Source organism: Musca vetustissima, unplaced genomic scaffold, assembly GCF_032173495.1.
Source record: "Musca vetustissima isolate MV318-11 ecotype Yass unplaced genomic scaffold, APGP_CSIRO_Mvet_v1 utg12664, whole genome shotgun sequence".
In the NCBI taxonomy this organism is placed as follows: domain Eukaryota; kingdom Metazoa; phylum Arthropoda; class Insecta; order Diptera; family Muscidae; genus Musca; species Musca vetustissima.
Window position 1 is genome coordinate 64,378 of NW_026885900.1, and position 132,384 is coordinate 196,761.

Consider the following 132,384-nt stretch of genomic DNA (forward strand, 5'->3'; position numbering starts at 1 on the left):
CGGTTTATAAGAAAAACAGTTGTTTTGTTTTGTGAATTATCAACTGCTATAATTACCCACAAAGCCAAACATACATAAATAAATATGTGTGTATATACAACGATGTTTGTAAATTAGCGGATGTCGAATAATGACATGTACACTAGACATTAATATAATATTTATTTTGTATTATTTGTTGTTGTAACAACTGGCGCTCTGTATTTTTTTCTGGCTTCAAAATTGGCATCACGTTTGCCTTGTTGGACATATGGAACTCACGATATTATCATCATAACAACAACATCACGAAGACCAATTCAATATTTTCTTTTTTTATTTCTTCTGACTTTGTAACTGATCTTTGCAATACAATTTTCACTTTCACCTTCAATGAACCTTAGCTGAGCTGATTCACATGACAGAGCAAATGGGGAGTTTTCTTCCCACCAGCAATGAAAATGAGAAAAGCAACGAAACGAAAAAAAAACATGACCACAGATCAAACAACCTGTTGGCTGGGATAGAGTTTCATACCCACATATCATACATATATATAAATAAATATTTGTTGAAATGTTACCATTTTTTTCTCTCTTGATCTTTTTGTCTTTCTAAGCTTTTTTGAAACCGAAAAAAAATCTCAACAAGTTTTGGAAATTATTTTGTGTATATGTGTGTTTTTTTTATTTTCTTTTAATGTTATCATTTTGTTTTTATTTTTTTATTTTATTTCTAACCAGAAACCATCAATGCTACTCTGCAACTATCAACTTTTGGCCGGTATGAGTAATGAAATCTACTGGAGTTGGTTGAATAACAGCAACCACAGCAGCAGCATCATCATCAGGGTAAGCAACAAAAAATAAAAACACACCAGTACACATAATTATTACAACATAGCCAAAAACCAGGTTTACCACTATTGGATTACATGAATATTTCAAAAGATGGCCTATGGCGTTAGCACAGTGGCTTGGTGGTGGTTTTTGACATGTAAGGGGATTTTTTTTTTTGTTAGAAAAGAGTTATAATAAAAACATATTTAAATATAAATGGATGACCTGAAGTCACTAAGCAGTGGCTTTTGAGTGACAAAAAAAATTTTTATGAATAATTTATAAAAAAATTGACAAATCAAATAAAATATGAATTCAATATTTAAAGTTATCAATAGGATCACTACTTAAATAAGGTTCATTTACTCTCACACTAGCTTGTTCCCATTAATGGTCTGTTCCCGTACTGCAAGAATCTACTAGATATCACAGTTTTCTTCGACATTATAAAGGAAAATTAGTTATCATAGCAGAAAGTAGTAGATTCAGTACGGGAACATAAAATAATGAACATAATGAATTTGCAACTCATACCAAAGCGTACGAATTTAAAAATTACGTTTAAAAATTAAATATTAATATTCTTAATATTAATATTAATAATATTAAATATTATTGTTAAAAACTTGATTTAAAATTAAAAATATACTATTTTATTAAAATGGCCCCAGAAAAAAATTAAATAAATAAATAAATCCCAAAATCTACTTTCCCTTTTTTCTCTTGTCTAAATTTAATATAATTAATTAAAGAAATTCTAACTAGTTTCGTCACCAAAATAATGGAATTCTCAAACAACAAATCTCAATATTTGATTTTATAATAATCACAAACTTTGTTTATAGCTTTTTGTTTATTTTATGTTGTTTTATAGAAGAAAAAACCGGATAATACCGACGACAAGAATTTAAATATTTTAAAATTCAAGAGTTCAAGAATACTTTTGTTTGTTTATAGCACTGTGACGTTTTAATATTTAATTATATATTTAAACAAACACAATCACAAATGGGCTTCTGGAAACTTGGAGAAGTCAATTTTATTTTTTTTTTAAGAATATAAAGAAAAAATTATTATTAAACCGAATGAATGCTAAATGAAAGCGGCTAAAATCGAACGGTCAGAAAAAAACCGAGAAATTAATATTTTTGTTTTATAAATTAAATATAATTATTAATATAAATAGAAAGACTATTCACACAAACACAATATGCCGATTTTCATTTTTTGAATTCTCGTATATATTGATATATTAATCAGGGGTTTAGGATCACAATTCACTAAACACTTTGAACGCCATCTATATGTCACCATCTGAAAAAATGTCAGGTCTAACTCGATTGCAGGATATGTGGAGACAATTAAATGGAGACATTTTCTGCCTATGTTCATGAGGTCCCATTTCTTCTATAACATCATACCAAATCGTATTTGGATTTTAAGAATTTTAAGAAATCTCTTGTGCATAGATGCCCTTTCAAGCTTGATTAGGACATCTTTAGATAAGCTCACACATCTTCTCATAAAAATACAATTCAGTACCAGATCATGCCATATTTTTACACTTTAAGCATTTCTAAAACTTATTATTGGAAACCCATGATGACCAAAATAACATGCCTACTGCCGAACATTCCTTTTGTGGAATAGTTTTTTTTAACCATTTCGTTCCGGAACAACATGTATATTCCCAATTATTCTGTCACTATGACTGTAAGTGGCACCTACTCACTTGTAGTTGAACCTAAACCTTATTTACTCTACAGAGAGTAGCATCTATTCCATAATAGATGCTTCAGAACATATTATATTCAACAGTAGATGGCGCTGAGGTCATTAGAGATCATTTGTTTAAGAACATAACTCAAAGAAAGGAGTTAAAACTGCAAAATTTACGCAAGCAAGAATGATGACCAGTATTCTGGACTTCTGATTGATTGCATTGATTTTGAATGATCCGAATGTAATGATTGGAAAATGGAAGTAGTATATTTAGGATTGCTTCATGGGCCAATGAAAATAACTCGTTTCAAATAACTATAGGCCCATATTTGTTTCTTTTACTTGGTCGATCGCAGTAGGGCACAACATTTTCATCGTGATTAACAAATAAAAAAGTCGAAAATCGAAAATGTCCTATGTTTTTTTAACATAGCCTGAACATTTTATCCAGCATTTAGATGAAGAAATTTAAATCAGAATCAATTTAATTAATATGTCCCACGACCCCCTCTCTAATTCTACACCGAATATTCTACCCTGCCAACAGGCAGTAGGCCTACATTTATAAAGAAATTCTGGTACCATGTAGAGTAATATATATTAAATACTGTCCACTCCCTAACTTCAATCTTGTCCAGAACAACTTCAAAGGGTCCAGTTGTTGACAGTAGAGATCAGAATTTAGCGTTTGGCCATATGGAAGCAACTCATAATAAATAATCCCCTTCTAGTCCCACCAAATGCATAGCCGAACCTTCTGTCCTGGTTTGACCAACGTCTGAGGTGCTTCACCGCTCTCTGATCGTTTTCGAACAGGGCTATCGTATGTGATCCATTTCTCATCTCCAGTCACCATCCGTTAAGGAAATGTGCCTATCTCCTTCCGTTTGGCCGATGCTTCGCAGAAGCAAATTCTGTTAATTGGTGTGGCACCCAAACATTGAGCTTCTTTTTGAATCTAGCTTTGTGTAAATGGTTTAAAACAGTTTTATGGTCGATTTTTGACATCGCTCCTGGGTGATGCTACGAGTGCACCGGTCAACATACCGGTCAACTTCGATCATTTCTCCGATTTTTTTTCGACGACGGGCCTAATGGATTTATTCTTCCCCAACCTAATATATATACCAATATTGGAAACATACCCGTTTTGAATCTCAAACAAAAAACAGGGCAACAATCAGGTAAACAGTTAAATCATTTTACCTACATAAATTTCAGAAGGTCACAATAAAATAATAAATTATATTTCCATAGAAAGAATTTTCAAATTCTGGAAAATCCAAATAACCATAAAATTAATGGCCATCATCAACATTAAATGATAAAAAAAACGACCATAAAAATATAAAATTTTTCCAAATAGGTAAACAGCAATTTCCAACCCACACCAATAATTGTCTCAACTCACAAACCAAAAAAAAAATATTTTTTTCTACTAATTTTTTAAAATATTAACCCCTTTTTCAATCGATGATTTTTAAATTCATTTTTCTTCTTTCCATATATTTCGTTTCTGGCTTTTGAAATCTAAACAAATGCAAATTTGAATTTACACAATTTTTCACAGAAATTATGATAATAATGATGATGGTGATGAACGAAATGAATGGATGACCTCGTTTGAGAGAGAGAGGGTTTCGGCAAGCACAAAACTAGAGGAGGAGGCCTCAAAAAATCGATCATTACAAAATCAACATCATGCAATATTTGAAATGTAGATTTTTTATTTATGTTAATTTAAAAACGGATGAAACAACAACAACAAAATAAAAATAAAACCTAAATTGATTGGGCTTCAATACAAACAAGCAATTTGGAAATAATGTGCATACATATATACATTTGATAAAAAAAAAACTAAAATCCTAAACTTATATGTGATTCAATGCCAATGTTTATAAATTGTATATTTTTGGCAATAATCCCATACATCATTTAGCCCAAAAAATCCCCAACTTATTTTCGGAATTCTATTTCACCAAATATGTCAAAGAGGAAGCTGAAATTTTGATGATCACAACAACTTACCTTCACTTATCTCAATTTCGGCATTTTTCTGCTGAAACTTGCCCGCCCCCGCTGCGGCTGTCTGTTGATTTGTCTCTGATTTGACCACACGCATCATGCCGCCATAGCCAAAAAAGTCACCAAATACCATCAAGGCCACCACAACAAAAATCGCAATACGAAAACGCCAAGCCACATCCATGGTCAATCGGTTCGAGTGAACTCTTCTAGCTTTGAGTTTTTTGTTTGGCTGCAAATTGACGTTTTGATGTCGCGTTTTTTTCGGTTATGGCCAATTACTCAATTACACTTTCGCAATCGTTGTTGGCTTGTGCTTTTATGGTTCAAAGACTTTCTCAATATGACTATTTACACGTTTTCAAAATTGATATTTTATACACGTTTTTGCAATATTTTGACAAATATTTTATGCGGGTTTTATTTTTATTTTTCGGGTTATCACTTGTAATCGAATTGTATTCAAAATTTTTCTTCAATTATTTGAAAACACGCAGAGCTATAGTTAAAGCGAAGATTGACGTAGCAAAATTAAGGTAAGACCGTTCCAAACAAAAAAGTTGAATATTTCTGTTTCTTTTGCAAATTTTCCCAGTATTGTTCGATAATTTTCTTCTTTAATTATTTTTCTTTCTAGACACGTATCGGGGAGTTACTTTGGTATCTGTCCGTCACCTCGTCCACTCTATGGCTCGTTTGTTTTGCAACTAAGCTTAACATCTGTTGAATCGAACCCAGGCAAAACTCTAAGCCGCACAGTTGTTTAGCAAAATACCCACAGGCCCGTACACACACACATACACACTCAAACAATCAATCAACAAAAAACCGTAATTGCTACCATTTCACACAGCCAAACAAAAATATCAACCTCAACACGAATGTTATACCTGTATTGTTAGCTGGTCGTTTTAAGTTCGACTTGTAGCAAACCTCAATACAACAGGTAAACAGAGAGAAAGAGACCTAAAGAGCGGCTTAGTGATTCTCTGTTGAAATGTAGTATGGAGAGCGAGACAATGTTATCGTATCGCTGTTAATAACATTTTTTTTTGATTGCAGTACTGCATTAAAAGTGGCAATCAGTTGGCTTGACACACTCGCAATTAAGGTTTTTTGTGTGTACAATGAAAACCGGAATTGGCCAAGAACGGTGTTAATTACACCGGCATTATTAATCCATATAAAAATAAACCGAACACTAATACCAAAAACAAGTGACTAATGCAACATTTGAAAGGAGCCTCGGCAACGTCATTTAACGTAATGGAAATTACGTAATTAAAATTTAAATATGATGAGGGGGAAATCGATTTTAAAATTAGAATCTCATTGGGGTTATGAGAAGGCTGAACGTCAATTACGATAGCTATAAGTGTCATCTACTCTACAATGGAAAGTACAACTGAGCGTTACATACAATATCACAGATGAACATCATCGCATATGACCGTGAGCGTCACCTACATGGTTTTAGATGACTCTAATGGCCCTCTATTCCGTAATTAAAAATAAATTTTTCATATCGTAATATATTCCACGGTAGATGGCGCTGGAGTCATTTATCTTCTCTATTCAATATATTATATATGACTGCGAGGGTTACCTACTCTGTTGTAGATGGCCCTTAGCCTTATTTACTCTATATGTGGTGACCTTCAGCGCCATAAAGTTTTCATATCGTAATATATTCCACGGTAGATGGCGCTGGAGTCATTTATCTTCTCTATTCAATATATTATATATGACTGCGAGGGTTACCTACTCTGTTGTAGATGGACCTTAGCCTTATTTACTCTATATGTGGTGACCTTCAGCGCCACATATTCCACAATAGTTGAATCAGTGGGCAATCTATTAAACCATGGATGGTGCGGAGATTCAATAGATGGATGCTTGGGGTCATTCATTTTTTGAACATGATCATGAATGTCATATGTTTAATAATACAATACAGGACCACTATAGTAAATGGCAGTCGGCTATGATTAGGGCAACATATAATTTATGGTTGATGGCTCTTAGCGCCATCTATTCCTTAGTAGAATAATCCTAGCATCATCTACTCCCAACAGATGACTCTGATCCTTATATGTTGGCTTAAAGATGACTCATGTCTATAGTAACCATGAGCAACCGCAATAAAAAGGAATTTGTCGTAGTTCATCTAGTTCTTCTTGTTCCAGCCGTTCTTTTTCCCTGTATTCCTTAATAAACATAATAAAATATTCATATCATAATACATTATACAGTAGATGTATCTGGAGTAATTATCTTCTCTATAGAAAATATTGCATATGACCGCTAGCGATCCTTCTCTACAAAAATACTTCATTGTTCAATCTATTCCACAGCAGATGGCGCGGAAAATTAATAGATGAATGTGTGGGGTCACTCATTTCATAGAATACAATATTCTGAGCGTTATAGAGCGACAATAGTTGATGACAATCGACTAAGCTTTGAGCAACATATAATCTATTGTAGGTGATTCCTAGCACCCTCTATCCCTCAGTTGATGATTCTCAGAGTGATTACATTACAATAAAAAAGTCCTAGCGTTGTCTACTCCATAACAGATGGGCTGATCTTCATATGTTTCATAGAAGATAACTCAGAGCTATAGTAAGCCTGCACAGCCGCTATTATATACTAGAGTTCGGTCGTTGCGGAATGAGCTATTCAAAAGAAATTGTTCTGCAAGAGGATCATACCTAAAATGGGGCTGGACCGCAAATACGGCATCGTTAGCCAAAAATGCACCTTGGATCAACAAAATAATGAAAATGTGAGTGGAGCTCTACATAGTGGCTATATCCAAAACCTGAATTTGCATAGACAATTTTCTACAAGTAAGTTGTCTACCCTCTAAGAACCTGGAATGACAAAATACAGCCTCATTGGTCAGAAAATTGGCTTGTTAAGAATATCGATAATTATAGGGTTGAAGATTTTGTTTGTGGGAGTATGAGTTTTTAGAGAATGTGTTTTAAGGTGTCATATATTTTATTAAAGGGGGAGGGGAGGATTTCATGAGAAAAACTAGGTAATGTATAGTTAATAGGTATTGCAGGTGATACATAAGACGAAAATATTAGAACACATATAAAATATGTCTTTGTAGGGACGATAAATGAGGGAGAATGGATTCTCTCACTAGGATAGGTAGTACTCAGGAATGTTTTCATATAGCACCAACATAAAGGTCGCGCCCCATTTCGATATTATTATAGGGTATGACCCGGCCGAACTTATAGACGTTTTTGCAGCCAAAAATGGTATGGTACTCTGGGGACACGATGACCTATATGTCCCATTCAATGTCAATTATTGTATGAGTAGTAAGAATGTACTTGTAAATACTGAAAAGACCAAGTCGTCCGGGCATAACTATGTTCGAATAGAATTTTATTCGGATCAAAAATATATTCTTGATCAGGTCTATAAAAATTACTAGATATACTCTATATCTCCCTATAGAAGATGCATCTATTCACTTCTTGTTGTAAAATTTGTATCTAACTAATTACAAATTTGCTTGAACATGATGTGTCCATTGTATAGAATAATTGCCAACGATGTCGAAAATTACACAGATTAGAATGTTATTGTTAACTAGTACATCATCCTAAGCTGTAGCATTAACAACAATCACCATAAAGACAACTACAGCAATGTGCAACAAGACATCTTCTTCATTGTGTTGCACATTACCTCCTTAGATGAATTGAGTTTATGTTTAATTGATAGTTCGGATATCTGTGTTAACCCCAAAAAGGAGGGACAAATTTGAAAGTCCACAGATAAATTAGAAAGGAATGAAAAAACGTGTCACTTTGTATTAATTTGAAATATAAAGGAAACTGTCAATAATTTCTGAGTTTGACGCCTTAATTAAAATAATTATCATACTTAGTGCATTTAATAATCGCTAATACGTTTTTTATTTTATTTTTTAATACAAATTAAATTTTTAACTCTAAGCGATTATCATTCAACTAATCCACGTTTATGTAAATTTCATACACTCACTCACTCACACACACACGTGAGCACAATAAACTATATATTTATAAGCTCATATCGAATTATTGATTGTAATTTATTTATTAAAATCATTGAAGTAGAAAATAATAACTACTAACACTCAGCAAAAAAAATTAATAAAAACTTACATTATTACAATTAAGTTACATTCTCGGCCATTGGCAACAGCAGCAGCAGTAAAAACAGTAGTCAGGTCCGATACAAAAAAAAACTGAAAAACGAAGCAGTCAAATGGAGAGCAAGACCTATGAGTAATAATATCCACGGTTCAGTTATAATTAAATGCAGCGATTTCACTCAGTCAGGTTTTTTGCTGCATGACAAGCTTGGTTTGATTCGCTTCTGTTTTGATTGAACTCTTCAGGTAATTCAGACGTCATGCCAAACAACAAAAACAGCAACACCAAGACCAACAGTACTTGGAATTTAAATGAACTTAATAGCCATCGGACAACACTAACTGGCGCATGACACAATGCTAGAGAGAAGGAGGGGTATGGCGGAGCTATTACCCGACAACCCCATTAGCCCAGCATTTGCTCAGCCACAATATACACTGAAATTGTATGCCTCGCTGGTCATTTGTTGAAGCGTTAACAGCTGAGCGATTGTTGCACTTAAAGTTGCCATAACACAGACACACACACGCACACACAAAGGCGCAAGCGATCTCTTGGTTGATATCTTCTGGTCGACCTTCACTTTGAAAAGTTGTTTCGAGTACTTTTGATATTTACGAGTACAGAACAGTACTCTGGTTGTTTTTTATTTTTTTTACTTTATTTATTTTTTTATTACTCCACTATGCGAATTATGTATGCCACTCTCATATCTGTACAAAATGTAGTATTTTCGGAATTTTTTTGAAAATATTCCATGGGATTTGTAATGTTCTAGAGCCCTGGCTAAATGCATTAAAGTACCTAGAGGTATTCCGAGGTATAAAACTGAGATGTTGTTGTTTTTTTATTCCAAAGTTATTTATTGTCGTCATTGGTGTTCGAGTTTTAATTTTGTAAAGTGTGAACAGAAAAAATTATGCATTCACTAAGTTAAAGTGACTGTTAAAGTCACGTTTTTTCAGACTTTAAACGGCGACAAATTGATAACAATCGGTTTGAAAACAAGAAGCCTAAATAAACGAGGTGGATGTAGAAATTATGGATAATGTATATTTGTTACGCAGCAAAATATTGGTCCTAGGCCCACCTTTAAGTATTCCGATCGCCATATCTCGACTAGCTGAGTCGATCTAGAAATGTGTGTCCGTCTGTGCATTATAATTTGAAAACCAAATGGACCAAAAAATTCTTTTTGTCTATTTTTCTGGTCGCCAGCAAGGGAAGGGAATCTAGCCAAAGAATAAGCATGACTGTTTTGGTGATGATTGATCAATATTTAGGGGGTCAAATGGACCCAGACTTTTGTGTGAAAAATTACAAAATTTGTTTTGTTTGGTGCATTTAGTGCTAAACATGGAAGTGAACAAAGGCCAAATTCGGCACAATTTACAGTTTTTCATTGGCGAAAATGCAAGCTAAGCGACTAAAAATGTGAATGGTGTTTATGGTTCCGATACTGTAAAAGCCAATTGGTTTCGTAGATTCCGTTCAGGAATTTTTGAAGTTAAAGTCATCGAAAATGTCGCTCTAGAGACCATTATTATATGCAGAACATTATATATTTTACACGGTGAAAAGGATCTGACCAAATACTTAGAACGGCTGTTGAGATGATGATCGACCTATATTCCGAGGATCGAATCAACCAAAACCTAAAGTGACCAAATTTTTATTTTATAACGTAAATATTCACCTCGAAAAAATGGGATTTGGAAAAATAGAAATTGAAGCTGTTGACCTATAATCGGCAAAGAGGGTGCAGATACTCCGCTCACTGGTGTTTATAAAAGATGTATACCATCCATCATAGGGTGGAGTGTGTATTAAATTGGTCATTCCGTTTGCAAAACCCATTAATATTTACTATATACCCCATATATATTTTTTATAAAAATTTTATACCATCCATCATAGGGTGGAGTGTGTATTAAATTTGTCATTCCGTTTGCAAAACCCATAAATATTTACTATATACCCCATCAAAGATATATATTTTACTTTTTAAAAAGCTCCATTATTTGGTATTTTGGATATTTTGGGCACTTTTTAAACCGAATTGCCTCTAGTTTGATTCTCATTGTGCGTCAAACCATTTATGTTGGTCCCCAACGATTACGGGTATTTTAACTGTCCATCTCATGGTGGAGGGTCATATATTCTACAGGAGGTGGCCCTGAGCGTATTACATACCAAAAAAGTACACCCTAATCGTTACCCGTCCTATAGAAGATGGTCCTGATTGCCACCTATCCTATTGAAAAGGATTCTTTCATATATCCGTCCATAAAAACACAGAAATGTATTTTAACATATTCTCTTAATATCCTTCTGTATCACCTGCAAGACCTATTAACCACAAATTACCCAATTTCCTCCAAGAAAACCTCCTCCTCCATTTAATAAAATATATGACACCCTAAAACACATTCTATGTAAAACTCATACTCCCATAGAGATATTTCGAAGCCTATAATTATCAATATTCTCAACAAGCCATCCCGCACACTCACACACACACTCAAAATGAAGAAGCAATGAGGACATACCGCACATACTATTCTTTCAAAATTTAAATGATACTTTACTACGAAAATGTATTCACATTTCGTTCATAATTAAACAGACCTGGTGCCATGTGTTTGTTGTAATCATAATTATGTTTATTAATACGAATGTTAATGGAGGTCCGTCCATACAAAAAGAGAAATAACAAGTCCTCTTGAATATATAAGTCTACATTTTACATTATCCTTATTACTGGACCTCAAACAGCTGGACAGCAACAAATTCCCATTTCAATGATATTCTAATGAGATGATTTTGATGATGCTCACACACACATCATCAGCATCATTGTGTATGTGTGCGAGTGTGTAATGAGTATGATGTTGTTGATAATGATGGTGATATTATGTAAATAGGTTTTAATTGACAACAAAGATAATTACAAAATTTGCACCATCCTTCGAACATGATATGACAGCTACATTTCTTACACATATTTTGACAGCTAAACACACTCACACACTTACCTGGAGAGCTAACACTCACACTTACTTACATTTCGAGTTCAAACCAATTTTCACTTAAGATTTTAATCGAATGTTAGTCTCAATGTTTGTTTATCATCTGATTTCTGTGAGTAGAAAAGGAAATTATATTTACAATTTGTGTTCATGGGTGTGTATATGTGTGTGGTTTTCTTGTATTTTGTTCTTGTATTTGTTTTTGTTGTTGTCATGGTCATATATGTGTAATTATATTTTGTTTTTAATAATGTACACAATTTACAATTACCTTTTCAAAAATGACATATACACCATATGTGAGTGTATGGCTGTGTTTTTGTATATATGTGTGTGTTTGCGTTTGTGTGTAAATGCATCTGTAAAACCAATATTAAATATCCTTAAGGCTTTTTGTAAGACATTTAGCAAAAGTGTCATACGAAACAGCTGCATTTCTAAGAAAATTACCTATTACCTATTCCACAAATATAGAGCACACACAAACACACTCACACATCTGCTGAGATGCTCAAAGAGATAAAGGGATGGGCAAAAAGGGAAATAGGGAATTGAAATTTTACTTGACGGAAATTAAGATAGAGCATAGATGGTAACATTTTTAAAAGAGGAAATAATTTGTATCCTTCATTGTGATCGCTTTGTAACCATTGAGAAACCTACATAAAATCGTCTGAGCGACATATACCCTCGGCCTTATGGCTAATGAGGTTATACACGGAACTCTAATTTCTGCGGATATTTATTTAGAGCCTGGGCAATATATCGTGATATTTGCACCCTCTTGACCGATTAGAGATCAATAGCACCTCTTCCTTACACTTATTTTCCTAATATTCCCAATATTCAGTACAGCTCTTCTAATTACTTGTGCCGATTCCCTTAAGAGTGGGTTGTGTTGTGATGTTCGGTTTGTGGCCTATAGATCGACTAGAAAAAAATCAAGTTTTCGGTCCACTTCATCCCAAAATCATTTTTTTATGTGATCATCATATATTCAATTCTTATGAACTTTTCTTAAATTACAAAATTATTTCGTACCTTATGTTGGCAAACTCTGGCACTTGCTAAGACTACAATTGTTGCCTAGGCAAATACACAAACTCATCTTCACAAAACTCTACTTTCAAAATACAATTGGCCATTCTCAAGTAAATTGCCTGCCAATTTTCTTCAAAAATTCACTTGACACCTTCTTAAGATTGGCCAAAGAGATAAAATCTCAAATATCCTGAAACCACAAACAGGTTACACATAAACACACACACGTAACTCATCCATACACACACTCACCCATCCCAGAACAAGTAAGGAAGCTTGAAATAGAAAACCAACAAATGCATAAAATTCATAATAATCTCATAAAAATATATTTAATTCTCTCATGTATGAACATTTTAAAGGCCTTATTATTAATATATTTATAAAAATTAATATTTTTTGTTAAAATAATTTTTTATTTGTTAATGGAAATCAAAGGATTTTGTTCATTAATGCCATAGAATTGTAGGGGATTGCATTACCAGATTATGTTTGTGGAAATAAAACAAAAAAATAACAACAGTAATTATCATCAACACTTTTTGTCGCTGCCATTCTTTTGTGATAATTATTAAAAATACACAATTTCCCCCATTTAATTGTATTACACAATTTTTTATTAATAATTTCAATACATTTAAAAAAAACTGAAACATCATATACAACAAACAAGGACATTATAGAACAGTTATTAATTAAAATAATTACTACTACAATTACAATGGCATTGTTAACATATACATTTGACATGACCACAACAACAACAGGAACATCAACGAATTACAACAACTTTACCCCAACTAGTTAACATTTAATATGTTTTATATTCCATAATTTTGTTTTTTTATTCTTTCAACTTTGGCCTCCCTCATATCATCATCGGTTGTGATTTATTTTGTGTAACATGTTTGGTAATTCAAAAATTCTCTGTTTTTTTAGTTCTTTTGTATTCAACCATAAATTTTGTTAAAAATTGCCAACATTCATCCTTTAAGCTTCCATTACACTCACTCACACATACATACATGCCTACATAACATATCTCACCCAAGCTGGAATCATAGCAGTGACTTCCTGCCAAACGATTTGTGGGATAAACGAGAAAAGCACATGTTTCATAATGTCAAGGACTTTGTCGTTACAAAAACTAAAAACAACAACAACAACTATTTTTGCTCAGTAAACATAGTTCCCTATTCGACATAATGTTTCCTTTTTCTTTTTTTCTTTGGCAGCTGACTGTAGAATTTTAGAAATAGAAAACATATTTAAAAAATTAAGGAAGGTTGTGTGGCATTTTAGAGCCGCTACACCACATTCGTGATGGTATAATCCTTTATAAAAGCACAGGAATACGAATTATTAAGTAAAGGTAAATAAATTGGGATATATCCTTAATTTACACTTCAGATCTTTGGCATAAACATTTGAATTTTTTGTCCGTCTATATATTCGGTATATATTATAAATGCCAATTTCTCTGGTTCAGTAACTTATACTAACATTTAATAGAGAATAGTTTTATCCTTTTTGCTATCCTTCTAACATGACATCTAGTGGGAAAAATTGACACAAACTCGGAATAAGACCCTAAAATGAGATTTCCTAGGAGTTTTGGTATTGCAAATACATCGGTCCACGAATATTGGGGGTACCCCATATAACGGCACCCCCAATATTCGGTATTTTAGAAAAGTGTTCCAACCGAATTGGCTGTAATTTGGTATTTTGGGTTCTCGTTGTATAGCAGTTTCCTACCAACAATTATTACTATTGACCCAAGTTTCGGGTTATCTGTAATTTGGTATTTTGGGTTCACGTTGTATAGCACATCTCCGTACCAACAATTATTACTATTGACCCAAGTTTTGGGGTATCCACAATTGAAGGGTACCCCCCAGCTTTCGGCATTCTAGGGATTTTGGACACCATTTTCCACCGAATTGGTTGTAATTTGGTATTTTGGGTTCTCATGGTATAGAACTTTTCCATCCCAATAATTATTAATATTGACCTATGCTTCAGGGTAGCCCCCATATAACGGTACTGCTTAGTATTCGGTATATTAGGGATTTTGGACTGGTTTTCCCAGCTGCAATTTGGTATTTTGGCTGTAATTTGGTATTTTTGGCTCTCATTGCATGGCACATCTCCGTATTCAATATTTTTTTTTATTTGACCCATCCCCAATATTAGGATTTTTGACACTTTTTTAAATCATATTGCCTGTAATTTAGTATTTCGGGTTCTCATAACCTTATCACTACATCTCCACACTAAAAATTATGAATATTGACCAAAGTCCGTATTTTAAGAATTTGGGGCACGTTTTTCCACCGAATAAGCTGTAATTTTGTATTCTCATTGGCTGTCAAATATCAATATTGATCTTCGTTTTACTATACCCCCATTTACCGGTAGCACCATTATTGGGCTGTATGATGTATCATATGTCCTGTACATGGCTTCTTATCCTCGGAGAACATTTTGTCATATTTTTTTAATGTTATTTTCTATCTAAATATTACACAATTTCCAATTATGGACAATATCGATCTTAATTCACATGTGGCGTATAATTACTTTCCTTCCGATCTTCTCATTACTCATACGTTTACCATAAAACTTCGAACATTTGAATACATCAACCAATAATTCCCGCCTCTTTTGAGTAGTTTCTCACACGAAAAATATATATCACTCCAGTAAGCTTATTTTCTAATGCAATGTGTTTTTTCTCATTTCATTCTCTCGCTATATCGCTCTCTCCATCTGTCATGTTGTATGTTTTACAAATATTTCTTTCATGTTATCATCTGTTAGTGGCAAACGATTTATGGTTACTGTTTTTATATTCCGTGGGATTTGTTGAAGACAATTTGTTAGACGCGTCACTCTATTTTTATATCTTCTTTGGGATTTTTCTCGTTTTTTGTTTTCATTTTTCATTCACTGAAAATTACATGAAGTCAAACGGCAAAGCATATGTATTGTCTACGTATAAAGTTACACTTTTTATACCTTACACAAGTATGTTGCAAATTGGTATGTATGGCTTAGTTAAATAATATATTTGGCATTATTTATTTTTTTATTTCATTTCGATCCCTTTTTACCTCAGCATTTTCATTTTTTAATTGATTTTTTTATTGAAATTTTATTTGATTTATTTCTTTATGTTTCTCTTTTAGTAAAGACATAGATTTCGACACATGACTTAATCCCTTTGTTATGCCACTTAACTTTCAAAGAGATAAACAAGTGGTGTTAAGAAAACCATGAAACTCCTCCCAACTCAAATTCTTTACATATGCTTTAAATACTCATAAAATCAGATTCCAGCCTTCGAACAAACGACATTATTTTTTCTTCAAGACATGCAATTGAAAGGAAATTTATACCTCCTGGCTAAACTCAACATTTCCCAATCTAACAATAACAAATTCAATCCTATCAATAACCTATAATTCACCATTATATGTATTAGACATACGCTCGTGATATTGGTAACAACATCATCATCATTAGCCATGATTGTTGTTGTTCGTAGAATTTTATGACCGTTTGTTTAAAAAAAAATCACAAGGAAAAGGGTTGACAGCATTTTCAGTTGCCAAAAAATAATAATAAAATGGCTTTTGTTTGCTGCTCGGTTTTTATTATTTCCTACAAGTCGAACAAAAACAACAAAAAATAAAAACAATAAAAATGTGCAATTTTTATTGCTTGGTAAATTATATCAAATGCGTTTTCTGCCTTCTCCAACAACCATTCTACTTTTATTTTTCTTTAACGAAAAATGAAAATTGCCACCCACCCCCTTTTAGCCAGGATGTAGGTGTGGTTATGTGACTATTTTTAAAAGGGTTTTTATAGTCAATTTTTGTGATAACAACAAATTTTTATGGCCAAAACGTGAGTCAGTTACATTATTTGCATATTGAGGCAACAACAACACAAGCAGTAGCAGCAAAAACATATAAATAAAATAAAAATAATATTAAGTTTGAGTATAAAGATAAGAAAAACTATTAAAATTTAGTTTGTGTGGCATTTTTTTAAAATAAATAAAAATTAGATATTTATATAATTTATAAACAATTCAATCTGAGTAATTCATTCGATATAAAAATTAAAATATATTATGTCATCATTCGTCATATTCAAGATTAATTCCAGAGACTTTTAACGCTGACATTGTTTTCAGTATTAAGTCCTCGACTACCGAGATCTTCTTAAGAAATTTATGTCTGGTGACGAAGCAGGGAGATGACAATCAAAATATACATGAGAACCCAAAATACAAAATTACAGCTATTTCGGTTGGAATACCTGACCAAAATTTCAAATATTGGAGGGTACCATGATATGTGGGCTACCCCGAAACTTGGGTCAATATATATAATTTTTAGTTCGGGTATGTGTTATTCAATAAGAACCCAAAATACCAAATTATTGCCAATTCGTGTAAAAAACCTCAAAATACTGAATATTGGGGGGTACCGCTATATGGGTGCTACCCTGAAACTTAGGTCAATAACAATTCTTTTTGGTACGGACATGTGCTATACAATGAGAACCCAAAATACCAAATTACAGCCAATTCGGTTGGAAAACCTGACGAAAATCCCGAAAATATCGGATATTGGGAAGACCGTTATATGGGGGCTATCCGAAAACTGGGTCAATATTAATAATTTTTAGTACGGATATGAGTTATTCAATGGGAACCCAAAATACCAAATAACAGTCAATTCGGTGGAAAAACGTGTCAAATATCTCTACAATACCGAATACTGGGTCAGTATTTTTCCCTGCGGGCATGTGTTATTCAATGACAACCCAAAATATCAAATTACATCCAATTCTGTCGAACAACGTGTCCAAAATACCGAATATTGCCCATATGCATGCTTAAGTCTTAAGCTCCGCCCATAGGCGTGGCTTATATCATAATTTGTGTTTTATCCCGGCCCATAGTCGTGGCTTATGTCCAAAGCTCCGCCCATAGGCGTGGCTTATATCATACATTTTGCTTAAGTCCCGCCCACAGGCATGGTTTAAGTTCTAAGCTCCGCCCATAGGCGTGGCTTATATTATGAATTTTGTTCAAGCCCCGCCCATAGGCGTGGCTTATATTATGAATTTTATTCAAGTCCCGCCCATAGGCGTGGCTTAAGTCTTAAGCTCCTCCCATAGGCGTGGTTTATATCATAAATTTTTTTTAAGTCCCGCCCACAGGTGTGGCTTAAGTCCTAAGCTCCGCCCCTAGGCGTGGCTTATATTATGAATTTTGCTCAAGTCCCGCCCATAGGCGTGGCTTAAATCTTAAGCACCGCCCATAGGCGTGGCTTATATCATACATTTTTCTTAAGTCCCGCCCACAGGCGTGGTTTAAGTTGTAAGCTCCGCCCATAGGCGTGGTTTAGTCCTAATCTCCACCCATTGGCGTGACTTAATTAGAAGAGAAGAGTTGTAGAAGAGTTGTTATTCAATATTTAGGATTAAGTGAATTTAAAAAAAAGCTGCTTCAAACTAATTATGCAAAAATTACCACAACGACGTGCAAAAAAACTCTTTATGAAAGTTGTCTAAGAAAAAACCAGTAAGGAAAGTAGAAAAGTCGGGCTGGGCCGACTATATGATACCCTTCACCACTTTGGGTATATTCAACAGATGAATGCTAATAGACGTCGAATTCTGCAACCTATACTAAATTTTTCATTTGTTCAGATATACGGTTGCTTCTTACAATGGGACAAAATTACCAAAACTCGGCAGAAAATATATATAGAAGCTCTATCAAAATCTGAACCGATTTCTACACTTTCCAAATTTCAAAACTTTAGTACGTTGTGCAAAATTTGTGTCAATTTTGTGTAAAATTGGACGAAAATATATATGTAGAAGCTATATCAAAATCTGAACCGATTTCAATGAGAATGGCAGAGATTATCTTATATTAACTTCTGTATTGTACATAATTGTGTGGCAATCGGACAAACTTTGGGTCTTTAGTGCACAATTTACATAAAATCGGAAGCAAAAATATATAGGAGCTATATATAAATCTCATTTCACTTAAATCTCCAGACTCATTTTAGTACACTATGCCAAATTTTGTGCAAATCGAAATATGTATAGGGACTTCGGTACACTATTTACATTAAATCGGACGAAAATTTATATAGGAGCTATATTTAAATCCAAACCGATTTTCGAGAAACTTAACGTGCACTATTCTAGACTTAATTAAGTACGATATGCCAAATTTCGTGCAAATCGAAGGATATATAGGGACTTTGGTACACCATTTACCTTAAATCGGACGAAAATATATATGGGAGCTATATCTAAATCTGAACCGATTTTCAGCAAACTTAACACACATAAATCTAGACCTAATCCATTTCGCTATGCCAAATTTCGAGCAAATCGAAGGATATATAGGGACTTTGGGGCACCATTTACATCAAATCGGACGAAACTATATATGGAGCTATATCTAAATCTGAACCGATTTTCTCGAAACTTCGCAAACATCACTCAAGGCTTAATTTAATACGTTATGCCAAATTTCGTGCAAATCGAAAGATATATAGGGAACACCATTTACATGAAATCGGACGAAACTATATATGGGAGCTATATCTAAATCTGAACCGATTTTCTCGAAACTTGGCAGACATCACTCTAGGCTTAATTTAATACGTTATGCCAAATTTCGTGCAAATCGAAAGATATATAGGGACTTTGGTACTCCATTTACCTTAAATCGGACGCAAATATATATGGGAGCTATATCTAAATCTGAACCGATTTTCAGCAAACTTAACACACATCAATCTAGACCTAATCCATTTCGCTATGCCAAATTTCGAGCAAATCGAAGGCTATATAGGGACTTTGGGGCACCATTTACATGAAATCGGACGAAACTATATATGGGAGCTATATCTAAATCTGAACCGATTTTCTCGAAACTTGGCAGACATCACTCTAGGCTTAATTTAATACGTTATGCCAAATTTCGTGCAAATCGAAAGATATATAGGGACTTTGGGGCACCATTTACATGAAATCGGACGAAACTATATATGGGAGCTATATCTAAATCTGAACCGATTTTCTCGAAACTTGGCAGACATCACTCTAGGCTTAATTTAATACGTTATGCCAATTTTCGTGCAAATCGAAATATATATAGGGACTTTGGGGCACCATTTACATGAAATCGGACGAAACTATATATGGGAGCTATATCTAAATCTGGACCGATTTTCACGAAACTTGGCAGACATCATTCTAGACTTAAATGATTACGCTGTACCAAATTTCGTGCAAATCGAAAGATATATAGGGACCGTTTACATTAAATCGGTTAAATATATATATGGGAGCTATATCTAAATCTGAACCGATTTTTCCCAATTTCAATAGGGTTCGTCCTTGGGCCGAACAAGTGACCTACGCCAAATTTCATCCAATTCGGATCATAAATGCGACCTGTACTTTGTTTACAATTTAACATGGACAGACAGACAGACGGACAGACGGACGGACGGACGGACGGACATGCTTAAATCGACTTAGAAAGTGATTCTATGCATATTCTCAAAAGGAACCATGTGTCTATCTCGTTTCCTTTTGCCTGTTACAAACATATGCACAAAGACATAATACCCTGTACCACAGTGTGGTGAAGGGTATAAATATATTTTAAGAAATACATTATATTCATTACATTACTTAAATAACAATCAAGTAAAGACTAACTGCACATACACATCCACATGGCATATACGCTTTCACACATATTTAAGGCTTACGCCATGACTTTAACATTAACAACGGGAAGCGGAAGTTCATTACGTGCATTAATCTTGTGTTACAAGCAACCAACGAACCAGGCAGTCCGCAGCAACAAGGCAAGTCATCGACAGCAGACTTACACCGAATTAAATTTCAGACGTCTACCAAGACGAAGAAGCAGAAGAAAAGAAATGGAACCATGCCGAAAGATGCATCAACTTTTTGTGTGTATGTGCGGCATTAAGAACTTGTTAACAATTATTTACATTGGCATATTACACGTTGAAGATACGTGGGGAAATGTTTCCTCCTTGCCAAAATTAAGGGAAAAAATCCCAGCATCTTCTTTTGTTTGGCGTTTTTTTATGAACTCTTTTCTCCATAAAGTTAAAAATGACTTTTTAATTGAACTTTGCAGAGATTTTTCTTTATGCTCTTCTTTTCGTCACTTACCCTGTGGTATAAGTGAATCCAAGTAGTTGCCAAACTCTTTTTTATTTTTTTGTTGTTGTTCAACAGCCAAGATCGCATTACAACACTCTGCGGGGCGGTAGGTGGTGGTATGGGTTTCCAGATATACCTGAGTGTTGCGTTACCACGAAATTGTATTTTTAGTTTCAGTTGTCAAAGTCATCGACTTCGAAACGTATTCAAATGTATTTCTTTAAATGGAAAATTTTAAAGATATTTTTAATGTAAAACAAGGAGACTACAAGAAATAGCACTGATTATTTTTATATTCAAGTTTATTTTGAAATTTGTTGGCATTAAAATAATTTTTATTATTCAACAGGTTTCAGTACCAAAGATGTCTTTCAGACGGAATGCATAAACACATACATGCCATAATACACCAAAATTCAATTAGGGTATTATATTTTATATGGAAAATGATATTCATCCAGATTGAATTTAAATTTTCGTTTGGAATATGGAACGTTTTATTCAACAAGTCTGATTTCTAATTTTCATATGGGAAATGCTATTCAGCCAGGCTGAATTGAAATTTCCTTGCGAAATATGCTATTCCACCAGGCTGAATAGAAATTTCCTTACGAAATATGCTTTTCAGCCAGGGTGAATTTCAAATTTCCTATGGAATATGTTATTCAGTCAGGCTGAATTAATTTTTACTTCTGAAAAAGCTATTCAGCCAGCCTGAATAAATTTTTTCCTACGGAAAATGCTATACAGCCAGGTTGAATTAATTTTTTTCCTATGGAAAATGCTATTCAACCAGGCTCAATTAAAATTTTGTCATGGAAAATGCTATTCAGCTGAGCTGAATTATAATCTTCTTATCGAAAATGCTATTCAGATAGTCTGAATTGAATTTTTCCTATTAAAAGTGATATTCAGCCAGGCTGAACTGAAAATTTCCGCTGAATTGAATTTTTCCTATTCTAATAGACTATTCAGACTTTTATAAAGATTATATATAGATTCTCTTTACATCGGACTCCTAAGCCGTCCTCCATATGTTGAAGGGAAATTATATAATGCCCCTTTACACAGAATTAACCTCTATACCAAAACTTCTTCTTATCTATTAAACTCATAATCATCTAATCGAACCTCTATAGCACTCCATCTCATAGATCATTATACACATCCCAATGACTGAATCCGAACCCAATGAATATCCTCTTCACCTAATCGGACACACATACACCTTCTACTTACCAGTATTGGACTCCAATGTTGATCCACATTGCCTAATCGGATCTCAATAGAACTACTTTCCATCTAATCGGACCCAAGTTCACTACATTACCTAAACGGATAACCATTGATTTTCATCTCATAGAAAAAAATCCTCTTCTCGGAATCGGGCATTTATTCCACTCCTCCTCTTGACAGAATGCTATTCAGCTAGGCTGAATTGAAAATTTCCTGTAAAAAATGCCGGTCAGCAAGACTGATTTGAGTTTTTATATTGAAAATGATATGCAGCCAAGGTAATTTGAATTTGTCCTAAACAATATCCTATTCAGCAAGTCTGGATTAATCATTCCTATAGAATATTTTATTGAACCAAGCTGAATTGAAATTTTCTATTAAAAATAATATTCAGCCAGCCTGTCTGAATTGAAATTTTTCTATGAACAAGTCTGTAGTGAAAGTTTGGCTACAGGAAACTTGATTTATTTATATTTTCAACACCATTTTCATGACTAATTCAAATACGCAGCTCTAGTTCTGCACAAAAAATTAGGTGCATAGTTCAGGTAATTTTTGTATTTTTGTTGCCCACAAACGTGCATAATAATTAACAACCACATGTAATTGATAAGTTTCAATTAAGTCAGGGATTAAAAAACCAAAACAATATTGAATTCTAATAATATACATAATTCAATAATAATAAATATGATTATTTTTAATGTCACGGCAAAAAAAAATCAATTCAACATTCACGCAAAAAAAACAAAAGGGGTCTGAGGTAACAACTGAGAATTATTAAAAATTACGCATTATTAACACAAGCGGACAAAAAAAAAAACGTGTGCATAAAAATAATATTTAATTAGTTACAATTATTACTTTCGCAACAACAACACTAAAATAAAGAGGGGCCGGACAACAAGCCAATGTTGATGAAAGTAAATCCGAATTACATGCTGATGTGATACGAATAACAATGGACCAATAAATGCGAACAGCAACAACAACAACATCAGTTTTCATGTAATACACATTTTGCACATACAACAATACGTATATGTATTTGTTTATAACTGAAACTATTATGATGTTATGTATGTGTGTGTGTGGCTCATGAAAGCATGTTGTCACTTTATTAAATAAATAAAATTTGCATACTTTTGTAATTTACATAAATTTAAATTAAGCTCGGAAAATAATTACTTTAATAACATTCACACAGATACGCACAGACACACACATACCAACTCTCATTGCAATACAAAAACAAAAAACCAACAACAGCAACCAAACTGCAACATAAAATCGAACACACAGTAACGATTATGCCTGCATTCCGTCGCACCCACACACACCCACCCATCAACTTTTTCACTGTCAATAGTTACAACTACATGCACAGATAGTTATGGACATTTGCATACGGATTGTATGTCATATCTATGGTTATGTACACGCACACACACACACACGCACACATAAACATTCAACCAAAAAATATCGTGAAAACTCATTTTACCCGTTATGAGTTGAATGCAACATTTGCATTTAATGCACTCTGCACTGCTCGATATCTGCAATAATACCAACAGCAGCAACAACAACAACATCAACTAGGATGACGACGACAGCTAGGAAACTGCATCGAGAATGACACAAAAACTATTGTGATTATTCTACCCTAGCATATTTTTCGGGGGAAAAATTGTACACTCGAGGAAAAATGTTTAAAAATAACCAATAACGGTGTTCCTGAACTATCTTTACACAAGCAGACACCATGTACCACTTAGCGTACCCTCGTATATTTCTAAAGCCCTCTTCTTCCACTAAGTCCTCCTCGATAAGTTTATATTCATCAAATCGGACTTACCTAAACCCACTTGCCTCAGACCTTACCAGGTTCCCCTCCTCGCCCCCATCATCAATTGATATTCTAAAGAGTTCTTATTCTCGTAATTGAGCCTCTGAAGATCTCTTCTCCCCTAAGTCGTCCTCCGTAAATTGATTTTAACAAAATCGAGTTGTTTAGAGCTCTTCCCCACCGAATTGAACCATATAGAAGTTCTCTTTACTTATTCGATGGAATCGGACCTCTATACAGATTTCTTTACCTTATAGAACCTCTATAGATTTCCATCTCATAGAATTTAAATCCTCCTCATTTCCTCCTCATTAGATAATCGGAAAATTTTAGAGCTTCTTCCCACAAAAATTAACTCATTTTTTGAGAAGAAGTCCTACAAAGGTTCTCCTAAGCGTTCCTCCTCCCCTACAGGACTTTTAAAAAACATATCTTGAAGTTTCTTCTAATGAATAGGGTCTTTTAGAGCTCCTCATCGGACCTCCACAACCTCTTTTTAACGAATCGGAACACTTTTTTTCGGATCGGATCCATAAATAACTACTATTTTACCCTTTGAACCTCAATAGAGTTTCTCTTTACAGGATTAATCCCCTACATATTTTCTCCTCACGTATTTGGACCCCAATAAAGATGCGCTAAGAAGCCCTTGTCACCTAATCGAACCTTTATAGAGCTTCCCATTACCAAATCGGACATCTATAGAAGAAATCTTCACCTAAACAGATCTCTACAGATCTCCTCGTCCCCTAATCGAATCTCCTCTTTAACTGTTCCGTACTCCAGATAAATTCTCTTTACGGGATCGGACCCAGATAAAACTATTCTTTACACAATTACATTTCTACATATTTTCTACTCACATATTCGGATCTCTATAAAGATCTGCTAAAGAACCCTCGTCCCCTAATCGAACCTTTATAGAGCTTCCCTTTACCAAATCGGACCTCTATAGAAGACAACATCAACTAAACAGATCTCCCTAATGGAATCTCTTCTCCTAATGGAATCTCTTCTTAACCTATTCTGTTTTTTATAGAAAGGAGCTTATATTGAGCTCCTCTTCACTTAATCGAAGCTCATTCTCACGTAAATATATCTCTTTTTTCAGAATCGGTCATTTTTAGACCTTATTTGCAGAATCGGACCTCTTTACAGCTTTCATTGCCTAGTGAACCTTTACAGAGTCCTTCCACTCCTAGCGGAGCCTTTATATGATCCTCTTAACACTCAATTACAGGCTTTTTGGATTATCAGAAAATCATCGATTTGTTTTTCTCGAGTGTAACCCTTTATGCTAAACCCTATCAGTTCGAAAGTTGTGTTGACTTTCAGTCAGTTTGGTTTTTGGAGCAGGGAATTGTAAAGTTTGTCAGCCATGAATCCACATCGACCAAAACGACAACAAAAAACACAAAGCACACGGATGTGATTCAATACTCAGTTATGGTATTTATCCCTGGAAAACCTCAAGTTTTAACCACAAACATAAATACTCGTCCATGTAAGTGGTAGCGACCAACCAACCAACCAGCCATCCGACCGACAACAACACATCGATAGCGTTAACATCAATGATGATGCGGAGCGGCGGGGTGAGGGTTCAAAATATTCCATAGAGTGTTTTTAATGTCAAAAGATTTTTACCATGCACACAAATATACATATATACAAATACAAGTCAATATCCTTTCTCTGTGTACATGCAAATATATATGTATGTGCGTATGTAAGTGTATGTGTGAACCTGTAAATGTAGGGAGTATTTAATTTGAATATTACTATGAAAATTGTTACATTTTTCGTTGGGTATTCATTTAAATTTTTGAATTTTCCAGTTTTGTATTTTCTCAGGCCTCAGATGGTCGTACACACACACAAACAACCTCACCCACACATACATGGCACACCCATGTTGCAATCTGGCCATTGTGCTTTGGTGTGTGGATGCAACATTTATGCAAACATAACTTTAAATTAAAATTTTTAATGTAAAAATATTAAAATGTAGGAGTTGTGTTGTGTCACCCATCCTCTCAATCGTTGTTAAATAAGGATAATAATACACAGGACTGGCATTGAGTTTTGTCCTGCATGCTTGAGTTTTGCCAACGAAACTTGTAAGGTTTTCATAATGTTGCACTTCGTTCTGTTATTGTTTGCTGTGGGGAAACATTCTCTGCTTTTTCGAAAAATCTGTTCATTGAAAATTTCTTATTTACTTTTTTCACACATGACTTTTTCTTCGTTTTAATTTAATTTCATTTCAGGCTGCACACATCGAACTCGAGCATATCATTAAAAGTTGGAAGAGAGCGCAAAAAAATCATACGAAAATTATTAACATAATGCAAACATGGTATGGTATGGTATGGCATTTTGGTGATTGTGACGAAAGTGTGTTGCAATAAAACGCTGAAAATTTTCATGATTTTTTTTTTCAGAAAAAGTTAAAAAAACGGAAAAATCCCAACAAGAACGTTTGCAATTATGTTCACTTATGTTGCAAGCAAATTAATTTGCAATAAAGTAAAGGCATCAACAGAATTATCAACACGCTTGGTAGGGCTCATAAAAGGCGAGGGAAAAATCTGTGAAAACTGGATAACCGTCGAATACTTTTAAGGGAAAAATAACATGGATTTATAAGAATGTGTGTGGGTAAGAACAAAAGTTGAGGAAAGAGTTTTTCATATTGAAAGAAGATTTTTATATTAAGAATAATAATTTCTCAGAGTTAATCAGGTTCCTTTTCTTTTGAAATATTGCACTTTTAACACTTTGTTTTATTTCCAATAAGATGAAGATTGATACTATATTCTGAAATGGAATGAGAGCTCAGTTTTTCATACAGGTCCTCGACAAAGTTCCTTCACTAACGAAACAGACAACTATTGTGTTTTTCTTCATCTAATCGGACATCTGCAGAGCTCACCATTACCAGTTCGGGCCTCTACACAGCTCCTCTTCCTCTAATCCGACCTACATAGGACTCTTTTTTCTCTAACCGGACGTCAACAGAGCTTCTCATAGCAAATTCGGGCTTTTAAAGAGCTTCTTCTTTAACGAATCTAACCTCTATAGAGGTCATATTCAGACCTTCGCTGAATAGAACCTTAATAAAGCTTCTTTTCACCTAATCGGACCTTCACAAATCTCTCCATTACCTATTGAAACATCTACAGAGCTTCTCTCGCTCTAGTCGGATCCTACAAAAGTCCTTATTACTGAATATAACCTTTAAAAAGTCTCTAACCAAATCGGACCTTTACAGAGTTTCTTGTTATCTACCGAGCTCCTCTTTACCTATTCGGTCCTTCTTTTTACCGGATCGGATCTCTACGTAGATCATCTTTAGCTAAAAAGATCTCATCTCCCCCTAATCGTAACTATATAGAGCTCATATTTACCCATTCAGATCTCTAACCAACTATTCTTATCGAATCGAACCTCTAAGGAACCACTCTTTACCTAATCCGACCATAATATACCTCTTCTTCAGTTAATTTGACTACTATAGAGATCCTTTTCACGGACAAAAAATTTTATAGAACTTCTCCTCACCTAATCTGACTTCAATATATATCCTCTTCACCTATTGTACTTGTACAAAGCTCTATTTCCATATCGGACCTCTACTACTACTATACCCCTACTCATACCATCCTTTTCACTGAACAGAAATCTTATAGAACTTTTCCTCTCCTAATCGGACCTCAAGATATATCCTCTTCACCTATTGAAACTCTACTTGTTAACGAATCGGAATTCTATAGAAATCATCTTTACCATAAACGTTCGGATCTCTATAGAGCTCATATTGACCGATTCGGGTGTTTAAACAAGTCTTCTTATTGAATCGGACCTCTAAGGAACCACCTAATCAGACCATAATAGACCTCTTCTTTAGTTAATCTGACTTCTACAGAGATCCTTTTCACTTAAGAGAAATCTAATAGAACTTCTCCTCACCTAATCGGGCCTCAATAAATATCCTCTTCACCTATGGAACCTCTACAGAGACCACTTTCTATATCGGACCTCTACAGAGCTACTATTCCCCTAATTGTACCATCGTACACAGTCCTTTTTTACATTCCTAGGTCCTCTTTTCTTTTTTGATCCGGAACTGTACAGAGCTCATCTCAACTTAATCAGAGTTAAATAGAGTTCCTCTAATCGACCTCATATATCTCAAATATTCCGTCATTATCGCATTGCTCCTCTATATATTACCTCTTTAACGTTTCATACCTCTATTGAGATCCGCTTTACCCAATTATACTTCAATACAAATTTCTCCCACCTAATCTGACCTCAGACCATATAATCCTCTCAAAATCTCCTTTCACCTACACAGATTTTCCAATCCTAGATCTACAGGTCACCAATTCATTTACATTATCATTCTAAAGTTATTTACCCAACGAGGTTCACAACATCTATCAATGGATCTCCTCCGTATATATTGGGAACTATATCCTGTAAACCTCATCGGATGCCTATAATTCTTCTCAGCCCTCTACAAAGTTCATCAATACCTATTCGTCTCAACAACTTTTTCGTCACTCTACCTATTAGGACCTCTACAGACTTCTAAACTCATATTCGGCTTATAACAAAAATCGAAAACTTGTGTTCCTCGCACTCTATAAAATGCCACAGAATCTGTTTATTCCTCTATGGGGTACACCTCAGCCATCCCACCTGACCGCTATATCACACCACTCCCGCTTTTTTGACAGCTATTAAACTGTAAAAAATCATTAAATTATTTATATGTCCCCAACAAGTGTTACCACATGCACTGACAAAAATTATTGATAATGCATTTGTTGTTCTCACACAAACGGGAAGGGACTCACTCATGCACGCCGTGACATTACTCATTCTCTAAAACAAAAATACAGAAAAAATATTTGGCACAACATAAAAACAGGAAAATATTTTACGATTTTGTGTGCAAATGCAGGCCAAAAATTCTAATGGAAATGGTATAGCTGGAAAGCATAGGGGAGGGGGGTTGAACGAAATGGAGTGATAGAATATGTCATAAAAACTTATAGAAAACTATAAAACTTATGGATCAATGTATGTGTGCGTGTGTTCGAGTGTGTCATGCAAAAATAAATACCCTGTAGGACTTTCATCAACTAGTTTACAAAATGTTTAGTTATAAAGAAATTATTAATCAACTGATTATAAATTAGCTAGAAAGTCATCTAAGACTCAACCACATTGAAATCAAAAATATTTTCATGTTATCAAAAACATAACACACGCAAAACAAGAAACCGTTTGAATTGCATTCCACCCAACAACAACGAATGCAAAGATGAAGAAAAAAAATTCTGTTTAAACTTCGGAGAGTGAAGACGTGTAAATCGTAATTAATTGTAATTGTGATTTTTAAGTGTGAAATAAATTGGTAAGTGTTTTAATAATATAATTGAAATGTAGTGACCGAAAAGTTAATTATGCAAGATGCGGAGAACAAAAATGTAAGAAAATATTTCCCCGTCAAAACGGTTGAGGATTTATCTGCCCTCAATAACGTTATAGATGAAGACAATCGACTAACATACGTAAGTATTAATTTTCCCCTTTTTAAACGTTGTTATTTTTATTAATTTTTAATTCAATTAATTTTTAATTTATTCACAGGTAAATTCAATGAAGAGGTTAATTAAAGGCAAATAACAAAAGACGCTGCTGGAAATAAACGTCTAAAAGATTTCCAAAATGTTTTCGAGTGCCCTATGGACGCCCTGCGATCACTTCCAGTGGATCCAGAGAAAGAGCTCCGAAAAGTATTGCATATTATAAAAAACGTCACTTCCACGACATATGCATAAAAACAACTTTTTTAAACATATTTGAGGTATTTCCGCCTATGTATATAATTTTTCAAATGTGTATAAAAATATATATTGAATTCTAAACTGAAATTGTTTTTTCATAGATTCAAACACTGCAATATTGGTATAATTACAAATTAGCCATGTTAAGTTAATAAATAGTTATCTTAACATATACCAACTAATAGTGATTTCGAAAATTCTACATACAAATTAATCTCTTTTAGACCGATGACTATCTGCATTTTTTTAATCTAACTATAAATGGGTCAAAAATAACTAGTTTGTAACCAGTTGAAAAGTTACTGACTACTACCGCGATCATCGCCATGTAAAAATAGTCAGTTGGTCCAAAGAAAAATAATCGATAAATGGACTAGTAGTGACTATTTTAAAATTAGTTTAAAGTTAGTTTAAAATTGGTTCATTTCCCTACAGGGTATCTACTATGGTGATAGAATGAATGCAAAATGTGTTGTTGTTGTTACACATACTCATACAATATATAAATTGCATAAAATTTGGAATTATTCATCGAATATGCATACACATACATACAAAATGTGCACTACATATATCCACATATACATATCCCTGCATTTAAAACTAAATAAAAACACAGATGTGCTATGGCATTTTTTATGATCTCGTAAGCACACACACACACATGCATACATTGCATAGCTATATAAAATTTCTATTTAGGGAGATATTGGTGTACTATATGCATTTTTTTGAGGGTAGAATGTGTGAATAATGCATATCCCCAAAAATCCTCTACTCTAAGCTGGTGACTATCTATTTTAATTTTTGCTTAAATGTTTATGGGTTTTTATGTCAATTTTAGAGAGAGAAAAAAACTAAAAATAAGCACAAACTGGGATTTCGAAATTGTTTAATATTTCGATATTGATATTTGTTTGCTGGTCATAAAGCAAGGATATTAAAATTAATATTTATGGCCAAAATAATGCGGCATAAATTTTAATAAACCCCGCAAAGAAATAATTTGTTTATTAATTTTACACAATATTATTAATTTAATTACAAGTGTAATATAAAATTACTTAACATTAACAACAAGTATTTTCATTAAGGCGAAATATTTTATTGAAATTCAAAGGTATTCAGAGCAGTACACATTCCCTTATTTTACCAAATAATAAATAAGTTATTTGTGTTTCGCTCATCATTGCCCAAGGTAATAAAATGTGAATGAAGACAATTTGCTCTGCCAACAATTTAATAAAATACTGTAATAGCTCTTAACACAAACCTAGGTATGTTGTTGGCACATGTGATTGTCTATCTACACATTCGTTGTCCTTTAATAACAATCGTGGTGGAAAAGGGGAGGGAGAATGAAGATATTTTGTTCTCATTTTAATATTGGACAAATATTGGTCGCTTTTATGTTTAAATAGAATGGAAGTAGCCAAATTTTATTACCTCTTTGGCCATAATCTATGCTACTCATAAAAATTGTCTGTCAATATTGACATCTCTATTGGAATTGAAGACATGTATTGTATAGTTGTTGCTGCTGAGGTAGATGTATGCGTAACAAACATCCACACATTTATTTATTACATGAAATTTAGTTACGCTTAGTAAAAATTACAACATAAATACTTCTTGTATTGTATTTTATTAGCAACAGAGGTTGCTCATACATTTATGTTGTAATCATCATCATCGTCTTTGTTGTAATACACCAACTTTTACATATCTTGACAAAATACATTACACGAAACAGGGTGTATAAAAGTAGGATAGGAAATGAGAAGAATAAGTTCACGGAAGGAAATGTGGAGTGCTGTATTGCTTTTGTCGAGTATTGGAGTGGACAAACTTTATCTAGGCTTCGTAAGGATAATAGGTTATGCAAAGTTTGGTTCAAATCAGACATTCCATTCGCCTGATATTGCATCTATAAGAAATTGCTCACCCATAGGTCTTTATGAGATCTTCTTGAGCCTATATGAATCTCCTCACAAAATCAGGCCCTATATATCACTCTTGTTTACCAAAACAGACTTCTACACAGCTCCTTCTTACCGATGAGCGCAAATAAAGGTAAACTAGGGCGAGATAGGAAAATAATTGTGATAATAATGAAATGTTTAAAAAATTGAGGTTTCCTCATGATCATATCGAAATGTATTAGTGTTAGTTTCAGTTTTCACAGATCGGATAAAAATGGAAAAGGACGATTATGATATGGGGACCCTATTTAAAATTTTATGAGCAACTTTTTTATAGAAAGGTCTGTGTTGATTTGACGCAATGAATATTGACTAATCATTACACTGTGCCACAATTTTCAAGTTATTATTAAATTAATTTAAACCTGGTTTTAAATTGGGTCGGTCTTACCGTTTATAACGTAAACTACTCAAAATTTTCATATTCACTCTTCAGCAATATTTTAACCCTTATATAAGATCTACAAATTTTGCTTTGCGATAAAAAAACATTATTCTAAAAATTACACTTAACCCCGATTCATATTTACTCATCGGGATTTTACTGTAGTTGGTAGGATTCCAATAAACAATATCGGAATAGGTAAACCCCCCTGCAAATATTTTCATCCGAGTACATACAACAATATAATTGGTATCATTGTAAAGTTCCACCACTTTTCTTGGATACATTAACAAATTCTCTGGTCTCTATCCTTTAGGAGTTAATATATACGTCGTAGAAATGCAAATTTACCATTTTTCGCACAAAAATCTTGACCGATTCTCAGGCAAATGGTCATGCCTATCCCACTGACAGATCTCCTTCTCAATCTAAAATGTCGTGTTGTTCGGGTTGTAAATGTGGCCTCAAGATCGACTAGAAAAACATACAAAAATAAAGTTTTTGATCCCCAAAATATTAACTACACACCAATATCGACCAATTCAGTACCATTTAGTACCGCTGTTCTTTTATATTACGTATTTCCAAAACTGTCCACATATCTCAACACTCCACAACAATTATGGCCGCAGCAGAAATCTAGCTCTATACTAAATTTGGTACGATTTGTGCTTTTTTAGTACTTATTTTCAAAACTAAGTCCACATTTCGTGATTCGAGGTTTATAGGTGCACCCAAATCCATATTTTACCAAATTTAGTACACATTTCATTTCTACCTACCCCAACAATGCAATAGAGATTATATTATAAAATTAATAAAAAATTAATTTTAATCCAATTTTCAGGATTCTAGCTCGATGCTATCAACAAATTATAAACATTTTGTACGATTTAGTACACATAAGTAAAAATTTCTTTAACTACCTATATCATAACACCAAAGGAAATCGTGATTCTAATTTCAAAATTCGTTTTAGTACACATTAGTACGAATTTCCAAGTTCCGAATTTCGGGATTCCAGCGCTATCGGTTCAAATTGTACCAAATTTAGTACCACTTAACACACTTAAGGAGGAATTTCCAAAAGTACATACATACGAAGTGGTACCAAATTTAGTACTTTTTGGATACTTAAAATTCGAATTTCCCAAAAAGCCGTTTAGTACATCTACCCTACAATCCATCAGTGATCCTCATTGCAAATTTAAGAGTTCTAACTCCAGTACTTTTTAGCACATTTCCTGCCGTTCTAGTACGAATATCCCAAAACACAGCCTTATCTGACAACTTCAAACTAAAACTGACCCACAGTCAAAAATTGCAAGATTCTAGTTTCAGCCGTTTCGTCCGAACAGTGATGAATCGTTAAGTCAGCCACCCACAAGGGACCAGGGGATTCAAATGACCTATAGTTTATATTGAAGTATTGAGGGGTATATCGATATTTTACTGTGTATTGAGTTCGTTCCAGATATGTACACTTTATTCCGCTTCTTCCAATTGTGCGTTAAATTGGAAGATCTTTTATGGTCACAGTTTTAAGACTATTCCTCACCTTGCTCAACGTTTATTACTGAAGTTCATTCCATTTTTAAATTTTCTACAAATTTTTACTTTTTCTGTCAATTCTATACTGTTCTTGCCACCCTATGCACTGTGTGAGGTGTATTTCAAGTTCCTTCACCGCCCACTTTTATACACCAAAAGATACAGCACAACTTTATGTTGTTCATTTATCATGTGTGAAATAATGAATTTTTATGATTTTTCGGAACACGTTCTCAATGCCTTACATTGTGTATCACACACGCACAAACACTTTGTTTTATTGTTTTTGTCGATTTCTAATATTTACTTAAGATTTTTCATTAAGATTCGAATGGCTTTCACATAAAAATACTGCCACAACCACAACTGAGAACGTCTCAGTGTTCTGCTCGAAAAGATAAAAGAATTTATAAATTTTTACAACATTTCATTTCGGTGCATCGAATGCAACTTGGAAATAAAGTTAAAAAAATGCACACAAAATAACAAAAGATGTGTCAAAATTTATGAAAGGAAACTATTACAGAAAATATATATTAAAATTTATAACTTTATCTGTGGAAAAATATAATAGGCAGGGAGGGAGAGGAGAAGGAGGGGTTATGCATATCAAACTAAAGAAAAATTTGCCAAATATCCTTGAAAACATCCAGGAAAGGTGCATGTATTTGAATTAATTTCATTGTATTGCTAAGCTGTGTGTATGAGTGTGTGTGTTTGTATTTGCGGTATTATTGGCTTTTGTTTAAATAAACTTAATTTTGAAAAATACATGTGGTGGTGTATGTGAAAGGTTTGAATTTCCGTTTCCTGCGGCAATACTCATTCTCTGTGTATTTATACATGTCAAATCTGCAACATTGTATCTGTGGGAGGGAGAGAGTAACTAATCCAAGGCCCTACACATGACTTGTGTTGCATGTTTGGTTTTTGTGGTCTTTGCAAAGAGTTGAAACAGCAACTGCAGTTTATTTTTATCTGAAAATATTTCAGAACTTTTGATGTTTTTGTACTTTTTGGCATTTGTCTATAACAATTTTGCATGTTCTCAATTTCTGTGGCTGAGTGCCTGGCTGGCTGGCTGGTTGGTGGGTTGTTGAAACTTGTTATCGAACAACAACACCAAAAACAGCTATGAGTGTTGATACAATATTTTTGCAACAACTTGTATTGTGAATTTGGCAGTTTTGTATTACAAAGTTTTGCAAACTTTGTAATATTCAAAATAAATAGTGTAGCATTTATTTCATTTCTCTCCCCACCCTCCATTTGATAATATTTGCAAATATTATTGATATATTGTGTTGTGAAATGGACCCCACAACAAATCATCAATAATAATCATCTGACCAGTTTCGGATAAAACTGTCATTTTATTTGAATGGCTTATTAGTCAGCCATACATACAAATAAACCACAAAATAATGTGACTTTTGGCCAAATAAGAGGCTTAGTTAACATAAAAGGCTCTTAAATCAAACTACGGCATAATAATTCATAAAGATAAGGGGGCTGAAAACACAAACACACACATAAACACATTGTCTTTGCATACAAGTTTGAGTGTTTGTTTAACTATTTTAGTGGTCGACATTTGATATTTAATCAAGTACTTAAGGCAATTTTAAGGTTAAACCCCATTAGAGGGAGAAGGGGCAAGACTACCATTGCATTTGCTTACAAGACAAGGTTTAAGGACCTCCTTAAGGATGTTCACATTTCACACATGTGAGTATGGATGGTTTATTCCTCCTTCTTGCCATCATCACATATGTCTTTATAGTTGGTAGTTATTTGGCATTATCCTTTTTTCCTTTCTTTCCGTTTTGTTTGCAATTCGAGTTGTATATCTTTTTATGACATTTTTATTGTACATTTCCAATTTTCTGTATTGTTTAAGATTATATTCCTTTATTTCCTTATGGCTTTTCTTTTACCATGGAATTCGGGTATTCGTGAATTTTTATAACCATTTGCCATTAAAATTGCATAACGTAAAATAAAAACGGCGATGAAAAGGGGTGGGAAATAAAATAAAATCAATCAAATTATTCAATGATTGAATGCAAAGGAAGTTCAAAAAAGAAATGAAATAAAAGAATAGAGTGGAAAATTGGAAGAATTATCGGAGCAATTTCAACATTAAATAGGCTACGTAATTTAATTTAGGTTAGTTTGATAAATAATAAGGGACCTAATTTTTATCCCAAATATGTTATACGATCGGAGAATGTTTCTCTCAAACGCTCCAAAAGCTGCCTAATCTGCTTGCGTGAGTCCCAGCGTCTTGTAGAGTTGAGTTTGGTCTGGCGGAAGGTGGCCTTGTTTTTAAACTGCTTGCTTAGGCCATAGTAGCATCTGTTGGCCAACACAATCCATCTCCGAATTTCAAACCTGAAATTCGTGGCAGTACCGAGGTATATAAAATCGTTCGATACCTCGAAGCTTTAGGTTTCAAGTTCCATAGTTAGTCTGAATCTTCTGGGCGTCGCGTTGATACCACCACCTTGGTATTCTCGCCATTTACAGTACCCACATTGGCAGACTCCTTCTCAATTTGTTCAAAGGTAGCTGTTACCGCTCGCAATGTTATGTCGATGTCATCGGCGTAGGGGAGTAACATGCGTTGTTTGGTGTTCAGAGTGTATTAAAGGGCTCCGAGAGGTCCTTTCCGACTATAACTGCTGATCTTGTACCTGTTAATGTTATCCTGCATAGCCGTATTAATTTTGCAGGAATGCCGAACGCAGACATGGCTTTAAACACCTCTGAACGTATGTCGAATGCGGCATTATAGTCGACGAGTAGGTGGAATGTGTCGGTGTGTTTTTCGTGGGTCTTTTCCAGGATTTGGCGTAGTGTGGAAATCTGTCTATGGTTGATTTGCCAGGTCTGTAGTTACATTGGTATGGTCCAATAATGTCATTGACCCTCGGCTTCAGTCGATCACGCTGTAAGCTCGATGACTTTTAAGGATATATATTAAAGGTCTCAGTGAATAAACCCCTAAGATATTGATAATACTCCTTAGATTTTTTATATTAAATATGGGATATATCAGTTCACGTTTTGATGTGGCCTCCAGATTTTCGGGGATTTAAGAGATTTTAACCTGCAATTTTTCAATATTCCAATTACACTGTGCGACAAATTTCATTTTTTTATAATTATCGGGAAATTCCAAAAAAAATATGATGTAGGGGTTAAAAATAGAAGATACGTGTATGGGGAAGTATTTTGAAGTATTGCCATTTCCAAAACATTTGAAAATGTTCGGATTACAATTTCTCGAAATCCTTGCATTTTAAGTATATGGTGTCTTTGGTAATATTACAGATATAAATGTGGGGAATATTTTTTTCTGATGTGTTAACCCTCATTCGACTCTCTAGAGGGGTCTTTTCAGTCCCCATTTCCAGAAATAATTGAAAACTCATTTAAAACCGGTTATAGCAGAATATTCTACAAATATGTTTGTCATAAAGTTTTACTATAAGTCTCAAACGTCAAAAAATATATAAATATGAAAACTCATTTTAGGGTTAAAACCGGATCTTATTCCAAATTTGTACCAATTTTTCTCACTAGACGATGCTTTAGAAGAATGATATAAAGAACAAAAATATTCTCCATCAAATTTTAGTATAAGTCACCGAACAGATAAATCGGTATATATAATAATTATACCGAATATATAGACGTAAATATAGGACAAACAACTAAAAAAATTAGCAATTTTTTCATAAAAAATTGTCCAGTACTTTTTTCAACATGAGAGTCCATTCACTCACATAAGCTATTATTTATGTGAGATACCATAAATTTCTGTACTTTTCAACTAAATACTTTCCATACATACTTCTAGATTATTCATCAAACTCTTCAGAATATAATCTTTTATTGGTACACACCCCCATACATCTTCATTGATTTTTTTTTTCTTTTTTATTTAATTGTCATCACTTTAAAATTTTATTGTCATTTTAATTGATTACTTCACAAACATAGAGATTGTGATTTCAAAATTTATTGCTCAAAATTTGCCACTGATTCCAAAACAAAACAAAACTTCCATTAGATTATTGATGAACATCAAAACAATTACTTGTTAAGTTGAGTAACCTAAACAAAAACAGTTCGTTTATAGTATTTAGGAATCATAAAAGTTTCGATATATCTGGAAGCCAAAACAAAAATAATAATTTAAACAAACAAAGCGTTTTAATATTCTGTTAGGTGCTTTAAAGTTTGCTTTAATTTTGTTTAAAATTACTCTCATAGTTGGCCAATAAACATTGGCAATTATTTTAAAAGGTTTTTTTGGTGGCGTTGGTTTTTTTTGCGATTTTAACTATATTTAATGGCAATACGAGTTGTATTCCAATCAAAATTTTATTATTTTTTACAACATGCCGTTTGAATGAATTTAGAGATGTGTGGGAGCGTGTGTGTGTGTGTGGCAATAAAGCATCATCAAAACATACTTTTTTATGGCCTTTTCACGCTTTTCTCCATTCAATTGTTCGGCTGAAAAGCAAATAAGCAAATCTCAACAATTCTGTGAATGCAGCAGCACGAATGAATGATTTTCCAAATGGTTTAGTTGCCACCATCAGTTAGTCCATCATTTTTGTTGTTCTTTCCATCTAACTAACCAACCATTACATCAGCAGTAGGGATTTATATTTGCATTTATGTATTTATTTGTCATGTGTGAATGTGAGTGAGTGAGTGTGTGTGCATGTGTTGAATTTAATGATTTACAATGTCTCCATAAAAAAATTATATCGTTCGTTGGTTAGTTTCTAACATTAAAATCCTGGTCTTTTTTTACGATCAGTTTTATGGTTGTTAAGTCTGGTAGGATTTTTTTCCGCCGTTTTGTATGCTTTGAAATATTCAATTCCAGCTAAATTAATTACTTTGGTTGCTGGAAATGTAATTGATTTACATATGTATTGAAATGAATTTGTAGGAAATATGTAATTTTTAGATATCCTATAAAGTATTCAGGAGAGAGGTATCAGGGATATTTGTCCTTTATCAGTCTCATATGTGAACATTTGCAACATGACCTGTCAGTAGGGTGATTGTTAAATGTACAAGACCCTACACCATCTTTATAACCTCCATCAATATATCAACACTTCGAAATAAACCTCCAATGGTTACGGGTTTTTTGATGGTTGAATTTTCCAAATTTACATTCCGGTTTCTTGGAGAGTAAAAAAATATGTGGAGATATCCACCCTATAATAGGATATTTTAAAGCTCTTAAGCGTATTTTTCGAGTCTAAATTAGTGCCTGCGATTTGGAAGTCCCGGCTATGGATAAGTGACAAATTTCGTCATATCTCGACTAGGTGAGTCGATCTAGACATGTGTGTACGTCCGTCCGTTATGGACCAATTGTCGAAATTTTGCATGTAGGATGGGTTGTAGCCAAAGAAGACCTCTATTGTATTTTTTAATGATCTGTTATTATTAAGGGGATCAAGTGAACCAAAAACTTTATTTTTGTCTGTTTTTACTGGTCGCTTTAGAGGCCACAATTATGACCCGAACACCGCCAAATTTTACACCAGGAATGGAATCAGGCCAAGGATTAAGCATGTCTGTTTCGATGAAGATCGGTCAATATTTTGCGGCTCAAATGCACCCAGACTTTTGTGTGACAAATGGTGTATAGACTTATTCCTGTAGGACGTAGACCGCAGAAGTTGATAGTACATCAAAGAGGAGTGGCTGACCTTTAAGTTGATACCAATTATATTGTTGTATGTACTCGGATGTGGGAGTTATACGTACATATTAGTTTGGGGAAAAATAAATTCATTATTTTTATATGAACTATTGGCTTTATTTAACATGCGACGGAATGTCCGATTTGGGACTATTTTGTTGCCATTTTAAAGGTAACTTCATAATACCTCTCTCACAGAAGTCCTGCTCTCTATTTGCAAAAAACCCTAGTAGTGGATTTTCACAATCCTCCGTAGACACGATTTTTTATAATTAAAGAAATTTTGCAATGCGAGAAAAAGATGATAATCGCTTGGCGCCAAGTCCGGCCTGTATGTCGGATGCATTAAAGCTTCCCAACCAAGCTCCCGGAGTTTCTGACGAGTCACTGTAGATGTGTGCTGCCTAGCGTTGTCCTGGTGGAACACGACTCCTCTCCTGTTTGACAATTCTGGCTGTTTCTGGTCAATTGCTTTCTTCGCATGGAAGCAACTCATAATCCCCTTCCAGTACCAAATGCATAGCAGAACCTTCCTGGCCGTTAGTCTTGGTTTGGCCACCGTTTGAGGAGCTTCACCGCTCTTTGACCACGATAGTTTTCGCACAGGATTATTGTATGTGATCCATTTCTCATTTTAAGAAATGGGTCTATCTCATTCCGTTTGGCCAAGGCTTCGCAAATGGAAATTCGATCCATCCTATTTTTTCTGTTAATTAGTGTCGCACCCAAACAACGAGCTTCTTTTTGAATCCAGCTATGTGTAAATGGTTCAGATGGTTTTATGGTCGATTTTTAGCTCCTTGGCGATGTAACGACTGCTAACATGCCGGTCAACTTCGATTATTTCTCCGATTTTATCGACATTTTCATAATGGATTTCCTTTTTCCCAACCTAATATATGTATGTAAATATATTCTTAGAAAATTTATTTTTTTTTCTTTACATTTTCCTCAATTATCCCTCTGCATTTGGAGAGCTTTTCATTTGCATATCGCCCTATAATTAGCAATACCTTGAATACAAAGCATCCTAATATCTACAAGGAGACCAAAGATGCAAATTTGTTGCACTTCTGCAGCTAATTTCCATAAAAAAATATTCTGCATTCCGTTTGACTTTTTTCTTCTTCTTCTCTACGTTCTCTCAAAGTAATCAGCAATGACATTTGACATTAACAATTTGTTCAAGTAATTTAATTAAAAAGTTGTGTTGTTGCTGTTGTTTTTTTTTAATGAGGATAACTAAAATTGCATTTGTAATGGAATTCATTCGTTTGTTTTTGTTTTGTTACAAAACATTAACAAATTTATGAAAAGGATTCTGTGTTTTCCTGTAAGAAAAAATGTAAAGGATTTTTATGACTTTTTAATGTTTATAAACATTAAAAGTGTAGAGTTTGTTGCCACTGGCTGTCTGCCTGCCTTATTGTCTAATAAAAAGTAAAACTAAATTGTCATATTTTTGTTGTTGTTCAACCGGAGTTTTATAACAAAATAAACAATCATCAAAATGACACCCTTGGTCACCTTAGCAGATGGGTCGGCATTATCTTTAAATTACCAACAACAACAACAGCAGCTGGAGTATCCTTTTAATTTCTCCTGCCATAACCATCAAAGACAAACAAACAGACAGACATTCAAATAGATATTGGATAAATAGATGGATGGTTAGACAGACGCCTGTAAATTATAAGGTTGGCTTTTTATCACTCCACAAATAAAACATCTTTCCCTGTTAGCCAGGCCACAAAACTTCCAAAGGATTCTGTTGTAACTCTGAGTCTGTGTATGTGTGTGTGCGTGAGTGCCAGTGTCTGTGTATAGTTTGATGAATTGTCTTGAATAATTAAAACATTTGCCCGTAAGGCTTAAAATGGATTTTAATTCTTAATTCTTTCTGGCAAAAGGGGTTAATCATAAAAATCTCTTGGACTTTAACGGTAATTAAAGTGGAAAAATATAAATCGACAAAGGATGTGATGCATAAATTCCTCCATATCCCTACACTCCAGGCATCTGGTTTTCTCTTAACACAATCCACTTAGGAATCATAAAAATCAGCGAAATAAAAATTATGAAATTATCAAAACACTAAAACAACTGTCCTGCATTGGGTCGGGCATATTTTTTTGACAAACATTCATTCATCCAGGACAAAAAAAAAATATAAAAAACACATACATTGAAGGGGTTGGCTCATTTAATATTATTATTTGTCTGGTAAGTACTTCTTCGAACACCTCTCCCGCTCATAAAAAACAATTCCATAAAAAGAGTGTTTTCTTTTTTCGTTGTTGTTCTTATTAATTTCATATTTTTATGGGCCAAGTCTTATGACTTAATTTTAATTGTTCTTAAGTAATATGAAAACCATCCCAAGGGAGTTACTCATTTACTCAATAAAAGCAAAGAAAATTCGTCATATTTTTGTTGTTGTTGCTTTTTTTCTTATAAAATTTAAGTATTTTTATATAATTGTTGCCCAAAAAATTTTTATGATTTTACTGCATACTGCCAGTATGCAAATTGCGTCCGTCCTATTCTTAGCAATTAGAAATGCACTAATTTTTATTGTCATAAAAACTCAAAACACACCTCTTTTCAGAGTCCAGAACGGAGTCATAAAAAAATTAAAAACAAAAAAAATGTTATAAAATTTATTACAAAAACAATTAAATAAAATCGTATTAATATTTTTATGTTATTTTTGTAGACGCCTAGAAATAGGAATAATTTAAAAAAGAAGAAAAAAACAAAAAATTACTCTGTACTTAAGTTTTACTTGAAATACCTTCAGCTTACCGAAAATGGGGTTGTACTTTTATATGAAGACACTGTCAAAATATGAATATATATTGGAAATTGTATGTGAAGATAATTTTACCTCCGAAAATAATCGGATTAAGATTTCTCGATGTGTTTGCATTTTAGATATATGGTGTCTATGGCAACATTAATGATATGAATGTGAGGTATTATTATGTCTAATACGTTAACCCTCAGTCGACTCTCTTGTCTATCCCTTTATACAAAATCATTGAAAACTCATTCAAAACGCGGTTATAGCGATCTTGGCGAAAACGATCTTGGTCAAAGAGCGGTGGCCAAACCAGGAATAACGGGCAGAAAGGTTCTGCTATGCATTTGGTGGGACTGGAAAGGGGAATATTTATTATGAGTTGCATATGGCCAAACGCCAAATTTTGATCTCTACTGTCAACAACTGGACCGTTTGAAGATAGCAATAGTCCAGAAACGGCCAGAATTGGCCAATAGGAGAGATGTCGTGTTTCACCAAGACAACGCTAGGCCAGCTTGGTTGGGAAGTTGTAATGCATCCGACATACAGTCTGGACTTAGCACCTAGCGATTATCATCTTTTTCTTGCATTACAAAATTTATTTAATGATAACAAAATAGTATATAAGGAGGATTGTGAAAATCGACTTCTTGAGTTTTTTGCAAATAGAGAGTAGGACTTCTATGAGATAGGCAGCATGAATTTAACATTAAAATTGCAACAAATCATACAACAAAACGGTGCATATTTGTCCTATAGTTCATATAAAAATAGGGGATTTCCTCGACCTATATATATATGGAATTCCCCGATAATTATCAAAAAGAATTACATTTATTCCACAATGCAACTTTCCAATATGGATGATATCTGTCCAATACAAAGTGAATATTCGATTTGATAAAAAAAATGTGAGGCAAGTGAATCATAAGGGTTGATCCAAAAAGTGTCCATTATAATACTTCCACGAAGCCTTGATGTATCTTTTTCTCTGTCTCTCTCTCTCTCTTTACCTAATCTTTCAGGAAGTGGTACCTGAGGATCAACATTTGGGAAAAATTTCAATCTAATATCAATCGAATGGAAAATTCGATATTATACAAATCTTTTATATTGATATACTTTTACCAAACCTTAGTCGAGTCATAAGATGACGGCTTTGAGTATGAGCAGTGCATGTGTTGTAGTTCCTTGATCCGATCTTGTCCTTATGAATAGGTTCCAATTCGTTAAAATAAATTGAAAATTTAAATTGGAGAAAAAGGATTTGGCCTACCCAATACCCAAATATATGAAATATAATCATAATAATAAACATTACGTTTTTTAATATTATTTCATAAATAACATTGTTTTCAAAATATTTTAAATACAACTTCTTCTTCTCTCTCTCCCCAAGTTTATAGTTTGGAAAAAAATTCTCCGGTCAAAAAGTTTCAGTGTACAACAAGGCGTTAAAAATGTCAATATGGTTGAGTGCCTTTTGGCAAACTTTGCACTTGTATTGTTCCTGAAAAAAAATAAATCTACCCATGAATGTTAAACAATAAAGTCCAAGACAAACAATTATTCTAATGGAAATGTCTTCTATTGCTGAAAAATCTCCCTGATTTGGGGTGAAATCTACGAAAAAATCTTAATAAAAGCAAACAAAATTCTTAAGCATCTCCAGAAAATGACAAGTTTATGAAAACATCATCACCAAAACTGTCTTACCCTCATTTCACTTGTACTAAGACAATCTCTTTTCGCATTAATTAAAATATTTTCTTGTCTTAAGATGGTATTTCAGATTCGTATTTTTTTACTTTTTTTTTTTTGTCCGAAATCAAGAAATGGTTTTGCCATTGTTATCTTGACGTGTTATTGTTTTCTTGATGGAGTTTTTAAGACATGAATTGAAATGTCAGTCTTTTCACAATGGTTACTATTGTGATTGGACAGAGAAATATTTTTCAAATAAAAAATGGGAATCTTAAAATGAAAAATTTGTTGAAAAAATCTGTACATTTTTAGACTAAAAAATTTAATATTTAAAATAATATATTTCAATAAAAAATCTTTAAAACATAAAATTTAAATCCAAATCTGATATCTTTACCCCATATAAACTGGGCTGTCCTGCTGCTTACCATATTACACAAAAATAACATGTCAAATATGTCGTTGGCATGTGTTACAACATGTTTGTTTTCCACTCACCACAAACACCCCTTATGCACACATCAAATTGATACAACCACCCACGAAAAAAAAAATCGATTCGATTAAATTTATGAATTGCCAATTTTTACATGTGAATTGTGAATTCACTTTCATTTCATTTCAAATTTTCCCCATCGCTACTGTGTTTACCATCATCAAACAATTCCAATGCAATTTCATATTTGAATAATTTCTTCCTGTTTTTTTTTCTATTTTTTTTGCGTTCCCAAAATGATAACTGTCACTGTGTTGTGTTGGGGTAGTATTGAAACAACACTCCAATACAGGGAGTAGTCAGTCCCATAGTAAATGCAATGATGATGATATATTGTTTTTCTATTGTGACAATCATATGCATATATGTCACGCTGTTATTTGCCTATACGAGCAACGCTGTGGTTAGCCACATATGTGTCACACTTGGTGGAACTCACATCCTCTGGAGAGAAAAATATTACATTGAAATAGGCCTCATCAAGGGGCCTTTTTTGAGAAAACATCCTCTATTCTATTGATAAGATCTAACCAAGTTCTTCTATTTGAAGGTGTGTAAAAGGTATTCAATATGTATCCGCAAGGTTATCCTCTGACTAGGATAACAGTATTAACAACCCCACAGACCCTATTTTCGACTGTTGTGAGAGAGTTTGCTAAAATTGTGCAAGTGTTGTATGAAGTCTAATGACTGATAAATTGATAAACCCTGGCCTGATACTCTGGAACCTTGTAGAGTATATTGGGTTAAAACCTTGTAGACACAATTTTCAGGTACCATAGTCGCTAAAAGGGATATTTAGCGACTATGGACAGAACATTCATAGTTGGTCACCATTAAATTGGTGGTATGTCTTTTCACCAAAAAATAACAGGCATAATTTCTGATGAAGCCTGGTCAATATTAAGCGATCTTACTAGTTTCATAGGAAATTTTGGGATCTTGAGGTGAATGTACTACAATCATAGGTAGCGATTTTGAGTTTGAATCAAGTTTGATGAAAACAGACTAGGGAGATGTTCGGTATTGCAAGCTTAAATTTATGAAAAGAGCTGAATCTACAATTTTAAATTCGGTTGGTTATAAAGTCGACAATTGGTAATAGAAAAGCGAAGAAGAGCTCAAACTAAAATGAAAAAATCTAGGCATCGAAAAATCTTGTGTTTTATAACCTCCCTCTTAATATTAAATTCTATTCCGATTTAATCATGTCCTTCCGTATACTTGTAGAAACAACGTTAGCGATCAGAATATTTAAGAAAGACATTTGAAAATTATACATACATTGCAATATAGGTCCATGCTTTCTATATATACCCCATTAGTGAGTTAAAAACTCCGTTCCATGTTTTGACATATCATCCATGTTAGTCGTATTTTCCAGCTTAAGTGTCTTCCCCCTCTGAGAAAAAAATCTCCTATTACAAAGTGATAGCCCCAACCCAATTTTAGATATTTTAAATGCTCACTTCTTGTGTTGGGTATAAAAAGTTCTGCCCGGGCAAAATTAACGATTAATGTGTACGAGGAATTTAATTTTGAGAGCCGTAAAACGACCTAATATTTACTGCAAATGAGTCTCTATCAAAAGAGGACATGTAGAAGGTATTTTATCACAGACAGTCTATACAATGTTTTCCTCAACCAGAGGCATAGACATTTTATAAGGCCCTTCCAAATATTGGCCTTTCCTTTTGTATGTTACCTCTTTCTATATTCGTCGATCCTGTAATTAAAACTGAAATGTTTCTACAAAAAGTCAACTAAAATCGTATAATTTAATTACAAGCAATGCTACCACAGAAAAAAAAATCTCAACTCAATTTCAGAGCAACATTTCGAATTTAGAAAAACGAAATAAAACTTTACTTTCCAATCAGCTCACTAAAAATATTCATATGGTAGTAACGCCAATATTTATTTTTTTATTTCTGTATTGCGGTTTGATGAAAAGATGACTTATTTCCTGCAAAGGCAATATTTGTCATTGGAAATGTTTTTTTTATTTTGCAAAAAAATCCAGTTTTTTTGTTGTCAAGTCCTTTGGGAATCCTGCCTGCCTGCATTTTTTTTTTGCTTTGCATACCATCGCCATACTTTGCTTGATGTGTTGTACCCCCTTTGGCATTGTTTTGTTTTTTTCTGCACGTTGCCTGTTTTTTTTATTAGTCGACATGAAATTGATGGAAAAATTGAGAAGCCATTTCAAACGTTGATTTAATTTCTTTTCAATTTTTAATTTGCCATGAATTGTCTATGTGCTTGTAGGGTATAACCTCATTCTCCTTTGTTTTTTTTTTCTTATTGGGATACCAATTGCAATCTGTTATATATTTTTGTTGTTTTGTTGTCATTTCTAATAAATCAACGGAATTGAGTGACGACACATGCAAAGTGAATAGTCAGAACAAAAGGGGAAATGTTTGATTGAAAAAAAGGAAAATATCATGGTTTACTGAAAGGATGGAGGTTCGTTGCAAACATTGTCATTATATTATTATATTGGACGAACAGAAATTATTCATTCCTGTTTTAATTTTGTTTATTCTATCCCTTCATTTTATTGTTCGTAAATATTTATTTTCTTATTAATATACCAAACAACTTTCTATATATTATGCGAATTTTAAATTAAATAAATATTGTATAATTTTATTTCGTAATATTCTTGGAAAGTGACACTGAACTTTACAAAAAAAACACTCGACTTTAATGTAAATTACCTGCGTAAAAAATATATATTCGAGTTGAATGAAATAATTAATGGATTCAGTATTAACTAGAGAATTATGCAGCAGATATACATCACTTTTCCGTAAGAAAATAAAATAAAAGAAATATATATAGGAATATTAAAAAGTTAACGTTGGGCGCCATTAGGTCTTTGATTTTCCTTGAAAATGTTATCAAAGCGTATGTCAATATAATAAACAGCAACAAATACCCATATGACCAAAGTTTATAGAAAGAATTATCTAGATAATAATTTAATATGGTCCTAATTTCACGTTGGGCGCCATATAACTCATATTGTGTGTGTCTAAAATGTATAAGCCTGGTGGAAAGAACAATTCAGAGCTTTTCCAATGATGCAAATCAGGCAAATCTATTCATTTAGTGGTGGTGGTTAATTCAACATGCCAGTGTAGTCAATGTCTATAGGATTGGTCTACGAAATGTTCAAGACTATATCCCATAATGTTTGTTATTTTAGGTGTGTTATTTGGTATTATTTTATTAGAATTATGAAACTATTTCACTATTCTAATTCTTCAAATATTTCACATTGGGCGCCAAGATAGTGTTCTATAATATTTGTGGATTTTTCCTGCCGTTTCTTACCTACAACATTATATTCCAATATAAAAATATTGAAAAAAAAAAATCTGACAGTAAATGGTGTCGCTTTAACCCCCATTTATTTTTAATCCCATTGAAATGCATACTCCAAAAGAACACTTCAAAGAGCTTAAAAACACAAAAGCGATTTTGTACTGAAAATTGTATACGACAATCAATAAAGGAAGTGTTTAAATCCCAATCATCAATATAATTCAAAAAGACTTCTTCTACTTCGTGTAGTTGGCAACAAATGATTGCCATAAAGATTTGAAAAATTTGTCCGAATTTTTTGCGTTTGGTATAGATTTAAGCTTTTCATTCAAAAATTGCTTTATTAACACTTTTTTTCGTTGTAATTCTTCTTTGAAATTTTGTAAGCTTAAAAATAAACTTTGATAGGCGTTTGAATGTCTAAGAGGGATTATTTCTTTCTTTGGAATTTTTACTGAAGTGGCATTGAATTAATTTTATTAATAATACAACAACGTTTTTTAATTTTTTTTTTTAAATTTTACATAATAAAAAATTAAAAACAAAGATTTTGAACACTTAAAGAAATAGCCTGTTTTGACTACTCCATAAGGCATAGATTTTTTTAAATAATTTTTTAGAGTAGTCCATAAAGCGTAGATTTTTTTAAAAAAATTGTTTTCGAGTTTTTTTAAATCATTTTTTCGGGATTCGATTTTGTTACAAATCTTCTAAACAGATTGAATACGATCGATTTTAAATATTTTGAATATACACCTTATGTGGGAGGGCATACATTTCGGGTATAAATTTCGGACCTGCATAAACACGTTTTTACTTGTTTTTAATTTATTTGAATTAAATTTTATATTGACACATTTAAAAATAAATACAAATAATTAACATTTTTTAAATAATAATATATGTATTTCTTCTTTTCGAATGTTATTGTTTTTAATTCTTATCAGTTAAAAGTTCAATTTTCTTAATTAATTAAATATTTAACCTGTATAAAATGTAAATTTATTTTTAATATAAAATTTATGGCTATTTCAAAAAATAATGAGAATTTCGTGACGTACCAATTTTTGTCGGTAATTCACACAAAGTGATTGTGTATAAACAGGCTAGCAATAACACAGGTCTGGATAAAATCTAATATATGATTCGACTGGTCTGATCGTCGTCTTTTCGAAATCTTATAGTTTTGCGATAGTCAGTACGGCTGATTTGCATTCCAAACATATCCAGGAAACAAGAAATTTAAAGTACCCATTAAATACGTTTAACCCATTTAAAACGTTTTGTAAAAAAATATAAAACACAAAATGAATTAATTAAGGAAATATTTTTTAACCTATCAACAATTTTTCCTAAACATGTTGCCTTTTTCTGTACTCAAACAAGTGCATTGGCTGGGAATGGGTTAAATTCAGTTGCTGAAAAGTCAATAGTAATTAAACATATTCCATTATATTTTGCCATTGATTAATGAGACTCGACTTTTGAAAGATTTTTAATTAGTTCATATATCAAGACATGGCAATCTCTGTTGAAAGTAAACCCAACCCTTACCCTCCTTGCCATCGGGCAAAATAATAATAAAGGCAATTTGGTATTTATCTCTTGGTTACGGTAAATTCAAACAATGACAAGATGGATGAACAAAATGGCAACGAAAAACATAATTTATTTACACTAAAAATAATCACTGTTCGAAAGAACTACCACAAAAATGTCGAGAAAAATAATTGGGGGTTAAATACACACAAAACTAACCCAAAAAAAAATTGTTGTACCTTCAACTTAAAAAGCACTTAATTTTGATTAAAACATGTTAAAGTGTTATCATCACTTTTAACCCTTTGAAAACACACAAACAAACACACGGAGCAGGGACATTAAATAGATAAATGATATACAGATTTATTTGAAAATAGTCCTCATTCATGCCCGAATGGGTGGGTGATAGTTTTGATGGCCACTTTACTTAAATTAACATTTAAAACAAGGATGCGTTGCTGTGACAACAGGGAAAATCATGTCGGAAAAATCCACCCCGCAATTTAGATGTGTGGCTTACACACACTCAGACTCCCTCTCACACACATGTGATTAAAGCATGATTAACTTCGTTCTTTGTTCACGACAAGATTAATGATTGGCTTTCCTTGAAGCAGAGATATAAGCTTTTTTAAAAAAAAGATTGTTTAAAAGAGCGTATAATTAGTATTTAACACTTTTTGTTGTTACTGTACTCTTTAACATTGTTCTTAATGTGTTACCAAGTTATGTAAATAGAAAGTCATTTAAAACACACACTCACACAACTCACTCTCACTTCCTCGGCGTAAGACAAAAAACCATCACACATGTGATGACACTTATCAAAATTAAACATAATTTTTCATTCCGCTGGGCGGTCGGGGGCCATAAACCTCAATAATTGCAAGGAGTGTATCCTTTTTCTGTTTAGAAGCTTAACAAAAACAATTTATCACTTGTCAGTTAAAGCTTTTTAAAAGAATCTCGCACGCACACATATGCATAACTGGAAAATTATCATCCTGCCAGGAATTCATTCAAACACCAGTTTAATTGCGTTGCAGGAAAATTAATGTTTGAAAAATGTTATCTGTGCATGTGTGTTTAATTTTGTCCGTCTTTGTTTTTGTTAATCCTCACCAAGAAAATTTGATGATTATGCAAAAATTATTTGTGAAACAAAATCTTTGTTTGCCTTAAACGAAAAAAAATTATTTTTACAACCTGGCAGGAAAATCTCCTTCCCATGTGGCTAACATAAGTTGTGCCTTTTCCCCAAGCCCATGGTACAATTATAAAAGGTAACAGCAAATCCCAGCTGATTTGATTCCAACCCCAATATGAATTTGCATTTCCTTAATCATTTGTCATACTCTCGAAAAGATATTTGTTTTCATCTGTAAATATCTTTGAAATGTTTTGCGGGCATTTAATTGCATTTCGTTAAAAACTTCAGCTTCTTCTTCGTCGTCTTGTTGTTGTTGTTCTTCTTCTTGTATGGATGGCACTTTCAATTAAATCGAATGAGGTTTCAGCATCTCTCAGTGTCCAACTGTAATATCCAATAACAGTAAAACCATTACCATTCTCATTAACATTGCCAGCTACTCATTGCATCCCAACCTCATAAGCTACCCCTCTCTCTCTCCCATAATTTCCTTGCATTTCTTCCATTTGAAAACGACCGGAAGTTAAGTGCATTTCTCAATATGGCCGTTGTGTGTCTTATTTGTTTGCATTGTTCCCATCACCATGCAGCCAACCAACCACCCACCCATCCACCCGTCGTATCCCAGTTAACGGAAATGCATATAGCCTCTTAAACTCAATTGCAAGTTCTATTAACTACGTGCTGGTTTGGAATCCTTTGCTGGCCTTCTATGGTTTTGTAGACATATCAGTTTACCCGATAAAATGCAAATAACTACAAGCCAAAGACATTCAACCAACAAACCCGACCTCAATTACAATAACAAGGAGAATTTGCATTGCTACTCCTCTTAACTGTGTGATGTGAGTACTCTACTCACCTCTCTCTCCCCTCTCGTTCTCCTTTAATTGAAAGGTGAGATGCATTTGCAAATTTCATAAACTCATAGTCTGTCATGTCTCATTCTCTAGCAATTATGGGTTCCCTCTCTCCTTTGTGTTGGTTTTACGAATCTTTTGCTTGTACTACCACAACAACGACAACATCAACCAGAAACAATTAGATCAACTGCCTCAAAGAGATATGATTTGTGGAGCATAAAAGTTTGCATTGCTATTCCCAATTTTTTTTCTGAAATTCCTTTTGAAATTGTAATCGTGTTTAATAAAGCAAAAAATACAGGAAATGGAAGACATTAGTTAACAGTTATTAAAATCAAACAAAATATAGGGATGCCAAGCCAACCATTAACAAAATTCTAGGGTTCAAAGGTCGACCTGTTTCACAAATGATATTGATCAACTTCTATTCCCACAAATGGCCTCCAGCGACTCTCTTTAAAATATGGTCTTCAAATGAAGTAATGTAACGTCATATGTTGGACCCATAGATAGAAGATCATCTTATGACCGTTCATAAATAGAAGCCATTCTAACGGACTACTCCAAGTAGAAGATATTCTGTGGGACTTCACCTGACAGAAAAAGGACCTTTCATAGATTTACGATTTACATCTAGAGGTCTAAGGTAATTCCATAGATAGGAAAATTCTGAGAAAATTCTATAAAGCGTAAAACTTCTTAGGCATCTCTATACATTGATGAAGATGTTCGAAGATATTTCTATTAATACAAAACCCTTTGCATATAGACGAACCTCAAAGGATTGAAGTTCTAACGGTATTCAATAAGGACACTTTTCTGGCATCTTCTGCACATAGAAGACATACTATGGGTCACCCATAAAAAGAATGTATTACTTAACAGAATATATATTTACGACCTTTTTCTGGCGTTCTAAGGCTCATTTATAGATAGGAGACCTTATCACAATATTATATACATATGAGACTTTCTGAGCATCTCTATGCATAGACAAAGATGTTCGAAGGAACTTCTGTAAATAGAAAACCTTTTGGGCGTCTTCTCTGACCTTTCATTCTCCCATGAATTTATGACTTCTAGAGGTTTTCTTCTACTGTAGACAGGAATACTCCTATAGGTTTCATATATAATAATTAGTATATGAATAGTGTTCAGAAAGTGTTGCCAATGTCCGGATTTCTGCATTTTATGAATGCAATTCATAAAACGTTATATACTGATGGTAATGGCGGATTTTCTATGGCACAGAAACTATTTGTCGTTTTGATGTTATCTGTCCTTCTTTGCTTTATCTTGTCTCGATTTTTCTTACTTACATACTTACATGTTAAACTTTCACTTATTTGTTATATTGTATTTGACGTTTGTATCGAAATAATTTGGAAAATACATATGCGAATTTTTGTAACATCAAAACAGAGGTCGGTAAAAGTGTCTGAAATACAGTAACAATGGTATGCAAAACTAGCCAATAAAGTGAATGATCGCGGTTGTAAACAAAAGAAACAGTACACAACAACCGGTTGCAAAACTAACAACCTTTTATTTACCTTTGTATTTTTTGTGTAAATGCAGACTTATTTGTATACGTTTATATCGTTTTTTAATTCCAGGGATATCTGAGATATTCTCGAAACAGTTTTATTGATTAATTTACTTTTCTGTGCAAGTTTTTTTACCAATTGAGGAGAGAGACAGAGGACGATAACAAACCAAAACACAGCTGAAAAGTGAATGGGGTGTTTTTTTTTTCTTGGGAGAAACGCATTTGTTTTTGTCAAATGAGAGAGAAAGAGAAATGTAGAGGAAAAAATTAGCAAATAGTGGTAAAGGCGAAGTATGAAAATTGTTTTGATATTAGTGAAATGTTTACATTTTTTGGAAAAAATAGTGGTTTTCTCATGATTATAGGAATTTTTACTTGTAGTTGTTGTTGTTTTTTCAGCAATTTTTATGAGCTTCTCATGTTGGCAGCTCTACCTTCTTCTAGTTTCTGCCAACAATTCTTACAAAATCAAAGAAATGTCTTTGTATTTACATTTATACCCCCAACTAGCTGTGTAATATTCATTACATTTTAATTCCCAGTCAACTAGACTTTATTATTACATCCTTTCATAATCATAATCACAACCATTGTCGTCTTATCAACATTTCTCCATCATCTTTACGTTTTTGCTGCTATTAAAAGTAAACAATTTTAATGCATTTGCTACGGAAATTGATTTATGAGTTTTCTTCTAACTAAACTTTATGTTGAAGTAGAAGAATACACAACACACACTCAAACCCTCATCATTATATTTCTAAATGTTAAGGATCTCAGTTATGTCTGTCATGGTTCAGGGTGGGTGCATATTGACTTGACTTTCCGTCTATGCATGTCGTGCAAAAGTCATACCGCTGGATGTACTCTCGCTTTGCATGGCTATGATTTGGTATAAATTAAGGGTAACATTTGTTTGATTGCCATGTTAATTACGGTTATGCACTCACAAGTGCAATCACTTTAAATATATTTTGAAGAAAGAAAGAATTTAGTTTTAGTTTAGATTGGAGGTCCTATAGATCTTAGAGGAAATGAAGTTTATTATTTTTATAAGAAAGAACATAAAATTGTCCGAGTGTTTTATTTTAGTTGATTTGTTTTAATGCGGCATAGTTCCAATTTACATTAGACAATATCAATTGACTCAATTCTGTAGTTTGTAGATGAGAAAATTGGGGGGAATGGCAACTCTTCACCTCTCTTGTCTACATGCCGACACTTGCCGCAATTAAAATTCCTAATTTAATTTTGGTATTATTATAAGAAATATTGCTTTTGATACATTGTATCATTCCTTTGTCTATAATTAATTTGTTTCAATAAATTTTTAAAAAATTGTCGATTACTAATCGTCCTTAAATTATTCATTTACAAACATTCAAGGGGAATTTTGTATATTTTTATGCAAATGTACCACTATTGTCTTTTAAAATATCCTTAGAATTTTAACAACAAAAACACATCGACCGCATAAAGAATAGAATATTAAAAAAAATCCAATAAGTCCTCTTTTCAGGATACATGCAACTAATGTGATTCAATTTAACTGAGAATGTGCAAATATAATTTACAAACCACCAAGACACAACCCACATCCTTTGCACCCACTACCATTCTGCCATTGTTCAGTTAATGTTAGAGTAATTTTTTACAGACACACACATACACACCAACATATGCATGCATAACCATTTATATGAACATATGACAAAAGGATATTGCCAAAGGATCCAATGTCTATTGTTTGAAGCATTTCAAATTGTTTTCTAAAAAAGCGACAACAAAATATTATTAATGTTCAACTATTAAAATGATAAATTACAGATAATTTACATGTTAAAATTATATCCATACATACTATGCAGTGTCATATGTATGAGTTTATGTGTGTGGCTGATGGTGATTGCATTCAATTTTCAAAAAAATGGGGAATATTATAAAAAAATCTATTTGCCAAGATAACGAGCGGTCATTATCTATTTTTAAGCCACACAATAGAGGGTGGTTTGTCACATATTTACCACATACTCACATAGTTACAATGTATGTATACGTTTCATGGAAATTTAATAATTTTCACCACACATACATACCACATAAGTATCAATGGATTCAATTTATTTACGTTTTATCTTTAAATCTTTGTAGAGCCCTTAAACGTTTGCCAAAGATTTATGGTGTGCAAATTATTGACCCAGATGACATCAAATATAATTTATATGTAGTTTTTGGTTGTTGTTTTGTTGTTGTATTGACTTACAAACTATTTCTCATTAATTATTTCAATTTCCTTCCTTGCCTTGCAGGAATATTAAACAATTACCAAAAAAAAACTTAGACGCCTTTCTTACTTAAGAAGTTTCCTGACCACCATTATCACTCATGAAAAATCCGTTTTTGCTTTGTTTTTTTTCTGGCATTTCCGCCAAATGAATTCAAATTGTGATTATGATCTATTCTGATTTTTGTTTTGCCGTACAGTATAGAAAAATAAATAGTTGCAACATGATTAATTGCCTAAATAGCGAGTGAAGCGAAGATTTGTTATTCGTGGTATGTGGGAAGCTAATAAAACATCATCAAATATGGGAAGAAATTAAATGAAAATAGAGAAATATTGCGATATTTCGCAGGATATTGAAGGACAGGGCATAGGATATTCTTAAAGTGATTTTAAGTTTGATCTGGTAATTCTGAAATTGTTATTGTGAAAAAAATAGTTTTTGCGGGGTTAAAATAGTAATATGATTTTAGATAAAATTTGTTTGCAGAACCAGAATCCTACATTCTTTAAATTATTGGGTTTGCGGAACCAGGTATTTAAAATCATTGGTCTGTTCCAGAACTTGCAAGAATGTATAAAAACAAAAATCCTTAATTTAAAAAAATCGTTTTGGTATTAAACAACACAATTTTCACTGAAGTCTTCCCTGTAGCTTCCGTTTGCCTTCTGTAGAAAATATATGACCCTGCGAATTTTGTCCATGCAATAATATGCCGAATTTCTTTTTACAGAAAAATGCGCTCTCTTTCCGGATGCATAGTCGTAAATTTAAGAAAAATTTAAAATTTTCCGGGGATCCTCTAAGTGTTTTACATAAAAAATCAGTTCTGGGGCCCTGTACCCTGTGATTTTCTCTTATAGAAAGTATCTATCCCAGTATCTGATGGGAAAATATGTGGTTTTTTTATAGAAAAATCAGTCCCTGCGATCTTCTTTTTCGGAAGCTTAGACATGTATTTAAAAAAAAATCAAAGTTTACTGGGGCCATGCAATTTTTTTATAACCTCAATATAGAAAAATCCTTTTCGGATTAAAAAAAATCTAAGGCATTTACAGAAGCTTCCGAATAACCCTGGGAATTTCGTTGATGGAATAATATGCTGAATTACTTTCTGCAGAAAAAATCAACCTCTATGATCTTTTTCCTCTATGATCTTTTTTCTCTATGAACTTTGCATAGTCGTATATTTTACAAAAATCAAAAAAATCCGGTGATCCTGTAAGTGTTTGACATAAAAAATCGTTTCTGGTGCCCTGTTTTCACAGAAAAAATCAGTCCCTGCAATCTCCTTTTTCGAAAGAATAGACATCCGATTTTTTCTGGGGTCCTGCGATTACTAGTACCCTTCGATTTTCTTCTATAGAATCTATGTGTTCCATGATGTTCATGGGAAAAATAGATTATTTTATTTCCGGGACGCAAAGAAGTATATTTATAAAACATCCAAAGTTTTCCGGGGCCATAATAAAAAGTCGGTACTAGGGGACAGGATCCTGCAATTTGTTTTCTATAGAATGCAATCACTCTTAGGACTTTCCGATTTTTTTTAGTAGAAAGGGACTAGTAAATTGTTTCTATAGATAAAATCAGTCCCTAGGATCCAGCAATTTTTTCAATAGCAAATATTAGTCTCATGGGACTAGCGATTGTTTTTCTGTAGACAAAAATCAGTCCTAAGAATGTGTTTCTATACAAAAAATCTGCTTACAGGGCCATACATTTCTTTCTAAGGAACAAAATTAGCTCCAGTATTCTGTGAATATATTTATATAGAAAATATCGGGACCATCAACTGTTATTAAGTAGACAAAAATCAGTCTGCTCAGGCTGCTCTTTTGAATTTCATTCCCCTTGTCACTTTTCATACATCTATCTCTCTCTCTCTCTCTCTCTCCTAAGAAGTCAAGGTCCGCGATTTATTTTCTATAATAAATATTATCCCAAGGGGATTTGTTTATAAGGACGAAAACCTGTCTCAACTTCCTTGGATTGAACTACTATGGAACTACTAAACTACCTCTGCTGTACTTTTCTACAATTTGACATTCTTTTTCAATACAATATGTCAAAACTTTTTATTTGTTTTTATAGAAATGAGTAATAGAAAATCTGTGGCGGAAGTAAGAATTTGTTTCTTTCAGTATTTTGAATTCGTTACAATCCCCAATTCTTATAGCGTTCCCGGGAATCGAAAAACTACTATCTTTACTGCATCAACTTTCATGGCAGTGGTCTTGAAACAATTAAAAATGTCTTTAAAACCCAAGTGCAGACAGGACTTCGTCGGCCAGTTTTTATAATTGATGTAGAAGAAATACAAAACAATTCGGAATCGGAAAAACGCAACTCCAAGGATTTCAGCATACATGGAGTGCAACAAGCCATTCAAAATTGTTGCCAAGAATTTGTTAAGGTTAAAAAGAAAATAGCCGAGGAACTTCAATTTAATATCTATGAATATTGGCTACGAGATATTGAGCAAAAAGAAAAAGCTTCGCAAGTTATTGATAATGCTAGTCAAAAGGATAACAATTCGCTGAGTTTAAAAGAATCGGGTAAAATCAGTGCGAAAAGGAAATCAAAAACAAAAAGAGTTTCAAGAAAATCAGATGCAAGCCGTCAAACTCAAAATGAAAATGCTGACAAGGAATTAGAATGTATCCCTTTGGTTGTGAGAGCACATAATCGTGTGGGTCAAGGAGAATTGTTGTCCAAAAGGAAGGTGTGAATGATTTCTTTTTTATGTTATTTATTTATTTTTTTTATATTAAGAAGATTAGTGAAGCTTGAGGTCATTATAAATTGATTGTGAAACATTCACGATACATTTTTTAATTTAAAATTGATATTTTTTAATTTATATTATATAGAATATGTTTCTAATTCTTAATTACTTTTTTTTAATTTCAGTACATTGAAGACAATCCCCTAGACGGCAAATTATATATAATAATCATTGGCCAATTGCATAATGAATTTTATTTGGAATTGTTAAGGTACGTGTAATATATTCATGATATATTCGTAATTTTATTTCCAAAATCTTTTTTGAACAAACTAAAATGTTGTTCTATGTTTTCTTAAGAGGATTTTTATTTCAATACATCGCACTCTCTTCCTTGCCTATACCAATATTCTAATGGTTCCTTCTGACTACTCGACAATAAATTGTTATTTAAATACCAAAGTCTTAAGTTGACATGACACTTTGCCAAAGCTCTGTATTACCTCCATCCTTAGGAATCCTTACCGTACAATCAAGCATCCTCTTATATGTAGTTTTAGCAGAAGCATAAGAAACGATGCTGAGAACTTGAAACTTGAAAAACTTAACAAGTGTTTGTTTTCAAAAAAAAGAAGTTTTACTTTTGCATAACATGGGATAGACAGTTCAGCAGCAAGAACAGCAACAACAAACAACATATACATACGAGTATAACTACTTTAGTCATTCAAATATGCATTTGGTTTTATATGCTGGAAGTCAAAAGGAACTGAAAAAGGAGACGATAAGTGTGTGTGCGCTTTGGTGGTGTTTCGAAAGAGTTGATCTGCCTGGCAATTTAGGAGCTCTATAAAACAGAAAAAATATCAGTAAGAATGGGGGTATGCAATTATTTACATTTGTCATAAAAATTCTATACGATTCGAACCTAGCGAAGTACTCTCCTGCCATGTTATGTCCCCCTGCAAGATAAAGAATTTCTTTCTTTAGAAGACAAATAACAAGTCTTTGCTTGTTGAAGACACATAGAAGTTATTCCACCTGCATCTCCAACCATATACCTTGATAAGTTTCTATATGCAAATACATGAAGGTTGTGTATATCGTAACCCGAAATACATTCCACATTGGGGATCAGTGGGCCTACTTGCTTTTCCCCATCAAAATTGTTCTTTGGCCTGTGTTTTTTCCCAATTTCCCCATCCACTGAATGTCCACTAGTATATTTCTATATCTCTAGCTGGCACATAGATACTGTCTCTCTTAGTTGCAGTAGTTCTTCTCTTTATTCCTGCTTTATAGATCAGTGTCGTCCTCGTAACTGGTTATTTTTGATTCTTCTTCAGAGATATTACTCTTTCTTTTCTGCCACTGCACTTTTCGCATTCAAAGAACTGTCTCCGGTTTTACTTCTTCTAAAAAAATTTTCAATGGACTTGTAAATTCTATCCTTAATTTTTTTCAACAGAAAATATCAGTTCCGAGGTTCAAGCGATTGTTGACAAAAAATAGTCCAAAGATGTTATTTAAAAAAATAAAATCAGTCTCTACAAGACGACTACGACTGTCACATTATCCTACGTTTTTTACAGAAAAAATAGTCTCTAGGTCCTTCCGATTTTTTTTTATAGAACGAAACTTCTAAATTGTTTCTGTAGGAAAAAAAATCAGCCCCAAGGATCAGTACATTTGTTTTCAAAGAAAAATATCAGTCCGAGGAATCGGCGATCGTTAATCTGTAGACATAAATCAGTCCTACGATTTTGTTTCTAAAAAATCAGTCTATAGGTCCATACGATTTTTTGTTTTGTTTTGAACCATTATCTCAAGCAGTGGGCTCTCTCGAGATTAGCTTCTTCTAAATAAATTCCCCCAGTGAGGTTTTGCTCTCATTTCTCCTTATGGTAAATTAATATGTACAGCCGCATATCCCTCCCTGTACAAAATCACTTCAATGGTGGAATATACTTCATCGAGACGTTTCCTTTTCCATCTTTTACCAAACCTGACTGTTCAACGAATCATTTTCTGCTGTCTCCTTCAAGGCAGTCTTCTCCTTCTTGTTTGAATTTGACATCCTTATGGATTTTCTATTGTAGGGTGCTCTGAGCAAACTTTATCTTTAGTTGCAGACATGCATCATGTATTTATACGAAAAATAGCATTACTCATGGAAAATTTATGTGCAACGCTAGAATAAACCTGCTTAGAACCTGACAAACACACACACAGAGACATACAGTCAATACATTTAAAAACAAATAAATGTTAATAACTGATAATTGGTCAATAAATAAAAAATCTTCTTATCAATTTTTTTTAGAAATGGGCAACCAATTTTAGGCATTGTGAATTTTGTCCCAACCGAAAGTAATTATGACCTGATGATAAACAATACAAAACTACACTCTTTTATAGAAATGACTTTGGAATGCATTAGCAACGCGAATTATGAGTATCGCCAGATTGTCACTATGAAACCTGTGGGTCTGTTTACCCATCATCTACCAATTTTATCTCCCTGCATGGCCAAGAAATTACAACGCGATATTTTTGATCAATTGACCTGGTCGGTTTATGACATAGAAGTATTATATCAACAATATCAACTATACTATTTCAAACCCTTTGACCTTTGCAATGTCAGTTTACCCTTGGATGTGGACTTAAAGGAACTTCAAAAAGTGGCGGAATCTTTAAATTTGCAAGGACATTTTCAAGAGCATTTACTGCCCGGCAGTTGCTCGGACTTAGCCACAGTTGCTGTCTATTTGAATGATTTATTGAATACCTGTGGCCCACCACAGCTAAATTACAATGACAGAGATCTGAATATATTAGATTTCGTCAGGGGAAACATCAAGTCTCCCGGTTCGATTTTCTCTGACATTGTGAGAATCAAGAAATTTGGTCGTTTCTTTGTGGATGGTGGAAATAATTTCCTAACTAATTTACTAATCTATAATGAACCCCATCATGGTGTGACAAATCTACGTCCTCTATTTCTTGATTATAATTTATGGAAGCCATATATAGCAAGAAAACATCCAAGAGATCTTGAAGTTGCAGCATCATTGAAAACTTTTGAAAATATGACCATATCTCTACCGGGTTATATTCAGCTATATCTCTCCGAAGTTAGCTGTGATCAGAAAATTTTCGAGTTACTAGAAACCCATGATACCGTTCACATAGAGGAAATTGAGAAAAACTGTAAATTATATACCCTCCATAGAACCTATAATCTCGTAGAGGAATATGAGGAAATGTTCGTTATACCCAGTCGTTTATGTTTTCGTGATTTTACTTTATTTCAAAAAGACGAATTTCTTGAAAATCTAATTACACCCGAAATGCGTAAAGCTAAACAAGAAGAAGCTGAACGGCATTCACTCGAACAAGGTGGCTTGGAAAAGAAAATGGAAATGCTAGAATTAGATGAAGAGATTTTTATACGGCCAAATTCTTTGAAAGCTTTAAAGTTGCAAGAAGAACGAAGAAGCACTGTGACTAGTCAAAACAAGGATGTTCGCAGTAGCCGCACTACAAGCAGACAATATGACAAAAAACTATCCATAAAAAGTGATAATCAAATATCCCAAGATTGGGTAGGTCTACCACCGGAACATCCCTTGCTAAAGGGTTACAATTTGGAAGATATACGTCAGGAAATCAAAGTGCGTACCTCAAAATACTATTTTGAACATGGCCACCTGGAATTATACACCGACAAATGGTGTTTTCAAGAGATGAATCAAACACTGAAGATCTCAATTTTCGATTGCCAGTTATTTCTAAATCGTCCACGTTATCAGGATAAAGGCATATCAAATAATATTCGGCTAAAAACTTCAAATAATATTGATATAAGAATTTTTAATGAAACTGAAGCTAATTCTCGCATTATTGTGAATTATCCCAATGGGTTAAGTGTTTTCTATCATGAAATGTTTTGTGAGCAGCTATGGAATAATGATTATACCTTCAATGAGGAAAGACGCAGAATTATCACCCCTTATGGGGTGGTAATTGTTTTCTATAAGACCAACAATTTGATTTTAATAATGCGTTATAATGGCGAAGTCTATAGATTGTATCAATATGATATGGATGCCGTGGAGGAAGAAGGAGAAGATATATTAAGTGAATTTACAAATAATCAAAGTTGGGAAAATATCGATCCAAATGGTCGAGGAGATTATTTTCGAAAGGGCTCAACATGGCACAATGTTGTGAAGAATATTTCCAGTAATGATACTTCTATTTCGAAGAACTCTTCAAATACCACTAAGAGATGTGAAGGTTTGAGATATTCTATTGGTGATGAATTGAAATTTCTGGAGTATATCTGCACCTTATATGACCTCGGTTATATTCATCTCAAAATAACTACATCTCAGGGGAGAAACATTAATTTGAATCGTCAAGGAAAGGTAAGACATACAAATAATAGGTGTATTCGTTTAGTTCTTCAATGGAGATCAGTTGATTTGTTGGGTGAGTCCACAATATCTAGAAAAAAATAATAGGCGTGTTCGTTAATATTGTCAGTAAAAATTATTCTGCAACAAGCTAATTGAAATGGTAAAGTTTTTACTGAGTATATTTTTCCAATAAGAATTTGCAAACTCTTAATAATACAACTGTCAAATAAATTCACTCTATTTTACTGAATATCCAGAACAAGGCTTGTTAATAAGGTCACCCAGCAGAATCAGCTGTTTATCTAGTTTTCTGTTATTATGAAAACGTAAACAAATAACAAACAATGGTAAACAATATCAAAAATAATTTTTTTGACCAAAAATTTCCATTCCTTTTATGTATCCATTCATTTCCATTTCTTTTTATGGATCTTTTTGGTCAACAAAATGATTTTTGTTATTGTTTACCTATTGTATATAATGTATTTTTAAAGCAATCTTGAGAAACAGCTGATTCTGCTGGGTGGCCTTATTAATAAGCCTTGTTCTTGTCCGTCAGTCAAAGCTTCCTTATAAAATGGCCTTTGATCCAATACAAGACTAATTAATAGGGTCACCCAGGGGGATCTGCTGTTTCTCAGTTTACGTCTAGATACATTATTTATGTAAAAAAGTTATAAATGCCAACTTTAAAAGAATTATAAGAGTTTTGGCTTCATTTTACCGAAGAGTTGAGTCCTTAAAAGCAGAGAGTTCCCTATCTTGATCGAATACAAATTTTTAGATTTATGAAGAAAAATCCCATGATATACATGAATGGCATGATTATTTTGCCAATGAATCGTATTGTGAACGTGGTGATGGTGTCAAAATGATTTGGACCCATGATGCCCTTCGGTGTTATCATCAAGATGGTACCCTAATAACTACAAAAACTGAAGAGAAAATGGAAATCTATGGATCAGATGAATTTGGTTTGTAATATTGGAATAAGAATCGCTAGATCTTTAATTAAAATTTATATTTTCCCCAGATAATGAAATTTCACAAAGTTCTTCACACAATTTAATGGAAGAAGAGGAAAATGAATGTGTTTTGAAATCGGAAAAACGAAAGCCCATTTCATCTTTTAAATTTTTAAATACAGAATGCCCCGAAGAGTGTAGAGAAGAGAAATTTGTACATTTTCTTTGTAATATATCCTTAATAGAGCATTCTTCTTATGCGGCGGTCCACATTACGTGGTTAGACTCTTCCATTCCTAAACAAATACCCATAATCATGGACGTTTTGGGTGTGGATGATATTATTTTATATACACTTTCCTCAGAGAAAAAATCAAATTATTTTGAAGAGAAAAATACTGAAATAGAAAATGGAAGTCTATATAAAAAGTCAGGTGATGTAGTTGTTCACCTCTGGATTGGTGACAAATTACATTTTACTGTTGATCAGCAAGGTTTTGAAATGTCTGGGGCATTGGAACCCCAATCGCTTTCGAAGGAGGTGGAGAAGAACACAAACAGGTAATTATATTTTATATATAACAATGCTAATTTAGATTACATCTGTATTTTGACATATCGATGACGGATCAGCTGTTCTTCCTAGATGACATTATAAATAAACCTTAGCATAAATTAAAAAGTATTTAGTATTGTGAATATTTACTTTTGTTTGTTTTTCTCGTCATTAATTCAAAATATATAGTGATTTGACAAATTTATACTCTATCAGCTGTTCATGTTGTGCAGAAACTACAGAATTGATAACATTTTCCTCATGATGCTATAATAGCTTGATGTATCAAAACAAAAATTTTTGTTTTTGTCTCAACCTTCTGTCAATTTATTCCCTATAATATTTCACATGGTTGGTAACATCGCACATCGAATTCAAGTAGAAATTACGCACAAGACATCAGCTACTCTATATGAACTACCCATGGCACAATGAATAGGTAGTTTGATTAACTGTCAAAGTGCGTAATTTCTACTTGAAAATAAAATAAAGCGAAATATAAATACTTTTCTTCCAATTTAACGTTATAAAGTCAATTCACAATAATGTATTTTGACAGAATTTAGACAGCAACTTTGGGAAGCAGCTGATCAATATATGTTTACAAGGTCATCCTGTTTGCGAAAGTCAGCTGTTTTCTTAAATCGAATGTCAGTAATTAAAACGTTGTTTAGGATTTCATCATGATGCAATAATTAAGGTGATGTATCAAAACAAAAACCTTTTTTGTCTCGACAATTTGTCAAATTTTTTCCATATAATATTTCACATGGTTGGCAACATTGCACAACGAATTCTCGATTAACTGTCAAAGTGTACCCACTTTAATCGAGTTAATCGAGACATCAGCTATGCCATGGTTCTCATAATGGAAGTCAATTCACAAAAATGGCTGGTCTCCCTTATGATGACCTTATTAATAGGCCTTGTATCGAATCTTCCTTGAGGACCTTATTAATGGACCTTCGGAAAGAGTATCAGCTGATCTTCGGGGATGACCTTGAAGTTTTAGTAAATTCTCTCCCTTTATTCAAATAATTCAAATGTAACCACTGAGCAAATATTTCCTTCAAAAATGCCTTTTTAATGATGCAACTATAAAATTCCTTTGGAAGCCATATTAAACCTTTATTGAATAGAATGTATTTACCTCCAAAGGTTATGGATAATGTATGCAGTAAAACCTAACGACTTTGTAGACTAGGATTCTCTAGACAGCAAGACGATCGTTAATTTCGTGTCCTTCGTTAAGAAAGTGTACGAATGTGTGTATCCTTTTTAACAATACCTTAGGGAGAAAACCCCCTTTAAGTTAACCGAGCGAAGAAAATTTGCAGAATTGCTGGATGGATGGGTTTCATCATATATATCAGGCATGGAGGATGTATATCCAAGCTTTTAGCCAAACATTCATATTTGGTCATACATATACTCTCGCTCCCCATCCCCTGTGTGACATTATAGCATTGTTTGGGTGATGATACTTTGCATTTATGATTAGTGGGGAGGAACAGTGTTGGACATGAATGCAGATGACGATAATAATGATGATGCTGATGACGGCAATGGAGATGTGATGTGTTGCGAAATGCATTGCTCCACTGATGTTGACAATGATAGTTATTGTTGTTGCTGCTGCTGCCGTTGACGGTGTTGCAAGAACGTTAATAAAGCCAAAGGTTTAGCTGGAAATGTCTGGAATGCATTATTATCTTTTGCTGTGAACATTATTATGCAAATGAAAATGTTTTATCAAGTGGAAAATTGTCAGTCAGTTAAGACATACATACACGCAGTACATAGACAAAACCGCAAATTATCCTGAAGAAATGCCAAGCAAAAACAAAAAACACTCCGGAGTGCTTGCTCACACATTGTTTTCAAATTCAAATTAACATAAAAATAAATGTGTATACACTTGCTTGAATCCTTCTTATTCTTCTGTTTTTATCTTTATCCTTGCAGTGATTCCTTAATATTGACAATGTCATATGTGGAATGTTTAACGGATGCTTTCAAATATTTGGTAAATCAAATTGCCACATTTTACCAGTACAATGGTCAAATAAAAATGCAACATTATTTTGTCAAGAGACAGGGGAAGGGTAAGTGCTATAAACGTTTTTTATTTTAAATTTATAGCAAAACGTTTTTTTTTATTTTTTGATATTATTCCGTTTCCTTTTAGGTTTTGAATTCCTTGAGGCGTTACCTCCACCAACTGCTTACACATATAACTGTGGCAATTGTATTCTGCAAACCCAAGAACTGAAGACGGTTTACGAATTAATGCAACAAAAAATTGAAAATTTTGAAGAAGATATGAACAAATTTCCCAGATTTCGTAATAAGAGACCGCACAAAAAAGAAATGGGATTTCCCATAATTAATACTTTAAGGTAAATATAACGTTTATTTGGAAAACTTTTTAAATACAAACATTTTTATATTAATAAAGTAGACCACGGATATAAGAACATCTTCAGAACATTTTTCAATAACATAAGAAAATAGTTTATAGTATAAAATACATTCATATAAGAAAAACTCGCTTTTAAGAACAAATTTCTTGATTTTTTTGGATGCTCTTATATCCGTGGTCTACTGTACTAAATTTTTTGAGAATTTCTAATATAAACCATTAACAACATATTATATTTTAAATAATTTTGGTAAGGAACTCCTTAAAATAATTTAGCAGTTTTAATTCCAAATCGTTTACAGTAAACCACTTTCTTCGAAATATTTTAGAATATATAACAATTGATTTTTAACCTTTGAATTGTCATACATTGGTATACGCATCTTTGACATTTTCTCTGGACATTTAAATGTTTCATTAGTTAAGTCTTTGGATATGGTTCTATCCAAAACATCCATTGGAAATTCACATAGTGATACATATAAACCAATTAGTTCACAACGTTTAAATTCTAACAAAATATCCTCCCATTTGGGGATATCATCTAAAGGATAATTATTTTGCAATAATGTTTCCTTGAAACTTCTGTAGTAGGTTTCTAGCAAATTCTGTTTCCTTTCCTGTAGAACCGGTAATTCCAAGCTGTTGTAGAGGAAACAATTTAAATCGAAGCCACAACCAGACCAAAATGATTCTTGGAAATCAACCTGAAATAAAAAACATATTTCTTAAAAAGGCAAAAATATTACTTTAAATTAAAAAACTTACAAACACAACATCTAGGGGTTCCCGAGAATTTGCGGTATATTTAAATAGCATATTATTTATCCACAAATCTCCATGGCTAATTACATTGACGGTACTATTGTTCGGGTCCACCACATTTTTCACCATGTCATTAAATCTATCTTTCAAATTATGTAGTTTTTGAGTTAAGTGTTCATATCCCGACCAAGTCTGAATCATATTGGCCACATATTCAAAACCTCCGTGGATTATATTATCGTCCACTTTATCTGTAACTTCTTTGGTGAAATTCGATTTTCTAAGACTTTCAACTTCTTGAGGAAACTGTAAGGGATGTATGGGTTATTTAATTGACTATTAAATCTTTCAAACACTTACTTTTTTTTGATATAACATTGATGCGGCATGATATTTACCCAATTTCGTCATAACCAATTGAGCATGGGCTTCATTCAATCCTTGTACACGATCTGCACAAACATATCCCAATGTATTTAGATTTTCCAGAATATAAAATTCATGCTTTTCTTTGCATTCAATCAAAAAACATCTAAAAATTAAAATTATCAAGGATGTAATCAACTGAGATATATTTAAAATTTATCAATTTACTCTGAGACTCTCTTTTTTGTTTACCTTCTCAGAGTCAAAATCTCATAACAACTCTCAGAGTGCAAAAATACCCAAAATGTTCGGGAAAGAAAAATTGTAAGTGTTTGAATTAGTTGGCAAGACTTCAAAATCAACGAAGTTGGCATTTCTGGTTACAGGAAATATAACCAGGGCTGCCAGATTTGACGATTTATCGTCATTTTGACGATTTTTTGGTCAAAAATTGAAAAATGACGATTTGACGATTTTTGCCCAAAAAATGACGATTTTTGGTCATTTTAGTAATATTGCAATATTTGGGTTCTTTTTGTTATGGCAACATCAAAAATGTATAAAGCGAAAGAAAAAGTAAAAAGAACTTGAATATTTGGCATATGTGTGTGAGGTATACTTTGTACTGTTACAAAGCCAACAACAGTTTACGTTTACCCAGATAGATGAAAAACTACCAATCAGCTGTGCCGTTCTCTGGGTAGACAGCAACAAAACAAATAAAAGTTAACGGTTGTACGGAAGGTAATGGTATTACCCCATTCCTCAGCAAATGTTGAGCGTGTTTTCAGCCAAGTAAATCTTAATAAAACGAAAAGTCGAAATTCCCCCAATAAGGATTCAATGGAGAAATTTATACCAAAGATTATTTAAAAGTTAACAAAACAAATTGTTATGATACGTTAATTAAAACCGACATGTTGAAAATGATTAACACAAATATTTCTTTTCAAAATGAATGACTTTATTAAAGTCGAAATGACTATTCAAATATTTATTTATAAAATAAATACATTTCTTGATTAGCTTTCAAAAACGTGTTTAATAAATTGAATACCTCTTTTATGTTCATTTTAATAAAAAAATATATTTAAATATATCTAAATGGGCGTATTTAAATTTTTGACGATTTTTGATAAAAAAATCGTCATTTTGACGATTTTTCCAAAAAAAAATCTGGCAGCCCTGAATATAACTACTAGAAACGAGTAAAAGAGAACGCAATTTTTCTCTCTCTCTCTCTCTCTTCAATTTCTCTAAAATTATTACTAGTTTTCAGAGTATAGGAACACTTTTCTACAAATATTTACTGTGATACAGCTTCAGGAACCCACTTATAAATTATTAACTTACTTGGCATACATTTTTTCTGTATCTCTTCCCTCCGCAGGGTTTAAATATTTTTCCATAACTGGCAAAATTTTTGTTAACATCGCCGGTTCGTTGGTTCCAATCTTTGATATTTCTTGCAGCATAATTTTTACATCGAAAGAATCCTGCAGGGTACTGGTATGATTTATTTCCCACACAAAATCCGCTACATAGATGTTACTGCAAAAATTCTCACCATTCGCTGATAAAATCTTGAAATCGCGAGCTTTTATTTTGATACATTCTCCAGTTATTTGATGAGCTTTCGACAAAGCAGACACGATAAGATCGTCATCGAGTAGTTTAGGTATGGAAAGTGTTGACATTTTCGAAGGGAAAACTTTTTTCCGTTAACAGAACTTTACTAAAGGTTGATTCACATATAACTGAAAACTACGAATTACACCAAGTGATATTTAATGATAAGTGTTGCCATTATCTATTTTTAAATAAATTAAATTGCTTACTATTGTGAAATATATAAAAATATAGCTTTTGCTACCTTTTGAAAGGTAAATTTATTAAAAATAGTAGAAATGGTATGGAAATCCTAGTAATAATGTCTGGCAACCTTCAAAATCCATTATTGTGAATTTCACTTCCGTTATGGAAACGTTTGAGTAACTTTATTAATAGATCTTGCTTTATTTCATAGCACACTAAATAGGTAGTCCCATGGCAAATATTCCCGTAAATAGGTAGTCCATTTAGCGCAGCTGATGTCTCGATTAACTGTCAAGGTAGGTAATTTCTACTTGAATTCGATGTGCAGTGTTGCTGACCATGTGAAATATTATAAGGAAAAATTTGACAGATGGTCGAGACAAAAACAAAGGTTTTGTTTTGATACATCAACGTATCATTAGGTTCGTTCGTTTACTTTCCCAGTAATATTTACTCAGTAAGAATTTGCAGAGAGTAAATACGAATTTTTCCTTTTCAAGAGAGAAAACTACAAAAAGTAAACGAACAACATCCAGTTAAAAGATTGTTTCGACACAGCTGATTAAAACAACAAACAAATTGGCGCAAACTATAAGACAACATTTTTATTAGAAAAATGGATAACAAGCGGAAAATTGATGTTGTTTGTTCCCCATAAACATTTAAAAGGGTTGTGACCTGTTATTCCTGTATCTGCAATTGATATGGGGGTGGACATAACCGATGGTGTTCCAGACATGTTAGGAATGCACACTTTTTTGTTTCGATTTGGAACCTAAAAAATCGTTCGCCAATTACTCTTATTATTCTTATTTTTAAATACTTGCGTTTTCTTCATCCATTTTGGTATTTAATGATACAAAATCAAAATAAAATTCACAAAACAATCAATTTTCTTGAGAACAATTTTTTGTTTGTTTACAAAACATAACAAAACAGCTGATTAAATATCAGCTGATGGTACAAGAAAATTCTTACTGAGTAAATTTTCCTTGTAAGAATTTGCAAATACTCAGTAACACAACTGTCAAATCTCTCTCAATTCACTCTCTTTTACTGGACTTTTGGGTAAACGAACAACATTTTGTAATAATTTGTACAAATTCGTACAAATTATTGAGTAAACGAACGAACCTATTGCAACAAGCTTTATTTATATTTTCCATTTGGTAACAGCTGTTACTGAATTTTGTGTGTTCACTCCAAAATCTTTCAAAAGAGAGAAAGAAGTTGTGACAGAAACATTGATAAACAACTGATTTCTCAGTGTGACCTTAGTATAATGTATTATACCAAGTATAATTTCAATGTGTGATAAATATATAAACGATGAATAAATCGACTAGAATATTTATACTTATTTCTTTATTTTACTGGAGAGTTTTTTCTTATTATTTATTTGTATTTCAATCATTTACAAAATACCAAATTCTTCAAAATATTTCAAAGCATACAACAATTGATCTTTAACCCTTGGATTATCAAACATTACTTTACGGTTCTTTGACATTTTTTCTGGACATTTAAATGTTTCCATAGTTAAGTCTTTAGAGTTGGTTCTATCTAAGGCAACCATTGGAAATTCACATAGCGATATATATAAACCAATTAGCTCACAACGTTTAAACTCCAACAAAATATTCTCCCAATTGGGTACATCATGTAAAGGATAATTATTCTGCAATAATGTTTCCTTGAAAGTCTTAAAATAGGTTTCTAGCAAATGCTGTTTCTTATCCTTTAGAACCGGAAATTCCAAACTATTGTAGAAAAAACAATTTAAATCAAAACCACAACCTGACCAAAATGATTCTTGGAAATCCACCTAAAATAAAATAAAAACTTTTTTAAAAATAAAAACAAGTAAATTATTTAAAAATGAAAACTTACAAACACCACGTCTTGAGTATTCGCGGCATATTTAAATAGCATATTATTTACCCACAAATCTCCATGGTTAATTACATTAACCGTACTATTGCTCGGATCCACCACTTTTTTCACCAATTCATTAAATCTATCTTTCAAGTGATGTAGTTTTACGGTTAAGTGTTCACAACCAGACCAATTTTGAAGCATATTAGCCACATATTCAAAACCTTCATGGATTAAAATTTCGTCAACCTTATCTGTAACTTCTTTGGTGAAATTCGATTTTCTAAGATTGTCAACTTCTTGGGGGAACTGTAAGGGATATTTGTTTATTTTCAGATTATTTGATTAAATGTTGTAATGTATTTCAAATATTTACCTCTTTTTGAAATAACATTGATGCGGCATGATATTTACCCAATTTGTTCATAACCAATTGAGCGTGGACTTCATTTAATCCCTGGACACGATCAGCACAAACATAACCCAGCGTATTTAGGTTTTCCAGAACATAAAATTCACGATTTTCTTTGCTTTCTGTTAAAAAACATCTGAAAATGGAAATTGCCGAGAATATAATCAGCCGGGATATATTTTCACATCTTTTGCTAATATCTCTCGCTCTTTGTAATACATTTACATTCTCAGAATCAAAATATCATAATAACTTTCAGAGTGCAAAATTCATAAAAAAATCCACAATGAAAGAATGTTGAAGGTGTCAAAATTAGTTGGCAAGTCTTTAAAATCAACGAAGTTCGCATTTATGGTTACAGGACGTTCGTATTCATGGTTAAGTACTAGAAAATAGGGGAAGAGATCGCCAATATTTTTCACTCTCTTCAATTTCCCTAAGTTTTACTAGTTTTCAATGTAAAGAAACACTTTTCTGGCAATAATTAGTAGCACAACTGTGAAGCCAGTTCAGGAACACGACTATGAATTATTAATAATACGTTTACATTATACTGGATTAAGTTAACCCAATAAGTTTTAAATTGGCAATTGTATTGCATATATGTCTTACTTACTTGGCAAACAATTTCTCAGTATCTCTAGCCTCCGCAGGCTTTAAATATTTCTCCATAAGTGGCAACACTTGTGTCAACATTGCCGGTTCGTTTGTTCTATTCTTCGATATTTCTGGTATCATAATTTTTACTATAAATGAACTCTGCATGCTATTGCCATTCATTTCCCACACAACATCCGCTACATAGATGTTACTGCAAAAATTCTCACCATTCGCCAATACATTCTTAAAGTTGCATGCTTTTATTTCAATACAGTCTGCAGTTAATTGATAAGCTTTCAGCAAAGCACACACGATAAGATCGTCGTTGAGAAGTTTAGGTATTGGAGGCGTTGACATTTTTGAAGACAAATGAAGTAAATAATTGATTTCCCGTTATTGCAACATTAGTACTGGCCGATCTAGTTATAACTGATAACTATAAATTACACCGAGAGTTATTTAAAGAAAAGAGTTGTCATTTTATATTTTTTTTTTAAATTGCTTACTATTGTGAAATACACAAATAAAGAGTAGCTTTTGCTTGTGGCACTAGCTTTGTTCCAGTAATATAGTAAAAATGTCTGGCAATACTCAGAAAAGCTATAATAATGGGTCTGTATCATGGCACAATAATTAGGTAGCCCATTTAGCGCAGCTGATGACTCGATTAACTGTGAAATATTATAAGGAAAAATTTGACAGATGGTGGAGAAAAAAAAACAAAGGTGATGTATCACAACAACAACCTTTGTTTTCGTCTCGATTATATGTCAAATTATTCCTTATAATATTTCACACTGCCCATCGAATTCAAGTATAAATTACACACTTTGACAGTTAATCGAGAAATCAGCTGCTCTAAATGGACTTCATTGTGCCATGGTTGTTACCATAATAAAAGAAAGTAAATAGAAAGTCCAGTTGACTATTCGAGTCAAAGTGGTTGGCAACATTGCACATCGAATTCAAGTAGAAACTATACACTTTGACAGTTAATCGAATCGTCAGCTGCGCTAAATAGACTACCAATTTATTGTGCCATGGTAAGAACTGTTAATGGATGTGAGAGAACAAATATTGACAGAAATGTTGATAAACGGCTGATCTCCTTGGGCAACCTTAATATTAGTCCTTATATTATACCAAATATAATGACAGTGCCTGGTAAATATATAAATGGTGAATAAATCGAATAGACTATTTATATTTGTATTTTTCTGGCAAATCTCATTCATCATTTAATATACAAATTTCTTCAAAATATTTCAAAGTATATAACAAATGCTCTTTAACCCGTTTATTGGCATACATGGGTATACGCATTTTGGACATTTTCTCGGGATTTTCAAATGTTTCCAATGTAAAATCTTTCGAAGAGTGTTTATCCAAGGCGATTATCGGCAATTCACATAGCGATGCATATAAGGCTATTAAATCGCAGCGTTTAACTTCAGACAGAACATCGGTAAAACTGGGTACATTATCATAATTATTGTCCAATAAAGCTTTTCTCAATGCATCGTAGTAGGACTGCAACAAAGCCTCCTTTTTATCCTTCAAAATTGGCAATTCCAAACTGGTATAGAGGAAATAATTTAAATCAAAACCACAACTACCCAAAAAAGAGTTTTGGAAGTCGACCTGTAACGAGAAAAGATTTTAATATAATTCCGCTGATCGTTTAGTAATGATGAACTTACAAAGACAAGATCTATTGGCTCTTGAGAATCTAGGTCATACTTAAAAAGCATATTGTTAACCCACAGATCGCCATGGGTAATAACCGTGAAACAACTCTTGCTGGGATCCACTACTTCCTTTACCAAATCATTAAATCTGTTTTTAATGCTACGCAACTTCGGAGCTATGTGTTCATAACCCCGCCAGTTTTCAACCATATTCGCAACATATTCAAAACCTCCAAAGGTAATTGCTTCGGCCACAACATCTGCTGCTCCCTTGGCAAAGTGGGATTTGTCAAGTTTATCGACTACATCGGGAAACTATAAAGATCAGGTTTTGATAAGGTTATTGTGGTAATGGTTTTGGAAAACATACCTCTGTTTGATATAACATTGAGGCTGCATGATATTTAGCAATTTTTTGCATCACCAAATGACCATGGGCTTCATTCAAACCTTTGACACGATCAGCACAAGCATAACCCAGTGTATTTAAATTCTCCAAAATGTAAAATTCATTATTTCCTTGGCGTTCAGTTAGGAAGCATCTGAAATTTAATGGAGTTAGAAACATATAATTATTAAAAAAATAATGCAATTTCCCTAACTCACTTGGCGAATAATTTCTCCCCTCCCTTCCCCTCGGCAACATTTAAATACTTTTCCATAACGGGCAATACTTTTGTGAACATCAGCTGTTCATTTGTACCCACCTCGGCTATTTCAGGTATCATAATTTTTACAATCAATGACATTTGCATGGCATTGCCATTCATTTCATATGTAACTTCCGTCACATAGATGTCACTGCAAAAGTTCTCACCATTTGCTGATGAAGTCATAAAATCACAAGCTTTTATATCAATACATTCTGAACTTAGTTTATGAGCTTCACACAAAGCACGCAATATAAGAGCTTTATTAAGAATTTTCGGAATTGTAGGTGTGGACATTTTAAGCGGGAAAGGGAACACAGAAGCGAATACAATATAACGTCACCCGATAATAGAACTTTATTGAAGGGCGATTAAGCTACAACTGAAATATAGATTACACTAGAAACGTTATCTAAAAAGAGAGTTGCCATGTTTCATGATATGTGAAACATATGATAGTGAAATACAAATGTCTACATTTTTAGCTGTTTTTAAAACACAGCTGGTAAAAGATCAAAATTTCCAAAATCTCATGAGACAAATCGACTTGCAAAATTCAGATATTCAGATTTCCCCCCTTTTCTAATAATTTTTACAGTGTTCATTGCAAAATCCCAACGCAACTGCAAAACACACAAAATATTTGCAAATTTTTGGAAACATTCGAAAATCTCGATTTCAAAAAATTAAAAACTAAACTTAAAGAACTTGTTGAATTGCATTTACGTCCCCATATTGAATTGAATATCAAACTTCAATATAGCATAAATGCATGGCAAAAACGTCATCAGGAACATGAGAAACGCAAATTTATGGAGTTGCAAAGAAAAGGACTTTATCATGCAATGCTTAAACATCGGTTGTATCCTAAATATTTTGAATTCCGCACACGCTATGATTATCACGTGCGGTATGTTGACTTTTTCGAATTTGTACAATCGAAATGCCAAAATCAAGAAGTCAAGCGAGCAGAGGTATATAGGAATTCAAATTCCAAAATAAGTTGTCAATATCCGAAATCGAAACGAGCCAAATCACAGTGTAAATATGGAACATATGATGAGCCGTAAAACTTCAATTACAAAAATTCAATGGAATTGGAAATGTTATAAATTTCTTTTATTAAAATTCGGAAATCTTGCTTTAACAATTAGATTTTCCTATTTTATTTTATAATATTTTTATATATTTATATTTTTTGTTATCTCGGACAATAATCATTTTTCGATAATTGAACAATCGATATTTCTGGCATCACTGTTGAACATACTGGCAACCCTCTCACTGTGTGTGTGCTTCATTTGCAATCAGCTGTTTTTGATGAAACTTTTGAACCCTATTCCTTGTGTCGGCTTTTTTGTTTTTATCTTGATTTTTATTGACGATTCTTTTTCATCACTATTTCAACGGCGTCTCATCTTTGCCTGCAGTCCACTGTAATCCGAAAAGAAAGCGGAAAACGTGTATTTCGTCGTCTCTGGACTCTGCAAAAACGTTGTTTTAATAGTGATTTATTAATACGAGGAAATTACACTAAAATTATAATAGACTGGAACGAAAATAAACGAATTTTTAGAATACCATTAAATATTATATCTACAAAGCGCACAAAACAATCTAAAAATAGTTAACCCTATGTCCACAAGTAATGATAAACAGCCTGCCACAAAAATGCCAGCTGTCAATGCGGTTGCTGTTACTCCTGCCGAGGGGAATGTCAAACGTGAGCCCAGCTCACCAATAGTGAATGGAACAACTAAATTATCTTCGCTGACACCGGCCAGGGACTTGACACTCGGCGGCCGGGGAAGTGCCACAGCAGCCAAGAAAGTATTTCTGCCAAATCTCAATGTGGTTAGAAATAAAAATACGTAAGTTTGGAAATACCCGCCATACCTCCATCCATACTCTCATAGTTGAACTTTTGTTGTGTTCTTTAGCAATGTTAAAACCTCTAAAGATACCACACAGATGCGTGGACGTGGCCGGGGGCGTGGTGCAGAAAGAGGTGCTGGCAGAGGAGGAAGTCGTGGCGGACGAGGTGGAGCCTCAAATTTAATACAGACTGCTGGTGTCTTCTCAGAAGGTGCTGGTGCCGTAAATATACGCAAAACAATTAGCTCATCTGGCTACTCCAGAGATGTGGATGACTCACCATCGGCTATGCGTAAACCCACCATATTTAAGAGCGAAAAGAAAATGGACCTAAAGGCTGAATTAGCCAGAGATAAAGATATCCTGAGAGGCCTAGACGATGATGAGGAAGAAGATGATGAACAAAAGACTGATTTGGATAGAATTCCTGTACTGTTGAATGAAGGTAAGTGAAGGACTAGGATAGGATTCTCAAGGGAACAACGTCCAAGCAATATGGTTTAACACCCCCATGGACCATAGATGTTGGCAATATATCCCACATTAGTTGAGGTGTTCAAAGGAGGACTTCACTCCATGATGACGAAGACCCTTCAAAATGAACAGTCACTTTCCAATAAATGAAATGTACTCATTTAATACCCTTCATCCCCTTTTTGAACTTACCCAATATCCTCTTGTTTGAATTACCCCCAAACTAAAGCCAAATGGAAGTACATAAAACCAGAAATCAAAACTGAAGTCCCTGACACCCAAACACCCCTAGCAAGTGAAGGTAATTTATGGATAAATTATAACCACCCACAATTATTTCTATAAATATTTTGGATATTATCACAATTACTAATATTCTCAATTTATTCAACAGACGCTGTGGCCATAGCTTCACAAATCCAATCAATGCACGTTGCTCAGCAACAAAATCGCCCATTGCCTCGTTATCCTCAGTCATTAGAGGAGCTATTGAATAATTCAACAGATTCGAAAATATTCCTAATGCAGGTAAGTCGAAATTAAACGAAAGCAATATCAATTACATTTCTAATTTAATTAAAAATTTCTTACAGCTGCCGGACACATTACCATGTGTGGATGATGACAATGATTCGCCAGAGACCTCAAAATCGAATAGTGAAGATGCCAAAACTGCTGCACCCGCCGTTGAGAATCAGAAAAAAACCATCAAGGAACATATTCTCAAGAAAATGGAAGAGGGACAAGTGGGGCGTTTGATACGCTATAAATCCGGCAAAACAAAATTAGTTTTAGGAGAAACACAATTTGACTTGGACATTGGCATGGAAACTGGTTTTCTACAGGTAAATGCCAAAGACCCACAATACTTCTTAAATCTAATTTATTATTTTCGTTTGCAGGATTTAATGTCAATTAGCTGTAATCGTGAGGAGCGTAGCGGTAATATGATTAATTTAGGACCCATACAAGCCAAAATCACAGCCACCCCCGATTGGGAAGATTTACTAAAACAGCCTCTGTCCGAAGGTAAACTGTAGCACATGCTTCCTGTATGTTCTTCTCCTCCTCCTCCTTCACCTCTACTTTCCGACATTATTGTTAGTTTCCTTAAACAATTGGTCGTGTATATAAAAAATGAAAGAAAAACAAGTTTTTGTAATGCGTATTGTTGTTGGTCTTTCTCTGGATTTATTCTGCATTTTTTCACATCATCTTCAAAAGAAACAAAACAAATTATATTAGCTACGTTAGAAACTCCACTGATATAACAATAAAAAAATACAGCTGAGACTTAAAAATAAAAATTTAGTTTTGGGCTTCCAGGCGTTCTTCTGTCGACTCTAAGAGGTTTTGATTGCCACCACCCGATGTGTTGCCGGGAGTTGTTGAACGTCCATGATACAGATTTCCTTGCAAATCGATAGAGAAGTTGTAATCGATGGGATTGGCCAAAGCCTGTTCGATGGCCGCATCCAGATTTTCTCGTGTAATGAATGTTTTGGAAAGTTCCTAGGGGAGGCAATAAAAACATTTTAGTAATTCCTTAAATAATTGTGATGTTTTATGGGTTACCTTTTCTTTTCTCACTAATGCTTCGATCTTTTCCATTCGTTCTTCTTCCCTCTCTTCGGCCAAGCGTAATCTTTCTTGAACATATTGTTGCTTTTCTTGGTGTTCCCTGGCCAAACGTTGTTCGCGCAACAGGGCCACTTCTCTATTCCATTTCTCATTCTCCTGTAGGCAACGTTGGAATTCTGCCTCTTCCTGTTCGGCGGTCAAAACGAAATGATCAGCTGTAGAAGTTTCCGCAATCCGTTGATTCTCCTCTCTCAAATACTGTCTTACGGAACGTAATTGTGTTCTAAAAGAGATAAAAAAGGGAATTATAGAATCGAATGGGATGGAAGAGGCAAAGCGATATACTTGTAATTATTGTGAAGACGTAAAAGTTCGGCCTTTTCTTCGGGCGACTGTTGTTTTCTCTCAGGCACACGAAACAATTTACTTTTGGCTGTGGGCAACCAACGGGGCTTGCGTCTCCAGCGAACAAATTCCAATGAAAATCCCGAACTGCCAACTTTACTTTCGGTGGCGGTTAGGCGGCTCAATATTCCCGACGAAGCTCGCAACATTTTGGACTACCGGGGAATTGTTTTATTTCATAAATCCAAAATTATAAAAAGCCGAACCGCACGTTGAAAAGAGTTTGACAATGTTACGCGATTTGTATTAGAGATGGTAAAATAAATCGATGTCACTATAAATTTTTATCGATAATCGATTGTAGTTTATATTATCGATTATTTATAAATTATGTATAAAATTCTAACCGTTAAAAAAACCAGGATTTAAATGGATTTTTATTCAAATTCTGAGTGGCTATTTGTTTCTAAGAGGTCTTAAGAAAGTATTCTATTTTTACCTAAAGTAGATAAAAGCGGCCGCCTCCGATATCTTCTCTCTTTGAATTCAACCAACAAATTTTCTTTTGAAAATACATATTCCAAGCCTTCTTCTGGACAGTCTCTCTATGAGGTGTTTCATCTTCAAAATGCGTCAAAAAAGTCCTAGAAGAAATTTGATCGTTAACTTATCTGTAGAATGCCTCTTAAAATATCCTATGTTCTATTATGAAGCTTTATAAAAATGTTTAATTCTCAATACCTTTCACCTTTACAGATATTCTAAGAACTATTCCAATTTCTATTGTGTCCACTTCAAATATTGAAAATAAATACATAACATAGATTTATTTTAAGAAACAATTTAGTTTTTTTGTAATATTATTTTAATTTTGAACAAATTTGAATATCTAAATCTAATATTACGACATAGACACCGATCAAATATTTATAATTTCAATACAATTAAAAAAAGAAATTTAGAATTAGTTAAAAAATGATTAAAATTAACTCACACTCAAATAAAAATAGCAAAGAAATAATTTCAAATATTTTTTTTTTAATATCAATATTCCTTTATATATATTTTTTTATATACAACAATCTTACATTTGTTAATTTTTAATGTGTGAATTTATTTTTAAATTCGTTAAAAATATGATTGATATTTTCTTTTCTTCTTCATAGTCTTACACTAAAACGCACACACAAATATTATTAAAACAACAATTACATATAAAATAAATCAATACAAACATTATTCACTTATAGACTAGTCGAAATATATAGATGTAGGCAAACTACTATTTCTTATACATAATTATATATCTCATTTGTTTTTCGAAAATAAATACGTATATATTTATTGAGTGTCATTTGATTCCAGGGATTTACTGAAGGAGGGCGATTCTCGTGTCAACGGTGTGCCAGGTGCTGACGATGAACCCGACGAGCAATAAAAACACGATGAACTATGCGAACAAACTGATGATAAACGTTTGCGTTGCAAATCCGAGTTTGACGATGAACGGCGCACAGTTTTCAAGGATAAATCTTCAGCACTTTCATGTACATGCCGATGCTTGGGATTCGAACAATTATTGAGGAAATCATTAACCTGTCGCTGGTAACGTATTTGATTTTTTAACATTGTAACATTGTTGGTCGTTTGACTTTGATAAGATTTACGCAAGATACAACTGGTCAATAGGAAGGGTATAGCTAAAATTGCCAACAGACCAAAGAGCAATATGAGCATTACATCCATTAGTATTGAACTCCAGAAATTCAAATGATGAGAATGGGTTTTTAAATAATTCAGGCCTTTGGTATTGAGAGTCATTTCAATTGCATTCAAAACTTTATCCATTGGTTTAAGGCCCAACAAATCATTGGTGAGTTGTGACTTTAACATGGACAATGATTCGTGATATTTCTTCGAGTTTGTCAAAGTTTCATTTATAGCAAACAAAAGTTCATCATAGGATAATTCGTTATAATTTAAGATAAAGGCTGAGCCTTGATCTTGTAGATTTCTGGCCAAAACATGTTGTTCTGGTGTTATGGGTATTGCCAAAATGGGTTTTACAAAGTTAATCGCTTCCGTTACACTCATAAAACCACAGGAACTTATGAATAGTTTTACATTATTGTGGGCTGAAAGAAGAAATGTTTTAATGTAATTATTAATAAAATTAAATTTAGTTTAAATACTTACCCAATATTGCTTGTTGGGGCCACCAATTTTGTACCATAACTTTACTGCTTACATTTAGGGTCATTTCCAATGGCTCATCTTCATCGTATTTGACAATAAAACGCATGTCAGGCAGTGTTTCAAAGACATCTAAAAATAACTCTATTTTCTCCTGGGGAAAATCATAAACATTGGCTCCAAAGCTAATGTAGACAACACCTTGTGGAGCTTCTTCTATGAATTCCTTTAAATGCTGTAAATGGAAACCATTAAGCTCAAATTATCAGTTATTGTTTCCTATACAATACTTACTGTAGGCAAAATAAGTTCTTTGTCATTTCCACTCTTGATATGGACTCCGGCTACGGTTAACATATTGGGTAAAAATGCTCGAGGATATTGTAGAGTAGGATGTGTATTAATTAAAGCTAAAGAGAGATTTTGTATGAGGTCTTTGTGGTCGGGCAATACATTACACCAGTCTGCATTTTGGCATAGAGGTTCAAAGTGTTTTGTGTAGACAACTTGCTGAGAGATCATGTGGAAAAAGGAGTAGGTTAGCTTCTCAAACATAACCATTAGCGTATTAACACTACGCTGCCACAAGTTCATGTGTTTTGAGTAAGCCAGAAAGTTGCTGGGGTCCAAGGCGGCATTTTGGGAATTGCCGAAACGTTGATTGAGCCAAGTGTTGGAGCCACTTGGACTCAAAACTACAGTGGGTATTTGATAGAAAAATGATAATCTGTAGGAAAAATGAAATAATCGGTTAATTTGTTATGTAAATATTTGTATTCCACTTACCCCATTAATGCATCACTTAAAAATAGATCAACAACTAGCAAATCGAATTGCTGTTGTGAGTGTAGTAATTCACGCACTTTTGGACTTTGTAACAGTGCATCGGTATTACTGGTGGTGGCATACATCAGCCGTGTAAAATGTTCCATAACAGATTTACTGTACATTTCTTCAATGTCAAAGCTTAGTCCCATTTCCGACCAATTCTCCAATAAACCATCAACCTGGATTTCCTTAAATCTTGGATCCATCAGTTCGCCGGAACTTCTCTCACGACCACCACCTTTGTAGGGGCTCACTAAAGTAACTGAGTAATTTCTTTGTTGGACCATTTGCTCGAGCAAATGATAACCAAATAAGTAATGTGACTTCCAAACACTTGGCAAGACTGCAAGTACATGAGTTCCCTGGCATTGTGGCAGGGAACTTAGTACAAGACTCAAAATCAAGCAACATCCTTTCAAGAACTCCTCGAGTTTCAACATTTTGTATGTGTGTGAGTGTAAATATTCAGTCTTATTTTAGGTGTTCATATCTGTCTGTATGTAGTAGATGTGGACCAATGTCGTTGTGATGTAGGTGTTGGCTGGCTGTTTGTGTTGTTAAGCAAGTTTTCCCATGCCCTCCTCGTTTTGTTCCCAAAAGATACGTGGTCAAATCCTGTTTGGTTACTTTTGATTTTCTTTTTAGTTTCGCGATAACGCCTTTCTTTGGTGGATTTCGTATTGAAATGCTTTGGATTTACATAACGCTGGTTTATGCAAATTAGTTGTATAATAAAAAAATAAATATTTAATTGGTTTAGGTAGCTAATTAATGCGTATTTTTCTTAGTTTTTGCCGATTTTTTTGCAAATTGCAAAATAAACCAATGACAGATAGTAAACAAAGTAGGGATGTGTAAGTCGACTATCGACTAATCGATTTATCGGCTGGTAAACAAGCGACACCTACGAAACCCTTATCACTGGCAGACACACAGCTGGTAGTTTGTTACAGTATGAGGCCGTGAAATTGAAACGGTTGCTAATAATATTCAATATTAGAATATATTAAATATCACTGATGCTGAATTTTTATATTCAAATATTTGTTTTAATTAAATATCATTTCATTTTTATCATAGGTGTCTATTATAGTAATTAATAATAATGTGTTTTTATTTATTTTTAAAAAAAGGAAGAGGTGTATTTATAGTTTTTGTCGACACTGTAATCATATGGTGCAATTGGAGAGTGCGCGAAAAATTCGTTGTCTGGTCAATACAAAACAATTGAATGAAATTTTACATTCACACCGGAAAAACGGGAGCACACAAATCCAAGCGGTGAGTTTCTTAGAATTGTTTTTAGTTATTTTTTGTTAATATTGTGGGAATAAATAGCTAACAAAAAAATAATTATTAAAGTTGATTATTTCATTTGAATTTATTCTAAAGAAGTGCAACAACAACAACAGCAGCTAAAAACGAAAGTGATTTGTTGGAACGCATCCAAATCAAACTTTATCATGATTGTTTCGAAATTTTGTTGTGGCATCTTCGCTTTCATTGATTTTTGCACAGGTCAATACTAACGAAAAAAAAATGTAAGACAAATCAGAACATGTTTTGTTCTTTTTATAGTTTAAAACAAAACGAAGCAAAAACAGGTGTTAATTGTATTTGTTTGGGGCAGATGGGGTTCTATTGCTGTTGTTTATTGTGCAAGTACTGCTTATATTTGAATATTAATTTATTTTTATTTTCTTTTTCTAATTTGTTAGTGTTTTACTTTGGTGACCGGACATACCCCCTTTTTGTGTTTGTATTTCTAAAATTGCTGTGTTGTGCCGTACAGGGGATACAAACAACGCAAGAAAAGCCGTGCAATTGGTCGTTTTGTCGCATTAGCACCGTAATAATTTCCAACATTGCTGCTAGAGTTCACAACAATTTGCCAACAATAAAACTTACGTAATTGTCCATGTCCAAGAACGAAAGCTATAAAATGCAAGGTAAGTATTCTAAATTTTTTTACAGCATTTTAATAGTCCTTTGCTAATGTCTCCACCATCCTTGTTTCCCTTTATAGCATTAGCCCAACGAATTGATGTGGACAAGCCTCTTTATGACTTGTCCACTTTTAAAGGACGTTTCCAGCATTTTGCCTGGATGACAGATCCAAGAACTGTCATTGTTTCCAGTGATCGTCTACTGCAAGCCAAGAGTCTAGTTGATGCCTATCGCAGAGGTGATGCCATTGACACAACTCCCGACAAAGTGAAATATGCCATGAAATTATATAATTCAGCTTTTCATCCTGATACCGGTGAATTGCAGAATTTCTGTGGCCGCATGAGTTTCCAAGTAAGCAAAACAGTTTATGAATTTACATTGTAATTCAATTAACCAACGTCATTGTTGATTCATTTGGGTATGAACAGAACCGAAAACATCCTCATTAATTGGGCAAACCTAGCACACATATTGTGTGTTGCAACGAAGATCATGATGATGATGGTGTGGGGCACGTTTAGAAGTCGCGTGATTCAAAGAAAAAAATAATAAATCTAGCAAAGATCTAAACGAACAGATGTTCACTATCTTTCATGTAAATGCTAGATTTTGAATGATTGCCAAAAAACAGACAACAACAAACTCATTAGAATTAAGTAATTCAAAATTTATTGCAACTAAAGCACGAGATTTTATTTTTCTGTTGCCATGTTATAGGTGCCTGGCGGTATGCTTATCACTGGTGGTATGTTGGCATTTTATCGCACCGTACCCGCTGTTGTCCTGTGGCAATTCATAAATCAATCGTTCAATGCTGTTGTCAATTACACCAACAGAAATGCCAATTCACCAACTACGGTGACTCAGTTGGGTGTTTCTTATGTCTCGGCCACCAGTTCAGCTCTAATTGCAGCCATTGGTCTTAAAAATTATTGGACAAAGAAGGCAACTCCAATATTCCAGGTGAGATTAAAATTAATAAAATATATTATTTGAAATGCCCTAAACAATCTGTTTCTTTACTCTTAGCGTTTTGTACCCTTCGCTGCTGTGGCTGCTGCAAATTGTGTCAACATCCCTCTAATGCGTCAAAATGAAATTATCAACGGCATTGAGGTGAAAGATGAAAATGGCAATGTTGTGGGCAAAAGTCGTACGGCTGCTGTCAAGGGTATTAGCCAAGTTGTCTTCTCACGAATTACAATGGCAGCACCCGGCATGTTAATACTGCCCTTCATTATGGAACGAGTTGAAAAGTTCCCTATTTATAAACGAATGCAGTGGATTAATGCACCTTTCCAGACAGCTTTGGTTGGATGTTTGTAAGTACAGAATTTTATATGCATATATTCTATTCTTTTTTACAATGCTTATCATTTATTTTGTACTCACAAAAGCTCATACCACAATCATGACAATCTTTAATTGTCTATTTACAATGCTTATCGCCATTTCTTTCTAAAAAGTATTTCGTTATATCAAGTTTGAAAGTTTTACAAATGTTGAGGTACTTTCATTGAAAAAGTAAAGAATAGGAATTGAAATTGGTGCATTTATTAAAAAAATGTTAGATGTGAAAGAAGCACCCGAAGAACAACAACAACGAAGGGTAACAAATTATGCCATATAAAAGCTCCTTTGCGAACTGATAATAGATTTTGAACAGTAGTTAAAATTGAAAATATTTATTTGCCATTCAAACGATCATTTTGAACCTCTTTTTTATATATTTGACAAGGACAGTTGTAATAAAGACACAAGCTGTTGCAAATGACCGCCATCAATTAATGTTCAGGGTTTCGGCTCGTATTAAAATTCTTTAATAAATGTTTACTATACCAAGGATAAAATGTATTGCACCAATATCTTTGCGACCATTAGACAATTATGGAAACTTATGAAGATCAATTGCGAATTGGAACTATAGTATATTTTTCGTACTGATTTTATAACAACAATCATAATGTATAATTGTATAATGTGAAATTAATAGAAAATAACTTAAAGCAATAAAAAATTGAATGGCATTCGATTTTTAAATTGGAATAATATAAGGAAGAAGTATAAAAATTGACATGATCGAAATTGATTAGAATATAAATGAAGCTTAACTCTTGAGAATAATCCTTATTTAAGTTCCTCCTTATTTATCATTTCACTTTAATATTTTCCTTTTATGCATTATCATTTCATCACATTTAATATTTTCATTTTATGCATTATCATTTCATCACATTCCCAGCTTCACTTTTCGCATGAAAATAGTTTAAAGAACTAGTTAAATATTTAACAATTTTAAAATATATTTTAGCTTACTGTTTATGGTGCCAACTGCGTGTGCCCTATTTCCCCAAACTTGGTATGTACTGCCCAATAACTTTTTTTTTCAAAACAGGCATTAATTAGTTTTTATTACCTCTAGTTCTTTGAACACATCGACCATTAAACGCCTTGAACCGGAATTCTATGAGGAAATGTTAGAAAATACCAAAGGAAATGTTCCTGCCAAGGTATACTTTAACAAAGGTCTCTAAAACAAACTGCCACTGGCCCTTAACAACTACGAACAATGACAATACTTTACTAAATGGTAGCAGCTCCTAGCTAGGGAATGTTGTCCTTAGATAAACGCATTTAAATTTAAACCTGTTTTCTAATGTATTTATGTTCCAAAGACTTACGCTTTAAGTTTTATGCTTTAGGTTTACGGATATACTGTGTTTCAATGTTGACAGTATTTTTTAAGTGTTTTATGTTTTCGAATTTATATAAAAATATTCGGCACCAAATATGTTCAAAATTCACGTTTTTTCGGTTTCGATAAAAGCAATAAAAAATTGTTCTCTGTCCATTGTGTATAAATAAGAATTTCATTGACGCTTTTAAAGGAAAAGACGACGTAAGCAAAATTGTTTTCAAAAAATCTCTTTTTATTTTTTTTTATATTTCATTATCTTTTACAAATTTACTAATGTGCAAAATTTATTTTTAAATATGCATTTTGCTTTGTTTTTTTTTCTTTTTAATTTGGCATTTTGTATTTTTTTTTTTTTTTTGTTTAAAAACGTTTGTTTCTTTTATTCAAAATATTTGTCCTGGTTTCATCAAGGGTTTGTCTCATTTGTGGATGTGGGGTTTTGGTTTTGGTTTTATTTAAAAAGTTTTCTTCTTAACATCAACATTTTGTTTATGTATTTTAAAAACAATTATGATTTCTTTTTTTGTTTTGTTTTTGGTTATGGATTACACAAAATTTGTCTTGATTAAAAATCTTCTCAAACTCGTTGATCATCTAAAAAACAAACATTTAGCAATTCATACACATACACCAAAAACCCGTTAATGTTTAATTTTTCTGATTTCATATTCAAATCTAAAAAACGTACCCAATTTTTACTCTAGCCTATTCAAAGGTTTTCCTGCAGGAATTTATTTTATTATTTTGTAACCATTTACCATCAAGTAAATGATGTTTTTGAAAAAATAATAATAACCATACATACATTGCAGTTTCTGTTTTTAGTTTTTTCACTTTGTTTGACTTACATATTTAGATAGAGGTGGTATTTGACATTTGCCTTTGAGAGACATGTGTTCACATGTGGATCTCAGGTTTTGTGGTTTATTTCCATTGTTTTGTATGAAATGTTATTTTCTTTGTTCAGGTTTTTTGTTGGTTTTCTGGTTTGCATCTACATATTTTACACAGCCTTTCTTAAAAAAATATAAATTTATTTTTTTTTATTTGTTTGTTTGTTCTAACGCCCTGATGGTACTTTGTACAAATTCCAAATTTTCACTTTCTGCTTAAAAATTGATTTCCATTTATTTTAATTTGCTATTTGAAAATTTGCACAACTGAATTTCAAATTTCAAAAAACCTTCGTTGCTTATTAATCTCATGAGGAGGAGGTTTTACATTGTTTTGATTTCGTACTAAACTGGTAATATTTTATAAAGGATATTGAATACAATTAAACCGATATAATATATATATAGCGTTGAAGTCATGTTCAGTATTCTGAGTACAATGCCAACATCAATCCATTTTAAAAATCAAGGTAATATTTTAAACTAAATATTAACCCATAAGTGTATGAAGTCAAATTGTATCGAACGATATGATTCACGAGTGGTAATAATATCGTTCGATACCATTTCGATAAATTTAAAGTTTTTGTCATATATTAAAAAGAAAACATAATCTTTCCCATATACCCCATATATTATCCGAATATTTTAATAGTATTTTTGAGGACGGATCAAGAATTCCATGACCTTTCCAACATCCAATGTAGTTCAATGAGATTCAACTCGGTCCCCAATATGTACCATCTTTACCGGGTTCAGAATGTGATTAGGATCTTCTAATCTTTCACATCTATTTCATAACTCCAAAATATTAATATAAAATCCTCTAAAAAATCCTATTTTATTTAAAAGATACATGAATTGTTGGACTTATATATTGAGCTCAACGGAAACTATGTTCAAAAGGACGTTATAGAATTATTGACCTAATCCATACTGCTTGCACAAATAATACCCACTGTACGTATAATCTGAACTATCCTCACTCGGATTTAGAATATATTTTTTTATAAACCCTTCTGCCGTATTAATATTCCCAATTTTAAAGTTATTTTTTTCTTTGTTGAAAGGAGTTTCTTTTTTCATTTGTAGAATATTAAGTCAATGTTTCCTTTATATATTTTACCCATAAAAAAAAACTTGGCGATTATGAATACAGTTCGCGGCTAATGACAATAGTTAAAAAATTTGGAACTCTTTATCGATGACGGTTAAAAAAAATATTTTAAAAAATGTTCGTTTTGATTCAAAATATACAGTTTATTATTTTTTGTTTTGTTTAATAAATTTTCAGGTTTCAATGATTAATATTTCATAAAAAATTAGTAATTCTTTTTAATATTTTGCTTTTAATTTTTGTGGTTGTTGTTTTTAAATATATATATGTATGGACTATTACATGGTTTTTGTTTTGTTTTTTCTCAATACTTGTGTATAAATTACAATATTCTTTTTCATGTTGTTGTAATAACTTGGTTTAGGGTTTCTTTAGTTAAATAATAATGATAACTAACATTATTATTATTAATATAAATGGCTTATTATAGTATATAATACGTATGTACGTTGTACATACATAAGTTTATTATTAAATATTTTTTGTGTGTTTTGCTTTTCGAAAAACATTTCAAAATGTTTTACAAGTTAGAATGTGTTTTCAGGGTAGGAGGGGTGGTGGTTTGTTGGTTTTATGTTTTTTTTACTTAAAATTAAATACATTTTAATAACAATTTAACACATGGGTGTTTACTTTTTTGTTTTGTTTTTGTTTCTTCAAGAATACAACTCAACTATATGTATGTGGCAGAGGTTTTTTTTTTGTTTGTTTTTCCTCTATAATGGAAACTTAATAAACCCAAATATATATTCTCAGGTGTGTAATACAATAATATACAATTATTTTTAATAATAAAAAATAGGATCTTAAACTTTTGGTTAAACAATAGATTAGGATTAAAGGAAGAGTTGGGGGGAGGGAGACAAAAAAATGTGTGCTGTGGCAGACTAAATCGAGTAGGAAAAGGTTTTGTACGTCCTGGTTGTTTTGTTTTACATTGCACTCACTCTTCGGCGCTGGGCTTCTTGTTGACCTCAACCACGGACACCGCTTCGATGGTGGTTGTGGTCGAAGTTGAGGAAGAGTTGGTGGAAGCCGGCGACATATTGTCGGCATTTAGCGACTGCAGCGGCTCATTTGTGGTGGGTGGCAGTACAAAACTTTTTCCTACAAGTTGATCTCATTTAAGTCCTGTATCCGATGACGGGGTCCATCGGTCAAATTCAATACCGGAATCGGGTGAAATTCCGGTAGCGGCTTTGGCCAACTGGGCTATATATCCGCCAGATTGTATGCACTTGCAATCTGTCGATATACAATTACAGGAAAATTTCGATGAACCACAGGGACCCATGGAGATGTCCGTGCTAATGACACTGACACCCACACCACTGCCACTTTGATCCATGGCCTCGTTGGTATTCAAACGTAGCTGACGTTCGAACGAATGCAGCTGTTCCATAAAATGGAAATTTGGCGATACATCCGGTTTCCGATCTCGTACCAGAGTAAAAGCATCATTGAGATTTAAAGCTTGCGTATGCATTAAGTAGGCCAACGTTACGGTAACAGAACGTGAAACGCCAGCCAGGCAGTGAACCAGCACGGCCGAATTTTTAGAACGAGCTTCCTCTGTAATGGAAGAAAATAACAATAACAAATGAATTGAAAAGTCAAATGGGAAACAAAGGCAGAAAATAACATAACAACAACAACACATACCAATGAATTGTATGGCAGAGGGAAAATGCATCGCCAAATCTTGGGAATAATGATCAGTTATGGGTATTTGTAGATATTGAATGCCGCCAGAAGCTTCGAAGACATTTGGAAGATCTTTAGTTACATTTAAAACGTACTGCAAAGAGAAATGAAATAAATTTGATTAGCAAAAGGGAAGCTTGTTTTATTGAAAGAGAACCGGAAAAGTTTCTCTATAGATAATTTTTTCCTTTTGAAATAATCTCTCTAAAGAATACATTTTCTACAGAAAACCGTTTCTACATTAGGGAGATTTTCTATAGTTTTTTTCTGTATTGTTCATTTGAAGGGATTTTCTATAGAAAATTTCTACTTCATTTGAAGGGATTTTCTATAGAAAATGTTTTCTTCATTAGAACGGATTTTCTATAGAAAATATTTTTTTCATTAGAAGTGATTTTCTATAGAAAATTTATTCTTCATTCTTTTCTATAGAAAATGTCTTCTTCATTACAAGGGATTTTCTATAGAAAATGTCTTCTTCATTAGAAGGAATTTTCTATAGAAAATGTCTCCTTCATTTTCTATAGAAAATTTCTTCTTCATTTGAAGGGATTTTCTATAGAAAATTTCTAGAAGTGATTTTTCATAGACATTTTTTTCTTTATTGGAAGAGATTTTTATAGAAAATTTCTTTTCATATTCTATTCAGTTTACGTTAAAATAAATTGTTTTAAAATTTTACTCACCTTTATATTGTATTTTTGTAGAGCTCTGGCATCATTACTATGCATGGCATTTCCTAAAAATAGATTCGGAATTATTTCAACCGGTGCCTCATTTAAGTTATGATGTGAGGTTCCTTCACAATCACTTGATTCGGCTGAGCTACTACAGGCCGAATCGGAATGTGGTGTGGATATACGTAGAGACCTAATTTAAATAAAGGAAAATAAAGGGATCGTTATTTGACTAGCTAATCTTAAACGAAATATATGCTCAAACTTACCTTAAACCCATCAATTGATCTGCCTGGGTGCTACGACTAGATTCCATTTCTTTGTTTTGTAGACTATCATCTTCACACCATTCCGGAAATGTTTGACGAAAACTGCAGAAACCATCTGTAACAAGAAAAAAGAAAGATGAACAAATGTGAGATATGGTTATGTAACAAGAGGCAATTTTTTGGTTTGTGTGTCAAGGTGGCACCCCGATGGTGTCTATTTCTATTTCCTTAAAATAAGGATTACAAAAATGTTGAATTTAAATTGTCTATATAGTTTGATGTGGGATTCAAATTAAGTAACCCCCACCTTCCCTTTTTTTCTCTTTCACTCACACACACACACACACACACACATGTGCAAACTTATTATAGAATTGCTTTTTGTAAACTTTTTGCTTCCCATATAACAACAATTCATGCGATACTGTGCATTTCTCTATTTAAAAGGTGACAAAGTCCATAAAGTACCAGCAGTAGCAGTGACAGCAGCCGTATAACAATACCCGCCTGCCTGCCTGGGCGTTTGCTACTCTGCTTTCATTCCAAATTTGTTTACTTAAAAGTTTCATATTTAGCGGATGTGAATGTTTTTTTTTTGTGTCCGCCTGCCTGCCTTTTTTCCATTCCATTCAATTGTAAATCATGTTTTTGTTGCTTCTACTGCCATTGCTGTTGCTGACATCATATATCGCATCGCTTCGTCGCATTCATTCAAACAAAACTGAAAATGACTACGATTGTAATGTTGTTCAGTTGTAAGCCGGGGAGAGGAGGGGAGAGATATGTACTGCAAACATTCATTCAGTTGGATAATGCATGCACATTTTTGCCATGTGCAGTGATGGATGGATAGAAGTGTGGACAAACGGATGGATGGGCGGACGGATGGATGGTCTGAAAGTACGTCTCCACTATATATGTACGTAGTGTAGGTATATATTGAAATATGATGCTCTGTTTGGTTTTGTTGCAAATTCATGAACAACAACAAGTAACACCAAACTAAGTATTTTCAATAGAAAATTAGAAACAAACAAATGACAGAATATTTGTTTTTTTTATTTGAATAACAGAGCCAACAAAGCGTAGGAATACCGCTTAGTTATCTGTTGTGGTATTTTCCATATAAGAATATTTATATTCTATACATATACATGGATGGAATAGAGATTACCAATTGAAAAAATATATTTTCTATAGAAAAATTTCAATTGGAAGGAACTGTAAGAACATTTTTTGTTTATGCAAAAAATCTCTACTTAATTCAAAAAACTTTTCTACCAAAAATAAGACACTTTTAAGAAAATCCTATTGAATAATCATTTTAAAGAAAAATCTTCGATTATCATCTGAATATAATTATGGTCAACCCTAATGACAAAATTTTTGTCGTTACTCATACTACCCAGAAGCAAGAGTTACGTTATACGACAAATATTACGTCCATTCATAAGCTTTACATGAATGATGCTGATGATGATGATAATGTGAACGAAACAAGTTTGTTTTGTTTATAAGAATAATGTATGATACAATTTTTGTTATTTGATTTTCACATTTTTAAATTTGGAATATAAATAATAACGACGACTACGACACAAACGAATACACCTTCTAACAGATGTTAGTGTATTTCTTTTGTATTTCATTGTTGTGATTATATAGAGGGATTGTGTGTGGGAAACTAGTTTCAAAAAAAAAAAAAAAAAAAAAAAAAACGAATGAAATAAATTTCAAAATTTACATAAAAACGTATGAATTAACCTCTGAAATCTTAATGTGGAAAAATAGTTTCTGCTTGAGTTGTTCTCTGACGTAGATAGTAATTCGTTTTGTTTATTCACTAATAAAGATATTAGTTGAAGGAAAATGAAACCAAAAGCTCTCATAGATCAGGGTGTTTTTTGTTTATAGCATCCACCATAAGATGGAGTATAATATTTATCATTTCGATAGCAAAAAAACTAAAAATATTTGAGATATAATTTTGAAATTTGGCCCAGAGGTTTGCTACTACTCATAGAATATTCGATATTGAAAATGAAATATATAGGACCACGTTTTTATATTGTCGGTATATAATTTTTTAATTTTTTTTACAGTTTTAGTCTCATTTTCTAATAGATGGAGGAGCTGTAATTTTGCAACTCCCGTTCCTGCTGGACAAAATAAATCTTTGCAGAATATATTCATTATAAGTGTAAGTTTTGAAATACATAGAAAAAGTCCCGCCTCATTTCACACATTTTTTTAGTTCCAGGTATATTTTCAAACGCAGGACAAACTTCTTGGTAAAAATTGTATCAATAAGTGCAGGACTTGATATTTCCCAATATAAAGAACTTGTAACATTTTCGGCCCTAACATGACATTTTAAAGCGATATTGCTGTAATTTAGCATTCCAGGTTCTTGTAGACCGAAAAACGTCTTCGTAAAAAGTAGTAGATTCTTGCAAAAGTAGATTCTTAGAAGACCACATAAAGCATTTGTATTGTTAATCACAATAAAATATATATCGATTTAGTCTGATCCCCCTGTCTATCTGTTGACCTTTTTATACAGATCACAATATTTAAGATAAAATGTTTGGTATTGAAAATAACATACATCGGTTCATTTTTTGGCATAGCCTCCATGAAGTACCCTCAAATATTTGGTATTTTGGGATGTTTTTCCCGTTTTGTAATATTTTATATAAAATTTCTTATTAGCTTTTAGGAGTGTGTCATCAAAAAAGTATTTTTTTATTTTGGAATCAAAATGTAAATTGTTTCTGTCTATTGGTAGAAGGCATTATGATTGATGATACCATGATTGGCGCTTCCATGAAATTCCAATGAATAAGCTGGGATAAAAATAAAATTAAATTGAAATTTTCCAAATAATTCAATGGAGATGTAATGGTGGCTAGAAGAAGTTCGATTGACAAGACTGATTAGAAAGATGTACAGCATTACAGAGAATTGGGAAATGACAAATAATTATATATTCCGAGTAGGGAAGAGGAATACCAGGAAAACTGAAAATCACCAGTCTGGTATTTTTTATGTTACACACACTCAAATTTTTGTAATGGAATTTAAAATCAAAACAATTTTATAATAATCTTCTTCATGAAGATAATGACGATGATTATGATGGGAAGGAAACATAAATAATGCTTAAGGTAAATTCTTTCACATGACATGATATGGTATCATAATAATGATGTTTCAATTTCCTTCTACTCCTCATCCTCCTCCTTCTGCTGCCGCTTCTGGTGATGGTATGAGAAATCATTCTAATTAGCTAATGAAACGATGTAGAACTTTTGCATGTTGCCGGGTATTAATAGTTTCTATTGCAAAACTGCAATAAATAAAAAGACGAAGAAGAAATAAAAATTCCAAGCCTGTTGCTCTATGGGAATTTTGTCTGTGTTGTACCCCACAAAGAAAAAAATGGGAGGCAAAAGGCAACAAATGTATTACATTGTGTGTGCTTGCAAGTAATTTCAGTTCAGTTTGGGATTGTTTTTTTTCCTCTGGGTTCTTCTTTTTTGCTGCCGCTGATTGCTATCTTTTGCAATTTAACTGGCTCGGTTGTAGTAGCTGCTGCTGCTGGGTTGTTTGTGTGTTTGTATCGGCAATAAACAAATAAAAATTATATATAAGTTAATTATGTTCGCCAATGTTGAAAAGAAAGCAAATAACAGCACGAACAACAACAACGAGAAGAAACTGTAACAACATTACGGAAGGCGGCAAAAATGTAAGCAAAACCATTTGTTGAATGAATAAATGAATGAAAGAACGAGCGACCGAACGAGCCAACGTATGAATGAATGAAATTGCTGTTCGTTCGTTATACATGAGTTACTACAATCAACTACATATAGTGACTGACTGGCTGACTCCGACTCTTCTCTGTGACTGTTATTACACAAACACTGCTACTTATTTACTTTTCTTCGCCCAAGTAACTAACTTGACAATAATAATAAAAAAACACGACAGGCGAACAACGTTAAGCGGAAATACTAAACAGAAGTCGCACAGAAAAGGCAGCAGAGTAGTCCGCCTGGCAGCCAGCCTGGCTATGCACATAATCAACCAACCACCAGCACCACCACCATATCGTAGAATACATTGTCCATAATCCGTACAAGAAAAATGACAGTAAATCATGGAAGCCGCCAATATATCGCTCCAAACCGCCAAAAAGACGACGACGACGCACGAAATGGTGATGGTGGCGTTGCTGATGATGATGGAATTGCATGGTTTTTGTTTGTTAACCGCCTTTTTTTCTAAAAAAAAACACACACAAATTTCATTCATAAAAGTAACTTGAACGTATATCCACACACAAGTTAACTATACACATACCCTCCTCCTTACATGTATTTTCATTTATGGCCATATCTCACTATATTTTATTTACTTTTATGTTCGTTTCGTTACACATTTCGGTAGCGAAGAAGAAGAAAAGAAAACAAATGTAAATATCATCATTACAATATTCAATCCATAGAAAAAGTGTAGTGAGGGGGTGGAAGGAACAAGATGGGGTAGAGAAGTCGACCATTTGTGGAGGTATTCTTTATAAAGTTTTTTTTTTTTTTAAGGGAAAACAAAATTTAGAATGTACGACCTTTTTCCAGCAATATTCCAGGTTTTTGGTGGGTGGACAATTTCTTCTGAGAATATTTCAATATAGGTCCATGTTTTCGTATAGCATTATTCTACAGATGAGCCCCTATGTAAAGTAGTGTATCTATAGGCAGAATTAATAACTTCTATAGGTCCTCACCAAAAATTCTAGTTTTGTTGTTATATTCTTAGTTTGATTTTGAGCCCCAATTAGAAGCATTAGGTTCCTAATTTTTCATCTACCGATTATAAAATATCTTTAAATGTTAACAAATCTATTAACAGAACACGATTCTGTTAATTGTTTTAATTTGTCGATAATGCAATGCATTTTTAAAAATAAAAATTATTACATTTCATTATTATGTGTACAAATAAACAAAATTAGCATTCATTCACAAAGGCTGCTATGTGCGAAACAGACAGACATACAAACGGCAAATATACCGAATACCTAGATCTCATTAAAGTCCAAAGACAACGATTATAATTGACTTTGTGTGAAATTGTTTTATAACGTGTTATAGCGAAAATAATACCAAAAAATAAAAAAAAAAAATGAAAAAAAAACTCAACAATAATTAATTATTAGCCCGCATTAAATGCAAAACGATGACTGAGATTCATTGTTGTTTGTTTGAAAATAATGACGATGACGGCGGTGTATTATTTTTATTAGAGTTTGTTATTATTGCTAATGTTACTTTGTTGTTGTTGCCAAGTAGTACATGGAAAGGTGGAACCAACCAGCAAAACTTCTCATTGGTGATGACGTTATACAAAAATGTAAAAAATCACATGTTTGCTTGCTATTCATAAAAATTATTGTTTTATTTTTTCTTTTTTTTTCGTTTTACTACAAAAAATGTGCGGGCGTCAAGTTTTTGTTTTAGTTATGCAAATGATTGACACTTTTATTCAATTTACACATTTTTTAGGTGGTGTTAGCAGAGATACATATATAAACACATGGTATATTGTAATAGTATATATATACTACAACAATAAATATAGTTTTTTTTTCTCTTTCATTGATGAGTTCATAAAACGGCCTTCATCAATTTCCATAAATTGAACAAAACTGATACTATGCCAGCCAGCCTGCCAACTAGAGTCGGCTAGCCAGCATACCACTATATGTATGTATGTTCCACATACCTGTTAACTTGTATCGGAACACATACACTTGATTTTACATTTTGGTTATCTAAACCGGATTTACCATAAATAGTTCACAACTTGGCCATCCCCAAGATTTGTGCAGAATGAAGCAACAACAACAAAAAAAGGAAAACCAAACAAACAAATAGAATTTCAACTTTCTTTTGTTTGTAATTTGCCAATGGTGCCAACAAATATTTGTGTGTGTTGTTGTTGTTGTCTTATCTTCTGCGCTTTATTTTCTTTCTACGGTGGGGTTGCCTTCTTTGTATAGCGATGATTATGCGAATATAATTGACTAGAAATGGAGAACTTTGAAATTTATGGCCAACGGAAATTCCCAAATGGTAACTAATTTCGTTAGTAAATTAAGTAATAAAAAAATTTGGTCGGTGTTGCCTTTTTGTGTGTCGTGTTAGCCATCATCAATAATCAACGTAAAAAAGCTAAACTTGTCAAACTAAAATTGACAGATTTGATTTTTTTGGTTTTTTATTCGTTGTTGTTTTTTGATTTTCATTAAGCACACTCTCTATAATTATTACTACGCCTTAACTCAAATCAATCATCCCCTTCAAGGAACAAACGAACATCAAGTTAATTGGGCGCCACAGAAAGAAAGTATTTGAAGATTGAAAAAGCGTGCAGGGGAAAATTTTGATTTAGGTGGAGATAGAAAACAAATACATATCTATGTAAATAATTTGGCAAATATTAATGGATGTGGATGGAAATACAAATAATTTGAAATCATATTTCGGAATTAAAAATTCCTAAGGACCTCAGAGAATATGATTTTCAAATAAAATGTTTATATCTTCCATCATAAGATGGGGTGTATACTAAATTTGTCATTCAATTTATAACACCCCCAAATATTTGTCGAAGGGCCCATCAGGTGTATATATTCATGATCGGAGCAAGATTTTATTTCGATATTGAGACCTCGATAGAGGAGATCGTGTTTTTACATTGATACTACTACTAGGAATTTTTGGTATTGCAAATGGGATATAACGGTCCACCTTTTGTCATATACCTCCATTTCTGTTTTTTTTTAGTTTTTAGTCGCATTTTCCCACGGAGTAGACTGTCAAAAATTTTCAATATAGGTCCATGTTTTCGGTTAACCTCCATAAATAAAGGCCCACTACACTTTAGATATTATGCTGGTCATATGCGCATTTTCCAACCGAAGTGGCTGTAATTTAAAATTCCGTCTCCTTGGTGGTTGAAACACATAATTGCTGAACATTTTGAATATATAAAGATCCCCAACATTTGAGATACTTTCAATGTCCTGGCATTCCAAATTCTTGTTGGATAAAAAAATTGCAAAAAATTGTTACCATTTGACTTTGCGCTCATATGAAGGTTCCGCTCCATTTTAGATATTTTGATCTTCCAATACCTATTTTCCAACCGAAGTGGCTGAAAATTGGCATTTCGGTTCGTATATGTGTAAAAATGTCTTCCTAAAATATTGCCGAAATAGGTCCATAGCCATAGGATATACCATTTTAAGTATTTTTATGTTGCTAGGCCTATTTTCCAACTGATTTCATTTGGTATTTCGAGTTTTTATTAGGTAAAAAAACTTCTTTGCACAAAATTGTCAAAATAGGACCTTGTCTTGAAATAGCTCCCCATATAAAAGTACCGCCCAGTTTAGGTATTTTTGTCGTCTTTCAGCCTAAGTGATTTCTATTTGGCCTTCCGAATTCTTGTTGGGTAAAACAATTATACCATACAATTTTCAACACGTGTTCATCTTTTGACATAGCCCCCTTATTAAGTTCCCGGGCCATTATTGTTATTTTTATAGCCCCAGACCTCTTTTACTAACGAAGTGACTATATATTGGGTCCATTAAGGTCATATAAAGTTCCCTTCCAATTTTAAGTATTTAATGGCCCTAGGCGCCCGAAGTGGCCATATTTTGGCATTCGGGGTTTTGGTGAATGATAGCCTTCTTCGAAAAAAATTTTATAAAACTACTTGATATGGACCACAATTTAAAAGTAGCTCCCTATTTTCGGAATATTGAAGGTTCTAGGGGCAGTTTCGAAACGAAGTGGCAGTAATTTGGCTTTCCGGATTCATTGTGGAAATAAAGGTGTACCCTCATAAAAAATTCCCACCCTTTTCGGTATATTTGAGGGTCTTAGCAAAGTTCTTCAAACTTTAATTTTCTTAACTGTAATTTTGTATTTCGTTTTCTCAGTGAAAGGGTCCCGACTGTTTTTTGATATTTCGAGGTCATGATGGAGGGTATGAAAATATCGACTCGGCTGAACTTAACGACTTTACCCCCTTTGTTTTTAAATGACCTGTAGAAAATACCTCGATTTCAGTTCTTGAATTTAATTATTATTTTTTATACAAATCTCTCTGTTGTATTTGTTTCAAAACAACAACTATTAGCAATTCGTTTCACTTAATCCTCAATTTTAGAATATCAATTGAAAACTTTCATAGTTATGAATGTTGTCGAAAGAACAATTTCAAATCGATTAGTTGCGGTACCATCATTTGCGGGGTAATTTTCTTTAATTAAATGTACAAATCGATTAAGTTTTTTTTTTAAGAAAACAACAACACACAAACTTTTTTTCAAAATGAATGCATACTAAATATTGGAAAAAATGGTTTTAAGTTCACTTTGGTAAACATTCGTTCAGTTATTTTATGTTTCATCTACCGGAAAAGTAGTTCAAAATGATTTATGATTTGTTTTCTTCAAATCCCGCAAATGATGACTCAGAATCTCGTTGGAGATTGCATACAAAAACTCAGAATTCATTTCCCCCTAAAACTAATGCAATAGCATCGCACAATTTTCAAAAAAAAAAAAAAAAACAGATTCATGCATGTTCAGTCGTTTGGGTTGGATTTTGAGTGAGTAATTGGCATGATCACCAACATCACTATCATCATCGTGGTGGTGGTGTAGTAGTGGACTCCTTTGGCTGGGATTTGAATCAACACTTGTGTCAACAAAAACAAATCAACAAATATCGCTAGCACGTACACAAGGGAGGGGAACGTTCCGCGCACTTGCTGCCCCCTCCCAAAGCGTTAAGCAGTAACGGCATAGTGAATTGATTCAAATACTTAGAAATGAGTCATGCCAATTCACCCCATTCGACTCAGAGGAAGGGGATATGACTGTCCCAAAAGAATATTCTTACACACATATCGGCTGAGTGTTGAATGTGCTGCTGTCCGGACATCGTATGTCGGACATATACTCACACTTGTGCTTGGCGTAAACAACAAAACGCTATGAAATAATTTTTTGTTTAATTTTCTTATTTTTTTATTCAATGAAACACACAAAAAAATTACTACACGGGCTTGCCTGCCTGCCTGCAAATGTGTAAAAAAATCAGCCGATTGTTCCGTTGTTCATCATGACGACGATTTAAATGTGATAGATCTGTGTATGAACGTGTGTATTTATGTCTGTCTGTCGATTGTGTGAAACGGAATCTTCAATGAAATGTTGTTTTTCCATATAAATAATAATAAAACAAAAAATTAAGAATAAACTGTAAAAAATTGAACGCATGTTCGGGATTATTGCCACACACACGGAATTTTTTGCTTTTGTGTTGTTGTACGAATGCGTATGCGCATAAATTAATAGCCATAAATAATTGTATTTATATTAACTGATTGATATCGTATACAACAACAACAACAATAACAGCAATAACATTCTACAATTTGTACTATAAAAATTTGATTTGTGTTAATTGTGAAATTAGTACATCATTCCTTGATTTTGAAATTTTCCACATTTTTTGGAAATAACAAAAACAAACTATAAATCTATAAATTCTAATCGATCCAGCCTATCTGGGGAAAATAAATATGTGATAGTAGAGATATTTGTTATTTTGTTATTATTTCGAAGACATCAAGTATCTGCATTTGTACAGATAATTTTAGAATCGTTTGTTAATTTTTGGTAAGAAGATGTGCTATACCACGAGAACCTAATTCCAAATTACTGCCAATTCATTTGAAAACCGTGTCCTAAATCCCCTAAATACCGAATACGTTTATGTGGTGGCTACACTAAAACGTGAACCGATATATGCCATTTCCAATGCCAAACATCCTAGGAGTACTAGCAATGTCTGTGCAAAATTCAAGAGCCCTATCTTTAATATTGCGATCTCTGTCGTGATTTCAACAGACGGACATGTGTAAAACGACATTGAATTTTATTCTGATTAAGAATATATATACTATGTTGGATCTCCGGTAAATATTTCGAGGTGTTGCAAATGGAATGACAAATTTAATATGACACTCCACACCTTATGGTGAAGGGTATCAAAATTCCATAGATTTTCAATTACAACTTCTCTGCTTCAGAACATACAAGCATCTTCAAAAAATCCAAATTTTCTCATTATAAATTTGAATAGTTTTCTAAGTTTTTCCATAATTCCTCCTCCTGAAATAAAATCCTGGAAATCGAATTATTCTACCTATGCTGATTTTAAGAAAACAAAATTCTTCGAACTTCGAAATACTCCACCTGATATCTTTTCTGCCGCTTCGTTTGTTTATATTTCATAATTTAAACACACAACATTTATAATGTTTTTCCTTTTCCACAAAACAACATCATCGCCATAAGAATTCCTCTTTCTTAATTTAATGGCAAAAACAAAAATCAAATGAACGACAGGCAGCAACAACCAGTAGCCACCACAACTCCTTCAGAGATGATGGGGGCCTACAGCGGCATATTTTTATTTCAGAAGATATAAAATGTATGATTTCGGAAGAAGCAAAAGGGGCAAATCCGACTGACAGACAAATATTAATACACCATATGTGTTTTTGGCTGTCTGTCGGACTGTTTGCGGTTGGGTATTTCATGGCAAACCGTTAAAAAATCCCCAAAGAAAGACGAAGAAAAACAAAATTAAAAATTACGATTTTTACGCCGCCATCGCAAATGCCAACAAAAACAAATTTGGAGTAAGAACAACAACAACACAATGGACACACGTTGTCTTCCATCCAAAATGTGAATTATAAAGAAGCAGTGCTCCTCAAAAAAAAAAAAAAAAAAAAAAAAGAATTCGAATAAAAAAATGCAACGGCAAATATTAATGTATGAGCATTTCCTGTGTGTGCCTTTGGAGTGTGCGTTTTCATTTTTTTTTTCTGGATTCTTAGTTTGTCTGCAGTCATGCCCATCCCCATCATAATCTTCATCGCCATACTCATCTCTTCTTTATCGTTTCCATTTAAGAATTTTTCTGTGTGTGTTGTTTACATAACCTGTATTGATCTTTGGCATAAGACCAATAAAAACAACAACATCAACGACGACGCCCCAACACTAACATTGCCGTGGCACCCTTTCACCTCCCTTTCATGTTCAGTCCATCCATTCAGTTTTTTGGGAGGACATTTATGAATCAAAAAAAATCTTTTCCATTCTACATGGAATGGGCAGCAAAAGAAGGGGGAGGCCACAGACATGACAGGTGAATATTTGGAAATAGTTTATTTAATGGTTTTATATTTCCTTTAGTTTATATTTTGAAAGCAAATATGGAAGGGGTTATTTGAAATATTTCTAAAGAATTTTTAATGTTTTTAACGAAATTCTTGTAAAAGAATTTCATGGAAAATGTATTTTAAAAAACAAAAACACACAAAGAAACATGTGGATTAAATTCTGAATTCTTTTTTTTTTAATAAAAATTAATTTTCAATTGCATTTAGTGAACAAATTATAATTTTACAATTAAATTTTATGTTTTGCCCGATAAATTATGATTGGCAATAAAACATGAAGAAGGCGTTTCAGTATTTTTTTTGTGTATTTTGTTTTTGTAATGCAAATATGCATTCATTCATGCATTTTTGCATTTCAATACCAAAATACAATAACAATAATTTAACCAAAAAACAATACAATATTCAATATTATTTCAATACAAAACTCAAAACCAATTGAAGTTGCCTCATTTGCATTAACAACAAAAATTAAAAAATAAACAAAAAAATCAAATTACTTTTAGCGGCTACTTTGCCTTCCAAGTCATCCATCCACACCAACCAACATTGGCCTGGCGAACACCACCACACCATCGTCGTCATTGGCGTTGTTGAGAATCGTGTTGAGAATATTCAATGATTTTATTGTCGATATTAGAAAGAATTTTTCTCAATACGATAATATTTCATAAAGCGCAACAATATGCCCATCGTTCGCTCGTTTATTCGTTCGTCTTAAATGGCAGCTAAACAATCTTGTACAATAACAAAAACAACACAAACTACATCCATAGTACGCAGTACATCAATGTAACCAGTCATAGGATCCCCTTTGTATCTATTATTGTTGTTGTTGTTGTTATTGCTATTGCTGCTGCTGGAGGGCCTTTTTGTTCTTCTCCTTCTTTATTGGTCGTTGTAAGATTTCCTAGAAGAATTCTTTGGAAACAGGAAGCTCAAGCTCCAACAACAAAATGATGAAGAAGAAAAAATACAAAAGTGACAGAATTACTAATAATAGTAAACAATGAGAATAGACAATAACGAGGAATCGTAGAAAAAAAAGAAGTGAAAGAGTTAACTATAAAATCATATTTTGCCCATTACAAGAGGAGGGTTGACTGCAAAGACAAAACTCTCGAGATTATTTTTAAGATGAAAATTGTATGTTGGAAAAATTTAAGGAAATTTTCGAATATAAAATGGACTGAAAAATATTACTACAAATTGAAATATAATTAAATAATAGGAATAGAAAAAAATCCCCTGAAAGATAATCTACAATACATTACAAGAAGGGGTGGGCTTCAAAGAAAAAAACTCGAGATTATATTTTGAATGAAAATTGTATGCAGGAAAAAATTGAAGGAAATTTTTCCAATATAAAATGGACTGAAAAATATTACTAAAAATTAATAATTAATTTTTAATTCTTACAACAAATTAATAATAAATAATAATAAAAAAGGAAAGATGTACCCAGAAAGAATCGTAAGTCTCTTCGAAGAAATATACAGATCGATGCCAATTTTGGCATTTGTTTCTCGTGGTGGATACGTAGTCGAGCACAAAACTCGAATTTTCAATTTTTGGCTTTGACTAAAGAGTCGACTTTTTAATCTTTCGATTTTGTCAAACCTGTTCATAAATCGTTTTCCGACTTCTACCGACTAATTCCAAATCTACTAAAAATTTGATTTTTTTATTAAAATAGTTGCCAACAGATAACATAAAGTTCTGGAATGTATAATTTTTGGCTAAATTGGGCTTCGTTATAATAAACAAAGTGTTTATAAAGAAAATCGAAAGCCGATCTTGAAAAGTCGACTTTGCGATTTATTCAAAGATCAAAAGTCGACTTCGGCTTTTAAACCTTTCAATACTAATAGCCGATTAATCGTTTCGTTTATATATACTTATCCATAATCCCTTACTTACTCCTAATATAAAATGTCTTAGAAAATCGCTGAGGTTATAATCACTAACAAATCTTCTGATTTATTCAGACAATACCAGAGAATCGCACAAGGCCTCCTACACAAACACTGAATGACTGTATATGAGTATTACTAAATTCCTGCAATACTGAAATGCTTTTTTAAGGAGGTCTAGAGTCATTTTCAAAAAAAAAAAAAAATCGGATATTTGTTGTCTTATCTGAATACTTCATATATCTACCGCTTCTTAGAAGTTTCCATATTCTCCATATCCTAAGTGATTTACGGAGAATGTCTTACGGACACTTTAGAGCCTCCAGGGCCTCCAGGTGTAATTGAATAATTTTCGAAATTTGATCAATTTGTAGAAAGAACAGGACGTAATTAAGTCTTATTTGGTTCAAGAAGAGCCTGGACTTCCAAGTAAATTTTTAGAAAATACATTTAAAATTTAAAGTTTACGCAGAAAATATACGCTGAAGGATAATTTCCAATACCTGAAATAAATAATTAGCACGGAAAGGAAAATATACCATAAAGGAGAAACTCCAATATAAAATGGACTGAAAAAAATGTGTAAATTAATATAAATAAGTGAAAATGTCGTAAAGTTTAGCTGGGACAAACTTTTTTACCCTTCTCCATAATGTGGACATTCAAAACATATTTTGAGTCGGTCAAAACCTATATATGGAGCAATCTCAAAAGATTATACATTGTCTGACTCAACTTCAAAATACCTATATTGAGAAGATTCTCCAATGATGTTTTTCAACCTCCATGAAACCGGAATGCAAAATTGCAACCTCTTCGGTCGGGAAAAAATGTAGCTAAAATTTTAAAAATACCAAAAAAAGGGGCTGGACTTTTATATGGAGGTCATGTCAAAACAATGATCAACAATGAAAATTGTCTGCAAATATGTTCTTCAAATTCCAATAATTCCCAAACTTATCAAACCACCCTCCCCTATTCCATACAGCTACTGTAAAACAAAAGGAAAGAAATTCCTTTCAAGTACATTTTCTTTTCCCTTCATAATTCTACGATTCACTTCACTTTGTAACAAAACACATCGACACCCACAAATGAAATGGAGACCTAATAAAAAAGAATCCAAAATAAAACAACAAATATGAAGGAACAAAAGATATTATAATAATTCTTCACAAGACACTTAATTTATTCTGTACGTCCGCTTCTTAACTAAGCTTTAAGTATTGACTGTCATTTGTTGTGAACGAATAGTTGTCGTCGTTGCTGTTGTTGTTCTTCTTGTTGTTGCAGGCAAAATATTGTTTGTTGCTGCCTCCTGATTGACCGATTTGTATACAAATGTATGTATGTGTGCTGTTGACTTTACTGACGATAGGCCCATTGTGCAGGGGACGGGACTAACAGACTGCCTGAATATATTCAATAGTACTGTTGTGTCTGTCTGGCACTTTTTATGTCCGTCCATTCTTCCTTTGTTGCTGTTAATTTTATTATTTGGTTGACGACGGCCTGTCCGTCCGTCCATCCGTTTCACTCCCAAACATTTGACCGATCCGTATACACATAAAACGACCGGAAATCGCCAACAACACCGTTTATTGTTGCAATTTTTTGCTGCTGCTGTTCATTCTGAATTTTTTAGTTTGTTTTTCACTGGCCGCTGCCTTCCCCCCTCTGTTGTATTTTTTTGTTATTATTATTTTTTATTGGCTTTATTTGTATCTTTTTTTCGTGTCTTTTTTGCATTTTTTATTATTAAGTTTTTCCTTTCATATGTGTCGATCGTCGGGGACCGAACCAACCCTGTGTATCTCGTATTTTGGATTTTCAATTGAGTTTTGAGTGTGAACTCTGCTGTTTATGATCGTCATTTTTGTTTTTTCGATTTTATTATTGAGTTTCGAGGTGTTGAAATGGTTTTGTTACGTTTTTCTTGTTAAAGAAATAATGAGTTGAGTGTGGGTGTTTTGTTCGTTTCCGATCGGAATGGTATTCATTCAAAAATTTGAAATTTATGAAAGTTTACATTATCGGTTTGAGTAATTTTTTAAATGCCAAACGGAAAATAATGCGAAAATATGGGGAAGTTTAATTTTTAGTCCATTAAAAGGAGAAAAAATAAATAGAAAATTTCATTTGAATTTTTTTTAAAACCTCTAAGATTTTTTGAAGACCTATAACTTGGAGATGTAAATGTGAACAGAAACGGAATTCTGTACACCGAACAACACATATTACTGGCCTACGCCGATGACATCGATAAAATGAGTCGAACATTGCGAGCGGTTACAGCCACCGTTGAACAAATTGAGAAGGACACTACCAAAAGTAAGTCTGTCAGTAAATGGCGAGAAGACCGAGCTGATAGTTTCAACGCGCAAGACGTCCACCAGACTCGGGCCAACTGTGGAGCTAGAAAACTACAGATTCGAGCTAGTTAAAGATATAATATACATCGGTACCGCCACAAATAAAACTAATAACATCAGTTTTGAAATTCGGAGAAGGACAGTGTTGGCCAACAGATGCATATAAAAGAGATCCAACTGATGGTTCACGCAGAAGGAGAAGGTCACGATGGAAAGATCTAGTGGAGACAACATCTCGGATCAGGTCTTTCAAATTGGAAGAGCTGCGCACAAGATCGACGTGCCTGGAAATCTTTTTTAAGCTCGACTTACTGAACAAATATTTAGAAAATCTTCTGACTAAAAATTATCAATATGAATAGTGGACTATTTTGTGTTACCCTTCAAATAAGGAAACCTTCCAAAATTCAGTATTTTTGTAGAGCTGTTTTCATCCAATTTAGCTATAATATAAGGGTACTCTTCATTATTTGGTATATTGAAGATCTTGGGCTCGTTTTTCAACTGAATTGTCTCTGACTGTATATTTTGGTATATTTCCAAATTTTTCCGTATTTTTTGAGAATTTTAGTCATGTTTTTAAACTGTTGCTCGTCATTTTCGGTTTGTTGAGGGTCCAATTTTTAAACATTAGTGTCTGTATTTGGGTATTTAATTCTTTCCTGATAGCTTTTTCACTTGTCTTCGTTATTAAAGTAGAGATTAATTTTATGAATTTTGAATGTCTCCTTCTCTCTCACTTCGGCCCGGAGCTATGGTAAGAGACCCAGCCCAGCTCAATTTTTTGGCAGAAATTTTACTATAACTCACTTATTAAAGTCTCGATCGATTTTTATGCATTTTGAATGGTGAAGGGTATATAAATTTCGGCCTGGCCAAATTTTCAACTTTTTTCCATTTTTTTGGTTATAAGAAACTAATCACTTCTAAAAGTTCTTGTTTTTAATTTTATTTCAACTTCATTTTTTGTGGGGCTAGCTGCTGATTTCTGCCAGTCCGCCTGACGTCGTATAAACTCAAACACAAATCCGTTGTTATTTTTTATTTTGTTTCTGATTACCCAGTTTTTAGGTGTGTTGGCGTTGCCATATTTGGCACACACCACACACAAAAGTGTTAAGTTTTTTTTTCTTCTTTTTTTCAAGACAACAAAAATTTCGCTACTTTTGGGTTATTAAAAAAATTGCTATGATGTTGTTGTTGTAGTTGTTTTTGTTTATATCTTATTATTATTACTACTGCGATTATTATTATTATGGAGGTTGATGTTTATAGATATTTAGGCGTTATGTTGATAGATTTTTTTTTTGTTTTGGGTTCGATTATGTGTGGGTTTTTTTTTTAATTTGCCGCTTTTCAGGTTAACCACTTTTTAAAAAGTTGTGTAAAATTCAAAATATGTAGATTTTTTTCTAAATTTATTTTTTATATACAAACAAAATTATAGTATTTAAAAGAAAAAAATACACAGCCACAGGAAAAATGGTGAAATTCATATCGAAGATATTTTTTTCTTTGTAGGCTTTCTCTCTTTCATTTGAGAAACAACATATAGAAAAAATAAACGTTGATATTTTTATTTTCAAATCAAAGCCAATAAACAGCAGCAACAACAACACCAATCACGTTAATAGGAGTGTTGTTAAAGAAAGAAAAAATACAAAAACAATTCATGTTGCTCTAACCAAAAAATATGACATGAACTAAATCCAAAAGATAACAAACAATGAACAAAAAAGGCATTGAGAAAGAGGCCAGTCAGTCAGCAAGCCAGTCCGCCAGCCAGCCACCGATTGGACTACCAACAACAAACAATAACTGCATTCATGACGTTCAGTGGAAATCCAAAACGACCGTCGATATGAATGTGGCACCAACACTCCATACATCCTAGCCTAACCACCTGCCTCCCTCCATCCCTCACTCCCCTCCTTCTTCCCCATTAATGCATAATAACAATAATGAAAATATAACAACAACAACAAAATAACCTCAAGAATGAAGAAAAATCAGTTAAATTCTTCATCTTATTGAAGAACGAAATAAAAAACGAACGAAAATGAAAAAAAGCTAATGAAAAGATATGAACTGAAAATTCCTAAGCAACGCGCCATGGTATTGCCCGGCTGAATGATTCTTATGCTTGCCATCGTTGTTGGTGTTGTTGTTCTTGTTCTTGTCATATCTATAAAAGGGACTAACAAATACTACAACAATCACACGCATGCATACACACCGATTTTATCGCATATACGCATTTCCACCAAATATGTGCAGCAGCAGCAACGCTCACCACACCGACTAGAGTTACAAATGAACCCAAAGAAACCAATTCCTTAAAGAAAGAAGAAGAATCTTCCAAGTTTTAGCCACGATACCGATAGCAACATTTTTACTCCAACTAACTATCGTATAGATTTTGTTTGGAGCTGGATATGTACGTTGTGTGTGTGTGATTTCTTTTTCCATCTTTGGTGCTCCTGTTATGAATTGCACTGTGGGATGATATTTTTCAATGAAAAGAGCTTTTGGAATTGGCATTGTAAACCTTTTTTTACAAACTCTACAAAATTAAATGGATTTGTTCCAGAGGGGACAAATCCAATAACCAAAGTTGATCACGTTTCTGAAGTAGTCACATAATTTTATGTTCACTCCGTCAAGAGAACTAGATAATTCATTTAGTTCAATAGTTCTTTTTAGTTCCATTTTTCACATTTGGTCAATGAAGGGGAAGATCTGGATGAACGTCTGGATCAAAAGAAATATGTAAACGAGAGCAAAAGGAACTAGATGAACGAAGGAATCGAACCTAGTAATGAATGTTTCCTCTTGAAGAATTTGCCCCACTGTGCCATTGAATGAAGAATGTGAAATGAAAAATAAAAACAAATTCTCAAGTCCAGCCAAAAAGAATTTATATTTGATCAAAAAAAAGCAAAAAAATGAAGGCCAACAAAAACAACATTACACTACAACAACAACAACAAGGAACGACCTGTTGATGCGTAAATATCAAGCAGAGCATTGAACAAAAATACAAGGAGGCATTAAATGTTTATGATGCCACAGAGAGCTTAAAAATAATATCCGCATGTGCAGCAAGCAAAATCAAAGAATTGCATGCCAAGAACACAAACAACTACAACAGCTCCTCAATCTTTACATCACGATCACCGCCGACAACGGCCGCATCACAATAATGACGACAATAATGAAAGTCAATGGTGATGATGGCCAATGACGTTAAGTTTGCCAACTAATCATTTGTTGAGGTTGTTCAAAAGTTAAACGTTGCCATTCCATGTAGCAACCATACAACCAACCTACCTAACTACCTACCGACCGAAGCAATGGGTTACTGGACCTATAACTACACTACTGCTATATATGTGGAGGTGCATGGCATGCACATTGAGAAACAGCGGTTAATGACTTTCAAGGAAGGACGAACAACGTCTAACGAATCTTCTTTTTCTTCGCCTTCATTGCTGTTTATAGTGTGGTGGCATGATGGTGTGCTGTGGTATGTGCCGTGGTTTGTTGTTGTTTGTTGTGGTGCAAGGCCTTTTTCTTCAAGTTATTCCTCACGCACCACGAACCCAATATGGTCATGCAGCTCATAAATATCACTCATAACATGGCAACACAAAAAGAGACAAGTCCAAGGATACCACGAGGAGGAGGAGGATGAAGATGAAGAAAAATCACACACACTGACACTCAAAGAAATACCATAAAAATAAATGGCTATTTACTTACGAAGAGGAGCAAAAAAACATTTAATGATTTTTAAGGAATTTTTATTTTCATAATTTGCTCTGTGTGGCTGAATTATTTTAATAAAGCAATTGTTTGTTGCAGCAGGCAAGGAAACAACAACCACAACAACACCAACATTACAAAGTGCATCTTTCCACAATCAAACCACCATATGTTGCTGTAGCTGTCTGTCTGTCTGCCGGCCTGTCGTTGGCATATTAAAGTTATTTAAATTGAATTGTGTACTGCACAATTTAAACGCTTAAATAGCTCTTCAAATTACTTATAATATGAACGCCGCGTGTCTATCTATCTCTTTCACTCATCCACTCGCTTGTTCTCATCTCTATGTAGTTGACTGCTGCTGCCGCTGCCATTATTTATAAACGGAAGTTACTCGTATAATTGTAATAAAATTCTATTTAGAGGAGGCCCAGTTGATTCTCTGTTGTTCTACTCTAATAGCACTACATTCTTGTTTTCCACACACATACGAGTATATAGCGTCGTATCGTATACCCAGCAGTATTGCCTCCTCGACAAACCCTACACTCATCCTCCTGCTCCTTCTGTTCGGTTTTATGCACTACAATTGAACGGCTAAAGTTTAGTTTACGACTGGTGGTTTGCGAGCCTGAATTTGTTGTTTTAGGTTGATTGTCCCAATGGATGGCTGGCTGGCTGGCAGTTTGGTTGTTGGCTGCTCTGCCTGACTGCCTGGCAAGATGTGAATGAGTGAGTAATAATATCATCTTTATTTAAATTGTGGTTGCATTTTATTAATTAAAGTCACAAAGTGCACATATTTCAGTTACAGTGGAGCCTCTTTAAAAAGTGGAAGAATGACATTTTGACATATTTGCATTTAAAGTTAATTTTAATGGAGCACAAACCTAGATAAAAAATAAGTTTTGACCAATAATGTTTCGAATAACTTTTAAAGAGGGTGTAGTCCAAACTATCTGCGATTTCTCGGATTTCCATATCTGGGATATGGTCAGGAGTATTTTTATGAGAAAAAGTCTAAACCTTTGAAGAAAATATAAAAAATGGGAAATAGGGGCCTAAATCGGTTCCCTTCACGAAGGAACTAGGTCATCTACTTAGTTCCTTTTAATTGAATCGTTCATTGTTACACGGCCCATGAACGAGAAAAGCTAGTTGGACGGTTGGATCAAAAAGAAGTAGGTAAACGAGATCGATTGGATACGATACGATTGGAGGAAAAAGGAACTACGTGAACGACTGAACCGGTCCTAGCACCGATCGTTCCCTTTGCTTTCCTTTGAACTAGTTCATTCCGAAATTACACAATTTTCCCAAAAATTAAATACGATTGTACTTTTCTATTAGGGTTTCTTATTGGGTTTAAAAACTTCTTAACAAAAATTGTCCTGTCTTTGTTTTCGGGGGTTCCAGACCAAATTTCTATCCTGACATATAGATCTTCTATATCTTCGTCTCTAGTAGGGATACGTCGACTTTTCGATTTTTGCCTTTGACTAAAAAGTCGACTTTTTGATTTTGTCAAGCCTGTTCAAAATCGATTTTCGGCGACCGATTCAAAATCGACTAAACATTTGATGTTTCATATGAATTGTTTGTAATTTTTTGGTAATTTAGGCTTTGGGATTTTTGCGATTTCTTCAAAGATCAAAATTGGATTTCGACTTTTCAATACAAAAAGCCGATTAATCGATTAGTCGACAGCAGATTTACTTATCCCTAGTTTCTAGAATGCATCTAGAAGTTATTCATTTTTTGAATTACGTATCTAGTGGGCCTTCTATTCTTTATAAGTGTTATTCCTTTTTACAGAAGGTATTTAGAGAAGCTGTTTATTCTAGGGAAGACTCCGATAAGACCATTACATCATGTCCCTAAATAACTTCCTGGAGGCATTCTTAGATAAAATGGTCTTATATTCTATAGACTGTAGTAACCGTTTCTTCCATACAATTGAGTATCTCTCAGGGATTTTCTTTTCTATTTGAAAGCCCTCAAAGTAAACTACTCATATCAGAATTATTTTCCGAACATTCTCCATAAGTTTGCAATGCAATCTTTTCATTATTAATTTAGTAATATCTTTCAAATTATTTTAAATATTTATTTTTACAACAAAAGAAGGGTATTTTTATTTAACGAAATATTTATGTTTACAATATAATATTTGCATTTCATGGTAATAATAACATTTTAGTTTAAAAATAAATCGACAGACGTACTCTGTGAGACACACCTACATTACCCCGTCTACGTATTTTTACACATGCATGCAAATTCACATGAGTACAGCCAATGCGTAAAATTACAACAATACAATTTTATTATTCTATTTTTTTTTTTTTTGAGAAACAAGAAAAATAGCTCATATAATGAAACGACAACTAAATTAATAGCATCTGGTTGTTTTTAATTTAAATATATTTCCCCCTTTTGTTGTGGTTGATGGATATCAGCATAAATTAATGAGGGGGCAGGGGGAAAGGATACATTACTCACATAGCAAAATAATTCTGTATTTCATGGAATTGCAAAAAAATCATACTAGATACGACTATAACAAAACCGCCAATGAATGCGAGAATACAATCTTTCAAATAGCAACAACAAAAACAATCTCAAGACAGTGGATGCTTTAAGGCTTCATATTTTAATTAGCTTCCCATGGCAATGCTTAATGAGGAGGTAGAGGAGGAGTAAAGGAAGTTCTATAAGTAATGTGAGGGATATGGTATGGTTAAAGAGTTATTTAGGTTTCCAGGAATTTTCACATAGCCTTTGATATATCACAGAACAAAAACAAAATCATTCACATCTCCTGTTTTGTGGTCAAGTAGACAGCAGCTCGCCATAGTCACGCGTATCTTATCTTATGCAATTGTTAAAAAAATAGCAGCAAAAACACACATAGCGATTTAATTGTTTTTATTTACTTTTAATTTGCACGAATGAAAAAAAAATCGCAACAATCAACACAAAAGAACACAAAAAAAAATCTATCTTATCAATGAAAAATTGCTATAAACAGCAGATGACGTCTGGGAGAAAGGGGATCAAAGGCAAATAAAAAAACAAAAGCTACAGATAACCAACAGAAGATGTTGTAGTAGTAAAACAAAATACTTATATGTAGAATTATAAACAGTAAAAAAATAAATTAATATTTTTTAAGATAGTTAAAAAACTGTTTGTTTTGAGTCTAGGTAGGGGGAATAAGGAAGGGTTGTTGACATATTTGTTAATCTAATGAAAAAGGGGGTATATACCTCCTGTTCTAGATAACCCATACTCTGTTATATATATGGGGTTCTCATGTATGTCCGCATTTCCACCATTCATTTCCAGTACACATTTCTTTTAGTTATTGTTGTTTTTTTTTATATTTTCATTCCATTTCAATTTCATAGATAAAGTCATTGTGTGTCAATCACAATTCATTCATTCATGCCAATGAAGAGTATATTTTGTAGGCAAATCTATAGATACAGAGAGAGTGAGTGAGTGCCCAAGTGTGGGTAAGAGAAATGAGAACAAACAGAAAAAAATAAATAAATGAAAATCAACAGCACCATTGACAAGAATGATTAAATAATGAAACATGCCACAAAACGTCGTCTCTATGTTGGTCAGATTGTTTTCGATTTGGCTTTTTTGTTTTATTTATTTTATTATTTGTTCGGAAGTCAAACAAACGAAACAACAATTCGTTGTTATATTTGAGATCATTCCCATTCATAGATATCCGGATTTTTGTGTGTGAGAGAACAAAATATTACTCATGTTTTTGTATTTGGCTATTGCAAAAAAAAATGAAACTGTCATCTCAAGTATGTGGTGGTTCTTCAATAAAAAATTGATTTATTTCACTAAAATCGATTTAGCTTATTTGTTTTAATAGAAGATGTTTATAATTTTAAAAGTGGTTTGTCATTTTAAGACTTATATGGGAAATAAGGAAATATGTATTTGTTCATTCCATATATGGGTAAAATTTATAGGAATTACACGTTATAAAAATAGACATTCACACCACTGTAAATTTGATTGAATTATGCCATTGAAATAACATTTCCTTAAATATTACATTATACTAATATCTAATACCCTTAAATATAATGACCATAAAATATTTGATTTTAAAGCCCATACAATATTGCAATTAAAAATTCTGATTTGACTCTGCAACAAATTTCAAAGTTCTCATAATTATCGGGTGATTCCAAAAATTTATGATAGATGGGCTAAAACAGAACTTGTATTGACATTTATGCCAACTTTACGTCGGGAGTTAATCTAAAAAGGCGTGACGCAATATTTCCCACTTTCAAGAAATTTGAAAATATTTATATATATATTTTTTTTATACGTCAACCCTCCGACGACTCTCTGAAAGGGCCTTTTCATTGCCCTTTTTCAAAAATGATTGAGAACTCATTTAAAATGGGATTATAGCAGGTCAGAATAAAGTTTTAGTATAAGTCTCAGAATAGACCAAAACTCAAAAAACAGCCTAAACGTCAAAAAAAAAAAAAAAAAAAAATTGTGAAAATTCCTTTTAGTGTTAAACTTGGATTCTATTCCGAGTTTGTATGAATTTTTTCCTTTAGATATCATCATAGAAGGATGCAGCAACGTACACAGGACTTCATTTCGGGGGGGCCCGGTAGTACAAAATAAAAAAATTCGCTGTTAAAAACGTGAAAAAATTCATTTCGCCGCCCCCTGCGTACGTCCCTGGAAGGATGGATGACATAGTTATAGTCAGAAGAGCTAATTAACCATCAATATTGATCATAACTAAATATCTAGTACCATTTAGTCCCTTTGTTCTCTTATAGTACGTATTTTCAAAACTACCTTTATATCTCAACACTACACACCAATTCTGATCGCAACCAGAAATCTAGTTCTATACTAATTTGTCGTATCATTTATTACCTTTTGTACTCTTGAAGAACTTATTTCCAAAACTAATTCCTAATTCTAAAGGTAACCCCAAATCTTAATTTTACCAAATTTAGTACCATTTAGTACACATTATAAATATAAATCCAATAGAAATCATATTTCCCAATTTCAGGATCGCTTCAGCCAAATATAACTGTATCATATCATTTAATACATAATAGTACATATTTCCAAAACTTCCTATATTTCCGAATCCTACACTCCAACAGTAATCATAATTTCAAAATTCCAGCTCTATCGCTTCACCCAAATTCAAATTGTATCAAATTTAGTAACATTAGTAAGAATTTCCAAACTTCTTACATACCCTAATTCTACACCTCAACAGTGATCTTAAAACCAAATTTCAAGATTCTTGCTCTATCGGTTTTTCCAAAAATTCATATTGTACCAAATTTAGTACCATTTAGCACCCATAAGTATGAATTTCCAAAACTTCATCCATACCCCAATCCTACACTCCAACAGTAACCCTTTTTTCCAAATTTCTGTGTTCCAGCTCTATCGGTTTACCCAAATCAAAATTGTACCAACTATATTACGATTTAGTACTTTTCGTACAAATAAGCTAAACATTTCCAAAACTACGTACATATCCCAATCTTACACTGTAATGTAATTTCAAATTTCAGGATCGAGGTCCATCCATTTCACCAAAGTCAAATTGTATCACATTTAGTACAGTTTAGTAAATATCGATTCTACTTCAAAACCTCACTTTGCATTCCAAATTTCAAGTTTTTAACTCTACCAATTCCCATGCTACGAAATTGTACCAAATTTAGTACATTTTAGTACTTTTCGGATACTTATAGTTCGAATTCCAGAAAACCCTTTGCTACATCTATTCCATACTAATCCATCAGTGATCCTCATTGGTACCACATTTAGTACTTTTCGTGCGATAACTGGGTTTATCGTCGCAGATGTCCCTCAAATTGGTTTATAGATATGAAATCGAGTAATGCAGAAAAATGTTGTAGCGCGTTTTTGTTTTTATTTTATCTGTGTAATGTAAACGGAATTAATCTTGTTCTGTAGCCAGTATGTACCCCTCAATTAATGAAATAGGTTATTTCGAATAACCATAGTTCCGTGCTTGCAATAGGTAAGTCCTACTGTGTGTTTAAAAAGCTTAAAAAGTTCTCCATTTAAGTCCCCAAACTATCAATCCCATTCATGTGCATTAAATCATAAATTTCCCCATTACCAATCTCAAAAATCCCCCCTTAACTACCCTCGTTAAAACAAAAATTATATTTCGAATGTTTGTTTGTAAAATTGTGTCAATATGATAAGTAAACAGTTTATTCGTTGGTATGTAAGCAACAGCAGCAATTAGGGGTTCCTCAGTCTCAGTACTGACTCTACAAATTAGTGCACGTACTTTAAAAAAATTTCATAAATAAACAGTTTTTTGTTGTTTTTGTTTCTTTCATTCGTTGGTTGGGTCGTTCTTTTGTTGTTAATCATATCAAAAAGAGCATATTTAGTAGATAAGAAGTCAATGACCTCCAAGCTACATGCATGCACAGACACACAAACACACACAAATTTACCACTTGACCACCACTGACTTGGGGTCGGGGGTTTGTCGTTAACCAAAAAACTAATCGAAAAAAGGTAAATGGAATGCATTCACCACCACCACCATCACATGGCGGCATGAGCCATGAAAAGGAATTCCAAAACTTACCTCTCAATGAAACCACGCGACAACCGTCCTGCTTTAGACGTTTGTGTAAAACATTAATGGTGGTATCGGGACTGACACCCATAACACCTGGACCACTCGAAGAGGTACTTAGGTCCATGGATTGGGGACAATCCGCCGCATTGCCACCCCCACCAACACCCACATCATTGTAGAGCACAAACAGGCTAACCTTATAGCCATTGTGTATCCGTTCCTTTAGATCCGGCGATTTAATGGTGGACAATAGATCGATTTTGCCAGCCGCCAAACGCCTCAGCATTATGCTGGGTATGGAGAAGTTGACAGCCGAGCGTATATGGCACTCACTGAACTCATTGGAACTGCGACAGTCCAATATGATTAAATCTTTGGCATCACGTAGAGACGAAGAGGCTGATATGGAGCGCAGCTTCGTTTGCAGCCACTCCTTGCTAATTAATTCGAATTCCGTTTCGGGCATTTTGCTGGGGGCCGTTGAATTTTGATTTCTCGAATTGGGAAAACAGTTTTTCAAAATTTTCTGTTTATGTTGCGGTTTCTGGTCTGGTCGCTTAGAAAGGAGGGATATTTTTTGTTGAGTGTATAATTACACTATTGTTATTGTTGTGTAGTTGTTGTTCTTGTTGTTGCTGTTTTGTGAAATAAGATGTGCTGCTGCTGTTGTTGTTGATTTTGTTGGGGTCTTTGTATAGTGTGTAGTAGAATTGCTGCTGCGGCTGCTACTGTTTTTGTTATTATTCTTCTTCTTGTTCGTTTTTGCACTGCTGCCGTTTTAATATTTTTTTCTTATTATATTTTTGCTGTTTGTTTGTGTCAACTTGACATTACTCATGGCTTTTTGCTTATTCTTCTTCAAGAACGACGACAACAACAACACCACCATCACCATCAACGAATGAACGACGCGAACGATAGATGGATGATTACTTTTATTTATTTATTTTTGTAATAATAAAAACACTGTTTTTTGTTTTTGTGTAAAAAAAAATTGCTGCTATTTTTTGTTTTCTAATTTCCTATTAAGCGACTGCCTTTGTTTAAATTTTTACTGTTATTCACTTCAAAAACTTTTTTTTTAATTTTTATTTTTTTATAAATATTTTTATGTTTATTTTGTTTTATGACAATTTTATTTTTGTGATTTGTTTTTGTAATTCTTTTTCATGTATTCTTCTAATTTTACATTATAAAATATTTTATTTTTTGTGCTTTGTTATTTTATTTTTTGTATTTGTTTGTGCTTTACTTTACTTTTTTATTTTGTTTGTTTGGAGATTTTGCTGCTACTTCCTTTTTTGTTGGGTTTTCCTTGTTGGAATACAAAAACATCACTTTGTTGTATCTTGTTTTTTTCTGCTGTTTATTCTCTTGATTTGTTTTTTTATAAACACCAGAATTTTCTGCTTTACAAAATGTTGTGGTATTATATATTTTTTTTCTTTTTGTGATCTTTTTTCTTTACAAATTAATAAAAACGAGAGTAAATCTTATTTTGTTTCTACTTCTTTTTTGTATTCATTTGTTATTTCATTTAAATTATGTAGTTTCATTTAATTTATGCAAATTTTTATTTTTGTATTATTATGATTTGTGTTTTGTATATTTTTTTGGTATTGAATTAATTTTTTTTTGTTTTGTTCAAAGGCACACCACACCAGAGAGCGAGAGCTACCATACGTCGCGTAAAAAACAAACCATCAACGACTACAGCCACGAGTAAAGTGATTTTTATCCAATTCAATCCAACACTTTGCATTGTGTGCGGCTGGTGACTGCAGCAGCAGCAGCGGCAACGACAGCAGAGCGAGCAAACGACCAGAGCTCCACACAGAACAGAGAGTAGGGGAGAATAACAACAACAAAACTAAACAAAAGACACACTCACATAGAGCACACTGTTACCCATAACAATATGACATGGAGATGCCATATTTTGTTTTAGAAATCACAGAGATGACCAAAGTAGGAATTGATGTTTTGAAATGAAAAATGTTAAAACTCATTGGAGACCCAGAGGATATATCCTGTATTGAAGCAATAAGTAAGTACTAGCATTATTCATTAACATGTCTTAATTAATATGTCCTTATTGACTATATAAACTACAGTAGTGTGCATTGTAATAGCAGTTATTACATATCATAGCATTTTTCTAACTCTAACGAGCTGCTAGTTTTCTTCTTCCTGTGGAAGACCTGGAGGTACTCTCCTTTCTATAGGAGAGCTGAAGGCATTATTCTTCCTGTGGAACAGCTGCAAATATTCGTTTTCCTGTGGAAGCGTTGCGGGTTTTCTTCTATCTGTGTAAGAAATACAGGTGTTCTTCTTCCTGTGGCAGAGCTGCAGGTATTCTTCTTCCTATAGAAGATCAGCAAGTATTCATCTTCCTATAGGAGAGCTGCATGTAATTTTCTTCCTATTGGAAAGCTGGAGGTATTTTCCTTCATATAAGAGAGCTATAGGTATTCTTCTCCCTGTGAAAGAGCTGGAGGTATTCTTCCTCAAAAGCAGAGCTTCAAGTATTCTTCTTCCTGTGAAAGAACTGCAGGTATTCGTCTTTTTACGGAGGAGCCCAAGGTATGCTTGTTCCTATAGGAGAGCTGGATGTATTCTTCCTCCTATAGCAGAGCTGCAAGTATTCTTCTTCCTAGAGGAGATTTGTAGGTATTCTTCTTCCTGTGGAACAGATGCAGGTATTCTTCTTCCTATAGGAGAGCTGGACGTATTCTTCCTCAAAAGCAGAGCTTCAAGTATTCTTCTTCCTGTGAAAGAGCTGAAGGTATTCGTCTTCCTATGGAAGAGCCCAAGGTATTCTTGTTCCTATAGGAGAGCTGGATGTATTCTTCCTCCTATATGAACAATTTGGGTGTTCTTATATTATAAACAAAAGATATTTTTAAATTTTTGTTTCACTCATAACATATTGACATATTGAAAAGAGCAATCAAGGTGCTCTTTTGCAAATTTTAATCTTTTGATGGTATATATTTTTTTCAGTAGAGATACTTTTCTGGATGATCTATCGTACAAATGGTGATGCAGCAAGAGTCTCCTGATTGTACGTGGGTAATCTTCTAGATTAAATTGTTGTTTTAATTCAGTTGCAGAGGTGTCAGATTAAACTCTGACTGAAAATAAAAGAAAGACGTATAATTTTTTTCATTCTTTTAGTAGCAGTGCCACAAAATAGTGATTTAAAAAATTTAGAAAGAAATAAACTACTAACATTTTTTTTAAATAAAGCGCATATATTAAGAATTAGTGCTGAACTGCTATTAATTTGCACGCTACTGTATCTTATCCTTATGTTTTACACCGGCGAATATGCAATATATCCCATATATATACATATATATATATATATATATCCCATCCAAAAAAGAGGTTTGGGAGGGTTTATTCACAATGTTTATAGAATTTTATAGAAAAATTTTCTGCCAGGTAATAATTCAAAATATCAAAAAAATATCCCGAATATTTTGTGTTCCGTATTTGAACATGACCTGACTGCGTACAAAATACATTTGCATACAAAATGCCAGTACTATATCTGAATTCTTTCGGAAGATCCATTATTTTTTCGACAGATGGCTGTACTGATAGATTTATCGTAAAGTACCGATCAAACAATTTCAGATTTATTTTCGCAGGAAAAGCAAATATTTTGCTGTTTTTTGTTTGGTACATTCAGTTGAGTTACAGGGTGTTAAAAATAAAAAATAAAAATAGAAAAAAACTATCTAAATAAGCTTATTAACTGGAGATTTCTAATTATGCGATATTCGAAATTAGATACCTATCGATCAAAGCTAGTGATGTACAATGAGAGTTTCATATCGAAAACGGAGTATCCTATTTCAACTAAATGGAGTATCCGATTTAAACTTTACACAACCTAATATTTTAAATATATATATTCAATGTTTGTTTGAAGTACCTCCCCTTCAACGGTCAACATTTCGAAAATTTGTCAATCGCATATGAAACGAACTGAATATAAAAATTCGATCTACACTTGCAATATCACGAATGAACGAATTTGAGTATTTGAAAATAGGACAACTCAGTTTATAAAAATAACGATTTATTATGGAAAAAATTGGCATTGTTCTCCAAGGGTTAGGTATTTTTGCTCAAAAATATCCTTTCCAAAAGCGTCCTTCACAGTTAATAGAGAATTTATTTGTTACCTCTATATCCTTTTACAGGGCATTAGTAAATAAATATCATATTTTTCCTACATCCAATACTATTCACTGTTTTAGAATCGAATTTTTACCACATTTTAAAAATCGACCAATATCGTTGCAAACCCCTTTTAGCGGTATATGGTAACGCTGCCTAAACCACCAACACCACACAACATAAGTGGGATTGTGCTGGCGTATTTTGGGTAAATTTTACTTGGTGAGCGGCAGCAGCAGGTATATATGCTTAAATTTTCCAAGACCTCTCACTCTCCCCGTTCGTACGTCCACACAAACACAAAACATCCCATAACTCTTTATTTTCCACAGATTGTTTTTACACAGAGCAGCTGACGGACATCTCAACTTGTTACTCTCCGAGAATCTTATTACAACAACGGCAAAAACAAAATAACGCTGTTCATATCGGCGGCGACAAGTAAAAGTCTCCACTTGTCGATGGGTCACAACAACAGCAACACAACTGTTGTTCACACAAAAAAGGAATACAACAACATACTTTTTCATTCATTCAATTCGTTGAGATTTTGTATTTTATTTGTTGTGTGAAAGAGAGTTAGAACGAGCGCGCTCGAGGTGTATGTGTGTGTTGAGAAATGAGTTTTGTTCCTGCCATTCCATGAGATACATTCAACCACTACTGCTACTTGCTGGCTTGTATCACATTTACATGCAGATGCATAGATACATACGTGATTTTTTTAGTTTTGTTTTGTTGTGGCTGGCTCTGATTCTCAGAGCAAGTGTCAGAGATTGAGAGCTGTTGATGTTCTGAGCAAGATTTTTTTCTCTCGGCTGTCGTGTTCATTCGTTGTGTATTGTTTGCGTTTTTGTATAAGTTCATTGATATTTTTCCTTATTGTTTGTAGCGTTGTGTGTATGCGGGTGTCAGTGTGTGCGCGACAATTCATTGAAATTTTTCAATCTTTACACACAGATACTGTTGTTTGCTGCCAAAGTAAAGCAGAAACGTCTCTTCATAACAGGTTTATTGTTGAACACCAACAAAAAAAGGTACTGGAACAATGTTGCCACATGTTTGTGAGGTGTGATATTATGGGGGAGTTTGTTCGTGTAAAGGAAGTATATTTGTTAAGAAGAATATTGACCAATTTGCAGTTAATGTTCATTTTTTTTTCTGACAATATCCTTAACTTAAATTGTTGAGAAGAATTATGGGCAATAGTGTTGTGAAATGATAATAAAAACATATAGAAAACTATAATCGATTGGTATTGTTATATGGAGCTGTAATGGATAAGTAATGAAATGTGTTATGAATTATTTCCTAATAAAGAGAAATATATGGCGGTATAATGAAAGTGCTTCACTGTGTCCTCGATATTCTCATGATTTTTATAATTGAGGTCTGGAATCAACGCTGGACTTATATTTCACGTGAACCAAAAAAGGTGTTGAATCACAAGATCTCTGTTGTCAATTGTAATCACCTCTTAGAGGCAGGATTTTTTTTCGTAAAAGGGCAATGTTTTTACTGCCGTCTTCTTGAAACGAATCAGACCAAGACCCTCCCCTCCGACCATAAAAATCATTAATCATGTCTTAATAGCACACTAATTTTTCCGTAACTTTGATTCAATCTCATTTTCGACCGCACTAAAAAGGTGCACGTTAGGCTTCTCAACAAGGACTCTTCGGTTTTTCCGACCTCCAGATTTGACAATTTTAGACCTAATCAACCAAGATGGTGGAATTAGGTGAATTTCTATGCATTTCAAGAGCCCTATTCAAGAGAACGACGAGGTATGGATAAATCTGGGTTTCCTTTAATACTCTGGATTACATTAGCAATATTTTCAAATATTCGTGAGCTGGTTTTATTCTTTTCATGAAAATCTACCTCTAGCAGCTTAACACTAGAACGCCGAAGGCGGTCATTTTGACCGCTTTCCAATTTCAAGTAAAAAAGCAACTGTGCATTTAATGACACTTTTTTTTAAATTTGGTGACTTTTTGTATCTCATAGAATTACGTTTATTATAAAAAAATCACCAAATTTAAAATAAAAGTGTCATTAAATGCACAGTTGCTTTTGTACTTGAAATTGGAAAGCGGTCAAAATGACCGCCTTCGGCGTTCTAGTGTTAATGTCGAAAAACTCTTGAAACGTTTAGGACATTTTTATTCTGGTCAACTATCAGAATTCTGTCTACTCGCTGATCTGGTGATATGCAAATGACCCTTGAAGTTTTCTATGAACATATTCTGCTCGTCCCTATAAAATTTCTTCTGATCTTAACATCTTTGCTGATTTTCTATTGTAAAAGACATTTCAAATTATGATTCCCCAAAATTTCCTTAGCAAATATCTACGAACCTAAAATTCCTTAACCTACCCCACTTTCCGCAAAGTTGAACAACTACAAAACAAACAAAGAGAAAAAAAACAATCCCTACTTACTTATGATTTTTGCCTAACCAAGCAAAATGACAGGGTTAATATCCAGTTTGATATATACATTCACTTGAACGCTTGAAGTGGCTTTCTAAATTATGGTTCAGTCGTTTTGCAGTCAACCCCAAGGAGGAACAACCGAACAGAATTCCAGCACTATTATCAAATATCAACTTTGAGGCTCCCTTTCAGTTTTCCTGCTCCCGCTCACTCACACACACACCCACCACATAGGATATACAACAGAATTTTCAAAAGGGTTCACATGGAAGAGAAGGCCGTTTTGTCACTTCCTTGTAGAACGCAAAGAAACATCTTTGATTGTAAGGACCGTCACGATTTGCATGGTAGAGGAAGCAAACAAAAAATGTATCCTTCATCTTATGCTTGGTTATCTTCTCGGGTGGAGTGGAGGTTCCGTGTAAGAAGGCTTTCTTACATTTCATTTAAGGGGCTGTTTTGTGGTACCACAACGCAGAGATTTTACTGCCTACTCTCTGCTCACAAAAGAAAATAACCAGAAAACTCTATTTTGTTTTTTGTTTTCCTTGACTTTCTCTATTTTGGAGACCCAAAAACAAATTTAAATTTATATCCATGACCCTGATACTTCAAAAACAAGGCAGCAGCAACGGCAGCTGAAAAACTTTATCTCCCGAGCCGCTGCTGTCATTGCCAGGAAAAGCAACGATGGCAGAAGGCTGGCAAGGAAGGGGGACAGCCCGGCCGAAGCAGCAGCAGTAGTCCACAAACAAGGTGAACTTATTTCAAGGATATCAAAAACAAATACACGCGCGTGTAGAATTCTACAAAATAAGCACAATTTTGCTGACTTCGTTGTGTATGTGATGTTACTGTTTCTTTACTCTCTCGCTCTCTCGAGCGCGTTCTATGCCCCCACGAAAAATCTATAAGTATTTTACGGAATTGTTGCCGTTGTAAAGGCATGTACATTATTTCCACACAAAAAAAAAAACAAAAACACATCAGCAAAAAAATCTGGCGCAGGCGCCTGCAATCATATCCTTGTTGGCAGCAAATAACTCTCCACTAACACAAACAAGCGGGTGTAAGCCCGCCTGGTCATAGCTTAACTTGGGAGCCGGGTAAGAGTAAAAAACTTCAAATGGCCAGATATATAATATACCAAAAACGTACACGTATACCAACACACTCACACACATACATAGTAGAGTAAAATTGTGTATTGTATATAACAACATCGGTTGCGTGTGTGCGAATTTACACAAATTTCCTTGCCTTGTTTGAGTAATGGACAAGAGCAAGTAAACATGAATTCATGAATGAAAAACCCACGCAGGACTTAAAAATAACACAAAAATCTACGATGAAATGTTGTATCGTTGTGTGCGAATGTGTGTGTGTGTGTGCATGGCACAGAAAATAAAAATAACAACAATAGCAACAGCAACACCAGAAACCCACTTGAACGAACGAACGTATAACTACGTTTTGAGTAGGACGAAGGAACGAACGGACTGACACAATGACGGCGGCGGGCCAAACGACGCACATCCACATATATATTTTTGTACATGCGAATCTCTTGGACACACACACGATTTTTTTGCGTGAGTTGTACCAGTCGCATTTTCAAAAATAAACCATTTGAACTTGGTCAACAACATGAAAGAAAATATTTTTTTTATTTTTGTGTAGGAGCTGTCGTTTAGTCTTTGTCAATAAGAAAAAAATTAATTTCTCTTTAATAACACTAGGTTACAATACTAAATTTACATTTTCATTTATGTATATACGTATATGTTTGTATAGATGAAATTTCTTGGTATCTGCGTTTTAAATAAGAACTAAAATAGAGAAAATCATAAAGGGGCTTCCTGCGTCATCGATAGCCTCTATAATTGAATTGAATACTATAATTGAGGTTTGGAATCGGCGCTGGGCCAATACTTCACGGGAATCAAAAAGTCACAAAGTGTTGAATCACAGGATATCTGTTGTCAATTGTGATCACCTCTTCAAGAAATAAAAAGGCTCGGAATTTTTTTCTTAAAACAAAACAATGGTTTTACTTTAGTCTTATTGAAACTTATCGTTGTTCAAACCAATACCCACCCTACAACTCCGACCATAAAAAATTTTAAATCATCTCTTAATAACGTAATCCTTTTGCCGTAACTGTTTTCGAAAAAAGGATTTGATCTTACTCGGTCCGTTTTTAAACCAAACAACGATTTCCTTTTTTTTGAAATCCGATCCTTAGTCGGTATATAAATAACAATATTTCACATCTTGAAACTGCTCAGTTTTCTGAAATCAGTTCGAGGAATTAGTAATGGACAATTATTCAAAAGATAATGTATGTATCCATAACATATTGCAAAACCATTTGTAAGATCTTCTTTTCCCACCTTATTGACAATCCCATGGGCTTTGAATATGGAAGAACTGGTCCAATCATTCCTATCGTTTTTTCCCATATAAGAAACGGATTTGTTAACATATATAACCAATCGAGGACTGACAAATAATTTCATTGGGCGCCACTTATATGTGGGATTGATTTCTAATTGTGGATTAGAATTCTTCTACCTAGTTCAGTTAGCTGCGTTCGTAGAAGATGATAATGAGGATATTTAATGAAAAGTTTCGGAAGAGTTTGTGGACCTATAAGGTGTGAAATTTTAAAGAATTGTTTCAGAAGAATTGATAGAAATACAAGATGTGGATTCTTAAAGAACTTATGCATATATAAGGCTTGGATTTTTAAAGAAAAGTTTCGCAAGAATCTAAAAATGCCCTGCTTTTAATTACAAAAATACTGTACAAATATGAAAGACTTCAGAAACGATTGTTCTCGTTCGCTCTTTTAATGATCTAAAAGGAACGACATTGAGAGGTCTAGTTCATTCGCTCTTTTCAGCGAATCGTTCTTTTGAACTATTTTGTTCGTGAACTGTAAAAATCTATTGTCAATCGATATTGTTGTAGCCATTCATGACAATTTGATCAAGAGTTCAGAATTGCTAGGACTGAATGTCGCTGATGAAGAATGAAGGTTAAAACCCGGATTCCAAGTATTTGGAGTAGTCTAGCTGTTGGTTGGTAGCGGATTTATCTTTCCCGTTCCTTTATAAAAAACTTTTTTTAACATGCTTTGGAATGTCCGATTCGGGCCAAATATGCAACAATTTTTTTGTATGATTTGTTGCCATTTTAAAGGTAACTTCATAATGCTTCTCTCATAGAAGTCCTGCTCTCTATTTGCAAAAATCTCTAGTAGTCGATTTTCACAATCCTCCCTAGACACCAATTTTTTTATCATTAAAGAATGTTTGCAATGCAAGAAAAAGATCATAATCACTTGGTGGACTGTAGGGCGGATCCATTAAAACTTCCCAACCAAGCTCCCGAAGTTTCTGGCGAGTCACTGTAGATGTGTGTGGCCTTACGTTGCCCTGGTGGAACACGACACTTCTCCTGTTAGCCAATTCTGGCCGTTTCTGGTCAATTGCTATCTTCAAGCGGTCCAGTTGTTAACAGTAGAGATCAGAATTTAGCGTTTGGCCATATGGAAGCAACGCATAATAAAAAATTCCCTTCTAGTCCCACGAAATGCATAGCAGAATCTTCCTGGTCCCGGTTTGATCACCGTTTGAGGTACTTCACCGCTCTTTGACTACGATCGTTTTCGCACAGGGTTATCGTATGTGATCCATTTCTCATCTCCAGTCACGATCCATTTAAGAAATGGGTCTATCTCATTCCGTTTGGTCAAGGCTTCGCAGATGGAAATTCGATCCATCCTATTTGTTTCTGTTAATTGGCGTGGCACCCAAACATCGATCTTCTTTTTTAATCCAGCTTTGTCTATATGGTTTAAAAGAGTTTTATGGTTGATTTTAAGCTCCTGAACGATGTTACGACTGCTAACATGTCAACCTCGATCATTTCTCCGATTTTATCGCCATTTTCGACGACCGGCCTAATGGATTTCTTTTTACCCAATCTAATAATATTAAAATCATATTTTTTAAGCTTCAAACAATCAATTTTTGTTCTCAATAAATATATGCATGAAGACTGTGGAGAGATCATCCCGATTTTTTTGGACGGCAAGAAAGGTTTTATAGGTATAGATTGCAGGTTGTATTTATAGACGAAATGTGGACCATCTTTATGGACAAGCTGTAAGGCGTCTTTATAGACGACTTTTTGGAGTAGTCTCCAAACAAATATTTGTGTAGATTTTATCTAGTAACGAAATCATTGCTATTTCGCGCGAAAATTTGTCGGATCAATTAATTTTGAATATATTCTATTTGCTTACTTTTTTGGGTACATTGTATACAAGTGTAGCTGATTACCTTAAGTGGGTATTAGCCAAAAATCCAGTATCTCTTAAATATTCGACTATTGTTTTATTATGTTAAAAATTTCGAACGGAAATCAATCCCATTTTTAGCAACAAAATTGTAACAGTTTCATACATAAATTCACTACTCCTTAAAATAACAACAAATATTTTTCTATGTAGGTTTTTTTCTTTACAAAGAAAAAAGTTTGCTTAACTATTTTTCATTGACAATTTCACTTCACTTCTTTGCTGTGTTTCCGAAACCTACAGCCATTATTTAATCAAGGATAATGTACATTAGGTGAAAGATACTACATGGTCAAACTGGCTTCCCCTTATCCATTACCACTGGCAAAAAAAGAGTATATAGAAAAATTATTGGTAGATTGTGTATATAAATAAATAGTATATATGTAAGTAAATATCTCCTCAAACATTGAGCTCGCTTAGTTCAAGTTTATGAATGAAAGAGAACTTGGCGTAAAACAGGCGATGGTATGAGGGCAGGTCAGACGTCGGGAGACTTACAAAGTTACTATCAGTGTACAGAGCCAAAATAAAACAACAGACAAAAGCAAATACATGTTCACTACAATGAGAGTAGACTTACTGTTAGAGTAATCAAGGTTCTATACCAATGTACATATAATGAAGTATGTATCTGACCCGGGGAATTGAGAACAAAACAAAGGAAGGTCTTTTGTACTGAGTTTTAAAATAAGGGTGAGAAACATCAAGGGTTCTCCGGCACTTAATTAACAATTTATCAGTAAAATCGGTAGATTATAGTAGGGTAAAATATTGACCTATGTATAACCCCAATATCAAGCCTGTATGTACACGAGTATATATTCACATACTTTTCGTCTTAAATCCAAATTCTATTTTTCCATTTCGTGTCATTGGCACGTGCCGTTAGAAACATTTTTTTGACTTTTGAAATTTTCACATGTCGTTTCTATCAGGTGTTGAATTGAAAGCCTATTTTTAGTCAAATCAAACACACACACACAGGGGGCCCAACCCGGCCTGCACACATACGTGTGTATATGATTTCAATACAGTTTTATTTTTGAATTTCCATGAACAAATTAAAAGCCTTCAAATACGAGTATCCTCTTGAATGGAAGAGGGCGGCCAGCGTGGGCAGTAAGTGAAAAAAGGAAATTCGCCCACCTTCTAAACGTACATAGATTACCTGTAAATGAATGAAATAATTTACAATGGCAGTGTGTATGAGAGTGTGTGTGGGTGTTTGGGCCTTTCATTCGTCCTTTTATTGAAAGAAAATAAAAAAACAAGACAGGGAGGTTAGATTTGCTGTCACACAATTGTCATAGTGGTAGTAGTAGTGTTTTATAGTAAAACTAACACTAATGCACCACACCATTACCTTGCTTTACGTGACGTTGGCGCTGTGAAGAAACATGCTATCGTTCCAATGTCCTTGGCGTGCACAGCAAATAATGCATTGCAAATCGTTTTAGACGACTTTATAGCTTATATTTCTATTTACAACAGTTCAAGTTCAGCACAGCTAAGACCATGTGCTACTCCCTCAATGTACAAGGTTAATGTGTATCGGTCGTTCGGTATTTGGTCGATATGAAAATGTGTGTTTGGTATATGGAGGTGGTTGTTGCATTGATAAGATAGTTTATGGCTTTTATGAGGCATTATATTATATAGAAATATGACTTCTAATAGGATATATTTTTAAGAAGTCCTTCTTACCAGACCGATAGGTTTCATATTCCAAGGATAGAAAGTTGAAAAATATTTCCTAACAATAACATGCGACAAAGAGAGCTCATGCCCATGTGTGTGGAAAGTCCTTTTGGACAATGTGTATCGGTCATTTTTTTGTATAGTGGTCCAATTTTCGATATTTTTGAAGGTTTTTAATATGAACGCCCAGTTTCATTTTAAGTACTTTGAACGAGCTTTAATATGGTATGATTAGGTGGGTAAAAACATTATTTTTTAAACAAATTGTCTTATAGGCCCATGTTTTCACATAGCCACTATATGGGTCAAGTTGTATGCCACCGTATATCCAATAATAGGATATGCTCATAAGCCAATGAAAGGCTTGTGTTGCGCTCTACAAAGGAAAGAGACAAGATTGGAATTCTTATATTTCTAGGAATTCTGTGTTCTTATTGAAGTCCTTTATACACCTCCTTAGGTTATGTCTAAATGACTTATATTTTTGTGGGGAATATTGTGTCCGGTGTCGATGTACTCGTTCATAGCTTTAAGTCTTAAAACTGCGATGTGTATCTGCAGAAAGACCATTATCTGTGGGCTATAGTCCCATTTCCCATGGAAGAAGCTGTAATTTGGCTTTGCAGAAAATTTCCAATATAGGCCCATGTTTCGACATATCCCCCATATAAAAGTCCCACACCATTTTTGGTATTTTGAAGTTTTTAGCCACATTCAAATTGAATGCATTCCTAGTTCTTGTAGGGCAAAGAAACATATTTTCAGACCAATTTTAATATAGGTTAATATTTTTTTCATAGCACCCATATTAAATTCCCGCCTCGTTTTCAATATTTGGCGGACATTTTTGCCATAAACATCATACAATGTCAAGATTTTTCCAATCTTCATGGATTGGTAGGGTGGAACATGTATATTAAATCCTCAAAATACTGCAATTTAAAGTTATATGAGGCCATCACGCACGTACACTGGATCTTATTTCGGAGGGTGGGTGGAAGCTGCTGGTTCATAATGAAAATTTTCATTGCACAAAAAAATTGTATGCGTTCCTCCATGGAAGATATACTTGAAGCAGGAACAATACCTTCACACTAAAAATACCGAAAATCTATAGGTATCATTATATGGGAGCTAGACATTTAGGGCCGATATAGTTCATTGTAGCAGGAGATCCATTTTATGACTATCTGATGTGTTGTTTTGTGTATACTCTCAGTGATATTTTTCTATTTGTTCTCTTTTATTAGTTTTACTATTAACCAACCTAAACATAATCACATTTTGATGTAAAACCTGTAACGGCTATGTCTGTCCGCCACTTGTTATATCGTTTTTTGAATATTCATAAAAACATAGTTTTTATGTGTGTCATATATGGAAAGACTTAAAATGTTTTCACTAACAAAGTGTGGGGAGTCTGACACTGTTTTAATCACAACTCAAGACCCACTAATAATAATAACAAAAATCGAATCAAAACCGCCAACAACACCGTAATGATTTGGTTCAGCAACGACAACAAACAACAACAACAAGTTTATCGAAGGAACACACACACATAACCTCTCGTTCATAAATTCATGTTTTTCTAATAAATCAATACAAAAATTTCTGAACTTGCGACGACAAATATTTTGTTGTTTTTGTTTGCCATGCCAATTCTTTCGTTCAATTCATTCATGACTTGTATTTGTAGCGAACTACACGTGCCTACCTACCTACCCATCAAACAAACAACCAGCCAACCAACCGACATATGGGTGTACGACGCAAGTACACACTTGTTTGAGTTTATTTATGAATAACATCGCCGCTGACACTCGCTTAAAAGGGTGTATCTGTGTATGTATGTCAATTCATACTCTTCGATTCGGTGTTGGTTTAGAAACATTTAAGGTGTAGATTTTTGCATACCCACATACTGTTTATCAGCGCGATGTGGAGCGTATTTGCCGCCCATACCACAAAATCCGGCCGGCAAACATGCAGCCAAAGCGAAAATCCAACTAAGTGATTTACTTACTCACTCACTTGGCGAACAAGTCAGCAGCAGTTGGGTCAGCAGTCACTTTGTGGCGACTACCTCCAACACTCACCCAAAGCTTTGTTGACTGTCCATTCACTTACGCTTGTTTGTAAAATATGCCAACGCATCCAACAACGCCACCATTCAGAAAAAACACACACAAATCCAGTAAACCCCATACATCTGAGGGATCGGCTGACCGACCAATGGACCGTCTGAACACATCCGCTTGATGTGTTCATCATCATCATCATCGTCAGTTCGTCGTTGTGATGTATATGCCATGTAATGACGATAATTCTGACAATAGTGATGACGACGGCGACAAGGGCGTTGATGACG

The 132,384-nt window shown here is 33.5% G+C and overlaps 7 protein-coding genes across 7 annotated transcripts in view; 3 read left to right on the forward strand and 4 right to left on the reverse strand.

The window, feature by feature from the left end:
- The window catches only part of LOC133333217 (uncharacterized), a 14,577-nt gene extending 9,813 nt beyond the window's left edge, over nt 1–4,764 (reverse strand). The window contains exon 1 of the mRNA XM_061541545.1: nt 4,572–4,764. Coding sequence (XP_061397529.1) covers nt 4,572–4,752 — 181 coding nt within the window. The 5' untranslated portion in view covers nt 4,753–4,764. The remainder of the gene's footprint in view (nt 1–4,571) is intronic.
- A 52,724-nt stretch (nt 4,765–57,488) lies between these two features.
- Nucleotides 57,489–75,728, forward strand: LOC133333222 (uncharacterized). Its single transcript, XM_061541549.1, has 9 exons — nt 57,489–57,515; nt 57,572–58,117; nt 58,306–58,391; nt 60,444–62,553; nt 63,329–63,518; nt 63,578–64,070; nt 66,031–66,170; nt 66,254–66,464; nt 75,257–75,728. Exons 1-9 carry the CDS (start codon nt 57,489–57,491, stop codon nt 75,726–75,728), a joined length of 4,275 nt encoding a protein of 1,424 aa, XP_061397533.1.
- A 565-nt stretch (nt 75,729–76,293) lies between these two features.
- Nucleotides 76,294–78,066, forward strand: LOC133333223 (uncharacterized). Its single transcript, XM_061541550.1, has 6 exons — nt 76,294–76,529; nt 76,599–76,978; nt 77,237–77,308; nt 77,402–77,535; nt 77,601–77,852; nt 77,910–78,066. The coding sequence occupies exons 1-6, from the start codon at nt 76,294–76,296 to the stop codon at nt 78,045–78,047; spliced, it is 1,212 nt and encodes a 403-aa protein (XP_061397534.1). The 3' UTR covers nt 78,048–78,066.
- Nucleotides 78,067–78,196: 130 nt separating this feature from the next.
- LOC133333205 (small ribosomal subunit protein mS26) lies at nt 78,197–79,142 on the reverse strand. Its single transcript, XM_061541531.1, has 3 exons — nt 78,934–79,142; nt 78,583–78,871; nt 78,197–78,519 (listed from the first exon to the last, which is right to left on the reverse strand). The coding sequence occupies exons 1-3, from the start codon at nt 79,140–79,142 to the stop codon at nt 78,316–78,318; spliced, it is 702 nt and encodes a 233-aa protein (XP_061397515.1). The 3' UTR covers nt 78,197–78,315.
- A 1,126-nt stretch (nt 79,143–80,268) lies between these two features.
- LOC133333224 (UDP-glucosyltransferase 2) lies at nt 80,269–82,394 on the reverse strand. Its single transcript, XM_061541551.1, has 4 exons — nt 81,913–82,394; nt 81,421–81,853; nt 81,130–81,382; nt 80,269–81,068 (listed from the first exon to the last, which is right to left on the reverse strand). The coding sequence occupies exons 1-4, from the start codon at nt 82,392–82,394 to the stop codon at nt 80,275–80,277; spliced, it is 1,962 nt and encodes a 653-aa protein (XP_061397535.1). The 3' UTR covers nt 80,269–80,274.
- Nucleotides 82,395–83,896: 1,502 nt separating this feature from the next.
- LOC133333225 (sideroflexin-2) lies at nt 83,897–86,443 on the forward strand. Its single transcript, XM_061541553.1, has 6 exons — nt 83,897–83,903; nt 83,981–84,255; nt 84,622–84,867; nt 84,934–85,226; nt 86,216–86,263; nt 86,327–86,443. Exons 1-6 carry the CDS (start codon nt 83,897–83,899, stop codon nt 86,436–86,438), a joined length of 981 nt encoding a protein of 326 aa, XP_061397537.1. The 3' UTR covers nt 86,439–86,443.
- Nucleotides 86,444–89,172: 2,729 nt separating this feature from the next.
- Nucleotides 89,173–117,782, reverse strand: LOC133333207 (dual specificity protein phosphatase Mpk3). Its single transcript, XM_061541533.1, has 5 exons — nt 117,323–117,782; nt 91,263–91,377; nt 91,003–91,186; nt 90,275–90,410; nt 89,173–90,184 (listed from the first exon to the last, which is right to left on the reverse strand). The coding sequence occupies exons 1-5, from the start codon at nt 117,780–117,782 to the stop codon at nt 89,733–89,735; spliced, it is 1,347 nt and encodes a 448-aa protein (XP_061397517.1). The 3' UTR covers nt 89,173–89,732.
- Nucleotides 117,783–132,384: the final 14,602 nt, after the last annotated feature.

Excerpts from the sequence above, each read along its gene's own strand:
- LOC133333222 (XM_061541549.1), top strand. The coding sequence starts at position 57,489 with ATGAGTAATAGAAAATCTGTGGCGGAA. Across the intron at positions 64,071-66,030 it reads GTGGAGAAGAACACAAACAG|TGATTCCTTAATATTGACAA; the intron begins GTAATTATATTT and ends TTATCCTTGCAG. Across the intron at positions 66,465-75,256 it reads CCCATAATTAATACTTTAAG|TGTTCATTGCAAAATCCCAA; the intron begins GTAAATATAACG and ends TAATTTTTACAG.
- LOC133333223 (XM_061541550.1), top strand. The coding sequence starts at position 76,294 with ATGTCCACAAGTAATGATAAACAGCCTGCCACAAAAATGCCAGCTGTC. Across the intron at positions 76,979-77,236 it reads TCCTGTACTGTTGAATGAAG|CCAAATGGAAGTACATAAAA; the intron begins GTAAGTGAAGGA and ends CCCAAACTAAAG. Across the intron at positions 77,536-77,600 it reads CGAAAATATTCCTAATGCAG|CTGCCGGACACATTACCATG; the intron begins GTAAGTCGAAAT and ends AATTTCTTACAG.
- LOC133333205 (XM_061541531.1), bottom strand. The coding sequence starts at position 79,142 with ATGTTGCGAGCTTCGTCGGGAATATTGAGCCGCCTAACCGCCACCGAA. Across the intron at positions 78,872-78,933 it reads CGTCTTCACAATAATTACAA|AACACAATTACGTTCCGTAA; the intron begins GTATATCGCTTT and ends TATCTCTTTTAG. Across the intron at positions 78,520-78,582 it reads CATTAGTGAGAAAAGAAAAG|GAACTTTCCAAAACATTCAT; the intron begins GTAACCCATAAA and ends TGCCTCCCCTAG.
- LOC133333224 (XM_061541551.1), bottom strand. The coding sequence starts at position 82,394 with ATGTTGAAACTCGAGGAGTTCTTGAAAGGATGTTGCTTGATTTTGAGT. Across the intron at positions 81,854-81,912 it reads TTAAGTGATGCATTAATGGG|ATTATCATTTTTCTATCAAA; the intron begins GTAAGTGGAATA and ends TTTTTCCTACAG. Across the intron at positions 81,069-81,129 it reads GCCCCAACAAGCAATATTGG|CCCACAATAATGTAAAACTA; the intron begins GTAAGTATTTAA and ends TTCTTCTTTCAG.
- LOC133333225 (XM_061541553.1), top strand. Across the intron at positions 84,256-84,621 it reads GTGGCCGCATGAGTTTCCAA|GTGCCTGGCGGTATGCTTAT; the intron begins GTAAGCAAAACA and ends GCCATGTTATAG. Across the intron at positions 84,868-84,933 it reads AGGCAACTCCAATATTCCAG|CGTTTTGTACCCTTCGCTGC; the intron begins GTGAGATTAAAA and ends CTTTACTCTTAG.
- LOC133333207 (XM_061541533.1), bottom strand. The coding sequence starts at position 117,782 with ATGCCCGAAACGGAATTCGAATTAATTAGCAAGGAGTGGCTGCAAACG. Across the intron at positions 91,378-117,322 it reads TCGCGTGGTTTCATTGAGAG|ATGGTTTCTGCAGTTTTCGT; the intron begins GTAAGTTTTGGA and ends TTCTTGTTACAG. Across the intron at positions 90,185-90,274 it reads CTCTGCCATACAATTCATTG|AGGAAGCTCGTTCTAAAAAT; the intron begins GTATGTGTTGTT and ends CTTCCATTACAG.